This window comes from Monodon monoceros, unplaced genomic scaffold, assembly GCF_005190385.1.
Source record: "Monodon monoceros isolate NGI ecotype Baffin Bay Population unplaced genomic scaffold, NGI_Narwhal_1 Super_Scaffold_16, whole genome shotgun sequence".
Taxonomy (NCBI): Eukaryota; Metazoa; Chordata; class Mammalia; order Artiodactyla; family Monodontidae; genus Monodon; species Monodon monoceros.
The window spans coordinates 86,751,988-86,896,166 of NW_021703772.1; the positions used below are offsets into that span (position 1 = coordinate 86,751,988).

The 144,179-nt window shown below is 34.9% G+C and overlaps 1 protein-coding gene across 2 annotated transcripts; it reads right to left on the minus strand.

Moving 5' to 3' along the window:
• Nucleotides 1-30,548: 30,548 nt before the first annotated feature.
• KYNU (kynureninase) lies at nucleotides 30,549-120,275 on the minus strand. 2 transcript variants are annotated; one of them, XM_029225111.1, is made up of 14 exons: nucleotides 120,169-120,275; nucleotides 115,894-116,075; nucleotides 106,170-106,290; nucleotides 98,248-98,330; nucleotides 88,905-88,966; nucleotides 87,269-87,340; nucleotides 85,997-86,071; nucleotides 83,044-83,190; nucleotides 63,368-63,466; nucleotides 62,487-62,560; nucleotides 40,701-40,753; nucleotides 38,754-38,839; nucleotides 32,946-33,176; nucleotides 30,970-31,634 (listed from the first exon to the last, which is right to left on the minus strand). In XM_029225111.1, the coding sequence occupies exons 2-14, from the start codon at nucleotides 116,060-116,062 to the stop codon at nucleotides 31,488-31,490; spliced, it is 1,419 nt and encodes a 472-aa protein (XP_029080944.1). In that variant the 5' UTR covers nucleotides 116,063-116,075; nucleotides 120,169-120,275; the 3' UTR covers nucleotides 30,970-31,487. The 2 variants fall into 2 exon arrangements, with proteins under 2 accessions (XP_029080945.1, XP_029080944.1); XM_029225112.1 differs by lacking the exon at nucleotides 115,894-116,075 and having other exon boundaries at nucleotides 30,549-31,634; nucleotides 120,169-120,256.
• Between the last annotated feature and the right edge of the window lie 23,904 nt (nucleotides 120,276-144,179).

The following is a 144,179-nucleotide window of genomic DNA, read 5'->3' on the forward strand; positions in this document are numbered from 1 at the left end:
ATTGACTTACTAGGAGTATCAACTTGCTTTGATAAATGGCTGAAGAAAATCCCCAGTAAAATGGTGTCTTTCTATAATTTCAAATGGGAGCCATTTTCATGTTCATGTTATTCACTGTAATCATTTACAAATATTCCCTCTTATGTGTGTAATTTTATGTACTCTGAATTATGTTAAGTATGTGTTACATAGGTTTTATTCTTTTTACTTTGCTTACTGAGGTCCTGAAAATCTTTTGATGCCGCATTGGTAGAAATATAGTGTCTTAGTCAAAAAATGAAAGTGTTGCATGTATAAATCAGCCACTGCAAAACATATTAGCCATATTTAATAAAATTTTAAGTGCAGGATCTCTTTTTTTTTTTTACTTTTAGCCTTTGCATAGTATTTGATTCTTTACTTAAAACTGAATACAAAGCCAAAGAGAACTTTGAAATGCATACCTTGGAGTATTAACAAGTACTCAGCTCTTGATGTAAATGTCAGAGAAAAAAAGAAAAAGATCTGATGAACTCTCTATTGGTGAAATACTGAATTGTTGCTGAATAGAATTATAAATGCCACTGAGATAATGTTTCATTCTAAAGAAAAATAATTTTAGTGTCGTTTACTTGCTATGTGAATTTTTGCTCAATAATTATAAAATATTGCTCTAGAAGTAATTTAGGAAGGTGGTACCACCGTGTAACTGTCCAGTTCACTCTTGTGTCATAATGTCTTAGGTTAGAAATTGTCCAGGAAATAATATGTTTTAATTATTAGAGTCCTTTTTCCCATCAAATTATAGCATCATAAGTTTTCATTTTCAACAATGTCTTTTCTGATATAATAATGGCTTGAGGATTTAAATCGTATGCTGTTATTGTGACTTCAAAGACTTAAAGCTGCAATTGAATGAGGCAGTTCATCTGTCATTATTCAAATATGAAGCAATTATGATGAAATAAAGATAAAATTCCATTGAGAAATACTCCAATCAATTTTCACTTATATTTAACTAGAAACAAAAAACGATGCTTAGAAGAGTAAGTTTAGGTAATAAAATTGAAGAATAAAAAAACATGAATTACTGATCTATAACTGAGTCATTTGTGCAGATTGTGGGGCATGTAAATAAAATGTGTCACCAATATTGAGTGAAAATTTGGTGCATGATAAAAACAAAACAAAAGCAAAAAACCCCAAAAACAAAAAAAAAAACCCCTCTTATTACTTAACTGGTCAAAACAGTACCTAAACCTATGTTACCCACCAGAAGTCTTGCAGAATATTTATGTTTTTTATCAAATGTATCCCAACCAGTCAATACAAATTCAGTGAACTTATGTGACTTTTGTTTTCTTAGAAAAGATGTTAAATTCAGTGAAAGACACATGCCACAATATCAAAAAATTGAACTTTTTTTTTTTTAATCTGACTGAGCATTTTATGTTCCCTCACTTGTACAAACTTCATTGTTTTATAACTCTGTCTCTGTTATCGTTAACTTTAATATTTCCTCTTTAATCTAAATTTCAGTACCACTTAATTAATTAAATTAATAAAATTGACCCAATAGAATCCAATAGAATGCTCAGCTGTGTTCTAAAAAGAGCTCAAAATAGAAGAAAACTAAAATGTATAACATTATGTCATATAAGAATGTTATAAATATGTTTTATTAAATATTCTTCCATTAATTTAGCACACTTTTATTAAAAACATTTCCACATTCATCTTATGTAAGTACAACGTTCTACTTTTAGTTAGCATGATTTATTTTCTTATTTTTGCTTTACATATATAATTTCTAAGATAAGAAGAACCCATTAAAAATTTGTGGCTAAGTTATATGAAGTTTCCTACACTAAATTAATAATAAATATTTTGAGTATATCTAATATTTCAAGTGAACAAGGGTTCTGTGAATGCCTGCTATGTTCCAGATCTCTGTCCAATACTTAGTACATGAGGACCAATACAATAGATAGGGATGAAAACAGGGAAGTACAAAACTGCAATGGAAACACAGATAAAGAAGAACTTAATTTTGCTATGAGAATATTTAGATAGCTCATGTTTCCCTGCTATGGGATGTAAGGATGATACCCATCGGCAACAATTTCACTAGCAAGTTAAGTAAGACTCAGCCGAGACTTGAAGGAAGAGTAGAATGTAATCAGGGGACAAGGCATAAGGAGTGTCTTCTAAGCATAGAATGGCAGATAGCACAAATCAAGAGAAAGCACAGTTAATTCTGGAAGAGCAGTTTGGAGGAACAAATGAATGATGAAATATGAGGCCATGGGCTTCCCTGGTGGCGCAGTGGTTGAGAGTCCACCTGCCGATGTAGGGGACATGGGTTCGTGCCCCGGTCCGGGAAGATCCCACATGCTGCGGAGTGGCTGGGCCCGTGAGTCATGGCCACTGAGCCTGCGCGTCCAGAGCCTGTGCTCCGCAACGGAAGAGGCCACAACAGTGAGAGGCCCGCGTACTGCAAAAAAAAAAAAAAGAAATATGAGGCCTGAAAGGGTTTCAGAACCAGATATGTATTCTGTCCCCAAATTCCTGGAAATAGTGACGTTTTAAAAAGGGATCTAAATAGAATCTATTTGCCTGTTATATTTTTGTCTATAGTGTAGAGAACTCAAAAAGGTAGGATATGCCTCAAGACGGGGAAATATATAAGAGGTTCGTTTTCATGAATCCAAGGCAAAAAAAAAGATATCTACTAAACTATGATTCTGACAGTGGAAGTGGAATAAAATGAAAAAAGAATTCTAGAGGTAGTAGGAGACAGTATCAGTAAAATTTGGTGATTGATTAGATGTGGGAACTTGAGGCTTCAGGAACAGTCAAATGAATAGCTGGTAATGCTATTATATGACATAGAGGACAAAAGAGAGAGAGCAGAGACAATGTTTATTTGGGGCAGTTGGAAAGACAGTAAACTTAATTTCAACCATGTTGAGAACGAGATGTCAGAGTTTCACTGTAGACTTGTGTAAGGATAGGAGAGGTAGCACAGGAAAGTTGTGAGGATGCACTGGGTGATAAAAAGCCCTTAGGTGTTTGGAGGGTAAGGGGTGTATAAAAAAGTGGGGTGGAAACCTAAATGTCCATTGACAGAGGAATGGATAAAGAAGATATGGTACATATACACAATGAAATACTAATCAACCACAAAAAAGAATGAAATAATACCATTTTCTACAACATGGATGCAACCAGAGATTATCATACTAAGTGAAGTAAGTCAGACAGAGAAAGGCAAATATCATATGATATCACTTATATGTGGAATCTAAAATATGGCACAAATGAACTTATCTACAAAACAGAAACAGACTCACAGACACAGAGAACAGACTTGTGGTTGCCAAAGGGAAGGAAAGGAGGGAGAGGGATGGACTGGGAGTTTGGGGTTAGTAGATGCAAACTATTACATTTAGTATGGATAAACAACAAGGTCCTACTGTACAGCACAGGGGACTATATCCAATCTCCTGGGATAAACCATCATGGAAAAGAATATTAAAAGATGAATGTCTATATGTGTATAACTGAGTCACTTTGCTGTACAGTAGAGATTGGCACAACATTGTTAATCAACTACACTTCAATAAACATATTTTAATAAGTGTGGTGGGAGGACATGGAGATCAATTTGGCATTTGTTTACATTTTCTTAAATGACTGGCCCAATATGAGGAGTATTACCTTTAAATCAATTTAGTTGAAGAATACAGGACATTTGTTTAAAAGGTTCTACTAAGAATGCTCAGCATTTTGATAGGAAATAATTTCAACAATAAGCAGCTTTCAGTACTCACTTTATGATCAAAAGAAAGGCTCTTTCCTTTTATTACTGAAATCAGACCCACTAGGCTCCAAAGTCCGGTCCTAACACTTGATCTTTATCCTTTGACAAGTTCCTTAACTTCTTTAGTGTCTCCACAACCATAGTCATGGATAGCGGTAGTGCAACAAATCTTGGCATGTTATTGAAAAGCTTGAATGAAATAAAGTATGTGTTACTTTATTTCTAGTGTATTAGAGAACTAATGCCTAGTGCATAGAAGAACTAAAAAATATACATTTCTAAAGGGTTCATTTTCTTCTTCTCGCCAAGAAAATATCTCTTCTAAGTATTATAGTAAATAACAAATGTGTTCCTTTTTTTTTTTCAACGCTTTGCCCCATTCATTCAACAACTATTTTTGTAGCACCTTCCATATATAAGGAGTGATGTGGCATTCACCAAGGAACTCCAAACGGTGCTTGGAACAGCTTATTGTATACTTGGTAATATAAACTCTGCAAAGATGAAATAGTAAAATAGAAATAAAAGGACATTGGTGGAGATAAAAAAAGAATGGTGAAAGAAATAGTGGACCACCTGTGTAACAAGATCTGGATCGTACACTTTACACTGATCACCTCTTTCTTGGTTGCCTGGAGTATTTAGAACAGAGGTTAAAAAAACCACCCTTGTAGTCCATCATATCTGGCTTTAAATTCTAGTTCCACAAACATTAGCAACATAACTATGGGCATAATTTAGCAATATGTTATATAACTAATAACTTGTGGTCTTGAAGCCCTGGTTCTGAAGTGGAGATTACTATTAGTCATCACCTAGCATTGTTTAGAGGTTTAGATAGATAATGTTAAATCCCTCTTGTGGAAAAAAAAAAAAAAAATCCCTCTTGTGGGATCTGCCCTATAGTGAAAACTCAATACGAGGTATTAGTAGTTGTGGTAAAAAAAAAAAAAAAAAAAAAAAAAATTTCACAGCAACACTAATTTTATTACAAAGAAATTTTGCATATATTATCTAATTTAGTGTTCACAACAAACTTGTGAGTTGTATATTATTATTCTTATTTTGTAGTGAGGAAAATAAGGTTTGATGAAATTGTTCTCAGAGAAGGGAAGCAAGAAGTTGAAGAGCTTAGGGGAAAGGATAGCATTCACAGAATGACCTTGGAAATTACAGTTGAATAATAACACACAGCCAGGAGAGACATATAGAATTAGTTTGATATAATTTTCATATCTCCTAAGGTTATAGAGTACTAAGATAATGTGAAATCCTTCAAGCTCATGGGTCTTTAGACCTTGAATGGAGACACGTTTCCATAGAAAGAAATGCAAAGTCAAATTTAATTTCTTGGTGTGGATTACAGACCTTGTTTCATTTGAAAATTTGGTAATGATGAGACTTAAGTCTAAGAAAATGGTCCAAACGTCTACACGTTTTAAGTTAGGAAGACTGTTGGATCCTCTTTATATACATGGGAAATCCATCAGAATCCCAGATAAGGATCCATTGCTTTTTGGTCAATATATTCTGGTGTCTAAGAACCAGGAAAATGAAAGCAATTCCAAAAATTTCATGGGAAGGTAACCACCAAAAATGGGTTGGGTGACATAATTGTTTCATGATGTGCAGCATTTTTTTAAACTTGAGAAGGTTTAAAATTAGTATTAAAATGTTTTAGAAAATCACATCTATGATATTATTATTATTTAGCCATCTTTGTTAAGTAAATTGTGCACATTTGGTATTTTAAATATCTGAAATGTTGTGGAGAATTTAGTATATTAGAATGGGTCAGACTTGGGACTCCAGTTTAAAATATGCAATTGTGAAATCAATTTCAACTTGAGATCTTAACTTAAGATCTCAGTAAGTTCATATACAGTATTAGAATGCCTGTTGGCACAGGTTTATTCTATTTTGAAATTTAATTTAGTAAATTTTACAGAATTATGTAAGTACTTAAAATTTTTTTGGACAATGTAAATATTTAAAGGTATTTAAATGTAAATATTTAAAAAATGAAATCAAGTATTAAATTCACAACTGTAGTTTAAAATGTTTAGGGGCTCTTACATTTCTAAATGGGACCAAATATTAATGAAATACTTCCTGTTTGAAACTTTTTTTCCCAGAAAATTTAGTTATGTGTGCTAATCAAGTTTTATTTTTAAATTATTACAAATTCTAAATTGGACAACTTTAAGCTTTCTCTCTTCATACACACACATACACGTGCATACACGCACACGCACATACACACACACAAACATATATGAAAGAGTGGTAAGGTGTCATACACAAAAAGGGAAAAAAGATGTCTGGTGAAAGATCATTGAACTCTTCGACTATCATTCGGCTGAGTGGGATGACAACTGGCTTCCCAGAAGAGGTCTTAATACCATCAAAAGTTTATCTGAAAATTGCTTTAGCAGTTTATCAAGAATGCTAATTTCTTCCCAGAAGAAGGTTGTGAATTAAAAACTCTGTCCCAGACCATGTTAGGGACAATTTTCCCTTTATAAATCTTTTAAATTATTAAATTTATTAAATTTTATGGACACAGATAAAAAATAAACTTTGTGAGCTGATTCTAGTAGTTACAAAAGAACTGGGTTTTTTTCTTTTCTTTTTTTTAAACAAAAGCAACTTCAGATTTGACTTTTAGTTACCCCAAAACCACCTTCAAGGACACTCCACACGCCAAAAAACCATACACATTTCTCAAGCAAGGTTAGCTGTTTACACAGATTTCTGAATACATGTGTGTTTCCGTGTGTGTATACCTGTGTATATATATGTATATACTCACACATATGTGTAAATACATATATATGCATATGTACACACATAAAAATGGTTCATTTATATTTGATAACATTTCTACATTAAATGTGAAGTTTTGATGGCTTATCATAAAATGCACATATATAAACATGTACCCAGGCTTATTAGTTTAAAGATAAAAGATCAGGAACCATTCAGGGAGAGTGGGGATCAATGTGGCAGGTGGCAGGAATGAGATCATTACCCCTTTTCTTTTCCTGATAGCTGAGCCCCACACCTCCCATATACCTGTGCATACAAGCTACAAGAAGTAGAAGTGATTGGTATAGAAAATACTAGACTATCCCACCTCCATTTGATCCCAAATCTTTGATCTTATTTTCCTGACCCAAGTGTCATCTTTGTTCTCCTACTTCAAGGCCAATTTCTTACTCTTTAGCTGCAAAACACTCATTCCTCAAAACAATTATTACTGGGATTGTTGGGGACAGACCTCTCTCGGTGAATTTCTGTGCCTAGCCTGAGGTCATGCCTGCCCCTCCTTCACTTCTCCATGCCCTAGTTTCTTGCATCTATGACAATGTTGTTGGAGCCCCATACAAGGGACCTCAATTGGAGGGCAATTCTCAAGGGTCATCTTGGTCCAGACTCCCTGTGGGATTGGTTGAGAACTTTGTTGTAACTGTATTAAAGTTCATTTTCTCCCATCAGCACAGTCCTGCTTCCTTCGCTGTCCCCCAAGCCCATCCCCACATACACATGTTCATCCCAAGAGCATTTCCAGTAAAACTCCTGCACATAAATCTCCATCTGAGTTTGCTTCCTGCAACTAACAACTTCAAAGAGAACATAGAGGAATGCTCTAGAAGCCTACCATCCAAGGAAATATCTGCCTTTGGTTACTGAAAGGTTGTAGAAGATGGAGGCAAAGCATTTTAGGGTAAAAAGCCTTCAGGGATTCTACATGGGAGCAAAGCCAAAGTAGGAGAGAAAGAGAAATGCTCAGAAACCAATGGTGGTGAGCAATATAATAACCCTTAAAGATGTTCATGCCCTAATCCCCATGAACTATAAATACGGTGCCTTACATGACAAAGGGACTGTGCAAGATGCAAAATTAATACACAAAAATCTGTTGCTTTTCTATACACTAATAATGAACTGTCAGAAAGAGAAGCTTAAAAAAAAATCCCGTTTGCAATTGCATCAAAACGAATAAAATACCTAGGAATAATTTAGCCAAGGATGTGGAAGACCTGTATATTGAAAACTACAAAATATAATAAATTTAAGAAAGAAATATACGAAAGAAATTGAAGAAGACACAAGTAAATGGAAAGATATTTTGTGCTCATATTTGGAAGAACTAATGTTCAAATGTCCTTACTACTCAAAGCAATATATGGATTCAATGTAATCCCTATCAAAATTACAATGGCATTTTTCACAGAAATAGAACAAACAATCCTAAAATTTGTATGGAACCACAAAAGATCTCAGATAACTAAAGTAATCTTGAGAAAGAAGAACAAAGCTGTGAGCATCATGCTCCCTGATTTTAAACTATATTACAAAGCTATGGTAATCAGAATGGTATTGGCATAAAAACAGACACATCAAATAGTGGATCAGAATAGAGATCCCAGACATAAACACATGCATATGTATCAATTAATTTACAACAAAGGAGCCAAGGATATACAATGGAAAAAGAGTCTCTTCAATAAACGGTATTGGGAAAATTGGACAGCCACATTTGAAAGAATGAAACTGGACCACTATCTTATTACCATATAGATGACCCTTTTTAAAAGTTACTTTTAGTTTTGTTAATTATGAAATCTAGAAAGTATGTATCTATTGAGAAGGAAGTACTATTTGGGATAAATTAGACAAGTTACTCCTGTGAGAATGTCAGGTAATGGTTATGGGAGAAGGCATTGTTTTTTGAACATCTAATATTAATTAGATTAATAATTTATTATAGATTAGATGAAAGTTGGTGGGTAGAGTGTGATTACTCTGTTTCCCCTAACTTCCTCTCTTTACATTCATTCAAAACTTGGTGGGCTACAAGAAAAAACTGCTCAGTGTTTTCCTAAGGGTTGAGGGGTTTTGACCTGGAGAACTAAGGTACAAGGGGGTACTGGTACTCAGAGAATGTCTCCCCTTCTCCATAGGTTTCAGGAGGTGGGACTAAGTTAGTATCTAGTATTTTCAATGGCAAAATGTTAGAATTATTGTTTACTTCTCCTCCAAGTTAGTGTGAGAGCAGTGGAAACAGGTATGGGAGAGAAAAAACAAGGACTCCGGCTGGTGGTACACCCCTTCCTGGCTGAGATGGAGGTTCGTGTATGGAAAGGGTTGCTCCTGCACTGCCTACAAATCAATGGATAGATCTTGCTGTCCATGCTGAATCTCCCATATTTGAAATGTGTGTAGTAACTGAAGCCAGAGAATCCTCTGAGGTGCTATTCTGTTTTCCAACAGTAGAGAAGCAGGTTTATGGGGACACTTAAGCAGCAAACAGAATCATCAGCAAGCCCCATTTGTTATCCCCGCGGAGAGGGTTGTGTAGCAACTGAGAATTGTGGAATCCTCACAGAAATAGTATAGAAAAAGGAGGAAAAATAACATGCATAGAGTGAAAACTTCAGGGTTCTAGTGCTTGACTGTGCTGGTCCTGAGTTTCTACATCTGTAAGATTTGGGTATGTAGGATGGATGTAAGTGACCCCTAAGCAAACTGCAGATCTTCAAAGAAGGCAACATCTTGGAGACCTATATTCTTTAAGTAAGTCCAGTGTGAATAGTTTTTCCTCCATTATTGGAAAATGAGATGCTTTGGTTGATTTCTAGATAAAGTTTATGGCTTATGTTTTGGAAAAATAAATACTTGGAAATATTTATTAAAAATAGACTTCATCTAGTCTTCAACACTAGAATCACATCTGGTGTGGGTCATGCTTATGTCCTGAGAGGCGTCTAGAAAGTGAGGAGGAATTGCTGTCAACCTTGTCACATTCTATCTGCGTCCTCAGCTCATTCTGTAGTGCTGTATCAGTCACCCAAACAATTTAGACTGTTTTTTATGTTTAATCTTTTTTGATTGAGCATAATTTAGTTGAGTTTTTGAAAGTGAACCCTAGTATATGCAGCGCCACTGTACTTACATGACACTGTTTCCTCCCTGACTTACTTGCTCCGTCCATTAATGATAATCCATGACGTTGGGACTTTTGGAGAATTTCAAGCTACTATAAAAGAGAGGAAGTCTTCATTTATTCCCCTTAGGTGGGATTAAAACTCTCCTTCCTCTTCACTTTCATAAAACTTGGTACAGTAAATGCACTTCTGTTTAGCTCTTTCTGACTTAGATTTAATCATATTAATATCTATTTCTGGTTTTTACTTTTCTGGAATAGCAATAATGTTTTCACTATTTCAATATCTATTTACAGTGTTGAACGTACTGCATTTTAAAATATTTAAAAATTCTAAAACAGAATTTTTAACGATGGCCTAATTAACTTAGTCCCTTATAGTTCTTCATTTAAGTTGATTCTGTTTTTCTATCTTTATAAATAATATTTGGATAAGCTTTCCTGAAGATATGTTTTGTGAACACATCTGCATTTGATTGTGGGGAAATTAAGGTGCAGAAAGACCAAGTAACTTTCCCATGATTGTGTACAGAGTTGAAAATTGAACCCAATACTATGACTCCTAAAAATGGCATGTTCAACTGCCACATAATACAGGCTCTCAAAACTTTATTTGAGACTTTTGGGTCCACTTATGATTTAGAATTTAGAATTTTTCTGAGTTTATAAAGTAATATAATATATACGTCATATAATACATAATACTTCCAGTGGGGTCTAGGACAGTATCACTTAAGGGCATTAATATAACTGTAACCAAATATATGAATATTCACACTAAGTGTAATAAATAAAAGCAATATATAGTCTTATGTAAATGCTGATCAAATGAGTTTGGACCAGATCAGGTTTTGCCATCAAATAAGTTAATACCCTTAATTAGCAGGCTTGAGTCCCCTCCCAAACCTACTCCCAGTTGCTTCATAGGGCTTTCGAGCAATAGACTTTTTGGGAGTGGGGGCTAAGAGTGTTATATTTTTTTTGCTCAATTGAGTAATAACGTTTAAATTCTTACTCTTTCACTCTACCGCATCTGTTGTCTACAACATTGAGGATTGTCCCAATTGTTCTAATTATCTCTTGGTATTTAACAAATCACCTCAAAATTTAGAGGCTAAAATTAATACACCTCATGAATGTTTTGGTCCGGAATTTGGTAGAGCTTCTATTCTTTGTGGCTTCAATTGAGGGTACAGTTATATTCAGCTGGCAAATGGACTGGTGTAGATGGGCCACATTTTAAAGAGATTTCTTAGTAGATATCATAAAGAATATTTCCATAATACAGAAACCAAAAAAACCCAAAAACAATAGAGCAAGCATTATAACAAAGTTGAAGTTTTCCAGTGAAAATGCTGTCTGTAATAATCCAATACTTTTTCATATACACACACTTACTAAATAATATGTAAAATACTGACACCTAATGTTAACTTTATGTATTATAATGTCAGAAAAAATTTCAATATCCTAAAATAGAATTTAGAAAGCTACCAAAAATTAAGATTAAACAAAAAATCATATAGTTTTTCAAAATAAAATCATTTGATTGTCTAGTTTGTTAATGAGATACTGTTCAGAAAATTAAAGGTAGAAAAAGCAGCTCGCATACATTTAAAGCTTACGATAAAGCCATGGGCACACAACTGAACTGACGATTAGTGGCATGAATGTGTTACCAATAACACCTCAACAAACTAATGTTTTAATGCAGAGGTCAGTAAACTTTTTCTTTAAAGGACCAGTGAGTAAATATTTGTGGAGGATGGTCTAAATGGTTTTGTGGATGATAAGGTCTCTGTCCCAACTACACAACTCTGACCTTAGAGAGTAAAAGAAGCCATAGATAATACATGAACAAATGTGCATGACTGAGTTCTCCCCCACCCAAAAAAAAAAAAATAGTTGGCAATGAAATTTGAATTTTATGTAATTATCGTATGTTTTGAAATATTATTCTTTAAATTTTTTTTATCTACTTGGAAATATAAAAACCATTCTTAGCTCACACACTGAACAAAAAGAGATGTTGGATGGGATTTGGCCCATGGACCATAGTTTGCTGACCCTGGTATATGACTTGTAGTTGAATTGTCAGTGTAGGACAAAATAGAGAAACACTTCTTTCCCTTTGGGGTGAGAACTGATTAAATAAAAGGAACATTCAAAGATCCAATAGATGTTTTGGTTCAAAATAATTACTACTCACCTCAGATTGATGTTGCCCTGTAGGTTATTTTATAGTCACTGGGTTAGCCACAGGAACACTCAAACTCATTTTTAAAAATACATTCACAAATTAATGTGTTTTTTCATTGTTTCATCAAACTATATAATAAGAAAACTGGAAAAAATCTTTAAAAACTTAGAAAAAGTTTTTGAACTTTTAAATAGGAAATCTTGCCTATTAAATATGTTCCTCAAAAGACTGAAGCTCGTTTCTACATGAAGTCCTTTCTAACCTCACGGACTTTGTTTAGAATACTCTTTCTCCGCCCTGCGTTCCCTGTTTCTCATCCTCCAGGTCTCATTTTAATCACTTCCTCAATGGAAGCCTTCCCTGACAAACCTATAGGTGAAAATTTTCCCTTGGTCAGTCTTCCATTGTACACTCTGTCCTTTTTCTTTACAACCCTTACCAGAACTCTACTCCTTTACTATCTGGAGTATGTCTACATTATGGTAGCTATCTCCCCAGACTCTGAGCTCCCTTGGCTGGGATGATTGCCCTTTTTCTAATCTCTGAACCTAGCATGAGGAAATGTCTGTAGTCAGGGCTCAGTTAACAGAGGCATACCTTGGAGATATTGTGGGTTCAGTTCCAGACCAGTGCAATAAAGTAAATATTGCAATAAAGTGAGTCACATGAATTTTTTGGTTTCCCAGTGCATATAAAAGTTATGTTTACACTATAGTGTAGCCTATTCAGTGTGCAATAGCATTATGTCTTTTAAAAAGTACATATTTTAATTTTAAAATATTTTATTGCTAAAAAAATGCTAACCATCATCTGAACCTTCAGTGAATCATAGTAGTAACATCGAGGATCACTGATCACAGATCACCATAATACATATGATAACAATGAAAAGGTCCAAAAGATTGTGAGGATTAACAACATGTAATCAGACACAAAGTGAGCAAAAACTGTTGGGAAAATGGCATTGATAGACTTGCTCGATGTAGGGTTGCCACGAAATTTCAATTTGTAAAAAATTGCAATATTTGCAAAGCACAATAAAGCAAAGCACAATTTAACAAGGTATGCCTGTACCTCTGAAGGATGAGTATGTGAATCAGACCAAATCATATTGTCTTTGATTGAAGTACACCTTTTTAGGGAGGTGAAGTCTGGAAACAATATAATTAGGACTACATTAAGAAATAAAAAGATGACAGTTGAAAAGGTATAAGGCAGGGACATGACAAGATGACTTTAATACAGAAAAGAAACCAGTGGATATCACTGCCTGTGACAAAAGCTTTATGATAGAACTTCAAAGTTTACAAAATGCTTCCTTATTTATTTTTTTGAGAAGTGAATGGAGTAAGTAGTTATTTTATCTTGGTTTACATCTAAGGAAATGGGCTTACAAAGTTAGTATTTTATGAGTTTACCATGCATGTTATGAAAGGTGAGAAAGCTGTGAGCAATTAAAATAAACCAAATTATCAGTGTGCTTCAAGAGAGGAAATATTGCATGTTGATTAAGTACGTGAGCCCTAGATACAGACTGCCAGATTTGGGTCCCAACTCTACCACTTTCTAGTTGTTTGATCTTGACACAATACTTATCCTTTCCTGCTTTATCTAGAATATGAACAAAATAATAGTATTTATCTCATAGGGTTGGGATAGGGATTAAATATAAAGTGTTAAGACAAAAATCTGGCATACGTTAAGAGAACAATTAACTCTAGCCTTTATTGAACTATTATTTATCATGATATCCATTAGATACCTATTAGACTAAATAAGGAAACCTATTATCATAGGTAAACCTAAAATAACTGGAAGTTTTTAACTTCTGAGAACTCAACCGAAATGAATAAGAAAGAAACAAAAGTAATTCTTGGTTGGACAAGAGTTTATTTTCACTAATGGAATTCTCATTTTTTCAGATAGTCTCCATATCTCAGAGATTGATCATTTGTCCTACTGTGATTCATTCATTCAGTATTTAAGCTCTGTGTTATCATTCCCAAGTGAATGACTATATTGTAGAAGATACTCAACTTGGCCTAGAAGGAGAATCTTCCAGGCAAAATAAAGTCTCTATTGATTGGTGAAAGCGAATTGAAATTAACTAAAGAGATAAAGGTAAAAGAGCAGTATTCCAAGGTATGGATATACCATAGTTTGTTTAACCATTCATCCATTGAAAGACATTTGAGTTGTTTTCAGTTTTTCTCTACTATAAATAAAGTTGTTATAAATATTTTTGTACATGTCTTTGCAATAACATAGGTTTTAATTTCTCTGGTATAAATTTCCCAAAGTACCATTCCTGGGTTGTATTGTAAGCACATTTTCAGTTTTAGAAGAAACTGCTAAACTATTTTGCAGAAGTAGATATATCATTTTACATCTTAACCAGCAATGTACAGGTGATTAAGTTTCTCTGCAGCCTCTCCAGCAGTTGATATTATCTCTATTTTTAAAATTTTAGCCATTTTGTACATATTTTTGCATTAACATAGGTTACACAGCTTAGGTATTCAATATATAGTGGATATTATAAAAATACCTACAGGATGCAGGATTCTATATTAAGAAATGGTTCTCTACTAAATTCCTAAAAATTCTAAGTAAAATGAATTCAACTTTCTTTATGACAAATGTTTCAAAAGAAAAGAAGCAGTTTACTTTCTCAGTCCTTTTAATCCATCTTCCTTTCTTTTTTCCTATATTATTCTTTTCTTTCTTCATTTTCTCTATGTAATAAAACTATGAATATGATTTTAAAGTATTTCCTAAGCTATAACTAACTAAATACACTATGAGTTGAATGAACAGAAGGCTATAAAGATTTTTTTTATCATACAGTTTTCCTGTACTCAAACTTGCCTTAGTAGAAATGTCATTAAATGTTGTCATATGTTTGATAGCAATGACTGGATTAAGTTTTGTCCTTCAGTCACTTCTCTCTTTCAGTCATCACATACACTTATATACAAACTCACTCAATTTAATCTTTTTCATAAAATGTATATTATTCAAAATTTTCAGGATGTACCTTGATTTGCAGAGATAAATATGTCTCACTGTGATTCTTCCTTGAGTTTCTGATATTCAGAATAAAAAATTTCTATTCCTCTGCTAAGATGTATGATATTGTACATTATCATTCCATATCTCTCCTCTTTTTCAGATTATGTATGTTAAACACATAAAGGGAAGAGTAGGTTTCTATTTATACGACACCATACCTCCTCAACTTGCTCAAGCTTGGATTACAGTATGTTGTCTAGCTTCTCCAGAAACCTTCCTTTTTCGTTTACAATAATAAAAATTCAATTTTTTGTCCACATGTTTAAAATGTTTTAAAGCTGCCATTCACTAACAGCCTTAGTTTAGTTACACACAAACTGTTTGAATGTCATCGGAACTTCTTAAGTTACAGCTTTCTTCCAAATTATGAGCCATACATTATTGTCTATATCATCTATGGGATAAACAGCTTTTGTGCTTGCCAAAAGAATATCTGGAGGTATTCTAATTTACATCGCATGTTGAAAATATAAATAAAAACAAAAACATGGTTTACTATATGTTACAATTAATAAAACCACCACACTCAACACATTACCTGTTGTTTCCCCACTTAATAGCATCTCTTTAAACACAGTTCATTTTTGAAAAAAAAAATGTGTCCTTAATCTCTACTGAGGAGAAAAAGAAAAATCAGTATCATTTTTGTTGAAATTTTGGACTCACTAAGTGTATATGAAAGAGTAGCGACATACCTTAAGATATATTGAGAATTTAGGATTTTCTGAATATTAAGTTGAAGCATAGAGGGCATACCTGATATTATGTGAAAATATCAAAGCAGATATAGGACCAGTGTTCAGCCAAAAAGAAGAAATATTCGCATAAGTATTAATTAGTCTTCTGACAAGTTTTTATTTTATTTTATTTACTTTATTTTACTTTTTGGCTGCATTGGGTCTTCGTTGCTACTCACGGGCTTTCTCTAGTTGCAGGGAGTGGGGGCTTCTCTTGCTGTAGAGCACAGGCTCTAGGTGCGCAGGCTTCAGTAGTTGCGGCACATGGGCTCAGTAGTTGTGGCTTGGGGGCTTAGTTGCTCTGTGACATGTGGGATCTTCCCTGACCAGGGATCAAACCCATGTCCCCTGCATTGGCAGGCAGATTCTTAACCACTGCATCACCAGGGAAGTCCAATGAATGTTATTATCAATTTTACTGTCTTCATTTCTTTCAGTGAATGAGCTTCTGATTTTTAGAAGCCAATTTCAATTCATATCTTATGCAATATGTTCATATACTGATAGTTACAATAGACACAAATTAATCTTTCGTATGAAGCATAATTAATGAAATGCTCTTGTTTAGATATTAAACAGTAAGAAACATACTTTAGTAGTTTAAGATAGCTTTATTCCATTGATGGCAATTCATCAATTTTTAGTTTTTAAATATAATGATTCTTATTTCTTGACTAATTTCTATGTATTGCACAATGTGTTGTGTTTTCTTTTTAATTTTTTTTTAACCAAAGTAACTCATGTAAATACTTAACAGTTACCTAGAACTGCCAGCACTAGTAATGTGTGCCACATACTATTTAAATGATTTTGTTTATTAAACTACTTAATCTGTAAGACAACCCTGTGAGGTAACGCCATTTTTATTTAATTTTAAAAAAGGGAAATGGAGGCACTGAGCATCTATGTCACAAGATCATATAACTAGCAGGTGGTAGACCCAATATTTGAGCCCTGTATCTTGGTTTCAGAGTCTGTGAACGTAACTCTTATACAGCATACTTCTCTGCATGTTTCAACTTTTACGCCCAAAACAGTAGTCCTCTGACCCACCCGACACCTACCTTTAATTCCTGCTAACCAAAAGGCGACAGCTCTCAACTATTTTAGCTATTTCTATCTATATTTAGCCCCATATTTTTAAATAATATGAATTTATAGCTATTTCTTCATCTTCAAATTCGCAACATTATTTTTTCCTACTGTGAAAATTGAGGATTTAGTTATCATAGGTCTCCCTCTCCCCCATGGCCCACAGACACATACATACAAACAAATACATATTCTCTTCCCCTATCCTCCACGTATAGTGAAATCATTATTTAGATTGCCTCAATACTCATTATTTGCATGTTTATAACCACATAAATATTATTTACAGCTGGTGTTGTGTGCATATGAAAGAATCAGGACATATGTTAAAATATATTGAGAACATAGCATTTTTGTAATATTAAACTGAGAAATAGAGGGTATGTCTTCTACACCGCACGTTTTACTCTAATAATGTTTCTTTTATTGTACAATCTTATGTTTTAGAGTTAATAATTGCCTTCTTTTACATTTGCTCAGTATTGTTGTCTGTTTACTAATTTGAATTCTCAAATTAGCTCTGACAGAATTTAAAACTCTTATCAGAATAATGAAAAATATGAGGCATTAGGTATTTCATCAGTTTGTGTGTGTGGTGGAAGGACAGAGAGAGGAAGTAAATATCCACCTCTTGCAGCCCTCTGAGGATTTATTCCAGTCTGAAGTGATTCTGCTCTAGGGCTGTCGGCATGAGACCTCTCTTCATGCCCTCTTTGGGAATCCTATTGCCTCAGTCTTTTCCAGTAGCTTCTGAGAAGTAGTACATGGAAAGTAAACATTCTAAAGCCTTGCTCACCTGAAAACATCTTTATCTTCACATTTAATTGAGAGTTTGACTTGAAGTCAAAGTCTTAAATGGAGATAATTTCCCATCTGAATAACGAAAGTATCCTCCATTGTTCTCTGTCTTTCAGATTTTGTAGTAAGAATTTCTGCATCATTATAGTTGCTGATTTTAATGTAACAATTTTTTCTATAAAAGTTTTTAGAATCTTCTTTATATCCCCAGTGTCTTACATTTTTTCCCATAATGTGATTTATATTTTAAAAAACAAAACAAGTTGATCATGTTTAGTACTTACTAAGCCTCTTTCTTCTGAAAGCACATCTTTGTTTTGGGAAAAGTTCTTGGGAGGAGTTTTCTTTTTTGATAATTTTTCTATTGGGTTGGCCAAAATGTAACATGGAAAAACCCAAACGAACTTTTTGGCCAACCCAATATTTTCTCTGCTCTTTTATTTTGCAGCCACTGTTAGATGGGTGTTGACCTCTAGAATTAACCTTCTAATTATCTAATCTATTTGTTCTCCTTTTCAGACAGTTCTTCAATTTTATATTCCAAATTTTCCTTTGAATTATTTCTGATATCACATTTGTTTTCATTTTCAAGAGCTTTTTCTTGTTCTCTGAACCCTGTTTAATTGTATAGTATTCTTGTTCCAAGATTTTTCTTTTCTCTTGGAAGATTTTTAGCTGTAGCTTTTTTTTTTCCTTTTTCTCCTCTTTTTCTTCCTTTTTCATTGTATTACTTATTTCCTGTTTGTTCTTTTGGATTATACCCTGCACTTTAAATGTTATTGTTCAACATATGGTGATACTCCATGTCTATTCATTTTAAACTTGGAACTGTAAAAATCAAGTGCGAGTATTTTGTGCAGGGGTGGAACTTTTTGACTGGTGGGTGGCACTATACCACAATGAGACCCATGTAAAGATTTGTAGTTCGTATCAATTGGACTAGACAGTTTTCCCAGAGAGAACTCTATAATCATATTCCTGGGGTGGGCTGGAGGGGAGGTGGACATGGCCCTAGGCACATGCATAATTTCTTGGGAGACAAGTAGGGGAAAGGAGTAAGGGCTTTCACCACTTAAAATGCAAAATTTTGCTAAATCATTCATCATTTAGTCAAATGGCTCATCCATCTCCTCAGCTGTCCTCATGCCCCCACGTCTAGAACTACACAAGTTCATCCTTTCTAGAAAGTGAACTCTTGTCTTTGTGGATGTGGGGAAGGTGTAACATTCCAGTTGCACAGGCTGAGGAAAGAATCTGTGGTCCAGCTGCGAATTATATAGACTTTCAACCATTTATTTCCCATCCCACTGTGTATCCTGATCTTCAGAAATAACAGGTACCTCCAATTCCTAAACATTTCAATGGCTTTGACCTGAATTAGATTAATACTCTTTGATAGCTTCCCCTCTCATGTTGGCAGTTATATTTCAGTTTTCTTTGTCCTGATAAGTCAGTTTACTTTCCAGTTTTGAAAGTGTATTGACATCTTCCGTGCACTCTTGACTCTTGTCATTTTGGGGATATTTCTATGTTTATGCCACATTTATTCATTTACTCTCATTTTTTGTGAGATAGATGACTAATATTACCTGGAAATATAGATTAGTATACAGTAAATTTGCTCCCGTAAAATGATTGTCAACTTTCCCAGAGAAATTAATTTAAAACATTTAGTTTTCTTTTAGTCTTATTTTATTCTTATGTTTCTGACACAAATACACATTGAAATATTTAAGGAAGATGAAATTTTCTGATGGATAGGTAATCACACAGGTACTGGATATTGAACTGCACAGAAGTGCATGAGTTGATCACAATAAACGTACCAGGTCTGGCTGGATTGAAAGTCATTCAAAGGAAGTGTTCTGTAAGCTTTAATATGCTTTTCTTCAATCCTCCTAAGTATTGTTGAGAGAAAGATACATAAGAAAGAGAAAGATAACAAATATAGTATGTAAAAATATATGTAACAAGTTTGTTACAAAGTAAGTTAATATGGCCATCAATACAACCAAATAACAGTTATGAAATAGCAATATTACTTAGAATTCAGTGAAAAATGTGACATTTGGAGTCAGTTACCAGTTTCAAACAGTCTGGTTCTGTTGTTGCCACCTAAAAAAAGACTGTCTGTGATTCTCTCTTTCTGTTCTTTTTTTTCCTCTTAATTGCCGTTTTTTCCCAGACCAGCTGTAGCATCTACGTCCTGACTTTGATCCAACTACTTACTTTAACCCATAGAGAAAATGTCTCCCATAGACTCTGCATATATCATTGCAATGTCTCCATTCTTGACAAGCTTGCTGTTTTAGCACAATAGAGTGCAAGGAGAGCTGCATGAAATGAAGCTCCCACATACTGGGAAAGAGTAAATTAAGACCTCTGTTTAGTAAATATTGGCACCCAAATGCAGTTCTTTTCACCTAAAATAATATTATGAGTATATGTGATTGAAATTGCAACTGAGGCCCAGGAATCCAATGTTAGTTAGTTTCTTAGTTTTTCATGGGAAGTCATGCTTTAAAACACTATTCTCATTTGATTGAGGATATTAAAGTAGGAAGAAAAGACAAATATGCAAATAAGTGTGCGATATATTGTTCCTTTCAAAATCCATCATAAGGAAATTATGGAAACAACTCTTTGACACGTGGAGGCAGAAGGGATTGTTTCCATCATAAGAATATGTGGTAGGAAATATTATATACATGATACAATAAGAAACTCTTTCTATTTTTTGGGGGGAGGAGAGGGAGAGAACAAAGGAATTTTAAAGCAAATTCCAGACTTCATCATTTTATTCCTATGTACTTGGTATATATACCTAGATATACTAACATCTTCTTACATCCACAGTAGCTATCACAGCTAACAAATTGAATAAAAATTATTTTCTCATTCAGATGTCCTCAGTTCTCTCAGCAATATATTTTTATAGTTGGTCTTTGAATCAAGATCCAAACTAAGTCTATACATTGCATTTGCTTGCCGTCTCTTCAGTCTCATAATCCAGAATAGTTCCTTCTCCCTCACCTCTTCCCTATCTTATTCATGCTATTGACTTGTTGAAGAAACCCAACCAGTTGCCATGTAGAATGGCCCATATTTGCTTCTCTGTGGGGCCTGTGGGGTCATTTAGCTTGTTGCTCCATTCTTCATGTTGTTATAAACTAGAAAATAGCCCTAAAGTTTTACTGGATTCAGGTTTATTATATCCTTAGTAAATAGCCTGCATCACAGGCACATAGTTACAGGTTGCTCCATTTTTACTGGTATTAGTGATGATCAGTGAGTTTAGGTGGTAACAATCCAATGCCCCCACTATGTACTTTCTCATCAACTTTTCCTATAATGTTTGATCTTTGCCTGAACCAATTATTCTAATAAGAACTGAAAATGAATTATTTTCTAATTCTATTATTCCTTAAGTATTAACTATAATTTTCTATAAAGGAATGTTTTTCCAAAGTGGAAGCAAGTATTTGTAACATGCTACTATATTTATTATATATTATATAAGGAAGGAGATATATATATATATTTACCTATATTTATATCTATATCTATATGTAAAGTAAAAGAAAGGATAAACCAAAGCATGAAAAAAAATGTATAAATACTGGGAGGAAATAGGGTGAAGGGAATAGGGACAGAATCTAGAGTTTTCTGAGTGTACCTGGCTTGCAGATTTGAAGTGGAAATTGTGCAATTATATGACACAATTCTGAAATAATTTTTATATTTAAAATGAAGTTTATAAAGATTGAAAAGATAATTCCAAAGTACTGAACCTAAATATGTATACAATTGGTGATGGAACCATACAGAGAAGAGTTATTACAAGTGCCTTTAAAACACAGTAATCTGACTTACTATTCCTAGTCAGATGTATTCTAAGGCCAAAAAGAAGTTTCCAAAAGATCTTAAACTGTTTTCATCATATTGTTTATGATAGCTTTAGTATTACTAATTCTAAAACTATATATATAATATATATGCATATATATGATAGTGTATATTATACATGATAATATTACTAGAACAAAGATTTTCAGCACAAGAGATATAAAATAGATTAAGTTAAATAAAAACTCTGTTATCCTAAATTAAATGGAATGAATATGAAATAAAGATATAATTTCTCATAAAAATATATATTTCCTAATGCTTTTACTGAAAATCATGGAAATAATGATCAACCTAATTATAATGAGCACTTGTACTGTTAAGATTATAGTTTCTAAATGCCACTTTTCTCCAAAAGAAATTGAATATTCTTAAAGAAATGAGTGATATCAAGTTTGAGGTAGGAAATATACAAAGTAAGCCTACATTTTGTCAGACCAAAAGCAATGAAGCTATCAAAAAATAGCTGAGGTAATGTCAAAAGGACTCAGGAGCCACTTTAAAGAGTCAAAAATCGGAATACTAGATCATTAATAAAAAGAATAATTGCAATAAGCCAAAACCACATCAGAAATGTTTAAATCCATTATAATGATCCTCTTTATCATTTTGTTCTTTGAGAGTACATCTTGCCGAGATTAAAAATACTACTACTAGAGGGCTGGGTACATATCCTGTACCTTTCTCAAACACATAGTGCAGATGCTAATGGCCCACACAAGCATCAAATCCATCATCTCAGTAATAGGGTGCCCTAATCCAGTGATTATCATGTTGTGCTTTATGGTGTGCTTTCAGGGTGTTTGCAAGTTTCTTTCTTAAGATTATGCCAAAATCCATTTACTTAAAAACCAATGCTCTAGCAACTTCAATTTGTGAAACAAAGACATAACAAAATTTGAATGTAAACCCGTATAGTTTTGAACTCAAGAATAAGTAGAAAGTTATTGCGCAGAAAATAGCTGTAGAAAAAGTTTATTTCTTTAATTTGAAAATAAGTTATTGACTTCACATCCAGCTTTTTCTCCAGTAAGCTTTGTATAATAATTTCACGCTACACAAACAGACCTATGTATTACAGTAGCACCCAAGGGCATCGCTATAAAAGAATTGATATTTATATAGATGTGCATGAGTTATGGAGAAAGTGCAATTCATTTTTCACACATTCTACTTAAGAAAACAGGAAGTATATATATATATTTTTGTTTTGTTTTGTTTTGTTTTCAGTCATAATCCATTTCTTGACAGTTTAGCATGTTGTAGGGGATTAGATACCAGAAAGAAAAAAAAAAAAGAAAAACGACAACAAAAAAGCCTTTTAAAATGAGATGGCACAGAAGTGAGAAATTCTCAGAACCCCAAAATGAAATAAAAGCAGGAAACTGGGAAGTAAGAAAAGATCAAAGTAAGCTTAGGATCAAGGCATGGCTTTCATCCTCAGAGTTTCTGCTGAATCCCAAAGTCACTGAGCTTCAGTGTTGATAACTAAACAGGACATGAGACAAGCCTAGGATTGGCCAAGGTAAGTAAGCTGATAGGAGAGCCTGGCATAAAGGATCAGCAAGAAAAATTAATAACTTGTGAAGATTTGTAACTATTAATTGGTCCTCACATGGATTAATATATCTAGTTACATGCTGTTCATGTGATTTGAAAAACCTGAAAACAACTCAGAAGTGATCCTCGGCAACTGGCAGAAGCAAATGTGAATACCTTTCAAATAACACACTTTAACCCAGTTCTCAAAGAACGAGCACTTTAAAGTTAAGAATTACAATATATACAAGGAAACTAGCATTATATGTGAAAAGCAACAGAAACAGAACTGTAAATTCATCATATATTAGATATAGAATATAAAATACTTATGATTATTAAGACTAGTAAGGAAATGGTGTCTTAGATTTGGTTCCCTAGGAACTTGAGACAGGAATTTGGATAAATATGTTTTACTGAAGGAATTATACAAAAAGCCTGTGAAGGAGAGGATAGAAAGGAAAAGAGGCTGATCAAGTGTAAAATTCAAGTAAAAATCTAGTTTTGGCTTAATCCACAAATTAAGGATGGTGTCCAAAGCATAAACTGATGTGTTTGTGTGTGTGTGTGTGTGTTAATTCTTTTTTCCCTTTCTTCTTGTGTGGAAGTTAAACATTTATTCTCTGTTATTTTAATAATCACCTTGGCTATTTTTTTTTTGTGGTACGCGGGCCCTCTCACTGCTGTGGCCTCTCCCGTTGCGGAGCACAGGCTCCAGACGCGCAGGCTCAGCGGCCATGGCTCACGGGCCCAGCCGCTCCGCGGCATGTGGGATACTCCCGGACCGGGGCACGAACCCGTGTCCCCTGCATCGGCAGGCGGACTCTCAACCACTGCGCCACCAGGGAAGCCCCACCTTGTCTATTTTTATATGTATACTACTAGCAAGGATAAGGAGCAAGGGAACCCTCATGTCCTACTGGCTTGGCGTGGAAACCGGTACAACCACTTTAGAAAAGTTGGACAGTACATAGTGAAGTCGACCATGTGTGTGGCCTATGAACAAGCACTTCCACAATTATAGGTCCTGGACAAACTTTTGAACGTGTGCACTAAGAATGTTAATAGCAGTATTGTTGCAATATTACAAATATTTGGAACAACTCACATCTTCATCAGTAGTAGAATGAATTATAATTCTAATTATACAATAGAATACTGAGCAGCAATGAAAATGAACGGAAAGCTATGTGTAACACATGAATGAATCTCAAAAAGCAGGATGCTGAGCAAAAGAAGTAGAAGAATATATACAGTATGATTACATTTATATAAAGTTCACACACAGGCAAATTTAGCTAATATATTTTTATGGGTACATGCATAGTTATAAAATTTTAAAGAAAGTAAGGGAATGATTAACACAAAATTTAGTTCGATGATTATCTCTGGGTTTGGGGGAGGAGGGGGTGCAAGTAGGAGAAAGCAAGTTTCTTTTTTTAATTTTTATTTTACTTATTTTTTTATACAGCAGGTCCTTATTAGTCATCAATTTTATAGACATAAGTGTATACATGTCAATCCCAATCGCCCAATTCATCACACCACCACCACCACCCCCCTGCCGCTTCCCCCCTTGGTGTCCATATGTTTCTTCTCTACATCTGTGTCTCAATTTCTGCCCTGCAAACCGGTTCATCTGTACCATTTTTCTAGGTTCCACATATATGCGTTAATATACGATATCTGTTTTTCTCTTTCTGACTTGCTTCACTCTGTATGACAGTCTCTAGATCCATCCACATCTCTGCAAATGACCCAATTTCGTTCCTTTTTATGGCTGAGTAATATTCCATTGTATATATGTACCACATCTTCTGTATCCATTCATCTGGCAATGGGCATTTAGGTTGTTTCCATTACCTGGCTATTGTAAATATTGCTGCAATGAAAATTGGGGTATATGTGTCTTTTTGAATTATGGTTTTCTCTGGGTGTACGCCCAGTAGTCGGATTGCTGGATCATATAGTAATTCTATTTTTAGTTTATTAAGGAACCTCCACACTGTTCTCCATAGTGGCTGTATCAATTTACATTCCCACCAACAGTGCAAGAGGGTTCCCTTTTCTCCACACCCTCTACAGCATTTGTTGTTTGTAGATATTCTGATGATGCCATTCTAACTGGTGTGAGGTGTTACCTCATTGTAGTTTTGATTTGCATTTCTCTAATAATTAGTGATGTTGAGCAGCTTTTCATGTGCTTCTTGGTCATCTGTATGTCTTCTTTGGAGAAGTGTCTATTTAGGTCTTCTGCCCATTTTTGAACTGGGTTGTTTGTCTTTTTAATATTAAACTGCATGAGCTGTTTATAAATTTTGGAGATGAATTCTTTGTTGATTCGTTTGCAAATATTTTTTCCCATTCTGAGGGTTGTCTTTTGGTCTTTTTTATGGTTTCCTTTCTGTGCAAAAGGTTTTAAGTTTCATTAGGTCCCATTTGTTTATTTTTGTTTTTATTTCCATTACTCTAGGAGGTGGATCAAAACAGATCTTGCTGTGATTTATGTCAAAGAGTGTTTTTCCTATGTTTTCCTCTAAGAGTTTTATAGTGTCTGGTCTTATATTTAGCTCTCTAATCCATTTTGAGTTTATTTTCTGTATGGTGTTAGGGAGTGTTCTAATTTCATTCTTTTACATGTAGCTGTCCAGTTTTCCCAGCACCACTTATTGAAGAGACTGTCTTTTCTCCATTGTATATCCTTGCCTCCTTTGTCATAGATTAGTTAACCATAGGTGCATGGTTTTATCTCGGGGCTTTCTATCTTGTTCCATTGCTCTATGTTTCTGTTTTTGTGCCAGTACCATATTGTCTTGATTATTGTAGCTTTGTAGTATAGTTTGCAGTCAGGGAGTCTGATTCCTCCCACTCCGTTTTTTTCCCTCAAGACTGCTTTGGCTATTCAGGGTCTTCTGGGTCTCCATACAAATTTTAAGATATTTTGTTCTAGTTCCATAAAAAATGCCATTGATAATTTGATAGGGATTGCATTGAATCTGTAGATTGCTTTGGGTAGTATAGTCATTTTCACAGTATTGATTCTTCCGATCCAAGAACATGGTATATCTCTCCATCTGTTGGTTTCATCTTTATTTTCTTTCATCAGTGTCTTATAGTTTTCTGCATACAGGTCTTTTGTCTCCCTAGGCAGATTTATTCCTAGGTATTTGATTCTTTTTGTTACAATGGTAAATGGGAGTGTTTCCTTTATTTCTCTTTCAGATATTTCATCATTAGTGTGTAGGAATGCAAGAGATTTCTGTGCATTAATTTTGTATCCTGCAACTTTACCAAATTCATTAATTAACTCTAGTAGTTTTCTGGATTAGTAGTTAGGATTCTCTATATATAGTATCATGTCACCTGCAAACAGTGACAGTTTTACTTCTTCTTTTCCAATTTGTATTCCTTTTATTTCTTTTTCTTCTCTGATTGCCATGGCTAGGATTTCCAAAACTATGTTGAATAACAGTGGTGAGTGTGGACATCCTGATCTTAGAGGAAATGCTTTCAGTTTTTCACCATTGAGAATGATATTTGCTGTGGGTGTGTCATATATGGCCTTTATTATGTTGAGGTAGGTTCCCTCTATGCCCACTTTCTGGAGAGTTTTTATCATAAATGGGTGTTGAATTTTGTCAAAAGCTTTTTCTGCATCTATTGAGATGATCATATGGTTTTTATTCTTCAGTTTGTTAATATGGTTTATCACATTGACTGATTTACGTATATTGAAGAATCCTTGCATCCCTGGGATAAATCCCACTTGATCATGGTGTATGATCCTTTTAATATGTTGTTGGATTCTGTTTGCTAGTATTTTGTTTAGGATTTTTGCATCTATATTCATTACTGATATTGGTCTGTAATTTTCTTTCTTTGTAGTATCTTTGTCTGGTTTTGTTATCATGGTGATGGTGGCCTCATAGAATGAGTTTGGGAGTGTTCCTTCCTCTGAAATGTTCTGGAAGAGTTTGAGAAGGATGGGTGTTAGCTTTTCTCTAAGTGTTTGATAGAATTCACCTGTGAAGCCATCTGGTCCTGGACTTTTATTTGTTGGAAGATTTTTAATCACAGTTTCAATTTCATTACTTGTGATTGGTCTGTTCATATTTTCTGTTTCTTCCTGGTTCAGTCTTGGAAGGTTATACCTTTCTAAGAATTTGTCCATTTCTTTCAGGTTGTCCATTTTATTGGCATAGAGTTGCTTGTAGTAGTCTATTAGAATGCTTTGTATTTCTGCGGTGTCTGTTGTAACTTCTCCTTTTTCATTTCTAATTTTACTGACTTGAGTCCTCTCCCTCTTTTTCTTGATGAGTCTGGCTAATGGTTTACCAATTTTGTTTTATCTTCTCAAAGAACCAGCTTTTAGTTTTATTGATCTTTGCTATTGTTTTCTTTGTTTCTATTTCATTTATTTCTGCTCTGATTTTTATGATTTCTTTCCTTCTGCTAACTTTGGGTTTTGTTTGTTCTTCTTTCTCTAGTTCTGTTAGGTGTAAGCTTAGATTGTTTATTTGAGTTTTTTCTTGTTTCTTGAGGTAGGCTTATATAGCTATAAACTTCCCTCTTAGAACTGCTTTTGCTGCATCCCATAGGTTTTGGATCATCGTGTTTTCATTGTCATTTGTCTCTAGGTATTTTTTGATTTCCTCTTTGATTTCTTCAGTGATCTCTTGGTTATTTAGTAACGTGTTAATTAACCTCCATGTGTTTGTGTTTTATATGTTTTTTTTCCCTGTAATTCATTTCTAATCTCACAGTGTTGTGGTCAGAAAAGATGCTTGATATGATTTCAATTTTCTTAAATTTACTGTGGCTTGGTTTGTGACCCAAGATGTGATCTATCCTGGAGAATGTTCCATGCGCACTTGAGAAGAAAGTGTAATCTGCTGTTTTTGGATGGAATGTCCTATAAATATCAATTAAATCTATTGGGTCTATTGTGTCATTTAAAGCTTGTGTTTCCTTATGAATTTTCTGTCTGGATGATCTGTCCATTGGTGTAAGTGAGGTGTTAAAGTCCCCCACTATTATTGTGTTACTGTCGATTTCCTCTTTTGTAGCTGTTAGCAGTTGCCTTACGTATTGAGGTGCTCCTATGTTGGGTGCATATATATTTATAATTGTTATATCTTCTTCTTGGATTGATCCCTTGATCATTATGTAGTGTCCTTCCTTGTCTCTTGTAACATTCTTTATTTTAAAATCTATTTTATCTGATATGAGTATTGCTACTCCAGCTTTCTTTTGATTTCCATTTGCATGGAATATCTTTTTCCATCCCCTCACTTTCAGTGTGTATGTGTCCCTAGGTCTGAAGTGGGTCTCTTGTAGACAGCATATATATGTGTGATTTTTTCGTATCCATTCAAGGAGCCTGTGTTATTTAGTAGGAGCATTTAATCCATTCACATGTAAGGTGATTATCGATAAGTATGTTCCTATTACCATTTTCTTAATTGTTTTGGGTTTGTTTTTGTAGGTCCTTTTCTTCTCTTGTGTTTCCCACTTAGAGAAGTTCCTTTAGCGTTTGTTGTAGAGCTGGTTTGGTGGTGCTGAATTCTCTTAGCTTTTGCTTGTCTGTAAAGGTTTTGATTTCTCCATTGATTCTGAATGAGATCCTTGCTGGGTAGAGTAATCTTGGTTGTAGGTTCTTCCCTTTCATCACTCTCAGTATATCATGCCTCTACCTTCTGGCTTGTAGAGTTTCTGCTGAGAAATCAGCTGTTAACCTTATCGGAGTTCCCTTGTATGTTATTTGTCATTTTTCCCTTGCTGCTTTCAATAATTTTTATTTGTCTTTAATTTTTGCCAGTTTGATTTACTATGTGTCTCTGCGTGTTTCTCTTTGGGTTTATCCTGTATGGGACTCTGCCCTTCCTGGACTTGGGTGGCTATTTCCTTTCCCACGTTAGGGAAGTTTTTGACTATAATCTCTTCAAATATTTTCTCGGGTCCTTTCTCTCTCTCTTCTTCTGGGACCCCTATGATGTGAATGTTGCGTTTAATGTTGTCCCAGAGGTCTCTTAGGCTGTCTTCATTTCTTTTCATCCTTTTTTCTTTATTCTGTTCCGCAGCAGTGAATTCCACCATTCTGTCTTCAAGGTCACTTATCCGTTCTTCTGCCTCAGTTATTCTGCTATTGATTCCTTCTAGTGTAGTTTTCATTTCAGTTATTGTATTGTTCATCTCTGTTTGTTTGTTCTTTAATTCTTCTAGGTCTTTGTTAAACATTTCTTGCATTTTCTCGATCTTTGCCTCTATTCTTTTTCTGAGGTCCTGGGTCATCTTCACTATCATTATTCTGAATTCTTTTTCTGGAAGGTTGCCTATCTCCACTTCATTTAGTTGTTTTTCTGGGGTTTTATCTTGTTCCTTCATCTGGTACATAGCCCTCTGCCTTTTCATCCTGTCTACCTTTCTGTGAATCTGCTAGTGTTGGAGGGTCTCCTGTAGAGGCGGGGGGTGGCTGTGGCTCACGGTGGGACAAGGACACTGGCAGCAGAAGTTCTGGCAAGTACTCCTTGGCATGAGCCCTCCCAGAGTCTGTGAGAAAGCGAGTTTTTAATGCTCTTTCTTCACCTGGGTGATGAGGACAGAGTGCTGATGATGCTTTGAATGGTTTGTTTACATAATTTGATGTAATTTTAATGTGATTAACATCAAATATTTTAGAACTTTAACTTATAGGCACCTTCATATACCTTTCCTTACTCAACTATCTAGTTAATACCCTTAAGATTTTTCTCTCATAGTATCACCGTTTATCTTTAATAGAAGAACTTACAGTTTGTAATTATATATTTACTTGGATGTTTATAGGTTTACTATCTGTTTCCCCACTAAGCTACCTGTCCCCTGAGAGCTGAAATTATGTCTTTTTTGTTTACCACTGTGATGTTCAAAAACAGTTTCTTCTAGATGAAGTCATGTATGGTCAGATTTTAAGGTTTTGAGAATTTTTCCATCTATGAAAGATGAGTTTTACCAAAAGTGGAGACGGGAAATTTTTCTAAAGCAATTATGCAACCACTCAATTAAGTGAGATAACATGTAAATAGAATAGCACAATACATGGTACATGGGAAGTACTCGATAAATATCAGTAGTTGCTGGTGTTGGTGTCGGAGCTCTGCAACTTTTTATTTAACTCTACCACTAAAAGTGGTTGGCTAAGCTAATACCATCATAGTCACTCTTGCTGCTTATGTATACAAATGTAGAATATTTTGCCAATTCATGAATAGTGGTTATGGAATCAACAGCTGAGAACTAGGGGAATCTTACAGGGCTGAATGTAACTGTTGTGTTTTCATAGTGATTAACAAAGGTCCATAGATTTGGGATAGAGGTTGAGTGGTGAAGCACTTATTTCCTAACTTTAATCCTCAATCACAAGTATCTTAGAGTGATTTATTTCACTATTTTAGAAACATAGTAGCATCTGAAGTCTTTTATCAGGAGAAATTCCCATTAAACAAAACCAAGAGATTATGATAACATTAAATAAGGGGACATCCTTGAAAAATGGATTAGGACCCTAGAGTGAGTAAAGAAATCAACTTAATGAGCTTCAACCACCATTAGTTGTAATGAGATAAAATAATAAATATGTAAGCACAAGCAAATAATTTATGCAACTTTTGTTTTTACTATATATACCATTTTTAAAACCAGATCTAGGATGATATCTACTCACTATGAAAATCATGGTAATGTCAGGGATGATAACATGAAAGAATGGCCAATGGCAATTGTAAGAAGCTGTGGAATGAAAACTGAAAGACATTTCTTCTTTACCAGATGTTAACATATGATTAAAAAAATTGTGTATTAGAATCAATGAAATAAGGCTTGTACACAAATTAAACTCTGATATTAAATGTATTCCTTAGTGTGGATTGTGACCAAAATATTTGAAAGCCACTGCCCTAGACAATGCATTTTCTGTTCCTCAGATTGGAGTTAGATGGAACATTGTAAAAAGCATACATACATCAGACTGTTCAACTACAGTGCCTATAAGAAACTCTTTGGTAAATTAAAATTAAAGTAATATTTCTAAAATTGACACAAAAATTTCCACGTACATTGTGAAGTTGTCAGTCAAATTATAAATTAAACCAACAAAAAACATTTCATTAACAATGAAATATGACAGCTAATCAAGACTGTGTACATAATACTTGTACCAGTAAAGACTTTGATCCACCAAACACCAAGAAATTGGACAGCCATGCAGATATCTCAAGGCCACAGACCCTTAAAAAATTGTCTTGTTTTTCTGTAAAGTATACAATTCATTGCCAGTTATGTGTAATCAGTTTTGAAATAATTAAAACTTGAATAATAGTAATAAAATAACCACAGGCTTTCCATATTATTTGCTTAAGTTGCTATGGAAAACTTGGCTATTTTTGTTTCTGCAGAGTCAAGTGCAGAAATGAGCAGATTGATAAATTTATAAACATCATGGAAAGAATTGTAGAGAGGAACTGGAGCCACTCGAATCCCATTTGGATCCCGTTTGTCACACTGTAGGGGAAACAAAAAGTAAAACCACAATAATGTTGGCATCATTCATATAATGGAAATCCACATTTAAGAGAAACTTACATAAAACATTCATACTGATTTCCCTAAAACTTAATATATAAGCAATTTTTTTCACTTTAAGTAAAGCATAGTGTTTCTATGTTATTTGAAACTCCCCTCTTAATAATAATTAAAATATTAATGGGTTGGTACATGAATATCCTAAGTACTTTCCTGAAGTCCAGTCAGCAATGATCCTTTTTAAGCAACCAATGGATCGAGTATACGGTTTATCTGTGGAGAGACCCTGGAGAGACTGGAACCCTTGCACACATTTCAATGATTGAGAACCTCACTGAGATCTGGATAGTTTTAGTTATATTTCCATTAAATTCAGTAATCCCTAATCTCATGAATTGGGCTCAGATAATTCAGCATAGTCTGAAGATCACTATGACTATCTTTAAGAAACACGCCCTATGGGCTAGACAATATAATAAATGGTTTATGTGTGCTGGCACATTTTATTCCATAACAACTTTTGAGGTAAGTATTTTTGCAGCAAAAATACAGATGAAGGATCTGAAGTCAATAGTTGTTTACTAACTTTCCCAGGAGCACATGGCTTGTAAATGGTAGAGTGTGATTTGAAATGCTGATATTCTGATTTGTGTCTTCAGAATCTGGGGATACCTCTCCTAAAGGTTTGGAAGACTGAGTGCAGCAGTTTCTAAATCTGGAAATAGATATGTTATCACCATTTTTCCTGAAATTACTCATTAAATACTTATTAGTTCTCTTCAAGAGACTAAGAGGGCTACTTAGGCCCAACAGTTAAAAAAAAAATTCCATACAACATTAACACTCTTAAGATGTGTCTACATATCTTTCTTGACTGAAGTGAAAACGTTGAAAATAATTTAGTTCAATCAAACAACTAAGTAAGACTGATTTCCTTTTTCTCCCTCTACTATATTGTATGTTCTTTAATTCCACTTATTCAATAAATATATAATATATTAGGGTTTTCACTAAATTTTTTTCTGCCCAAACTATAATGAAAATAATGGATAAATTACATAAAACTCTTTCCTGCAACCAAAATTTGTGGTTTCTTCCCTTTTATCAGAAATGACAGATCTCTGTGCCCTTCAGTTAGCACAGTGCTGAATACTTAGTTGGCATTTAACTTATCCTCACTGACTGATGTGAAATAAAATGGAAAAATGAATAAACAAAAAAATCCAAATTTTATCCTCAACATGCAACCCATAGAGAAAAACCTGGTAGCAGAGCAAGAGATATACGTACAACCACTCCTCTTTTTTCTAGTTCTTGGAAAATATATTTAATTGGAATAGAAAATGTTAGGGTTAGCTGGCAGCCGCGATCCTCTATACGGGATGGAGTAATTATGTTCACAACTGTTTTCTTGGTTTCTGCTTTATCCTGGCTGAAGTGATGCTTGATCATGTATTCCAGATAACCAGTTAGCAAAATAGATTTTCTCCTCAGTGCTTTCATAGTTGCTTGCCTAAAGATCTGCAGAATGAGAAACAATCAGGTTCACAGTTTCTTGTTGATTTATAAAGAAGCAAAATTTAACTGTAAATCACACATAAAACAAGGGAAATGCCCACTTTTGACCTTTCCAATAAAACATCCGTTTTAGATAATCTTTTTGTGAAAACATGTCCTCTTTTAAGTGCTTTGCCATTAAAAATTAAACACAAAGTGTCCATGACAGAGAAACTGTACAAATGTCATTTAAACAATACTTGCAAAAGCAGAAAAATATGTGAACATAATGTTCCTTCAGAGTTATTTTAAATTAGCTTCATATAATTAGTACAAGTAAAACATACCTTAATAAATGCATTTAACTGTTATAAATGTCAAAAATTTTCCTCCAAACATTTTATACAATCATAATCAAGATTTTTTTCTATTCCCATATAAAGTTTGTTTAATCCACAGAACGGTGCAGTAAGAGCTAAACGCTTATGTGGAAGGCAATGTTACCAATATTATTTATATTCATTTTACCAATTCCTAAATCTCCTTCAGTTTAACAGCAAGAAAACAAGTAGTTAAATAGTGATGCTAAGTTTGGTCAGAAAAGCAAATAATGTTAGATAATGCATGTATTATTACTGAAGCATTTGGTCTTTCTTTTTTTCTTCTTTCATCATTTTCTCCCCTGCTAAACTCTAACACTGGTGTGAAAATACTGCCAGTTGCTGCGTGAGGTGTCTTATATTAAGATGAGTGACAAAAGGGCACAAAATAACTGGTATTGGAACATTAGGGGTCAGAACAGACATGCTTTTCTAGCTTATCTCTTAAGGTCAAGTAGAGTTTAAAAATATATTCTACATATAAGAACTGAAATAACTGCAAACAGAGAATGATGCACTGGCAAGCCACTTAATGTCCCTATTCTGTATCATGTTATGCCACTGAGCAAACATAGGGTCATTTGGTGATATCTATACTTTATGAAGTCTATGAAAATAGTTTTTTCTCTATATACACATGGCATGTGTGGGCAGGCATTCTACTAGAACTCAACCATTCAGGCATAGATTTTCTTGACCTATTGCATGGAAGCTATGGATGTGGCTGAAGGAGAGGATGGGAGTTGTATATAAGGTAATGTCTTGAAGGAAGAGAGGAAAATCAGAGGATAGAAAGCTATCTGCCTCTCTTCCCAACCAGACCTCGTGGACTGTGTCTGCAGCCTGGGAAGAGTTCAGCTGCAAATAGAAGCTGAGGTCTTTGAGGTCCATGTCAAAAGGCATCTGACATATTCAGTGCAAAAAAATGCTACTTTAGGCCAGTTACATGGACTTTGGTAAGAGGCATCTCTTCATTTCCTGTGTAAAACAAAATGTCCATAGATTTGGCACAATGAAGACTCAAGGGAACACCTCCAAGATTTGGATCAAGAGAGCCTGATCCAAGAATCAATATTTGTACAGAGGGCAGGAGCAGGGACAGGTAAGGTGTAGCCCACCAGTGGTTTGGCTATCATGTTTGGAATTTAAAAAAAAAAAAATTGTGACAGGAATCTTTACAAGCTTCTCTTTGGAGATTAATAATAATTTGAGGACATTTTAATTATTTAAATAATTCTAGTACACTTTCTGGATCTGCTTTGGGACCCATAAGATGCAGATGGGGACAATGTGTAAAGTAGTACTTTTAATGGTATTTCATTTGTATTCATAGGTTAGTAAGACTTTGGGGAATATTAAGTTTATAGGGGTTTTTTTTAATGAAGTTTTTTGCTCTTGCAGATTTGATAACAAGCAACCAATTTTTTTTCATGACAAATGTGTCAATTTTAACATATCATGACTCTTTGTTAGTAATAAAATAAGTTTTAAATGTAAAACTAATTTCCACATTACAACCACAACAAGAGAAGCTGCATTCTGAGGCGGTCGTAAATTCTTCTCAGAGTGTAAAAGTCTCTACTGAGGCCTCAGATAAAAATATCAAGAGGGGATAATAGGAGTTAACAGTGAAGTAGAATAAATGTCCCTTTTTTTTTTTTTTGCTTCTCATTATTTTCATGCTTTCAGTACTGTGAAATATTTTTTTTTTAATTAGGAAAAATGAAAAGTGTAGTTTGAAAATATTCAGCTTATAACAATTCTTGGCAGAGTTTCCACTATTTGGGTGAGTTTTCTTGCTAACTAAAATAAATGCAAAGCTAGAAAAGTTAGATATGTTTAAATAGGAAAAATAAGTATAGCATGATGTTTTCAATTCTTAAATTCTTAAAATTGGCTCCCTAATAACTCTGAGGAAAGACAGTACATTTCTTCTGACTTGCCCTGTATTTTAATTGAATGCTCTAATTTTATATATTTAAGCTATTTATTTAATTATATATTTATGTACTGAAAAAGTCTAAAATTGTCTACCTATCACTACATAGAAATATGACCCTTCAAAATACAATATAAGTATTGTTTAATTTCAAGTTAGTAATTAGAAGGTTGAGGTGACCTCCGAAGTAATCTGGTCCAAACATCTTCGTTAAAAAATTGAGGCAAATGAATTCAAGAGTAGTTGTCACTTGTTGAAGGTCACACTTAGTGTCCCAGTGAGGGATAGACTATTTGCCTCCTGCTTCCTACCTTATTGCTCTTTCTCTTGATCCACAATATTTTTTAAATTATTGTACAAAAGATTAAATAGGCAGCACTATGAAGAAACAGTTTGAAACTAATTATAAGGTGCTGTTTTTCATGGTATCCATCAATCAATCAAATACACATTAATTGTGAACAAAGCCATAATTAATCTTTTTAAAAAATTCTCTGTATTGCAAATCCGAAATCATATCCATGTACATTGATTCTTAAGTATAGAATCTCTTCTTCGGTTGGCATTTGACTGTGTAAGAATATTTTTTGAAAGGGAAGTAGAGATAACAAAGAAAGGTAGCTTGATTCATGTATTTATTTCTTTCATTTACTCAAACTTCAGCTACGTGTCTCCTATATGCGTAACTTTTAAATAAATTAGGTAAGTACTGAATAGGTTAATTCACTGACACATGGCAAACTCAGAAACATCTAGAAGGTACAGTGTTTTAACAGTTAAGTAGAGAATGGGAAACAATGAAACGTATTATTTTGTAATTTCAGAATTTTGTAATTTATAATAGGAAGCAAGAATTTCGAAAACACCTTCTTTAACACAAGGTTTGATTACTTAAAGATAATTTTGGTTAGAACATAGCCTCGACAGTGAATGATTTAATAAGATATCTCCAAGAGGATGCAGAGAAACACTTAAGTGATAAGAAGCTCCAGAGCAGTGTACATACCTCTTCTGTGGCATTTAGAGTCTTTTTCTCAGGTTTAAGTTTAGATATTAAAGGAGAAGATAAATCAGTCTTCAGATTCCAGCTGAGAATAGAAACCATGTCTAGGTGACTGTAATACAGTGTGGAAGAAAACTATTGGTAGGGAAAATAGGAATAAGACTTCCTGTGGCAGAAGAGGTGAATACTGAAGAACAGTCAGTCCACTGCAGAGAATACCAAAGTAATAGTGTCTAAAAGACATTTTCTAGATACGGCTAGGAAGTCATTTGCAAAGATAAAATCAGAGGAAACTTTAAGTACTAGTTTTTCCTAAGGTATTCCTTGGTGCCTTGTTTTTTCTTACTATAATTCATCTTCTCCCTGATATAAACTTTCAAAATAAGCAAAACGTTATCTTCTTTTAAAATGTTTAATGGGGGACATCCCTGGTGCTCAGTGGTTAAGAATCCGCCTGCCAATGCAGGTCCGCCTGCCAATGCAGGTCCGGGAAGATCCCACATGCTGCAGAGCAGCTAAGCCTGTGTGCCACACCTACTGAGCCTGCACTCTAGAGCCCACAAGCCACAACTACTGAGCCCTTGCGCCACAACTACTGAACCCATGCACTGCAACAACTGAGCCCGCATGCTGCGACTACTGAAGCCTGCATGCCTAGGGCCTGTGTTCCGCAACCAGGGAAGCCACCGCAATGAGAAGCTCGCGCGCTGCATCAAAGAGTAGCCCTGGCTCGCCGCAACTAGAGAAAAGTCGGTTCGCAGCAACAAACACCCAATGCAGCCAAAAAAATAAAATAAAATAGAATAGAATAAAATAAAATAAAAATGTTTAACGGAAGTGTTCCTCAGGTTGGATATTTGGAAAGCAAATCAAATATCATTATTTGATTTGCCGAGTAGATTTCATCACCCCCCTTAAAAAGATTTTTTTAAATATGTATCACTGCCTGTGAAATCTTGTTACTGGGTCTATTTCAACTTAAAAAAAAAAAAAAAAAAAAAACCTGCCCAAAAGTGAAAACAGCACAAGCTCCATCTAGTGGTCATACCGAGTATGTGCTCTTTAAATTGGGATGAAATGAAATGAGTTGATTACTACTATCTAGTGGTGAAGCTGTATAAAAACAGCGGAACTTGACGCTGCTGTCCAGTGGCCAAAATGAGAAGCTGCTGTGAATGTTCACAGAATTCTAGAATTTTAAGTTTGGAAGAGATTTTGGAAGTCTTTATCCGGTCACTCATGCCAGAATACGCCACAGTAGAATTTCCTAAACCTAGATGATTTTAGGAGGCTTTCAATTTAAAAAAAAACAGAAAATCAAAATTTTATTTGAATATCTATATATTTAAAATCTCTATTGGAAACATGTATATTTACTTAAAATATATTTTACTTAAATGTATGTATATAAAATATATATTGCCTTAATATATGTATTAATACTATTATTATATAGATATAATTATTAACAATATATACTTACTTAGATAAATTTAGTCTTAATCTGAAATTAATGAATATTCAATATTCCAAATAGTTAGGAGACATATATATGCATTATATGTGCGTAAAAATGAATAGATATAGGTAAGTACCCTATTATTTAGGGTGAGACTAATTTTAAGTAGAAGCATGAATGAACTTAAAGAAAAATATTGAGCCAATAATAGTAGAAATTAAACATGGATATAATGTTATAGAAACCCCAATGAGGAAAAAGAAAATCCGCCCTACCTCATGGGACAACCTTACTCATCTTTGGTCTACTCTGACTATTCATACTCTCCCCAACCCCCAAAGTCTTCCTATAGTTTTGTCACATGGCAGTTTGTCAGTTCATTGACTCACGGAACTAGAAGAAACAGAGTCCCCAGTAATCACAGCATCGTCCAGCACACAATAATTTCTTAATAAGTAAGTTTTTGAATGAGTGAATTAATCAAGACTTAAATATTGCATGTTTGTTTTGTATAGAGAGAGACCAGTAGAAGATTAAATAACTTATTCAGGTTCACACAAATTCTAAGTGGAACTAAAAATATGTCACCCCATGTAAGTTTCATTGAACATTTATTAAGTGTGCCAAGCCTTGGGTTGGGGGCTGAATATATGAATAAAAAGTGACATTAGCACACGGTCACTGTCCTAATGGAGAACCCTGCCCTTCCTCCATTGTTTATGCACATTGCATATTAATCTAGCTGATTAGCAGATAAACAACATGTCTCAGGTAAAGAGAAAGGTAAAGATGTGGGAAGGCTGAAGCATAGATCACTTACCTCTAAACTAGCATGTAAGGAACAGACCAATAGAATGGGAGGATTTGAAATTCGGAAGCCATTGACCCCAGGGATTAGCTGCAGTTCTGAAAAATTAATATCGTGTCACTTTTATAGAATGTGCCTAAAAAGGTATCCTTTATGGATTTTTTTATGACAGTAAAGTAGAGAGGAAAAATATAAGACTTAAAAACTTTTCTTCCTGAGATTTCTGAGATATTTAAGAGAAACGCCATGGACCTAAAATACCGGCATATTTCTCCTTCACCTACAACTTCCATCTCCTCTGCCCCCACCTTCATAGCAGCCTACCAAAAATTAGAGCCCTTAGACACAAGACAAACATAATATCATCTAGAAGATTTTCGGCACCCCATCCTCTGCCCTCCCATCCCCAAGCCAACATTCCTTGTTCTGCTCCATGCTTTGCCTTTATATTATGAAACCAGGTCAACAAGGGGAAGATATCAATATTCGAATGGCTTGTAATTGTAATGTCACCCAAAGGCAGAAATATAAATGAAATGACCTAGGAAGGTGACTTTTAACATTAGGATTACTAGGTCAAGTAGCTTCTCTCGGGAAAGAAGAAAAACAAAGGCTTTAAAATAAATGATCTGCCTAAGTATGATATATTAAAAAGGTAAATTAATATCAGACATTATCCTAATTATAATTAATTAGATTGAATATTTGCAAGTTAAATCCAAGAGTTAAAACTGCTAGTTAGAGATAAAGTTAAAAACTAATACTGACTAAGAGTGAGAATTTTCTGGGTCTTTAGAGGTGCATCTAATTAAGGCTAGTCAAACTATATCCTGTGGGTCAAATCTGGCTCACCACTTGTTTTTGTAAATAAAGTTTTATTGGAACGTAGCCACATTCATTCATTTATGTATTTCTGTGGCTGCTTTAGCACCACAATGGCAGAGTTGTGTATTTACCACAGAAACAGCATAGCCCCAAAAACTTAGCATATCTCCAATCTGACCCTTCACAGAAAACTTTTGTCCACCCCTGATCTAATCCAGCTCCCTCATTTACAGGTAAGAAAACCCACTACAAACAATTTAAATAACTGGCATAATAACAGAGTTCATTATTTCAGCAGCCAAGATAAAACACAGCTTTCCTGATATGACTGAAGAGCCCATCTTTATTCTTTGCATCTTGGTTGGTGTAAATATGAATATATTTAAAATCCTATCTCAGGGTTGGAAGCAGTCTGAAGGATCAAATTTAAGTTTAGTTCTCACATTTAGGAAGTTCTCTGTATCCCATGTGATGGAAGAATAAAGTCACTCAGGAAAAAGAAATAGTGCAATTTGATAACTCCCTGCGCATGGTGTACTTTCACTTCTACCCATTGGGGTTACTATTTGGTATGTGGTGAAAGCCACAAAAGAAGGAATATTTGGGAAAATAGAGGGATAAAAATGAACATTTATTAAATAGTATGCTACTTGGTTTATAGCTTAGAATGTGTCCTGCCCTCAAACGAAACCCTGAAATAGTTATTATTATTCACATTAGATATGTGAAGAAAAAACCCAAAAAATCCAAAATGATAAATATGTGCAACATCACAAAACTATTAAGCAGCAAAGTGGGTTTGATACCTAAGTCTCTCTGGGTCTGACTCCAAGCCAACAATTCCTTCCTGTTTTCCCTGCCTGATGTTTTAGGTACTCCATATTGATGAGATCTGAGTACTTTAGATTTCACTTCTTCTTATTTCCCTACAAAGGGATAGGCTCAAAATCATGCTAAAAATCTATGAACACTTAGTCTTACACTGAAGAAATGTCATTTCTTATTTTAAGAATTCTCAGTGGCATTTTCAAAGTGCATTCTCCATGAGGCATGTATATTACATATCATACAAAGACGAAAATTGAAATAAAGTTAAGACAAAGTGACTTGTGAAGTAAAATTGAATACACTTACTGTTATCCATCTTAAATCTGGTGCTTAATTCATGGCCAAACCATCCCACTAACCTGAAACATAAATAATAACATTTGATATTTTGGTCTATAAAAATAGTCACAATTAATATAGGACTCTAGGGCCTGCATTTTAAAATCATTTGTGATACGAGTCATCAGATACTTAAGCATATAAATACTATATGATATCATAAGGCAATTAATATTTATAACCTTCTTGAGATTGAGTATAAAATCAATTTATTCTTGTTATTAGTTGTATTACCTTTGCAAAGTTAAATCATCTGGAGACCTGTACTTAATGACCTTGTTCTTATTTAAAATTAAATAAAATGAACAAAAATGTTGTTTTTTTTAGATTTTAAAACAAAGGTGAAAAGAAAGCTCCAAAAAAAAGTGATTAATACAATAATGTATTTTTCTTGCAGTAAGCTCTCTAAGGAGAAATGGCATAAAAATAACCTATATAATTTTTGAAAATTTTTAAATACTTTTCTAAAGAAATTGTTACTTTCAGATTTTAATAAGAATGTTAATTAGCCAGATATAAAATACAGTATATATAGGAAAAATCATATGTATGCGTGTGTGCTTATTAGATAAAAAAATACAAAATATCTAAAGAAAAATATAAAATTTGAGAAAGAGAAATACAATATTCCTGATAATCAATTCTTCCTAAATAAATTGCTAGTTTTAATACTGCCAAAATTAAAAATTCCAAGTATGTTGTTTTTGGATTTGGCAAAATGTTGTTAAGTTTATATAGAATATATGAGTGAAAATAATAAATTTTGAAATAGAAGAGTATAAAGGTGAATATGCTCTTTATTATATAGCATATTACAAAATTCGTTAAATGAATGAGCACAATACTATTAAAAGAAGCATCAGGGAGACAAATGGAACATGGCAGAAAATATAAAAAACAGTCCTCGGATCATACAACAATTTAATAAGTGATAATTGTAACATTCCAAAAAATGCAGAGATGAAGAAAATATGTTCCTATATTTATATGATTCTTAAAAGAAAATTTTCTAACTATGAAAACCAAAGAAAATACAAAGGAACATATCTATATATTCAGACACATTGCAAATTCTGTATTACAAAGAAAAACCAATGATGGGGAGAAGGAAGCTGTTTGCCACATTTAAAAGAGTTTTCACCAAGAGTTTTTTCATCAGAGAAAGGGCAGTGCCCCCAAAACCACACAGCCACGAAGAATGGACAAGGCATTTATAAAAGGAGAAATGCATATGCCCCATGAATTCTGGGGGGGAAAAAAACCCTCAATCTCAGTAATAATTAAAAATATGAAAAAACAAGAAGATCAGACCATGCTTCACCTATCAAATTGGCAAAGTCATTTAAAATTTATATGTCTATTTGCATCAAGGATTTAGTAAAAAGGAAATAAGCTCTTTGTCTAATAATGAATATATAAGTAATAAAGCCTTTATGGTGTACAGTTTGAAAATATAAATTAAATATTGTATAGTTTTCTGTCCCAGTACTTTTACTTGTTCCAGTTTATCCAAAGGACTATTCGGATTACACTATTTGTAGTACGCTAAGATGTGTGTGCTAGGACAATGAACACAATACTATTTACAGTGTCACAGCAACCCCAATATCTTGTAACAGAGAAACAATAAAATAAATTATACAACTTTTATATGATGGAATATTATGTAGCCATTATAAAAATCATATTTGAAAGAATGTATATTCAAAAAGAATAAAATGGAGATAACAATATTTAAACTATGTTTCCAATTTTAGGATAAAATATATTGCATGCATTTATATGTAATTATGGCCAAAATGTTAAAATTTTTAATTTTTTCTTTATTCACATCCAAGTCAAACTTAGATGAAATGGAGAAACACCAAATGTACTTTCATTAGTACTAAGATTTTACAGTTATAATAATTGAAAAAAAAGGTAGTAAATTGTCACTACTTTCAAATTATACAATTTTGTAGCTGGTATGAACAAAAAGATAATTTAGTATGGTAATCTGGTACAAAATTAATATGAGAACTAAATATCTGAAGTTTACAATTTCAACAAGCTGATATAATAATAAGAAATATTCCAGACCTACATAAAAAAGTTTAAATACTTCTGAATCTGAACAACAAGAGCAAAAAGACTTGAATAATTTTCAGCATCAGGAAAAACAACAGGACTTCCCTGGTGGTGCATTGGTTAAAAATCTGCCTGCCAATGCAGGAGACATGGGTTTGAGCTCTGGTCCAGGAAGATCCCACGTGCTGCGGAGCAACTAAGCCCATGTGCTACAACTGTTGAGCCTGTGAGCCACAACTACTGAAGCCTGTGTGCCTAGAATCCGTGCTCCACAACAAGATAAGCCACTGCAATGAGAAGCCCACGCACCGCAATGAAGAGTAGCCCCCCATCGCCCCCCAACTAGAGAAAGCCTTGTGCGCAGCAAAGAAGACCCAACGCAGCCAAAAATAAACAAATAAATAAATTTATTAAAAAAGAAAAAGTCAATTCTCCTCAAATTGATGTATAAATTTATATAACCCCAGTAAAATATACAGATTTTATTTTCATTTGGTACTTGCAAGCTGATTCTAATGCCATATGGAAAAACAAATAATATTAAAAAATCCCTAAAAAATAACAGCTATGACATTGACATAACAGCTACAACATAACAGCTATGACATAACAGCTATGACATAACAGCTATGACAAAATATTACTATATTATAAAAATTCAAAATGAAAACAATGTGGAACTGTGTTAACACATCAATTAATATACCATTCATCATATTAATAAAGCTGAAGAGAAAGTTATAGAATCATCTCCATAGACCAATGAGTCATAAGAGAAAGTTCTATCAAGTGATATTTGCAACTTATGTCACAAGAGGTTAATCTTTGTAGTATAAAAATATCTAGAGATAGGGCTTCCCTGGTGGCTCAGTGGTTGAGAGTCCGCCTGCCGATGCAGGGGACGCGGGTTCGTGCCCCGTTCTGGGAAGATCCCACATGCTGCGGAGCGGCTGGGCCCGTGAGCCATGGTCACTGAGCTTGTGCGTCCGGAGCCTGTGCTCCGCAACGGGAGAGGCCACAACAGTGAGAGGCCCGCGTACAGCAAAAAAAAAAAAAACTCTCCACTTAACTAATGATAAGAAAAATACAAATGAAAGCTACATTGAGATACATTTGCTGTCCTCTTAGATTAGAAAAAATTCCAAAGTTTTATTAAGGACTCTTTTAGTATTAACATGTTTTATAAGTAACGCTCATGTATTATTGTGGGAATATGTATTACTGATGCACCCCTCTAGAAAACAAATGAGTAACAGCTATAAAATTTACGAATACATGTATTCTTTGACCTGGTAAATTCAATTCTGGGAGTTTTTTCTCCAGTAGAACTTGTACAAGTATGAAGTGAATTATGTATAAATATAGCCATTGCCTCCCTTTTAGTAATAGTCCAAGATTGAAAATAACCTAAACTTCCTTCAATAAAAGACTAGTTTTATAAATTATGCTAAATTTATATTATAAAATATCACAGTCATTATTTCAAAAGTGAATGAGAATGAGTTCTGGGTCCTGAAAGGGAATGATTGCAAGAGATAAGAAACCAAAAAATAAAGATATACAATAGAACATGTAGTATCTTTTATGAACTTGATAATTATCTTGCTTATCTTCATTTTTCTCCCCCAACTAGAATGTAAGCTCATGAGATCAGGGACTTGTCTCCTAGTGTTTGTAGAAGAGTGTTTGTAATGTGGATGTGTGACGAATGGTAAAAGATTGTTAGGAGAAGCATGAGTTTGGGCAACTGACTAGTGTGGTGATGGTCAGGGGAGGCTTTGACGAGGAAGCTGAGCAGAAGAATGAGTATATTTCAGCAAAAGAGGAAGGAAAAAGTGTTCCAGATAGTCAAATAGCATATTCAAAGGCCCAGCACATATGAAGATTATGAGGGCAAATTTCACACCACCTCCCTTTTCAACTTTTATTTTTTTGTGTGTGTTATACTGTTTGACTTTAAATGAATTCTGATTTTTATATTGAGTTTACTAAATTTCTAGGTGTAGACTTAATATTCAACTTCAGAATTGTTTTCAAATGATTTTTCCAGAATAAAGCTCTAAAACTTATTAGAAAACTGATGATCCAGTTTGGGTTCTGCTCCTGCTATGTATGATATCTTTAGTCACATATTAATTGCCAGTTTCTCTTGACTTGAAAAATCTATGGCTTCAGGGACAACTACTGACATAATATTGTTTGGAAAAAAATGTTTGGGGTGGTAAAAAAAAACTTTGAAGGTATTAATTAAAAATTTTCTCATCATTTGCAAATAATTTTCTAAAACTTTCTTCTCCACAATGAATCAATAAATTTTATTGCTTCAGGGTCATTTGTTAAGTGGAAAGCACCAAAAGATGTATACTCCTTTTAGCTTTGAGTTCAAAACAAGCTATTGAAACTTATAGCAGAGTCAATAGTCTTTAAACGCCAAGGCTTTTGACTTGCAGTAGATAGACATTTTGGAATTCTAATTATCAAGTGTCTCATATAATAGCCTAGCATAAAGTTTATGCTGTAAGCAGCAAAAAGAAAAGAGAATAATAAATCTAACCCATGAATCAAATGACCTTGTGAGTGTTGAGGAATGGGAAGCTTCAGAAAGGAAAATAGAAAGACTGGTTTCATATTCCTAATACAGAGCTGGGCTGCACTCCCTACCCCCAGTTAAGTTCTAGGGGATGGGAGTTGGGATGCTTGAGAGGTCAGTGGGAATTCCAGATATGTTTGGGAGGATCTAATGATACGAAATTCCTGAGCCATGTTCCCTCAGTCCTACGTGGCAATCCAAAGGGTTTGTAAGAATCCCTCCATGCCAGGTTGGTGCCATAATCTTCATACAAAAAAGGTTAGCAGAAGGGCCTGTGATAGCACCTCCATTTATAATCTAGGATCATACTAACCCAAGAGACCCAAGAGAGTATCCTGAAATTCCTGTTTCCCCAGAGAAGGAAATCGAAGTGACTGAGAAAGTCAGCATCCCCATTGGAGCTTGAGATAAAGGGCATAGGGTCATGGTAGCTCCACAGACATCTTGGAGGATGTAGCAGTAATGGGAGCAGATGACCAAGGGAGTGCCAGGTACATTTTAATGGATTCCAGGAGATGGCTGTAGACAAGATGCCTCTCCTTTATCTATGTCTGGGCACTCTATACGTCACCCATCATGCAACCTTAGATGCCATCCTAAGGAGAGAAAGACAAGAAAAGAACTCTGAACTGACAGAGCTTAAATTCTGAATTTACTGAGAAAAGTCACTAAGTATACCTCAAAGTTATAAGACTGAATTTCCTGAATCAAATGAGTTGAGAGATGAAAATAAAATAAAATTATTTGTCCACCTAAGTTTATGGTCTGGTGACATTTACATATGTAACTTACTAAAAAATTATTAAATTTCTGATGACAACTGAAATCAATTATAAAATGAAAAGTATGTTTATCAAAGTTCTCATATGTTTTTGTATTAAATATCCAGAATCAGAATCTTTCTTTAGTTAATCTGAACACATAACTGAGCTATATGGATGAGTTAAATTGAGTGGGAAAACAAATCAGTGTACAATGTAATTGTTTATTTGAGGTACTTATATTTATCATGGTGTATATTTATTGAAAACCCATTCTTTGATCAGGCATAGAACTGTGCTGGGTACTGAGGGGAACTCAGTATCACCTTTTCTATTGAGGCTAAGATTATGTTTGCATAAAAAAAGAGGAATAAAGAAAGGAGTTCTAGCCTGAGTGAATTAGATTCATTCACTATCATTTAATACAGAGGCATTGACTATTTTTTTATGTTATTTCTATCTTTTGAAAGAGAAGAAAAATACTACAATTTGTTAAAGAGAATGATTTCTTCTATAGTTACAAATCAAAAAAATAATGTATGAGCCCTTTTGCACGTAATGCTTTCTTTGGAAACGGATTCAAAATTTTCCTCTTGGCATTTTCTTTTTTAAAAATCTGAGGCAAATACAGTGGCTATGAGACAGGGTAATGGAAAACTGGGATTTTTTTTTCCCATTTTTTTTCAACAGGTTTAAAATAAAAATTGGGAGAGTACTTCAATACTTTTTTTCTTATTTAGCAACTTTTCCTTCATTTTTGTGTGTTCATTAAAAAGACTAGGTATTTATCATTTCTGTTTATGGAGTGCTATTAAAAATTCAGGAGTATGAGTTATGATTGCTGGGCATATCTGACAGAAACATCAAAGACCTAGATACATGGTATCTAAAGATACCATCAAAGACCTAGATATGAATGTGGTATCATAGAAAGAAATTATAGTTCATGCTTAAATGTACTGATGGCACGTTCATAGCCCAAATATAAAAGGAACAAGTAAATACACGGAGGGAAAAAGTTTTCTTCTTTAGAGGAAAAAATACTTGGACCTGAGTCTATAACTGAGGTCAAGGCATCATTTTTTATGCTTTATTTACTGAGTCCATAAAAGTACTTTAACTTTTTATCTGAAAAAGTACAAATATGATATTGTAATTTTTTCTGAGTTGCCTCATTATTTGATGATAATATGCTTCTTTTGAATTTATTCACTAAAGAGATTATATTTTTCTATCCAATGGCTTAGTACAAAAGATACTGGGAGACTAACCTCTGGGCCAGCCGCATTGGAGATTCTAATTGTTTGCCATCCATCACCCCTAGCCACCACATCTATGTCACTTCTGGATGGAAATTATATAATCCTATAGAACATTTCGGAGTGATCTATCAAATCAAATTGCTTGTTCTTATGCTAACAGGAAATCGTATTCAAAAGGCATGGTTGGACAAAGCTTTTGCATAGTGAACTGCTAAGGGAAATAAAGGACAGAAACAAAGATATGTTTGCTGGAAAATGGGCAAGATCGTTTCACGTCATCTTACTTATTAATCTTTGCAACAACATTCTGAGGTTGGTATTGTTTCCATCATTTTATATTTGAGAAAAGTAAGACTTACAGAGTTTGAGTGATCATCTAAAGGAATGTAGCTAGTTAAGCCCACATCCTGCCCAGTAAGTGAGCAGAAACACTGACCCACAGTGAGAAGCTGTGGTTGATATAGCGTCATCAGAAGGAAGTTGAAGGAGGGGGTTCAAAGCAAGTATCTTAACAAACCAATAAGCAAATAGAAGCTGAGATGGTCAGTCCCTGGAAGCTGAGTAGAAGAGCAGATGCTAAAAGTAGACTCAGGTAAAATAAAATAGTTTAATGGAAATTAGTGTGAAGTTAGAGTAAAGTTGATGCTTGTTATAAGGGACTCTATTTCTATCATTTATGTGACTAATTAAATTACCTTTCTTTTATCAAGCTTATTAGAGTTTTCCTATATTTCACTCCATAATTCTTCAAAAATAGTTGAGACACCTTGATAGAAGCAAGAGATAGAAATAGTACAGTGAGCTGTACTAGAAATGGTTCCTGCCCACAAAGAGCTTAAAGTCTGTTGGGTGTGGGTGTGACTCGGGGTAGAAACTAATTAAACAAATATTAATTCAACAAAGGGTGGGTGGGTAGCCCCCCATCTCTGACCCCTGGTGTTCATGCCTTTATGTGGCTCACAATTAAGAATTGTGGGTGGGACCTGTGTCTCTTCCTCAAGAAGAATGGATTCAGGTGACATAGCAAAGTAGAAAGAATTGAGAGGGAAAATGGACTCAAACCTAGATGTCTGATGTTAAACAAGAGCTAAGGAAGACAGAGTTGCTGACAGATTCTGTTAGGAGTGAGACATTGAGTGGATTGAAACCCTGAAAGAAATGAAATTAGAGACTCAAAAGGTAAGAAGTTTCAGTTTCATCAATGTGAATATTGAACTCATTAAGAGAAGGAAAGTAGAGTAGGAGAAACAGAAGAAAGAAAACATGGCTCTTCATAGAGGCTATTTATACCATAATTCCCTAACGATTAGTAGTAAATTGGGTGAGAGTGCTCCAGAGCAGGAGGATAATATATATGGCAGTAAAGTCTAATATCTAGATGTGACAGTGACATCACTGAACTCTGTTACCAAAGCAATTACTTGAAAATAAGAAAAGGAAAAACAATTCTGTTTATTAAAATAGTATGTTCGAAAGATGAAGTCTTTTCCCCGTATTATTTTGCAGTGCTGGAAAGTGAACAATGTGAAACCAGGTGACTGACTCCTCAAACATCAAGCAAAGATCTTGTAAAAATACTCAAAAGAATTTGATTTGATTTTGTGGGTTCGTCCTGATTTAGGTTCTTGTAGTTTTATTAGTTTTGAGAGCAACAAAAACAAATGTTAATTGAGATTTCATTATGAATCAGACATTGTTCTAAACAATCAATCTTCAAAATAATCCTGTGATGTAGATACTATTATCATCCTCATTAAACAGATGAGAAAATTGAGGTTCCAAGGTGCTGGATAAATAGTCAAAGATAGGGGAATTCTCTGGCAGTCCAGCGGTTAAGACTCTGCTTCAACTGTCAGGGGCGTGTGTTCCATCCCTGGTCGGGGAACTAAGATCCCACATGCCTCACGTTGGTGGCCAAAAAAATTAATTAAAAAAAAATTAGTTGAAGATAATACAGTTATTAGTCCTTGAAACCCAAATACAGGTCTAGACCATCATGACCAAGTATATTCACAAACACACGCAAAATCGCCTGGGCAGTCTTTTTTTTTTTTTTTTAAATTCATCAAAGAGTCTAAAAAAAACCCAATATTCCTTAGATTACTTAAATACTGTGCTTAAGGTTCTGACCTGGCAAAATGCCAGGCTAGATGACAGCCACATTTTTTTATACACAATGTTTTTCCTTCCTCAAAAAAAAAGGTTTTTTGACTCTGTCCTTTCATAATCACTGTAGTCAGTTTCTTTTCTTCAAAATGCATGGACCTAGGTATCTAATTTAATGAATCTGAGTATGTGTATCGATCATATATTACACCTTGAAGTCTTGACAGATGGAATGGGGGCTGTTTAAAGTCAAATAAAGAAATGATTATTTCAAAGAATATTTATTCAAACTCAAAATACATTTCTAAGAACCTAGGGGAAAATTAAATTCATTTTAAGACTCCACCACTTGGAATGCAGGAAAGGGAAAATCAAAATACAAAAGAAATGTAATATAAATGAAATCATGGCATGAATTCTAAAGACAAAGGTTCTAAAGCTAATGCAGTAAAATTAAAAACCATTAAATTAGCTTATAAGTAGCTATTATCACAAGCTCATAAATCATATCTACAAATTGAATGTGAACAATAACAATTAAGACACAATCTCATCATACTAGGATAGAAATTTGAATCTTTTGCCATCAAAAATTAAAAATCAAGCAGTGAGTAAATTTACTTAAAATGAGGATGTTAACAGAATTTTGAGAGAAGGTGTTGGGAGAGATCCAATAAATAATAAAAAGTAAAGATTTTAATATGCTTTTTGTTCTTTGAACATCATAAATTTCCTAAAAGGAGTTTCAAAAAAGTATTATCAAATGGAAAGCATCACTTACAATAAAGGCATCTTTGAGCCATGATATTCAGATTCAGTAAGAGGAAGCCACTAGGGATCCAATCAATATGATTTTGGATGCTAAGAGTTATGAAATGAAATATCAAAATGCTCCTTGATCTCCTTAGCAAGGCTTTAATGGCAGAATCTCCAGTATGAATCCCTAAATATTTCATGCACTGAATTAATTTAACTTATTCTGCAAACCCCTTACCTCTCCTCACCCCATACCTCACCAAAACTAAACAAAACAACTTATCCCGGTTTTCTTAGCTTATGTTAAAAGTGCAATTATTCATTGGAGCGAAATCCCACATATAAAGAAATAGATCACAATCTTTTCTAAGGAAGTACATTTGCATAAAAAACTGCTTTCATGCTGTCCTTTAATTTGGCAATTTATCACCACACATTTAATAATTTAAGTCTGTGCTTAGGAATATAAACCTGACTGGGAGTAAGTTTCTTTTTTTTTCTTTTCCTTTTCCTCTTCTTTTCCCTCTTCCTCTTTCCTTTCTTCTTCCCTCCCCTCCCCACCCCTCTTCTCTTATTTCTCTCTCTCTCTCTCTCTCTCTCTCTCTCTCTCTCTCTCTCTCGGGCACAACTTAGAACTAAATACAATTGTCTACTGCTTTCATGGTTTCAGAAAATGTGTTGAATCAACAAAACTGTTATAGCATTACAAAAAAAATGGAACATTTGGGGTACAGCATAATTATTTATTTTTAAACAAAATCTGTAATAGCAATTGTGAATAAGTTTGTCTGTTATCTCATATCCTAATATCCTCCATAACCGAACCTCAAGTGAAAGTATATTACTTAAAATCCTCATCAAATAATCAGGTTTCACAGAATCAAAAGTTCCACAAAGGTTGTTTTATTGAGGATGTAATGAGAAATTTATTCATTCAAATAGCTTTTATATAGTCTTAATTTTCATAATAAAAAATTTGGTAGCTGAACTTAGGAAATGTGAACATGGTACTCTTTCATACTTGAGAAAATGAAAAAGATGAGAAAGTTACAGTAAAGTTTGTTATAAATTTCTCTGAACTTACTGGGCATTACTGTATCCACCTATTACAAAAAAACAGAAGGGAAGAGGGTCATCAAACTCATTAATATAACCGATGATGCACAGATTTCCATTAAATTGGTTTTAATTTCTGAGTTATCCCTATCAGCAGTTTACCTTATTCCAAAGCTTCATGTTTGTTACTGAAGAATCAGAGAGTTTGAAAACTGGAAGGGAATCTTAAAGATGCCCCAGCCTAATTATTTATTTTTCCCATAATCAAACCAATACCTGGAGAGGTGATGAGACTTGAATTTGCAGTCTTGTTCCATATGAGCAGTTAATGGCACCCCTTTGTTTTTAAGATAAAAATCAAAACTCCTTAACTTGAAACACAAGGACCTCGATGATCCTGCCTGGAACACCCCACCACTGCCTGTTCCCTTTCAGTCTGACTAAGAGTTAGGAGGCTTCCTCCAACGTCTCTCTTCCTTTTCCCTGTCACACAGAATGATAAATCCCAAGAAAACAGGCTTATTCTTGTCTGTATCCCCAGGGTTTGCATACTGCTTTGCCTGTAGTAGATGCTCAAGAAGTATTTTTTAGTTGATAGTTGAAATAACTGTATGACATTTGAGTATTTTAGTATCATTTAGACAGACATCAGTCTGATTCTCCCCTCATTCTTGTCCCTTTAGCCAAACTTTTCTCTATGTCCTCTAATTTCCTAATAACTTTTAACTCTGTCCTGCTTTCTTTATCCCTCTTGCCATTACTATATTTTAGATAATGAGTGGCTCACTTCTGTGTGATTGCAAACATCCCTTAACTGACATCCACATTTCTGTTTCTGACCTCCTTCAGAGTGCTGCCACCTATCTTTTGTAATAGATCTAGAAGCCTACAACTTCTCATCACCTCCTTTGCTGCTCCCCTGCTTTGAATTGTTGTCACCTCTTGTCTGCATTCCTTAATGGTTCCCCAGCAGGTCTCCCAAAGTCTACCCTTACCCTCCTACAACCTATTCCCAAGAAAGCCACCAGAATGATCATTTTAAATTTGCTGTCATGTCACTTTTCAGCAAAATGGGCAACGTATCCCAAGTCTTTACATTGCCTTACAAGGGCCTGCATTTTCTGGACCACTTTGTCTCACTCATCTCCAGCTTATTCATTCTATTCCAGCCATGCTGGCTTTCTCAACGCACTCTTGTCTTTGAGCTTTTGATAAAATACTCCCACTGCCTGGAGCCCTCTTCACCAAATAATTATTTGGTCCAGTCTCCACCTCATTCACCTCTTCATCCACATCATATTTTCCCAATGGTGAGCTTTCCTGAATGCCTTTTTAATACTGTGCAATGCCAAGGATTCCACAGAGTATTCTTTTTCTTTTTTTCTTTTGTCTGCGTTGGGTCTTCATTTCCGTGCGTGGGCTTTCTCTAGTTGCATTGAGCGGGGGCTACTCTTTGTTACAGTACACGGGCTTCTCATCGTGGTGGCCTCTCCTGTTGTGGAGCACGGGCTCTAGGCATGCGGGCTTCAGTAGTTGTGGCACGTGGGCTCAGTAGTTGTGGCTTGCGGGCTGTAGAGCGCAGGCTCAGTAGTTGTGGCTCATGGACTTAGTTGCTGTGCGGCATGTGGGATCTTCCCGGACCAGGGCGAAAATCCGTGTCCCCTGCATTGGCAGGCAGATTCTTAACCACTGCGCCACCAGGGAAGCCCCACAGAGTATTCTTATACCTCCTTTTAATGTCCTGTTTTTCCAATTGTCTATAGGACTTATCAACTTCAAACATATCATACAATTTGCTCTTTATTATGTGTATAATCTATCTTTCTTTACTGGAATGTAAGCTCTATAAGGGGAGGAATCTTTGCTTTATTTGTCCATATATCCCAGACACTTAAAAAAAATGCCTGGAATATAGTAGATGCTCTATAAATATTTCTTTAATGAATGTAAATGTGGTACAAGGACATTATGCAGCTGTGCCTTAAAAGATTATAAGTCAAAATTCTTCCACAATGTTCAGTGACAATATTAACTTCTTTTCATGAACAATTGTATACTTTTTTCCTCTTTCTTTTTGGTTTGTCCAAGCTCTATTCATCTATAATCAGCCAAGGTGTTTTTTCAAGCCTCCACTGACAGTCTTTTCTAAGCAAGCCATCCAATAGGATGACCAAATGCAAACAAGCGTGAGTTTGAGCATACTAAAACACTGCCTTCAGGGAAGTAATATCAGTTGGGTAGGATATGGGCATGGTTGCGTGGGTACAAAAGTATCCCAGAAAGTTTTTAGGCCATTTCTCACAATGAGGCATTAATATTGCTAAACTACCATGCAGAGTAGGCTTGGGAAACAGGAACACAATTGTTAAAGTTCAAGTTGATATTGAAATTCAAAAATAACAGTAGTTCAGGCACATATAGGAAAGGTGGAGCTACAGCATAGGAATAAGGATCAGAGAAAACAGATATAAACTATAACAAAAGGCAAAAAAACAAAAACAAAAGCTCAACTAAAAATGAGAGAAGGAGCAAGGAAAACCTAAATCCAGGCAGTTGGTGAACAGCATATTTGAAGGAAAAGTAAACTTACGGCTAAGTGATAGAAGCAGATTCAAAGGTGCTAGTGACAACAAAAATCTTGACAAAACAGGATGTTTCAGCCCGTGAATTGTGCATTCATCCCTTGATGTCAGCAACTAGTCCCTAAGCATGACCATTATAAAGCTCAATATGGCCATGACATTAGACAGGTAAAATATTACCAACTCACTCTTAGTAAAGAAGATCTTTATCAGTTCCTATTTTCTAAAAAAATTCATCTATTCACAATTGCTCTGCTCTGTTCTAAGTCAGCTGATTTAACACTGCTTTGGAAAGGGGTTGTGGATATATGGGGGTTCAATTCCTTTTCCTCCACTCATTTGCCCAATCATAATGTAAATATCATTAAGATAGAGCGCTTTACTTGGTTCTGTTACATATTCAATTACATCTTCAAATCTTACTCAAAAGGAGGCTTGTTAAAATATGTTCAGTGAGCTAACAGTATGATAAGCATAGTTTTAAGAAAGTACTTCCTGTTATTGTAAGTTTTGGTTAATGAAAATTGTTTCCTGAAGATTCAGAATAATATGCTGTCCTTACAAGAGCTAAATCAATATTTTCTTGGTGTGAAAGCTTCATTAAGAAAAAATTTCTGCATATGATTCATTGAAATGTATTATTACTATAAAATATTGGTTTATAATCTGTGGTAACATTGGTGCTAAAAGCACAAAACACATCAAGAAGATGTCTGAATTTAGGACTTTAGAAAGAACTATTTGCAATGTTGATTAAAATACTCATGAAGGACTTTTGAAGTTGTATATAGCTGGTTTTCATGGATATATTTGGTCTTTGTAGAAACATATGGAAATGCATATTTAATTTGACAGTATTTTGCAAATCATACCCACTTCAGAATACCTTGCAAAGTAGAAATGCTTCCATATGCTAGAAGATGGTTTGTCTGTTATGCTGAGAGTAAAGAAAGAGCCATATATCCAACAACAAAATTTTAAAAATATTTTCTTGGGCCTTGTGGATTATGAAAGTAAAGGAAAATCAAAAGGACAATGTCCTTGTACTTAAACATTTAGAATTAATTTAGTCAATTTTTCAAACAATCACATTGGACATACTAAGATGAATTCTCACAAGGATCACAGGCCCCCTTAAAAAAAAAAAAAAGAATCAAATGGGCATTTTCTGCCTAGGTTTCCATGCCTGTGCCAAATCTTCTGAGACTCTGACTACATCTGATTGGAGCAAGGATTTATAAGAGAATGAAAGCAAGCTATCTCTACAGGACGTTACCATGATGGGGACAAACCTCCATTCTAGAGAAAATGATAACTCCCACTCAATCAAACCCTCTCCTCTGGGGTAGAGTTAAAAACAAGTGACCAAAGAGAAGATGGATCATAGGAATTCAGACCTCTCTTCTGAGTAATGCATTCCAAGTATTCCTGTGGCCTGTGAAGTTGGCACAGCTCAGTCTTGGAAGCACCAGGACCCAGTGGGTCTGTGTGCGATGAGCAGTTTCCCAAGCTGCCCCGCACAACAGAATCATTGCACCGTGGCTGTTTTGACAGTCATAAAAAGTCAGATGGATACATGTGTTTTCTCAACAAGAACAAATAAAAGTTTAGCAGTAGCTCTTCATAGTTTATATTAAAAACCCTTGCAGATTCTGAAGGTTACTTTAGGGACAAAACTTGAAGTAATTAAAACAAGAGCAGAAGTTCTTTGACAAGTTTTTACTTTTTGTGTTTAAAAGGTTCACTGACCTCATATATCTCCAGGGACACAAGTCTGCAATTTTCAAAGAGAAAATAAATTTTGAGGTTTCAAAGGACTTCAGTTTTCTCAAATTAATCTTTATGTCATCATTATCTGAGAATAGTGATTTGCGAGCAACAATGGCTTTAATGTATCCTTTTATACTGATGATTACTATTTTGGTTTTCTTTTAAGAGCCAGGATTCCTTTATCTCTTAAATTGAGAAAATCAGATTATTTACTGAAGTTATTTTTAACTGTGATCATGCCTCAGTGCATAAACGTTATTTTTATGATCCCAGCTTAAATTCACACGGGAAAATTGTCTAGATGATTGTGCACAGTAAAAAAGTGTCAAGCCAAGAAGATGAGGGATCCTTTTAGAGTTATTGATCTAAAATGGTTTCTGAATGAAGACAGGTATAGGTTATATGCCATGAATCCATACATGAGTTTTCTTCAATCAAATTGTCTTCTTTTAGATCCCTTACAATGAGGCTTTGGGGACTAGGATTTGCAATAGGTATAACCCACTCGTGAGCATGGCTCTGGAACTAAGTGTATGAAGCATACTTGATTTTACCACTGTTTATAATTTCTAAAATATTGTAGAATAGAGATAAAGAGCAATTTTATGATAATCGGCAGACTTTTAAATGTTAAGTCAATAACTCAGATTCCATAAAAATTCTAGTAAAGAGTATAAAAAGATAAAGATCACCTGACATATCCCTTAAAGAAATGTCATTTAAGTAACTCTTTCTTCTTTATACTTCCTTAAATTTATGAAACCAATCAAGTGAAATCTCCCTCATAGGCAACAATTTCAGCTTTCAAAGTAACAGAGAGAAAATTTACTCACTTAGTTAACATAGCATTCCATTTTGCAGAGGAATTGTATCTGTAAGTTTCACCACCAACTTCTTCAAGCTTTTCCAAAGCAGCTCTGAGTTAAAGTTATCTATTCCTTCACTGTTCCTATGGCAATATCTGAAAATTCACCCAGCAATTATTAAGAAACTGCCTTGTGGCACATATTCTATCCCTGTGTTACCTGTTATTTAAATTGTTTATTCAGCTATTGAAATGGCATCTCTCCAAATAGATTGTATGATTTAAAAATCATATGAAATATCCTATATTTATTTCTATCTATTAAAGTTTCTTGTACAAAAATCTATGTTGTTTATATTTGCTCGTGCCTCCTCAATTGACTCAGGAACATTCTCTTTACTTGGTAAAGCAGTGAGCACCTTAGAAAGGATACTCGTTTTGGAGTAGGATAAAATGGAAGGTTCATCATGTTTAATTCCTAAGATTGGAAAGATGTATGAATATATTGGAAGTCCTCATTATTTGATTACAAATGGAATACTGGGAAAAGGCCATTTAAAATATATCTATTTTAAAACAGTAAACCATACTTTTTGAAGTAAATAATGGAGGAAAAAAGAATAAAAGATTTGATTGAGATGCTCTTGAAAATAAAATTTTAATTGTAAAATAAATATAATTTGACAAAACTTACATTAAAATTATAATATGCTAATTATTAAAAAGAATAATAAATTGTGGGGTTTTTGTGTGTATTTTAACAAATGTGATAGCAAACTACAATCTTTTTTGTATTATATTTAACTTTTTTAACATGAGCATAAAGATGATCATTTCCACAAAATTTTTGAAGCATTCATCATTTCCTTTTAATCCCTGATATTCTAGTCATTTGCTTTTGAAGTACCGTGTCTAATTTCATCTACTTCATCTGTTAATGGTTCTGACTCTGACATAGTCTCATTGTCCATGATTTTGTGATTCAGTAGTTCTTCAGTATCACTTGCATCATGAAATCCTGAATCTCTTGAAAAATGTTACCTTACAATCCATTTGCGTTAAGTTTTTATTGTGTTATGCTTATAACATTCTATAATCAGCAAGAGTCTAAACTTTTTTATAATAACGTAGAGATAAATGCTAATACTAATTGGGAAAGGGTGTTTAGAAAAGGCTAATTTTATAAATGGGTAGTTCATTAGTGAAAATTTCCTACTATGACAGTTTTTGCTTCCCTACATTGTCATATATCTTTGGGGACTGGAATAATGCTTTGGTAATCAGGAACTCTTGCAATTTGCAATCAGATGAAAGTAAGGGCTAGAAAGTAAGCAAGTGGTAAAGCTGGAAATGCAAGTTGGTGTCTTCTACAAATGTCTGTTGTTGACATAATGACTGTGGATGAGAAACTCCTGGGCAAGAGGACCAATGGTTGAGGCATTGAGAGAATCAATGAAAAAGTGAAAGAGAAAACCTTATAAAATATAGAAGAATAATCACATACATTGGAGCAGAAGCAAGGGAAAGTGGTACACTAGAAGATTAGGGCTGTGGGAGGTACACATTAAGGACAAAGGGGATGGCCAAGTACATTTAATATGGCTGTCTGATAGGGCAGGAAGTTGTGGCTGAGAAGTCATCCATGTTAATTCATACTGAACATCTAACTCCAGAAACATGCTAAATAGGTAGAACAGATGCCCTGGGAGGTCTAGGTCATAGATCAACTAGGAATTCTGTGAAAACTCTCACTGAGAAATCTTGATACTGGCCTGTTCCATTTGAAAGCATTTGGAGTCTTGTGAATTCACACACCTACACTTCCTTGTTCTCTCAGCGTTTAACAAGACCTTATGCAGATAGTAGACAAGGATGTGATAAGTAGTAAGTCAAAGAATCACAGAAACCAAAACAAGGTTTAAATTATAGATGAGTTTTGGGCTATGGTATTCTCCAGTATTGCCTGGAGAAGTATGTAGAATCAAATATTTCAAGTCAGCACTTCCCAGAACAAATGTGCATTAGATGCTCTCGCCATATAACATTAATTGTACAGTTGGGTCAAGCATGGTACATGCTTATAATTTTTTAAGCCTTTTTTTCTAAATTTTCTTGATGCTTATAATTATCCTTTCTTAGACTTCCCTATATTGTTTTATAGGAAACAATGTTGTTTTCTTATATTGTTCCTCTTTTTTTAAGTTCCCTAATAATAATAATAACCTACATTTCTGAGTTCTAAAATATGCCTTAACCATGCACTGATGTCAGCCAGCCTCTTCTATTGGTTCTTTTTAACCTGCAAATTACTTATTATAATAAAGGAGATGACCCAAGTTCTCAATAAAGCTTTGAAAATGTTATCTCTACTTAAAGTCTTCAATCAAATACTTCTAGCTGTTTATGGAAATGTGTTGGCATGATTTGAAATTCCGGCATTTAAAAAAAATTATCAGTTGGCCCCATTCTTGGCCACTCAGAAAACTTAAAAAAAAAAAAATTGTAGGAGAAACTAGCATTTCAAGAGATATATGAGACCATTTGGAGGTTTTTTATGCCAGCATGGAAAGTGAGGAACAGCAGTTTTCTTGTATGTGTTATTTCATTGGACAGGGTAAAAAAGTAAGCCATAGAAGGAATCTTAATAGCTCACATAATCCACTCCTGTTTTCATGCTAGAGTCTCTCTAAAAAAAAAGAAGAGGTGGGTGGTGGTGTCTTGAATTGCAGTCTATAGGTTCTCACAGAAGAATCTTTTTATGGTCCTCAGATATGCTTGAATCCCCTAAAACCAAAAGGTTAAATATTGATCTGAAGTCTATCAGAAAGGTCAACACTTATAAAGTTAAAAAGAAAAATTCAAGATTTTGAAGTATATTTTTTAAAGTGATACATTTCTGATTGTCAGATTCTTATAATTAAAATATTTTCCTTCATATTTCAGAGCAATAATTAACTGTGTAGACTAAATTGAAGTCAGCCCTGAAGGAAGAAGACACAGATAACATTTACTCACAACCAGTTCTAACTTTGTATAATTCTTAGCTACAGACAAGGTTCAGAATATGACACTGGAATGAGAAAAAGTGATGATAAACTAGGAAAAGGTCAAATTCTAGTTGAGAATAATAGCTTGAGTTATAATGCTTAATGCAGTGGACTGACTCTGGCCTCTACTCATTCTTTTTATTGGCAAAGGTTCTTGGAAAAAGTCTTAGGTCATCATCAGGTTTGAACAATGGCCAAAATGCCTATTTAAACAAAAGAAGGAAGTGAAATTTCTTGGTACAGATATAATTTACCAGTTGCTAATGGGAACATCATATAAAAGATACTTCGAAATTATATAATGAATATTAAACTTTTAGAATGCAGGATTACATGTTCCGGGATCCACTCACTATAGCAGGTAGGCCAACCGCCAGCCACTCCCATAATGCCCTTCTTCTCAGCCTTGATAGACATTTATGCGTTATGTTGAACCATGCACCTAGAATGCCCCTCACTAACTTCCACCTTCGTCCTGTCCTGCCTCTTTATCGAAGGCTTTGACTACACAATAATTGCACTATAAATATGGGGTCAAATGATATAAAATAAAAAATGATTTAAATATATATACTTAAAAAATACTTGATAAAAGGATGAATGGACCAGGAAAAGTTATATGTACTCTTTATTTGAAATAATGTGTTTAGCCACTAGGTGTCACCCTTTTTTAAGCGACAAAGTTTACAACATCAACAGCAGTTATGTTCCACTATAGGGTAGAAGTTGTTACCATCGGAATTAGTCCCTCTGATATCACATAAAAAGAAGCTTTAACAACAGACAAACGAAGAAACAACAAACAGGCTTTCCTGTAAGAAGGGCTACATGAGTCAGACTGAATTGAGTCGTCAGTCTCCAAAGCCAGATAGTTAAAATGCAACAATAGTTAATAATGTATAATTTTCAAAAAAGTTAACAGCATGGCTCTCATACAAATATAAAATGAACACATATAAAGATCTCAATCAACTCATTAATTAGCAAGGGAGCCAATTAAGATGGTGAGGCCAGTACGAGAGAGAATTCAAGGAATAGAGACTTACAGGGTCAGGCTGAGCTTGGCAATAGGTACAAAACGGTTTAATGTCCCAAAGGTCACAAGCTGTAATCTTTAAGCCTATGTTTCCTGCTTGAGAGAAATGGTCTCTACTAGGCAAAATTCTACAAGTTAACATGCAGCTTCACACTGAGGCAACAAAATACTTAGCCTACATGTATGGATCACCTGTCATGCTTCAGTGGCTATGCTAAGTGCTTTCCATGCATCATCCCATTTTAATCTCACAGTAATTGCCTATGAGGTGGATGCTGATGTTATCTTTATATAGAGGCTAGAACACTGAAGTCAAGGACATTCTTCAGGTTATGGACCAGCAAGTGAGTGATCAAGCTGGAATGTAAATCTGGTCTGTCTGCATGGTCTTTCTCCTGGGAGCATAGACTTAACAATTGCTTACTGGGTCTAGAGGATGTTGGGATTCTACAAGATGAGGCACATGCGAACACACTACAACCCCTCCACCCTCTCCAGTTCCTCATCCATGAAAGGCAAATAACGGTGAAAGAAATCTGAAGTGCAATAGAGATGCTGTAAAATCAGTTAAACTGCTAACACTTGCATTCTCTAGAACTTGTGTAGATTACTTACCCTCGCTTCCCTTTGCTGATTCCTCTATTGCAATTTAAGTAAGTGGAGAGTTGGAGATGCTCAAGGTAGTGAGTCTTCACACAAAAGCAAGCAATACCTTATATACTGTCTATATGGAAAACACTTATGCTAGGTAAAATGTTATCATTGTGGTTTGCTAAAAATGAAAAAGAGACCTTTTAAAATATGTATTGTATTCCTATAATATAATATACGCTTTATATTCTTTTCAGAGAATTTGGGACAAGGGGAGAAATCTAATGTACTGACAATATACTCAAGGAAGATGTCTGCCTAACAAAATACTTGCCTAAAAAAATGCTCTACTTAATTTTAAAACTTTAAAATCTTGTGGAAATTTTAGACATAATTAAATTAGCTATAGAAAATCATCTTAAATTTGTAAGATTTATATGCACAGAATCTCAAAAATGTGAGGTGCTCCAAGCTTTATTACTAATTCACTTTCAATTCTTATAACGATTATACCACTCAACCAGTGACTGAGAAGATTCAGAAAAATAATCAAATGTTATTATATTACCTATTAGGAGTCTAGACAGTCTCCTCATCACCTACACTCTGATACAACTTTGAAAGGATTTTTTTTACAGGATATTATTTCTTTATCTCCATACCAGATTAAAAAAATAGAAACACTTAAGAGTTCCCCAGTCAAATAAAAATGTGTAAATTTGTTGGTGTATCACATTTGCATTTATACTTGCTCTAAAAAAATGGAGTGCTATATAAAAATTGAAAAGTATTTCTTTTTATGTAGTCAGTCTGTTGTTCAGTGTTCAGCTTCTTCAGTTTTCATGGATTATAAAATTTTTTAGGACAGAAGATACTCCTTACAAGACCATTTTACAAGCTTCCAGCTTTAAAGGTAGATGTAATTTTAATAATCACATACCACTTTGAAGCTCTATTAGGCACAGCTCTAGTTGCCTTTGATTTATTCATCAATGTGAGAAACCTGAAATTTTCTAAAGTCTAATTTTTGAAAAAAAGTTAAGTAGTCTCTTCGCATTAAACCATCTGCTCTGCATGATTACAGGGACTCATTTTTAGCCTTGAAGCTTCTCTTTTGTGATTAAATTTCTTGTTCAACCAAGAGAACTCTTTGGAAACCATTTATTTCCGATAAAGCATATCATTGTTCATAGAGTAGTAAAATAATTATAATCAGTCCAGATTCTTATTGGATAGCATCTTAAAGAGCTCATGTAAATTTAGCATATTACTAATGCAAGTTCATTTATTCATCACCAAAGAAGAATCTAAAGATAGTACTCACGCAGGTTTAATTGTATAGGCATGCTTTTCATGGACAAAGGCACCAGCAAGACCTCCTGCTCCTGCATTTAAATACTGGATTAAAAAAAAATATACTGGATTGAGAATAAATTAAACTGTATGGGTTTACCTAAATATGTATGACAAAAGTAAACAATGTAATAATTGGACTTTTTTGTTATGAAACCAACTTTTGACAAGATCAGAATGTGTGACTATTTGAACTTTTATAATAAAACAGAATTTAGAGTTACCTTGTTTAAAGAAAAAAAAATGAAACATAGCATTATTAATCGAGAATAAATAGCTATTACTTTTTTAGCCAAATTTTGCCCCAACTAGTAGATAATAGTTCCAGTGACATTTATCTCATTTCAGAGCTCATTCATTTCAATTATTTTGTCACAAACTATTTAAATAATAATAAAAGATTATATTTTTAAAACACTTAAATTTAAATAAAATTGGTTTTATATCCATGCCCCCTGTCAATTAACTTGTCTTCAAATGTCAGTACAAAGTTGTTTCCATAAGAATTATCTTTACTTATGTAGAAATTTCACAACATATCAACGAAAAACTCAGATCAATTTGAATTAAGTTCTAAGTGTGGAGCTTTTTTTCCAGAACCTCCTGACTTTTACAGAGCAGCCAGGGAATTGAAGGAATAGTATTCTATAGAGGATGGAAATAGCAAAATTTAATAACCTATACTATTCTATCATGTGCTCTACAGTTAACTAGAGTCAGAAAATACAGTAATGAAAGAAATGGAGGTAAGTAATTCAAATACTTAAAATTGGCCACTGATCCAGTTTTACATTTAGATTAATGTCAATATGGAATAAAAGAATAAAAATATATTAACTAGTTTGTTGATACCTTGTAGGAGCACCAGCAGGCAAAATCAACTCCCCACTCATGTAAGTGGAGTTCAACATTTCCAACTGCATGTGCCAGATCAAAGCCAACCAAACAACCCTGTGGAAGAACATAATAAATTTTGAATTCACTTAATGATTTGAAATAGTAAAGATAGTATACTTAAGAAAATCTTTGACACACTGCTGTACCATAAATATAGCTCATCATCCTTTGGTACAGTGACCCACAAAGTGTGAGTCACAAAATCCTGGGCATTCCCAAGACCCTTTCAGGTCAAAACAATTTTCATACCATGAAGAAGACATTCTTTGCCTTCTTCACTGTGTTGACATTTGCAATGATAATGCAAAAGCAATGATGGGTGAAATTGCTGGCACCTCAGCACAAATCAAGGTAGTGGAAGCTTGTACTGTCATTGTGTGTCAAAGCCATTCAGTTACAGCATAAAAAAGTTAATTTCACTTATATATCTCCTTGATAAAAGTATAAAACTAATACATTTATATTAAATCTCAATATCTTAATTTTCCTATTTTTAAGATTTAATGTGGGAATTATGCATAAGACACTTGACCATATCCTGAAGTAGGATAGTTGTCTCAAAGTAATGCACTTATGCAATTATTTGAGTTGCAAGCTGAATTAGCCACTTTAGCTTACTGGAAAACCGTTTTTGCATGAAAGAGCAACTTATATACAAACAATAGTAGGTCATACTTAGGAATTTGACAGACATATTTTGGAAAATTAAATGAGTCTGTCAATTTAAGGAAAATAACTCACAGGATTTGTTGCCAAGGAAAAAAAGTAGTTACCAAGATAAAATAGAATTTTGGAAAACTTGTATCCACTTTTATGAATATGACCATTTCCCAGTATTTAAAGATATTTCTGATGAGTTTAGAAGTAATATATAATTTTTAAAAGAACATATACTGAAATATGTAAATATCAATATTTGTAAAATATGCATAATAATGAACCAATATTTTCCAAATGACCAACGCTTATTGTTACATATCATGCATGGATAAAAGATCTATTCAAAATGAAAAATCAGCCAATGGAGTTTAATGTAACAAAGCATAGAAAGATCAGTGATTTGGTTTCACATTTCATACCACAACTCCCAAGAAGTTCTCACTTGTCAAATTCTGGTGTAGTATCAAAGATTATTCACAATTAACTGAAAAAGCTATTAAACTACTTTTGCTTTTTCTAAATATATATCTGTACAAGGTCCAATTTCATTCCTGTGGTTCACAAAGGAAAAAAAAAAATCAAGAGATTGAATGCAGAAGATATATAAAACCAGCTGCCTGCTATGAAGCCAAACGGTAAAGATCTCTATCTATATAAAATATCTGCCAAATATAAAACATTCCTTTTATTGTTTCTTTTAGAAACTACAGTTTTGCTTCCCTAACAATATATTATTTATGTCAATATGTAATGGGTTTGCCACTTTTGTCCTAAAATAAATAAGTAAATGTATTTTAAAATTCTGTTTTAATTAGAAATACAGTAAATATAGATAGATATAAACAATATTAAAACCTCTTTGAGGTGATTAGTGATTTTTAAGAATATAAAAGGTTTGCATTACTAAAAAGTTTGAGAACTGCTGCTTTAGTATATCCTGTTAACCTGAAGGAGTTAATAAATTTTTCAGTTTATCACTTAACCCCACATCATGTCATTTAATTTGATCAAGTCTATGCATGCTGTAGTAAATTGCCTTAGTGGTTCCGATTCTATGTCCCTTCCTGTATCCATGTCCCTTGCCACGTAACTTTTCAGTTCCTTCACTGAGAACAGGGTGCAATTCTCCGCCACTGGGATCAGTCAGGTGACTTGTTTTGAGCAAAGGGACATCAGCACATATAATACAAAGAGAATGTCCTAATCACTTGAGTGATGAGGCTTGCTCTCTCTTGCCCTCTGCCACCTATATGAGAAGGACTTGCTTCGGCCAACCTACTGGCCCAGATGGAAGATGAAAAAGTTGTGGATCAGAGTCATCCTCCCCTGGGCTCAGCCTGGATTCTACTCTCCCACATTCTCTTAGTTGGCCAGAGATGCATGAGTGACCTCAGCTGAGATTAGCAGGATCCCTGCAACTAAGTCCTGTCTAGATCAGTTGACACAAAGGTGACCCATAAAAATGATGCTGTTTTTGACTCTATACTGTGTTCTCCCTGTACATTGACTTGAGACCCTAACAGTCTCTTACTATCTGACTCTATTCTGTCTCAGTTAATGACATGAATTTTTTTAAAAAGCTGATAGTTAAATGGGGATGATAGTTCACTTTGCAAATGTGTCTAACCTCTGAGTTCTTCTGTTGTTAGCTTACTAAGAGCAAACATAATAATTACATTCTTAAAACTTGTAGACTTCCTGCAACTTCAAAGAAACACATCTATGGATTGAAGTTTTTGAAGTAAATAATTGCAGAGGTACCAATTTTAGATTGTTCTAACACCTCTTAAGAATAAATAACCCCAAACTGCTATTACAGGTACTTTCCCCAGAACAGAGGGATGCAAACCATGACCTGTTCTTTTTTTTTTTTCATGACCTGTTCTTAATGAATAAAGTTGTATTTGAGCACAACAATCTCATTTGTTTAGATATTGTCTATGGCTGCTTTTGCAAGCACAAATGAATCACTGCAACAGAGACCATATGAACGAAAAAGTCTGAAACATTGGCTATTTTGCCCATTACAGAAAAGATTTGCTGACCCCTGCCCTATAGCATTGGTTTCCATAGAGAAACTCAATATATTGGGGAGTCAGTTAATTAGAAACCTTACTGTAATGTGGCCAGAACTAGAACATCATAAAAGAAAAAGTTCTTACAGGTATTTTGTTTCTAAAACACAAAAAATGAGCAATACATGTCATAAAAATATGACAGATGCTTCATGCTAACACAAATTTTTGAAGCAATAGAAAAGAAATACAGTTAATCTCCATCAAGATTTAGAGGTCATCAAAACTGAGGTTTGCAGACTAGGTTCAATAGATATATATACAGAGACATACATATGTGCAATTAGTTTGTATTTTAAGATACACTTTTAATATTGAAATTAAATTTGGGGGAAAAAAGTTCTGAATTTAAAATTCTCTTTTTTCTCACCAACACATCCAATTAAAGTGCTTTTTTTTATGAAGAAATTTTTACAACTTAACTTCTCTTAGACAAGTTTTTACAACACAGCTTTTCTTAGAAAACTCAAGGAATAAAAAGGCAGCACTTTTATTTTATTATCAATTATTTATAAAGAATGGCACAATGAAGAAACCATGAAACTTCACCTACCGTATCCTGTTATTAAAAGCTCTGTGGTCACATCTGTGGCACAATGTAAAATAATCACTTGTGGCTCCTACAGTATGTTTTAATGCATGTACAATTCTTTCCCCATGGGTGGCAGAGAACATAAATTATTAAAATGTGACTGTTTTTAGGAAATGACCGTAAGATACAAACTTGCATGAGATCATCACAAAGCGATTTTACAAAAGTTTCACTAGATGGCAGCATCTTAAAAATAAAGAAAAAACTAATAGTTCTCCAAAACCTCTGTATAGCCATGCAGTTAACATTTTCATTATTTTATGAATAAGAGTAGGTAAAACAATATGAATGTGTGAAAACAGACCTCACCCTTGAGTGCATACTTTATGTAATTTTAAAAATAGAAATCAAATATTTTTCAACAGATTTTTATTAAAATTACCCACAATTGCTCAGACTCTCATTGATACAAGGACAGCAGCGGTGTTCAGCCACCGTGTCACCTGGCTTTACAGTCAGTCCCCAAACTATGGCAGTAGTCTTCTAACCATTCGGACTACTTCCAGCCTGCCTTCTTCCAATGAACTTTCTAAATCATACATTTGGTTATAAGACTTCCTGTGTCCCTTCAAAGATCTCCCCATTAACTTGAGAATGTAACTCATTTTCCTTGGTATGGCTTTTAAAGACCTTTATGATCTGGTTCTTTCCAGCTTTCCTGTCCCGGGTGCCCTACACCTACTTTCATTTATTCGCATAAACTGTTCTCTGTCTCTGGGGTATTCTTTCCCTCCTCATTTGCCTGGGTAGCTCAAATTTTGATCACAAGATAACTTCCATAGGAAGATACCTTTGCCAAACCCTCTCACTTCTCTCATCTTACAGCCCTGGTTGCATAAATCTCTTGTAGCAATTTTCCAATCTTAAACTGTCTTCTATTTTTATATAATATGAACTCAAATAATTCAATTGTTGAATAAATAAGTAAAAAAACAAAGTCATACAATTGTCAATAAATATTCTGTAAACTGAAGCTAAATGTTAAAATATTATTTGATATCCTTTATTTCTGTTTCAATTTTATTGCATAAACCATTTATTCAGGCTTGGCATATTTTAAAATGAAGTTTCTTGGACAGTCAAAAGTAGTTTAAAATATATTTAAAATCCCTTTCAATAAAACAAGGAATATCATGACTTTTTGTCTTTGCCATCTTTACTAGCACAATACTAAAAATTTTTCTAACCAGTGGAATAATACACAGGGTCTGTGCTGAGATTTCCAGGTAAGGAGCTAGATCACTGTCTCTCAAATTTAGTTTATTATTTGTTTATTAATTAAAATGAAATATGGAATAGTACAGTTTAATTTTATCCCTTGTAGCATTAAAGTCCTGATAACTTTATTGATTTATTCTATAACAGATTGGCTTTAGACAGATATTATTAGTTTGTTCTTTCTTCACCAAAAAAAAAAAAATCCTATAAATTATGAAGACCATCAATAAGTAGCAAATTTGGTGGGAAAAGGGTTAATTATATACTTGTAGCTATACACAGAACTGAAAGTCAGCTTGTATGCATTTGTATGTTCAAATAATTGTTAAAATAATAAAATACTTAAGATAGGTAAGTAGCCTTTGTCTTTGAGCCAGTTGAGTAAGCGCCCAGGTTACTTAGGAGGTACCTGCAAGAGATGCCTGTCACACAGCCTGTGGTCATTCATACATACCAGCTGGGTGCATGTCCAGACTTCAGTGGATGCCCTTGGCAGTGGCATTAGCATCGTGGTGGGTAAATTACAGGGGCCTACAAGTCCCTTCAAGGCTAGTAATTGGATACTAGTAATAGGAGTGTGACTTCTCTCGTGGCTGTTTATGGGAACTACAGTTTCCACACCATACTAAAGAGATCTTTATGTATTCTAAATATCACTCCTGTTTTGATATAAAGTCACAGGAGACAACTGAAGAAGTACATTCTATAAATTTGAACAATATTACCTTAAATAGAAAAACTGATGGGAAAATTTGAGGACAGTGAACAAAAATTTTTAAAAATGATAGGAGTGTGTGTGTATGTGTGTGTTGTTGTTCAACTCTACATAGATGATATGGACAGATGGTGAATTAATAACAACAGGTTGGCTAGTTAGCTTTGATCCTGGGATTTCCCAAGGAAGCTCATAGTTAGGGAGGTGTTGACTTGTACTGGGGAGGGTGAAAATGAACAAGAAGCACATGAAAGGTGGTAGGGTTTCTTGCCATAGTCTTGAAGCACTAAAATTTGTAAAATTCATTCAAGTGCTATGATTCAAAAAAATCCACAGATGCTAAGTTAAAAGAAAAAAAAGTAATACCTAGTAAAGATCTCTGTAAGAGGGGCCTCTACCATCTCTGTAAACATAGTATATCATTTCAGAGTGAATTTTTATTATGAAAGTCTTTCCTTTCATCCTAAAATTTATTGTGATCTTCAAATATCCTTCTCACTTTTTTTTTTTCTTTTCATCCAACTCTGGTTATAAGCAGGAACTATGCATTATTTCTTAATACTGTGTTTACTCTGCACTTAAAGTCAATATGTAATTTGTATTACAGTTTCCTTCCCCAAATTATTTAATACAGCTGTCTACTGTTTTTTGAACTACTATGTTAAGCCTTCACTTATTTATATCAATAGTTTGATGGGAGTAACTCTTCCTCACTATTAAAACATAAAGCAATACAAAATGAGAATGAACTTTCACAAGTTAAAAGGGACAAAACACAATCTTCCAAGTGGAACTGCAGGGAATATTTTAGAAATCAAGTAGCTTGGCAACTAGAACCAAAACTTAAAATTTTCTGTAAGGCAGAACCTGAATGCTACTCAAAGTTATTTTAGTCCTGAGGCTCTTATAGATAATATATGATACCAGAAAAACATAAGTAATCAGCATATGTACTGCAGGAGAAAAAAATACACACAGTATTCCATCCAGGAAGCTAGTGACTTGATAATTCTAAATGTTCATATTAAGTTCAGCAGCAAACAGGAACAGAAAGAGGAAAAATTGGGAGGGTAGACAAGATTCTACCCTAGACATATGATGAATTACTCCAAGGTTAAGGTCTAATAATTTCAAATGTATCTTCTATCAAAATATCATTTTAAAATGCAAGTGTACAGAGAAGGATGGTATCACACATAACCCTTAGTCTACATGATAATTTGAGTAAGAAAGCTCCCCCATTGTCCTAGAGCTATTGATTGATGGTATTTATGCCAAAATGTGTATACAGCAGAGACAACAAGCCCTGATAAAGTGAACATTGTTCTGTGCCTCTCATGTGGGCTATTGCTAGGGATTTGGAGAGCCATGACTATACTTCTCGGTTTCCAGAGAGCTTAATTTGGAAAAAGATAAGATATCGAATAAGAGAGAGTTTTGAATCAAGAAAGAGTCTTTCATGACAAAGGTTGTGCATAGATATCAGGGAATTAATTAAATTAAAAACGAGTACCTTTAACTTGAAATCAAAATGAAATCAGAATGAATGCTTTCACTCGGTGACTTAAAAACTCTGGTTTGGATTCAAGGATAAGCTAAAAAGTGAAAGTAGAATCAATTCTGAAATATTCATTTATTTGTCAACCTGTGCAAATTAGACTCATACAGTATTAGGATTTTATTACCCACTTATATCAAGCCATACTTCCATATTTTCAGAAAGTATAGTAACTTATAGTTACCCAAAAGAAAATATGAAGGAAGTGCCCTGTTCGAAAAGTAAAGTGACAGGGGGTGGAAATTTGGGAAGAAGATGATGGACACAGGAAAACTAAGGAGCTTGTCTTTGGATGGAAACCTTGGAGACCTGAATGGGGTGGTAGAACTCTACTCAGGTGCTGAAGATGGCCAACCTAGTGCATTTTTGGAGGCCTTTCTGGGCTCTATTTATGTCACAGGAAATGGAACCTGAATGTTTTTTGAAATTAATATATAACTCAAGGTGCCCTTTGTTTAAATTCCAGAAGTGTTTTAGCTGTGGAACTTACACAGCAGGCCATGTAGCCCATGGGGAACACTGGCAACCAGAGTCTGGAATACTAGCTATGTCCTAATAGCTATGTCCCCTAGTTCTGTGAACAGATGCCTGGAGGAAAATGATAGCTTCCGAACTTGAGTGGGAAATCTTCCCCACACTATCTGACTTCCTCTTGAGTCAATTTGCAATATGTGGTTTTGACCCAATCGTAAGGTAAAATGAATTGGAGCATGTATAACTCTGTTTTTTGTGGTATTAGACTGGATTGATTTTCTAAGACATTTTCATGGATTTGTTTTTACCCTTGTCGAGCATTAATACACTCTAAAGCAGTTTTCTATATATATGTCTCTATGTCCCATATGATTCTTTAAAGGCAGACACAGTGGGGTTTTTCTTAATCTATTCTCTCTCTGTCTCCCTCGCTCTCTCTGTCTCTCTCTCTCTCCCCCTCTTAAATCCTGGAAACTGATATTAAGTGAGGGGTCAATATACCTGTGAAACAATGAAATTTCTTGAGAATACTCTGCAACTCAGCTACCATTAGAAGGTTCAGTGGACTTCCTGTTGAAATTCTCCCTATTGTCATGTAGATTAGCTTCCCAGTCATATAGGAGTTTGTAAACTCTTAATTAGAGGGGGGGCACCTGCAAATACATCTAAAGGCCCTGAAGAGCTGCTAACAGGAATGACAATGGGGCAATCATTGGTGGGAGCTATTGCCAATAGAACTACCTAAGAGAACCATCAGAAGGAGACCCACCAGTGTCTTGGGGCATCTCTTAAAAAGAGCAGTTGGGAAGAGTGGGTTAGAGGTTCCGAGTTGGGCCACTATTGAATGCTGGCACTGAATAGAATCTTATTCAGCAATAATTCTGTTCCTTATACTTGACATCTAGGGGCAAAGTAAAAATTGTGGTTTTCAATATTCTCTAAACTGAAGAGACAGTTATATCAACCATAAAGACAAAGGTTTCAGGCTCCCATGGAGAAAAATAACCAATTAAGAGGGCTATACGTATTTTCTTTGACTTTCCAAATGTTGAGACCTCTTTGCCCTTACACAATCAGTTTACAAATATAAAAGGAGAAAATATAGTGGAAAGAGAGGTATGGTATCGGCACCAGACTCCAAGTCTAACCTTTACTGGCTGGCTAAGTCAGCTTGAGCAACTGCTTAACTTCTCTTGGACTGTTTCCTCAACTGAGCCATGGGAAAAGCTCCCTATTAGGGTAGCTGAGAATATTGTAAATACTACATGCCAAGTGCCTGAAGCACAGTAGGTCATCATCAGCACCTAGTATTATTCACATTTGTACAAAGCACTATTGCAGAAACTAGATTCATCCTTTTAGCCTGGCTTTTTAAAAGTAAATATTGATGAGACTGGCAAATCCAGAGATGAGAAGTAGAAAGTGGGGAGTGTTAGGAGCATTTTGCTAATGAAATTTAAGGAGGGAGGTATCAGTTAAGAAGGTTTGAGACAGAGCTAAGAGCTAACAGCTACATGGGGAGAAAGAGTAAAGGATTTGAGAGAGAGGAAAAGCAAAAAAAAAAAAAAAAAAACTTGAGACCCTAAAGTGTTGTGTAATTTACAGGTAGAAATGTCTTGCTATCTAATAGAGTGTGCTTTCAAGAGTAAATTTTAGCTATTTCTTTTACCAGGAAAAAACAGCAATTGTCTCCTCTGTTTATGGTCAGAAGTAAGTACAAAACCAAAGAAGAAAAATAAAACAAATCAAGTAACACTGTTCTCTTCTGGAGTCTTTCTCCAGCTGGCAAGGATCTCACACAAAATATAGTTTGTTTGATTTATTTCAGATACTCAAGATGGGAAAAATAGCTCAAGGTAATTTTTCAAGCTTAATTTAGTTCATTTAACATTTAATAACTTAATGGAGCAGTCTGCATGCCCTAAATGTGTCAAAGAGTAGAAATGGAGTTTGAAAAAGAACTCAAATTTTACAAGTATTTTGATTTTTAGAGCAATTGACCATTATAAGTAATTCTTCAGAATTTTCTGATTCTAATTAAATGGGAGCATAGTTATGTCTTTTATGCAATGTGTGATCCATAAAATCAGCCTAATCCATTCTTGCTGATAACACACATTTATCCATTCACTGGCCAAACAGGTATGCACTTAATGATAAATGACTATGTATGTGTAAAGCACTAGTATAAGCCTGTGAAGTTTGTAGGGTCCACCCTCAATCAGTCATTGAACACACTATTGACAAAAGCTTCCTAAATTTCATAGTGAAGATAGGCATAGAAATAATTACAAGATACTGCAAAAGAGGACCAATAATAAATTTTCTGTCATGCTATGGAAATACAGCAGGAAGACAGATTTAGCCTGACACAGAGGAGCAAGAGAAATTTTATGATGAAGGTGAAGGATCACCCCCTCATGTTTCTACAGGAGTTAGTTAAGAAATATATGAGTTGGGCCTATAAGAAATACTCCACTTTACCGTTTTTGGTAAGAATGCTGCAATGTAAGCAGAAATATATACACCAGCTGTTATTCTGCTTCAGTGCTGAGGTCAGTAGGTAGACATGGGAGTTGTGTTGAAGAACCGAAGTCCCATCTAATGGGCAGAGCTATGATTCAGGCTTGCCACTTGTTATCGTACAAGAAAGATGGTCTAGTATTGCCAAACCTGTAATTTGAAACTAGGAGTTTTTATATGAAATCTCTTGATCTGTCATTATTGGCATGTGATTAAAAAAATGTTTAATGTACGATGTTTGCATATACAAAGAGGGTTAAACAAAGCAAATCTCTAGGACAGATCATAACCTGTGAAGCAGGTAGTGGTTGAGCTAAGCTGGAGGAACAGAATCTTCATATGTGGGAATTCTAGGAGGAGGGAAAGCTAAGAAAAAAGGCTTGGAGACTGAAAGTATGACATCTGGACAGAAAACATTCAACACATTTGGTTTAGTTTAACTATTAGTATGTGAAGGAGAGCAGAGGAAAATACGATACCGATAACTTAGGTATATGCATAATCATAAAAGACTGAAGTGTTTTTTGTTTCTTTTTTGCGGTACGCGGGCCTGTCACTGATGTGGCCTCTCCCGTTGCGGAGCACAGGCTCCGGACGCGCAGGCTCAGCGGCCATGGCTCACGGGCCCAGCCGCTCCGCGGCATGTGGGATCTTCCCGGACCGGGGCACGAACCCGTGTCCCCTGCATTGGCAGGCGGACTCTCAACCACTGCGCCACCAGGGAAGCCCTGAAGTGGTTTTGACTCTATTCTACAAATGGTAGAAGCATGATGGTCATAATTTGGGAAAGACATGAAGCAAGGGATCAAATATGGGATACATGGGCCTAATCACAACCTTTCCAACAATGGGCAGTTACTTTTTGGATGGGTGGTGACTTTTAACCTTTACATTTCTACTTTTATCTACCTGTCTTGTTATAAAGTGGCGTTAAAGCAACTATTTAATTTATCCATCACACGAGAATGATACTGTATATCAAAGAGAGCCCCGTTTAGATGGGAAATGAAAGTACACTCTTCCATAAGATATTTTACTAGTGATTACTATGCCAATCTAAATGGTCAATTTCTCAACCAAATTTGCTTATATTATTAAGTTTTACTTACATACTGAACTTGATAATCTTGCAAAGAAGCTTATGGGATAGTTTCTGAAGATGTCACTCTTAAATTTCTTCCCTTAAAGCTATTTTTTATAGACAATGTGATAGTTATCTTCTTTGTTTACCACCTTAATTTGCTAGGAAAGTGAACATTGTCTCTTCAACTGAACTAATCTTTGATACCCCTAATCTTGTTTGCATAAATAATTTAACTGATTAAAGAAGGGGGGAAGTCCCTGGTGGCACAGTGGTTAAGAATCCACCTGTCAATGCAGGGGACACGGGTTTGAGCCCTGGTCTGGGAAGATCCCACATGCCGCAGAGCAACTAAGCCCGTGCACGACGGCTACTGAGCCTGCGCTCTACAGCCCACGAGCCACAACTACTGAAGCCCGCGTACCTAGAGCCCGTGTTCCACAACAAGAGAAGCCGCCGCAGTAAGAAGCCCGTGCACCACAATGAAGAGTAGCCCCCACTCGCTGCAACTAGAGAAAGCCTGCACACAGCAACGAAGACCCAACGCAGCCAAAAATAAATTAATTAATTTAATAAAACATTTCTTAAAGAAGGGGATCATGAAGAAGGACATTAAGAGAAATCTCTCACATTTTATTGGGGATTTTTTTTCCTGGGGTCTTCTGAAATTCCACCTACCTTGGTTGCCGTGAGACACACTTTTTCCTTTCCATTCTTATGGTGATTAGTGAATAAATTAAAACGGGTGTGCACATTTCATGTTGTAACACTTTCATTTTTCAGCTTAACAAAGACTTAAATCAGCCTTTTGTTGGTCAAGTGGCATGAAAAATACGGGTTTTAGCCTGGGTCTAAGACAACTTAAGTATTTTATAAAATGCATATCCTCTAAAAAAAACCATAAATATAATATTTCATTTGGGGGACCCTGGGTTTAGATGAGGCTAGATCTGGAGAAATAATTGTCCACCATGGCTTTGATGAGAGTGGTTGCCAAAGCAACAATCCTGATTGACAACTGAGAGTCTTGCTTTTCTCAAATCTGTAATTCTGAAGCATCTTGAGTGCAAATTTCTCTTCTGTTGAGAACTACTCAGTCTTTCTCACATGGTCCATTTAATGAAAAGCTTAAATTAAAACATCTGATGAAAACTTCTTAGAAACAGCTCAAAATTTTTAGATTCTTGGGCACTGATCTTTACCAACATATTTTGACTTAGAGACTCCGGGCTCCTGCTTGGATAAACAGGATAGTTTACTTTATATTTCTAAACAGAATAATCCTTCACTATTCCCAGAGTAAATGATGTATAGTTAATGGGACATTCCATCTAAACTTTAGGTCATTTTTCTCTTCTCTCTCTCTGTCTCTTTGTCTCTGTTTCTGTCTGTCTCTGTCTCTGTTCTCTCTCTCTCCCTCGCGCTCTCTCTCTCTCTCTCTCTCTCTCTCTCTCTCTCTCTATATATATATATATATATATATATATATATACTTAATCCTTGGATTCTGTGGCTAGAACTAAATCTGGGTGGGACAGCAAGAGCTCAGTATAGATCCTTCATTTCTGATGGTTATACAAAATCTGTCTTTAATAACAATAGGATGATAAGATTAAATAAGAACAATCTCTTAGGAGATCAGAAAAATATTTCATGTAGTATGAAATGGATCTGCTCTCTGGTACCCCTATCTTTTGAACTGTATCATGATAGCGAGTTTTAAAATTCTTGCATAGAGACTGCAACTGACTCTTTACTTTTGCCTACTCATCTAATTCCTACCCATTCCTGTAGCCAGGGAAAATCTTTTTAAAATTAAAACAAAACCTAGTTCTTTCATTGTCTAAAAGCTTTTAATGGCTACCTGTGGCACTAAAGAGAAGCTCAAGATGTATAATATGGCTTAGTGGGCCCTTCTTTACTCAGCCTCTGTCTGCTTTATAAACTCATTTCTTGTCATATCTTTTCTAACTATGAAATTATACAATCTTTTCTACAATCAAATTATACTGAAATATTTGCTTCCTTGTAATTCTGTCATTTTTTAACACTATCTAGAATGGCCCCACCATACTGTCCGCACCCTGGAGGGGATTGTACCTAGTTAACTCCTACTCATAATGTTAGAATTGGCTCTTGTCTCATCTTCCCTAAGAAGGTCAGGCTGACACTCCAGGCTAAATTAGGCATTCTTATTTAGAATTCCGTTATTATAATTTACTACTCAAATATTTACTGATAGAAAGAATGTATAAAAAATTAAAATGCATATCGCTCTGCTATAGAGAATATAGAGATAAGATTCTTTTTATGCGCTAATGATAAGATCCTATTTGGTGAACTGGCAGTGACTTTAATGAAAGAATGGCTGTATTAGTATGATTTCTAGTAAAGATTACTTAATATTGAACATCTCAATGTTAAACCTTTTTGGAAAAGGTTAATTTATTATGCATAAAAATTTCATACAACATGCCAGTTTATATTATAGTTATATACAAAAGCATCAGGTACTGATTTTTCCTAACTGATTGATTGCTCAAATCCTGATATCTCATGCAAGTATTACTGATATTATTCTGTTGTAATAGTCCATAAGACTTGACTCCCAATCTTCAGTACTAGAAGCAGCTCAGCCAAGATGATGTTGAATTTTGAGGCTTGATCAATCATTTGTCTCCTACAAAAGTCTGAAAACATTTTTAACAATAATTTAAACTTTCCCTGAAGATAAATGGATGGATCAGTGAGGTAACCATTTATATATGAGTGTTATTTAGATACCTCAGTTTTTATTAAATGATATTAAAGCTAAAATATATCTTTCTTTTTTATAATGATGTCTTTATCCATATTTCTGCTTTCGTCTAATGTTCTAGATCCAGAATTAATTCATTTTGTTTTTAAATTGTTTGGGCTGTAATTGTGATTATTACTTATTAATAATTTAGGCAACTTATAGTTAGGTCTAAGAGATGTTTGTACTCATACCCAGTAGAGAGTGACACATAACAAGGTAGAAGCTAATAAAGCAAAGCAGAGGTTTGCAAAATTCAGTCTTTTTGGCTGTCATTTGCATTTCAATTTTCAGTAGGCTAAAAGAAAACTAACATGCCAGCATCCATATAAAGTAGAGTAAGATAGTATAAAAGATGTGATAAATAAGAGAATCAATCATTCATTCACTCAAAAATATTTATTTGGCACCACTGTCTGCCAGGCACCATGAATTCCAGAGTGCTGTAGGCCATTTTATGTGGCACTGGAGAGGGAAGGTAGAAAGCAAGCAGTTGGCACTGAGTTTTTTTAGGGATAAGATTATTAAAATTTTTATCAGTCCATTACCCAGACTTTAAAGTTTTCAGTCCAGTCTATTGAGTCCTAACCATACTGCTTAGATTATTGTTTTCTTTTATAATCTAGAGTAGAAGTGTCTAATGAGAGTCTTTAAAGTTCTTAATATTTCACTTTCTAAGGATTCATTATTTTTTGTAGGTTGGATATGCCAATGTGATATTTTTATATATTGATAACGTTTACTGATTACTTACAATGCACTAAGTACTAAGTGTTTTAGGGATAGTTCCTTGTTTCTCAGTAGAACAAATCAATGAAGTAGGCACTATTACCTTCCCCATTTGTTAAGTGGAGAAATGAAGTCATATTGGTAAATGAATTAAGCCATTTAAACTATTCTAGAAACTAATGGAAAGATGTGGGTTCAAGGCCAGGTGTGTCTCTGTCTCTACTATCTAAACATTTCATTAATGCAAATGCTATACTGCATTTCAGAATAAGTATCCTACTCCATCAGCAACCAAAAACGCCTGAATTCCAGGTGTGGCAAGGCTAATAACTGTTCCTCTTAAGCACACAAATATACTTAATTTCCCAAAAATGACCATGTGTTAGTCGAGGGAATATAAGTGGAAATAAATTTTTTCATTGTTAAGGTAATGTTTTTAAGATGTTAGTATTCCCCTTTAAATCCCTTTATCCCATTTCTTTGGCTGAATAGTGACAGAAGCTCTAGGGTATGAAAGCCATAGGATACAACCCTGAACCGCTGGTAACCTGAATCATTGCACTGGAGAAAGCTGATCCCTGACTGCTGCGTGAGCAACACAAAAACATCTAACACAGTGAAGCCATTTATGGCTCTATTTAATTGTTACCAAGACTTAGTCTACCTTATACACCAAGAGTTTCCATTGACAGTAATTTCTAATTACCTATTTCTTATCATAATTCAACTTGAGAAATTATAATTTGTGGGGAGCCTATTCATTTCACCAGATGATATAGATTTTCTCTTTATTTTGCTCTCTTTATATTTCATTATGGAGCCTAATCAATTTTCCATGAATTTTTTTCAAATGTTTTGTGAAATGAGGCAAAGAAGAAAATAGAAGAAAGAAAAAAAGCAGGGAGGGAGGGAGGGAGGAAGGAACGAAGGGGGAAAAAAAGGAAAAAAATTAAAGAGGGCTAGAAGAGGAAAGAGGGAAACAGATTAGAAACAATGATGCTCCACGGGGGTGTAATTGGGAAATGCAAGAAGTACTGTCGGTAAATTAACCCCAACCCCTCTTCTCAGCCTCTCTCTAATATAGGGCCATGAAAGCTAAAAACTCCTTTACTCATGCTTCTTTGAAACTACTACTTCAGAAGGCAATGAATCATAAACAGGAAACTGCTAAGTTTTTCTGGGAAAGACTTTGCACTTTGGATGAAAGGGACAGATAAAGCTGTACTGCTACTTCTCCCTTCGTCTTTCTCTCTGCTGTAAATAGAATTGTGATATCTGGATTTGGGACAACTCTCCCTGTGACCATGACATGAAAAGACTGAAGAAAATATAAGAAAGCCCTGGAGATGTCACACAAACACTACTCAGTTGCTGAGTGCATCCTAGCAGCCTCCTGCCTCAAGTCTTCTGTGCTGAGAAAAATAAATCCCTAATCTTTGGCTAATTTTTCTCTGGGATTTTGTTTCTTGCAGCTGAAAACCTTCATAAGTGATTCAGGAATATTAAAGGAAAGACTAACCCTGAGGGTAGAATTAAGAAGTGATTGGTTGAAAAGGTAAAGAACAGGAAAATGTCAGAGTTGAGTCTAAAGGTCTATAACGATGGTGGCATGAAACAAACAGTAGGGATATTCTGGAGGGAGACAAGTCTGGAACATACTGATCTCAAGGTGCATATAGGACTTCCATGTGTAATAGGCAGATGCTCATAAATAACAATTTTCAAGTGTGTGAGTAGCCTGTAGCTTTTACTTGACAGTGATAGCTGAGTCGTGGCAGTGGTTAAAAATCTTTAGGGATAGTAATTCAAAGGACAATGGGGAGCATTCAGTGAATGTAGACAAAAATAAATTATTAGTAGAAATAAGTAATAGTATATGAAAAAAATATAAATATAGAAGTAAGGCAGAGCTCCAAGATGGTAGGTTGGCCAATAATATAAAATTAAGTAGATGGCTTCTAAGACAAAATATGAAAGTGTCTTCAAACTGATGTCTCTTTTCACATGCTGGCCTTCCCTTATAATATGGCCCTCTAGCCTGATCTTATGCTTAATTTTCCTTGGCCTCTCACACTTGTCACCATCCCAGGGCTTCTCCTCAGTTAAAAAAAGTCTCAGCATTCTCTAAATTCATTATGTGAGTCAAAGCCATCCTACCAACTGTTCTTTTATTAATTTATTTATTTTTCCCTTTAGATGATCACTAGAAATCTTATATTTTCTCTTTCCATCAGAGTCAATTTCTATACCACTTACAACAAAAAGTCAGATAACCAAATACAAAATTGGGAAAGACACTTGAATAAGCATTTCATAAAAGAAGATTCTGAGACAGCTAGTACACATTTGAAAGATCTTCAACCTCATCAATAGTCAGAGAAGTACACATTAAAACTATAATGAATTATTACAAACTAATCAGATTTGCTATTGGTGAGAATGAAGAGCAACAGAAACTCATACATGCTAGTGGGAGTATATGACAAATTGATACAAACCTTTGGAAAGTTGGCATTGTTGATTAGGATTTAACATATACATACTTTATGTTCCAAGGATTCTAATTCTAGGTATGTATTTAACAGAAATGGGTATGAAGGCATACCCAAAGAAATTTATAAGAATGTTCACAGTAGAATTTATTGTAATGGCCCTCAAATGGAAATGAAACTCAAATATCTATTCTGATTAGAATGGAAAAAAATAAATTGTGATCTATTTCATACACTATAATAATATAGTGAAGTGGAAAGAAAAACAGGCAAAACTGCTACATACAATATGGATGAACCCCACAAATATAATAGCAAATAAGCAAGACACAAAAGAATATATGTTAATCCATTCATATACAGTTCAAAGATGGGCAAAGCTTATATATATTTTATATATGTATATATTTTATATATATATATATTTATATATGGTTAGAAGTCAGGAGAGGAGGTAATAGGCAGTATTTGGGAGAAGGAGGATTCTGAGTGTTATAAATGTTCTAGAAGTTTCTTGATGTGGGTGATGGCTCTAAGGGTTCAAAATAATTCATCAAGCCACTTATGATTTCTGCGTTTTTTGGTATACATGTATTTCTTTAATAATATATTTTTCAAAATTCCTATCCCCACTTCCCTTTCATATGAAGATTCTACTTCAGAATCTACTCTTGTTGACTTTTATTAATCCATCATTTTTGGTTCCAACCATACTTCTGGAAACTTTCGTCTTTTTTATGTCACTTAGCCGTTCCTAACAGTGGCTCTTTTATGGCTTTTTTTCCCCTCGAATTTCCCAACTCTTTCCTGATTGACACCTTTAATTTTCTCTTTGTCTCTCTCTTCAGCTTTATCTTCATAGACCACCCAAGAGAGCTATGTAAGTCTACATTATAAAGAATTTTTCTAAATCTCCATTGAGAATGGAGGGGATTGTCTAGCAAGAGTATAAATGTCTGTTAAAATAATTTTGATAATGGATAAATTGAAGTCTGCTAGATCGCCATTTCACTCACATAGTGTCCATCACTCCTGTGCAGTTACATTTATATGGAACTGCTTATTCCTACCTTCCTTTCTTTGACTGAAAACTCAATGAGAGTTTTACCTGGTAGGCACTTACCATATTTTTTACATAAAAGAAAGCATGCAAAATACTGAGAGAATGGTTTTAGTAAGCAAGGTAGTTAAGAATAAGAATTACATATAACATCTACTAAACAAGTTTATTTTGCTTTTTAATGGGAAATGAAAGAAAATTTATATTTAAGCCACTTTCTATAACTTCATATTTGTTGAGGACAGTGGAAGGAGGGAGGGAACCACCATTTAACAGTAGAATGTGTACAATCCAAGAGATATTTTATATTCTTCATAATCAACACTGCATTTATGAAGTGGGTCCTGTTATCCCAAATTAACAGTTTTGAAAACAGAAATTCAGAAAAGTCAAGTAACTAGCTTGCTTGAGATCATGTAAGAATTAAATGACCTAGCCAAGATATGAATTTCAGACGGAGTGATTCCAAAACCCATGATCTTTCTTCTTTACCATCCTGCCTCATTTTTATGAAGTTTAATGAGACATGCGTGTATACTAAGGCAATCAGGGACTTCTGATTACTTGCATAACATTTTAAAATATGATATTTTATTGGCCTCCCTTTATTTTGGTGCTTAACATTTAATATCTAAATTAAGAAGACATTATCTTTATATCTTTCATAATGCACCACTTTCACGGTTATCCATCAAACCATTTGGAAGTCTTGGTTGGAAACTCCTAGAGACTGCTGATAACGGTGCTAAATTTTTTTTCATTAGTTCCATTCATTAGCTTCAATAACTGAGTATATTAACTAGATATCACACATATATTAATCACATAACTTATTAATGTTCAGAGTATAATTCAGTTGTTACCTTTTTAAATACATGATTTGATTGCTGAATCAAATAGAACTGTTATTTAAAGATTTTAAATACAAATTGTAACTGTTTAATGTTGTTCCTCTGATTTTTTTTTTTCAGGCAAACAAATACTAAAAACACTTTCTTACAAGCACTTATATATAAAGAGCTACTCTTTCACAATAGTAAACTATGTAAGTGTCATTCAGTAGTATTGAGGGAAAATTGCTCGTTATAGGCAGTATAATGGCTTCCTAAAGTAAACTGGGTAAAACTCCATCTACTGATAAACTTTTATTCTCCATCTCCCCTTTTTCAGGTACATAGTGTTAATGAGCATGAATTATATATAGAATGAGTTATAATATGACAAAGCACCAGAGTTGAGCTTCTAACAGTCCTAGTATATAGTTACTATCCTAAGTATTGTCTGCTTCCTGCTGACTGAGCAGCTCTGTACCAATGACATCACTTACAGGAAGCTCACCTATACTGCTGATTAGAGGTACACATTGGGAGAGCAGATGCTAATAAGGAGGTAAGACCACAGAAGTGACAAAACGAGGTTTAAATAGAGATGCCTAAAGCAAAATATATATATTTTTTTCAGATATATTTATTATTTATATGTCATATATCATATATATGTCATATATCATATATATGATATATATCTTACTCTTTTTTAAAACTCTTTAAATAATTTTACACAGACACAAACAAAGGTATTTTACTAGAAGTACAGTTGAATACTCCTATAGAGTGATGTTCTGGACAAGGGGCAAAGGAGGAAATGACGTACATACCTTTGCTTGTCCGGCTTTTGTGATGGCAGGCATATTAAAGAGCTGGCCAGTATAAAAATGCAGACCACTGAACAGGATCACTGCAATAGAGTCACCTTCATTCTCAATTACTTCAAGGATATCCTCTAATCTCAGTGTTTCTTCCCCCTAAAGTCACGTTAGGCACAAGTTACATTATATCCACAATAACAAATTTGTCCCTTTACATTTCCCAATCTAAAATTCACCTTGAGATCTTTCCTACCATAAGAAAAATCAAAGGTAATTTTTTTCTAATTAATAATCTTCAAAAATCGGGCAAGAGCATGTATTTGAATATCTTTTTGTTATTAAGAAATGATAATAAAATAGTAAAAGAGAGGTTTATAAAGTATCTTTGCAAAACCGTACTGCTTGATTTTATTCTTCAGTTTTTCACTTAATCTTTACTATTTACATACTTATAGATTGTTTCCTTCTTATTCCCATCAAATAAAATACCAGAAAGTACAGGATGTCCATAAAATTTAAATGTCAAGGCAAATTTCTTGGAAATTAGTATTTTACTTATCAATCTAATATTTTTTTCCAGAAAAAAGAGGCACGTATACATCATTCATCTGAGTGTAACTTAACCAATATTTTCTATTAGTTTAAGAGTAAAATCTCCTCCACACCAATCTAAAGATCAAGATCCAAACATGAAGAAAATATCAATAAAACTCAATATTATCAAAGTTACTTTTCCCCCACAACTCCCCACCTAAGACTAGTGATCAGTGACTTTCTGAACATTGTGAATGAATTTAGATTTGGTCTTATAAACAACTTGAGTGAAAATAACTCACCTAGATACATATAGTCTATTTGTACCCTGATAATTCTCACCTATTTATGAAGTCTTCATGTATTTTCTACAGTGCTAAATCTGACATGATTATGAAGTCAAAGCATCATTAACTACATTAATATGTGGGGAAAACTCATTAAGGCATTAATGAATTTTCCTTCAATTATTTTTAATTTTTGGTAACTTACTATTTGCCAGTTACTGTATCCCACATTAGGCATATATAATATGTATCACAAATATAATAATACTCTAATTTCTGCTAATAGTCTGAGACTTGTTTACAAAATGATAATCTATAAAAATAGGATTGACAATGAAATCTTTGAATTATTAAGTAATGCATACTTTATACATAAAGAGAAGGATTTCAGTGATTCTAAGAAAAAATTCAGAGTAAAATTAATAATATCATAACCCCAAACTCTTTTTTTCCCTTAGAGGAAGCTAATACAGTTTGTCCACCATAATTTCAAAAAAAAGTAAGGAAAGTGTTATATCTACTAATACTTTATTTCTTTAAAGAATCAGTATTAAGCAAATAAGAAATATATTTTTCAATGATAGATATGGTTCTCTCTCATGTTGATGTGCCCTAATCCAGTAATGCTAAAGAGTGGTCCCCAAATTATGATTAACTCATACAGCTCTACAACACTTGTCACTTTTATTACTTTTTTATTTTTTTATTTTTTAAATATTGAGTATATTTCCCTGTGCTATACAGTAGGTCTTGTTGGTTATCTACCTTATATACAGTAGTGTGTGTGTTAACCCCAAACTCCTAATTTATCCCTCCCCTCCACCCTGTCCCCCTGCCTTTCCCCATTGGTAACTGTAAGTTTGTTCCCTATTTCATTTTATTTATTTATTTATTTATTTATTTATTTATTTATTTATTTGGCTGCATCGGGTCCTGGTTGCGGCACGCGGGATCCTCGTTGTGGCATGAAGGATCTATCGTTATGGAGCGCGGGCTTCTCTCTAGTTAGTGGCGGGTGGGTTTAGTTGCCCTGCATCATGTGGGATCCTAGTTCCCTGACCAGGGAGCGAGCCTGTGTCCCTTGCATTGGAAAGCAGATTCTAAACCGCTGGACCACCAGGGAAGTCCCCACTTGTCACTTTTAAAGTAAAAACTTGTGATATATTAGTGGCTATGCTCATTTTTGCTGGAAATAAGCAATTTATATACAACATATGAAACAGATGTTGTTCCAAAGCTGTGAGAACTTTCTGTTCCATTAATTTATTGCATGTTGGCAAATAGAAGTGAATAGAGTAGACCTTTAATTTCTCAAATTAGTTCTGGGTTGAAAGAAATAAATGTTCAAACACTGGTTTAACAGCCTGGGAGCATCGTACATATGTGAAACCTAAAATTCATTCTGTGTGGATCTCTTGGTGCCAAAATTACACAAGATGCAGGGTTTATAGGTCAAAACCTGTACAACTTAGCCTTATATCTTTATTAATGTAAAGTGCACAGTATTTTAGACCTTGAACATATGGTCAAGCCTGACTAGGTATTTCCTTTGTTGTCTGTTTAAATATAAAGGAATCTCAGAGATAAAGTAACTATCAGAAAGTCACATACCCAGTATGTTGGTGGGTCTGGGATTTCCCTGGGGAGTAATAGCGAAGTTCTAAGCCTAGTTTTTTTCTGCTACACCACATCCCTTTCTATTCCCCAGGCCAAGCTCAGAGGAAAATATTTGATCCTTAGATTAAGAGGGGCATAAAAGATAGGCATCATTCAATTTCAACAAGTATCACTAATTTTTAACATGATTTCAATGGCACCCACAGGCAATGGCATTTAAAATTGAAAATGATGTATGCAATTTGTCATCTCCTCCCATCCCATTGAAGAATATGGCAGACTCCAGTGGTATTAATAGGAAAATAGTTTGCTTGTAATAGCCCTTGAAAAATTTAAAAAAATACACTTCTGAGTTAATTCTCTATTTTAAGCAAAATGATCTAACAGTAACAGAGTATAGGCCTTTTATACTTTCTTGAAACTTCCATTAAAGTAATGAAGATAATAAACTTTTGAAGAAAATGAAGAAAAAAATCAGTACTAAATAGAAGAATGATTAATATTTATTTATCTTTCTCATATACCTCTCTTGGTTTTATAAGCCGCATACTTTTCTCAATGTTAAGTCCATGAAGTTGAAGCTGTGACTCAATAGCATACTGGAAAAGAAAGATGATTTATTAAATCAAGTCCAGTGTACAGAAGTATATTGAAATAACTCAGAAAAAAAATAAAATACCAATAAAAGCATATTATTATATTAAATTCAAGGTCAAGGTTAAAAGTGACTAAACAGAATATATCAGAGAAGAATTGCTTAACATAATTTACATGCAACAGTCTGAACATTCTTTGAAACACAAAATATTAGAAATGGATGGAAATGTAGGGGTCATCTAGACTTTAGGAGTACAAGAGATTTTTAGAATAAGATATTAAATCATCTAATGCAAGTCAAAACAGAATTTACAAAATAACCAAAGTGAGCATTTGCTAGGCTCCAACAGAGAGTACAGAAGTGGCTTGTCCTAGAAAGAGTAAGCTAGTAAAAGAAAAGGGCATCAAGAAGTTCCCTTCATTGAGAGCCCAAGATATAAATGGGAACAAGAAATTTTAGAAACCCTGAAGTTTTTCAAAATAGGGGTTTGATCCTTTTTAGTAAGATCATGGTTATTAATTTGCATTAATTAAGTGCCTTAAAATTACAAGGTGTAGGCTAGAATACTTAGAAAAGACAGAAATCAAGTTTCTCCAACACTAAAACTGAAATACAGCACTGAAACTGCAATATACTTTAATCTGTGTCTGTCTGTGTCTGGAACAATCATATTTCTTACCAACTGTGATTCCTGAAAAAGTAGCATGATTTTTTTTCTTGAACCACAAGAAATTCTTTTAGTCCTTAATACATTTTTTTAATTATAAAGCATCAATAATTATGTTAGTGTGCTATGAAAACAAATGGACAAATAAATGTTTATATTCCTACTTTATGTACCTAAAAGGTTAAGTACTGGTATATGTATCGATTTAATTTCATAAAATAAAACAGCAACAAGAATTAATAAAACGTTTATTACTGCACTTGATTTAGACCAGCAGTTTGCTCAATGTCTTTAAAAAGACTAATAAATCAATGTTCCCATTCAATTCTTTCCTCCTTTAACACGTTTTACTTGAACCAAAGAAATAAAGCTACAATCTATAAAAAATGCATAAATCAAAAGCATTTGACAGATCTTTTTTATTATAAGGTTACTTGGAAAAGACTAGTGAATAAACATTCAAGTCAGGCAAATGGTATGCTCCTTTAGGAAGAGCAGAAAGAATATAAATATAATTTGAAGAATCCTTACATGATCTGAAGGGAAGGCTTTAGCTTCTAGGAGAATTTTATACCGTTTGGGTGTAGGCTTGAAAAACGATAACTGCAATGAAATGGATTTATTGAGAAATGCGTTAATGCACAACTTAGACATTTGTTCGTTTTATATATACCACACTTTCATTTTATAATCTCCAGCATTTTAAAGGCATTAATTAATTACACAGCTAGATGTCTGTCAAAGGTACCTTCTCTGATTAGCCTTGTTTCCAGTAAATTCTAAAACGGAAGAAGATACTTGCTCATTATATTTATCAATAGGAAAGCAAATTTGGGAGAAAATGTGAATCAGATAAAAACACATTCTCAAACTTTACTTAAATGTTAATTGAAAAATTAACTTCCTAATGCGTTTAATGGCAATTTCTCTATTATGAGACAAATATCATGTTCTGTGTATATTTTATTTATATTGATTTATCTAGCACTGCAGATTTGGTTTCTAGTACATAAGATTTCTACAGTTTTATGATATTATGAAATCTAATTTTAGGTTCAACTAGAAGTACCTTTGCCCTAATGAAACATTTGGCATTTCTAGAGACACCAGAGAGAAGTAGCTCATGTGTTCAGTGGGGCCTTTTCATTTCTCCACACAGTTCCTGGAGAAGCAATACTGACTGACAATAATAACAATGAGGATGATTACTACTGTTAATTGGATGTTGACCATTGGCCAAGGTGCTAAAGCAATTTTCACATATTATCTTGTTTCATATGTACGAGGTAGGTATTATCCTCATTTTTACAGAGGAAAAAATTAAGATTTAGAGATGCCAAAACCCTTGTCCAAAGTCAAACAGGTATTAAGTAGCCTAGCTGGGAGCCAAACCAGAGGTGTCTGAACTGAAAACTATGCTGTTTACCATCATAGTTAACATACTCCACAAGTACTTTCCTTCAGGCATATTTAATAATCATGTCTATATTTTATCAAAATAAAATATCAATATCTTAATTGTGCATCTTTGTCTTGTAGACATGTTTTAAAAATCTCACTTAAAAATGAAATACAAATTTTTCATAGCATCAAACAATTACTATAGGTACCATATTTCAAATCAATAATATATTTGACATTCTAAGGCATACATATTATTAAGTTCTTAGGATATAAGAAACACCTAAACACAGTGACTCATTTAAGGTACTAGGTCCTTTTTCTCCAATTTAGTTTTATTTTCTAATTCTTTTTTAATCTACTCCCCCAAAATTAGCCTACAAAGACATACTAATCCATAGTCCCATCCTGCTAAAGCCCAGCATATTGGAAAACTGTCTTTCTGAAAAGCTCACTGTTTGCTACCATTCATACATCATTGTTTTGTGTGTGTGCAGCAGTTTTGCTTTTTACCCACTGTGACTCTTATTCCTTATGTTCTGAGATAAGAGCTATTCATTATTCTAAAGCTCTTTGCAAGAGTCAACTCTCCCATGGTTACGAAGAAGCCATTCTGTCATGGTCCAGCATTTCCTGGTAGAAATGAAAACAACCTCACAACTTATTTTTAAATAAGTAAACCTCCAAATGCTCATGAATTAAAGATTGAAAAATGTCAGATTCTGTAAACAGTGTATACTAAACATTGGTGGAATAGGAAGCTTACCAATAGAAGATGTAAATTAACAGTCAAACCATTCATTAGGGCTATTTCTTTCTCATTGGCTCCTGCAAAATAAATATATCATAATTTAGATTGTTCTGTTAGTTCTAAGAGTACCTGGAAAAACAAACTATCACTCCATCATCCTTAATGTTTTTAGAGATAAGGACACATTTGATGTGTCATCACAAAGAAATGGAAGTTTTCCCACTTGACTCATTTTATCAAACAATAGCTGGACTCATATGCATATAGCTAGCTAAAAATTATATTTCCTTTTTGACATAGTAAATAATAATAACATAATAGTGAAGCATTTGCTAAACTAAAAATGATTTATCCTATCAGCTACGTTGCCAAATTCCCACAGAGGACATTTTTGTGGTAAGTGTATCTCCAAAAGGAATCTAATAAGAAATGAAAGCCCATCACATTTTTAAAGCTGGTTGTTTGTAACATCAAATTAAAATGCACCTTTAATAAAAGAAGGCAATGTTGCTAAACATAATTCACTGTTATTACAGTGAGATATACAATACTGTAGTTCATAAGACAAAAGAGCTAGGAGCAAAGTACAAAGAGCTAAATAGCTCTGCAGTTTATTTATACACACTGATATAAGATAATATAGATATGTATTGTCTGATGAAGAAAACACACAAAATTAAGATATCCACTACACAATCATAATCTGATATAATTCCTGTTAACGAGGGTTTTGCCACTGGAAACAGACCCAGAGACAAAGCATACATTGAATACTTAAGAACTCAGAGCGCAATAACAAAGATAATAATACTTTCCCTATTTTTAGTTCTTATGATGTCTCTTAAAGGCAATTAGACCTGTTTAATAGGAATGATTTCTCTTTACTATCACTGAGAAAAATGGGCTGTGAGCTTTAATGTTTGTAAGGCTGTACTAGGTGTTAGAGAAAATGCATCATACAAGTCTTGCACTTTGTATCCAATGAAATACTTCTGATAGAGTCCCATTTTTACTAAAAGAATAGACAGTAAGTAGAATAATTAATCTAATTAATAGATGGATTTTAGGTTAAGTTCACTTGAGGGAAGGCCACTGGAAATAAGTGTATAATTTAGGAATTTATATTTCAGCATAGCCATTTAAGGAAAGGCCTGTGTCTTCATTTAGTCAAGAAAAACTTTTTGTTGCATTTGATTGATGGATTTCCCCATTTGAATTCAAGGTTGGTAAATAAATGGTGGCTGTTAAGAGATGTATCTCTGGTCATTGTAATGTGAATAGTGTCTCAAGTCAAGGGACAATAACGACAACCTCATTCTGCCTTCCTAGCACTAAATAAAATGTATCAAACATACTAGAAAGCTTAATTTGTATACAGGGGCATATGTCTTCTCCTAAATGCTGCAAGCTTTATTTTATTTGTTTCTTTGCATTATGGTATGAATTTTTACTGTTATTTCTAAAACAAAACATTATCTATTATATTAATCTTATATAACCCTTAACTCCCTGTTAGCTCTTTACACACATCTTTTCTGAACACTATTCATTTTAATAAAAAATATTCTGGCAGGGAGCGTGGAAGGAGAAAAGGAAGGAAAAATAATACATTTGGCCCTCCTTATCTGTGGATATGAAACCTGCGGATATGGAGGACGGACTTTATTCATGGCACGACTCACTTTATATTAGGGACTTGAGCATCCTCCTATTTTGGTATCCATGGGGGAGCCACGCCCCAAACATACTGAGAAAGCAGAATTAGTAGAAAGAAAAGCATTTGAAAGAATGTGGTGGGAAGAAAACAAAAGAGGAGAAAGTTCATAAATTTTATCACAAAATGAAAACAAAGAAATAGAAGAGGCAGGAAGGGAGTGAGACTTTCTGTACAAGGTCAGGCATTCCATTTTTGCTTAGTGATTACCTTCTGATTAAAATAATTATTCATTCCTCAGGAATGTTAGTCCTTCAAATAATAGTGTTCATTTTGGATCACCTAAAATTTTTCTTGCATGGAATGTGATGAACCACAAGTGCTAGGCTGAATTAATCTAGACATACACATGGCGTTTCCTCCCCTCACTCTCAGTGGCATGCTAACATTGGATCAATTCTTTGTAAATAATCCCTCACTGAGTTGAATAATTTGCCCGCAAAAATTATCCCGCCTTGGCACACTTTAAATTCAATCAAGCTCTTCACAAAATGCCCTCCTCACCTGCTAACGAACTTTGTCAAGGAGAGGTTCGGTGTACTTAACACGTGCGTGCGTACCTATGTATATCTAAGGATGGTGCAAATATTAATGCTGCAGAACATTAACAGTAATGTTTATTCCAAATATGACCTAAAGGCACTAAAGAAACAAGCATTGTTAACATGAAAGGGCCACCAGTCAGACTGATTTTTAGCCTATTTTCCAAAGGAAATATATCTAATTGACCTATCTCTTTTGGTCCAATATGTATTTCTGAAATCAACATTTGTTGTTTTAAGATATTTCAATATTATCAGCATTCCATAAGACAAAATTTTTTTTAAGCAAGCTGAAATTATTTCAAGTTGCTTTTCTTTGTACCTTTTCCTTCTCCCAAGAACTTTTTGTGAAATAATGTTGAAACATCAATAACTATAAGTATGAGCTGTAATTCCCTGTGCTATACAATATATCCTTGTTGCTTATCTATTTTATACATAGTAGTTTGTAACTCCCCTATTTGGCTCCTCCCTCTTCCCTCTTCCCTTTGGCAACCACTTGTTTGTTTCCTACATCCATAACTCTGTTTCTGTTTTGCATATACCTTCTTTTGTATTATTTTTTAGATTCCACATAGGTGATATCATACAGTATTTGTCTTTCTCTGTGCGACTTCTTTCACTAAGCATAATATGCTCTAGGTCCATCCAGGCCCCTGCAAATGGCATTATTTCATTCTTCTTTATGGCTGAGTAATATTCCATTGTATATGTATACACCACATCTTCTTTATCCATTCATCTGACTAAAATTCAAAAAAAAATAAAAATAAAAGAAAGAACCACAAGTATTGAGGGCAAATTTATTGGAGGCCAAGGTTTTTTTTAAAAACTTCATGAAAACTTATCAGGATTTGAAAGAGTCTTTATTTTAGAAGATCATATAAAACTCACTGCAGTAAATGTAAACATTTGAATTACTTCATCTGAGATGGGTGTGAGCCAGGGTTCTCATTTGAAGAGTGCTTTCTTGCTTGCTTATTTATTGAACATAACTTTTTGTTTACCAGAAGGTGAAAGTTACGTACAAGCACTGCCTTCTTATCTCAATGCCTGGCATGCTAACGTTTATTGAGCCCTTATTATGTGCCAACACTTCACAGTAACTTGATAAGGTATCTACTTTGATTTCCATATTTATCAATGAGGAAACTGATGTGCACAGAAATGAACTAACTCGCTTAAGGTCTCACAGATAGGAAGTAGGAGACAAAATCTTATAGAAAAAAATATTAATTAAAATCTTTGTTCAAGGTAACATTTGGAAGTGTTGTCTACATTATCCACTCCCTGTAAGTCAAATATAGGAAGCCCATGTTCATTACTAACATCCCTCTGCACCTTTCTAATCTTCATTTAATTTCAAATATTTTGCAAAGTGAGGTCAGCAGGGTTCCAGGCTGCTTAGTGTTTGATAAGAAGGTTAATGATGGATCTCATAACTGCCATACCATGTTCTGTATATTTTATTAAGCAGATGCAAATGTTAATTGTGGATTTTGTTGTAAGGTTTGTAGTTCAGCTAAGTCCGAGAACTTTCCACTCTGTTTTTCAAATAGCAAATTCCTATGGCCTTGGAGGTGGCTAGTGTGTGGTTGAGGATTTATGACTTTGGAGAGAGCTCCCAGGGATTATTGCTTCTCTGAGGGTCAACCACAAGTTTCATAAAGCAAATTTATGTTCACTTTACAACATTTTTATAAGCCGAAATGTATGTATCTAGCCCTTTGTGATGTTTATGTACCCAGGGAGAAGTAGGCTTAATAATAATACTAACAATATTCTTCAGCAATTCTATTTCTAGCATCTTGATAATATGATATTAACTCTAAGGGAAAGTTATTCCATGTTTTGCAGAATTGTTAGCTCCATATAAAATGTTTCATTAATGGTTTTTCTTCTCATCTGAAATGGAAATTCTTTTCTATGTCTGTGGACATAGAAATATAGGGTTGCTCACTGTGTCTTCCGCTTCTCTATCCACTCTATCAATTTGTACACATAATAATTTTTATTATACTCCTGTTACTTCTTTTTGAGAAATTTTATGGCAAAATACAGGTTGTAGTTTTAAGAACCTGGAAGATTCAGTCATAGTCCAAAATATACAACTTATCTGTTCATGACACATTTAGACAGCCCACAAGTAGCAAAAATCAATTTGACTTCTGCTGCTCTCTTCCGTAGTTACCACATAATTTTAACATTTATTTTGTGATTTATACAATATCTACTTCCAAAGAGGATTTTAGGTTTCTTGCATTACATGTGAGAAAGAATGATTTTAAAATATTGCAACAGAGTACTATATATGTGGATGAGAAACAAATTAGGAGCTATTAAATATATATATATTTTTTAACTAAATATTTTTGCTACTTCGAACTCCACCAAATTTTCTCAGAACTTACTATCAACCAAGGCAAAAGGGAACCTGCATGGGATTTGCAGCAAAGAAAATAAACATGAACAGACACACAATACCTTCTAAAAGAATCAGTTCCTACTAAATCGAACAAAGTGAACTCATTCATTTTTCAACTTAAGTTAAGAACCGTTTCTTGGACTAATATATACAGTTTTAAAAGTAAAGAAATTTGGGGATAGATGATAGCTACTGAAATTAAAAAGAAAAACAAGCTTTTAAAATATTGCTCATAATATACTTTTGAAGATGCTGTCAACAACAAAAATAGTAGAAATATTTCTCCTGATACAACATAAATTGTAGAGAACAAAATAAACATTTAATAAACTAATCATTAAACTAAATATTTAGTTTAATGCACTGACAATATTTCAAATAAAATATGACAATGCATTTGTCATATTAAGGCTTGAAACTTTGAGAATATATATATACTATATATATATAAAATAAACAATACATATACTGTTTATTGAGTTTCATATGTACAAATGTGACTTTGCCCATTTCAAGACATAATTGTTATTTTTATATCCTGTATAATTAGGATCAAATGACTGTAATTTAATTTATACAACATTCAAGGACAAAAATCACAGAAAACATAATGAAGTTTGTCCCATACATTACAGCTTTGTATGGTATTTCAAAGACACACAAAAATCCCTAAAGCTAGAACTGATAAATATTCTTTAAACATTTTTAGTAAGCTCAATCTTCTTACTTATCTAAATAAATCTGAGTATTTAGTTGTTGTTTTTAAATTTCCTTAGTAATCATCATGAGAGGTGGGCTGGTTTAAATTTCATTGATCATTCTGACATATGTGTATTTGCTGGGCAACAAAACACATGCACATTTAATAAGTTGCAATAGAGCTATAAACTTTTAAACGATCAAAGGAAATCTTTTTGCAGGTTTTATGGGCTTCATAAATAAATCTCACTAAATGATAGCCTTACCACTTCCCTGACCTGTATATAAACATCTGAACTCCTCTTTAAAGGATGATAAATACTAATCACAAAATAATAGGATTAGAATGCAATTTATGTTCTGAAAGCAAATCTAGCAAAGAAAGAGACAGTCCACATCTAAGGAAAACATATATGCTCAGGTCAAATTAATGCAGGATTTTTTTCAGTTTTTTTTAAAATTTACATGTTAGGCATTTGAATGAATATAATAGGCGTCTAAAAAATGAGCATAAATGAAAGCATTGTCAAACAACTAATTAATACACCCGTAAATGTAGTCCAGGATTGTTCAGGTGGGAATTCCCTCCATGAGAATATACACTCCTCTGGATAATGCTGGCAGTCTGATCAAATGCTCTGTGCTCCCAAGATCCTGACTGGTTTGGCAGGAGATGCTATGTTTTCACCTTTACCCACCCTGGCTGACAAGGTTCTGGCCTTGAGTTTGAGCCCCAAGCATCCAGGGCTCTGCAGATTCGCCCTGGGGCTTGTGAGAGTCCTGCACTCAGGCCCTACACACTCCTGGCTCCATGCACTACCCCCCAGATATTGTGCTTCCAGCTTTCAACTGCTTCTTTCTCAGCAATTGCTATATTTCTGGTCAGTAGGGATTTCTATTTAATTTTTTTTAGTGTTGCTATATGTTTGTTAATCTAAATTTTTTTCTATCATTTCTCTGTTTTTGGAATAGAAGGGAGCATTTTCAGTTTGTACTTAATGTGTTATCTTAAACTAGAAGCCAATCTTCTGATCCTATAATATAACCACATAAAACAGAAATGTGTGTAGTGTAATAATTACTCAGTAATAACTAGCAGCAAACCGAGCTTGTTGCTTTTGCTTGCAACTCTTCGATGGAGTGTTGTTTTTTTTTTTAACTTGCTGAATGGAACAGGTTACACATTCATATAGTTCATAAACTAAAAACAGGTTTTCCTTAAAGTCTGGTAGTTTGGGGTGTGTTAAGCACCCACTGTGTTCCCCGCTGTGCATGTGGTGGGGTTTGTCGTGCTATGAAAACCCATGTCAGAACCTTCAGGCTGCCCAAATATCGCAGAGAAGACTTTTCCAGTCTCCTGCCTAGATACTGGGAGCTAAGTTAGCGTAGAGGTGGATAAACATTTATTTAACTCTGTTTTCACAGGGAATATGTTATGGACTGAACTGTGTCCTCCTTGCCTTTACCAGTGAGATTTTAGTCTAATAGAGAATTCTAAGGACTAATTTTTAGTTGACTGAATACCTAAACTTGGGCAGTAGTCCTGCAACCTGGGCTGGGCCATCTAGGCCTCGTTCTCTACCATGTTGAGGCTTGCTGGGAAGCCAGCCACTTTGGGCAGGAGTAAAATGCAAAGTTGTTTACTGAGGATCTGGTTTGTGGGGGTTGATTGGGGCAGAAGACTATATTTATGCTGGGGTGACTCCCAGAAGAAGCTAGAAAAACAATGTCCCTAAATTCTTTGTGGTGTGTTTGCAAACTGCCTTAGATTGTTTTGACTATAATAAGTTTGAATTTCTCCTTGTTAAACATAGTACAAAAGCTTGAGGTTTCCTCTCCCTCTTGCAGCCAGTACAGAGGATGTAAATGGTGGCTGAAGACTGAGTAAGCTTCACCTGATTGGCGTGGGTGCTGGTCTCTTGTCAAATGTGTCCCTAAACTTCCTTCTCCTCGCAGGCAAGCCCCCAACCAAACATCTAAGATAGGAAGTGCTCCTTTCTTCCTCTTCTCCCTACATGGGGTTACCAGCAAAGCCAATACAACCACTACTTAGATAGAGTAATGACTTCTGCAAATTCAAGGGTGTTCCTTCTCCCAACCTCTCCTCTTTCCTTCCCTTACAAACCCTCTACCCTAGACAACATCCTCCCCACCACATACACCCTCCCCCAGAGAATCTCTGCTTACCCTTCTAGTGTGGTCTGGTAATATCACCACCTTGAATGTGAATTGCTATCCTTATTGCCCCTGTTCAAGAAGAGCCAGCTGGCATGTTGTCAGGAAGCACTATTTAAAATGTGAATTGTTACAGAACAAATGAATACTGTGTAAGAACATTAAAACAGAGAGAGATTTCTAGTTGTGGCCTTTTCTTTTCCACTTACAGAAGTTTCTTTCACATTTCTTGTAAAGCAGATTTAGTGGTGCTGAACTCTTCTAGCTTTTGCTTATTTGTGAAACTCTTCATCTCTCCTTCAAATTTGAATGATAGTCTTGCCAGGTAGAGTATTCTTGTTCGTAGGTTTTTTTTTTTCTTTACCACTTTAAATATGTGATGACACTCCCTTCTGGCCTTGCAGAGTTCCTGCTGAAAAGTCAGCTGACTGTTTTATGGGAGTTCTCTTGTATGTAATTACTTGCTTTTCCCTTGCTGCTTTTAAGATTTTCTCTTTATTTTTTGACATTTTAATTACAATGTGTCTTGGTGTGGACCTCTTTGGTTTGATCTTATCTCTGTGATTTCTGGACCTGGATGTCTGTTTCCTTTCCCAGGTTAGGGAAGTTTTCAGCTATTATCACTTCAAATAACTTCTCTGCCCCTTTCTGTCTTCTCCTTCTGGGACCCCTATAATGTGAATGATAGTACACTTGATATTGTCCCAGGGGTCTCTTAAACTGTCCTTATTTTTCAATTCTTTATTCTTTTCTCTGCTTAGCTGGAGTGATTTACACTACTCTGTCTTCTAGTTCACTGACACGTTCCTCTGTATCATCTAATTTACTGTTGATTCCATCTAGTGTATTTTTATTTCAGTTATTGTATTCTTCAGGTCTGTTTGGTTCTTCTTTATATTTTCTAACTCTTTGTTTAACTCCTCACTGTTTTCATCCATTCTCCCTAATTCATTGAGCATTTTTATAATCACTACCTTGTTTTTTTATCGAGTAGATTACTTATCAACACTTCACTTAGTTCTTCAGTTTCATGTTGTTATTTGTTTGGAACATATTCCTCTGTCACCTCACTTTGCCTAATTCTCTATGTTTATTTGTATGTTTTAGGGAAGTTTGTTACATTTCCTGATCTTAAAGAAGAGGCTGTATGTAGGAAACTTACTATGGGGCCCAGAAGCACACTCGTCTCTGGTCACCAGAGCTATATTTTTTGTTTGTTTAATACCTTAAATTTCATATAAGATTTTAGGCAATGCTGAATAATCAATCCAATTAAACAGATAACTTTTTTTGAAATGTTAACACATTTACCATCTAAAACTATCTTGAATAGTTTTACCAAGAGTAGATAGAATTCACTTTAAGGAATACATTATATACCAAAAAACAGCATCAACTATATTATTTTCAACAGCACTCAGCCTAATTTTAAAAGATCACCATGAGTTAAGTTGAAATGAACCAAAACATATTGGTGTTTTAGACCTTTAGCATGTTACGGTTAATGTTTATTTTACCATATAATAAAACCTTAGACAATTCTTTTAAGTTGATTTTTATGAAACTTATTTAATTATAAATATGTGTGTTTCTCATTGGTGAGCAAATACTAGTCCTAGAATATATAATAAAAAATAACATTAGCAATAAGTCTTAATTAAAGGCATGCTTATGCCTTAGTGTTATGGATTAAAATAGAAAATCAGGACATTCTTCAATAAAATTTTTACCGTATAACCTATGTGTATAACTAAGTGATTATATCTTTATGATTCTTTTGGAAAAAATTCATTTTATACTTACCTACAATGTCAGTCATAAGTCCTAAAATAGTCTCATCTCCTATAATCCAAGGACGTTTCCCTACATCATGACCATAGGCTCCCCTGAAATTGAAAAGGGAGATGAACAATCTTAGTTTATGTGTGTGTCTGTGTGTATCTGTGTGAGTGTGTGTGTGAGAGTTTTCAGATATCAGCATTAGCAACTGGACATTTCTAAATGAGTCTTTGTAGTGTTTTAATAAAAAGCATGCTTTTTTGAAAACCAAAAGTAATACTTGAGAACTCTGCTTTTTAACTTGTCATTTAAAAAAATTTCTTTGATTTCCTTTCTGTTGGGGAGCGTAGGGGCGATTACCCATATATTTCATTATTTTTCTCTATTTTGGAGTCTAAGATGTTATTTTTTTCTCTTTTCTTTTGAAAATTTCAAGACTATTTGAGTACCTTACTTGTATACCATACCATGTAGTTGTACCTATACTAAAACATATTAACTGTTATTTGAGGCTAGAGATTAAAATGATTATTAATTAAACATTAAAATATAATTACTATCTGTAAATTAAATAGAAGTGTATAAAATGTGACTATACTCATGGTAACATTTTAAGTAGATAGTAAAACGTGGCAATAATCAAAGCCAACACTATTTCTTGACCTATTTTCTAGCAATTTCATCTATCATATTCTAGCTCAATTTTATTATTCTAGTAAGTATCCCAGTAGGCATAATGGAAAAAACACAAAATACATAAGAGAACTTCAACTCTCTGGTAGTTTCTATCAAATGAGGAGGCAAAATATTTGAAAAATATAGGAGAAGAAATTAAAACAAAGGATTAAGAAGGGAGTGACTTTGTGTACTGTTACAAACATATCTTAGGAAGCTTTGAATTAGATTGTTTTTAATTCTTTTGGAATCCAAAGACTATTTAAACTTGGAAGAAAAGAATGAGCATGTGCTCTATGTATAGTGCTAATTGTGATGAATACATACTCTGAAATTAAGTAAGCTGGCAGTGGTGAGCTGGTAAACCTACTCTCAGAGGTGAAGGGTAGCAGAACACACCACACTAAAATGTAGCATAGTGGTATATTGATCATCTTGAGCTGTAGGCACTTGAAAAACAGAAAATGCATGGAGAAGCTTTCTCTGAACTTCCCTATCTGCCTAAAGACAGATCCTTCAAAGGGAATTCAGTTGTCATAAATCCCCTCCTCAGGAGTTTCATCAACCAGGGAAAATTGATTCTTAGCACAGAAGAGATTAGAAGTCAGTGACACCCCAGATAAACTTTGTCACAAACTATACCTCTTATCTATTCTTCAAGGACCATCTTTCATAGAAATCCTTTACTCTCCTCTAAGAGGCCTTCATCTCTCCTCCTCTTTCCATTTTAACAAGGGATTTAAGTTTGAATTCTAAGCCACTTTTGGGAGTTACTCATTTTTCCCTGGGTGTTTCCTATGTATACATGAGGTATTCATGTCAATACACTTCCGTTTGTTCTCTTGTTAATCTTTTATTACAAGCTCTCAGGTAAAAACTCAGTAGGGTAAAGGAAAATATTTTTTCTCCTCTACAGAGCAGTGGGGAACTGGAAGGGAGGAGCCCTGTTTTTTAGCCCTTGCTGTTTTTTGCGGTGTGACTACCCCCATTCACATGGCCAATTTGGTATCAACAAAAATCTTGAATATTTAGCAATTGGCTCCATCACCTGGGATGAGACAGGTCCAGGGCAATACTGGGCCCGAGGCTACATTTATCAGAGGTGTATAGGGCCTAATTTTCCACTTTTATAAAAGTAAGTGGGTTACAATATATAACTTAAAGGATAGCTATGAAAAACAAGTAACATGTGAAAAAGATTGGTACATGGTACCCCTTTTCTGAGTCTTCTTTCCTAATGAAAGTCTAATGTTAAAACTCACTTCACCAGCATGAGGTGTAAAACACAACTTTTAAGCTAATATTTCAATTACCATATAAACTGAGATGAAGGAAGAAGACTTTCTTTGAGAATAAACATAGACTATAAGAACTAAGGAGGAAAAGAAGGGCAACTGTTAGTGCATATTATTCATATTATTATTAGATAGCCTGCAGCTTGCCTCTTTCTTAACTTCCAATATAAATACTAAAGACAAAAATCATTATCATTAAATAGTATTTAAAGGCAGATACTTGGATACATTTTTATTTTAATCATATAGAGCTCCATGGCCTTGCTGATAGCACAATACATCTTATTACATTTAGGTAGTAAAAGTCTATGTTCTGCCTCAGAGAATTTATATCTCAGAGTATGATGCCACCTACTTCTCACTCTGGTAGACACCATGATAATAATCTTTAAGGATACTTTCTTCTTGGAATGCTTTTGTCATCTTCCTCCCTTTAAAATATCACACGCAGAGTCACCTTCTTCATTTTGTCAGTCTCCTAGCCTGAGATAGTGAAATGTATTTAGAAAGTGTTACCCAAATAAACTTAGAGTAAAGTGGCCTGTCATTAGAAAGAGCTGATGTGGATCACACTGCATTCATAACGTACATATTCAAGTTAAGAGAAAGATTATGTTGTTCTCATTCAAAACTGCTTAAAATAGTTGCAGTGTAGCTGCAATCTTCTTTTACAAATGCTGGAAAGGAAAAGAGAGCATAGGAAAGCATTCACTCACTACCATAGCATCAATCATTGCCTGAGTGAGCTGTTCTCAGAGAAGTCTACAAAGCAGTATTTGCTCAGAAAATTAAATTTCAGAATATAAAATCTAATTAGGAAGTTAATAGAAATGTGGATCCTCTTTGAAATATGACTGTGCTTTAGCCATCCTACAAAATGAGAAGTGGCCCTGCTTTTAAAAGCTCCCCGCAATAAGCGAATAAATAAGACTTCACAGTCTTCCTTAATGATATCACAAGTTTTTTTCTGTGACCCAATTGTTGATTAGCCAACAGAGATGTCAGGAAAAGCTCTGTCACATGTCATACCACGTATTTTCTTATTCATACTGAAAGGTGGCAGAATATGCCACACTAAAACTGGCCTCTTTGGCATAAGGATTATTTTGCACAAAGCACAAAGAATGCACTTGAGGTCCCTAGTGGTGCAGTGGTTGAGAATCCGCCTGCCAATGCAGGGAACATGGGTTCAAGCCCTGGTCTGGGAAGATCCCATATGCCATGGAGCAATTAAGCCCATGTGCCACAACTATTGAGCCTGTGCTCTAGAGCCCACGGGCCACAACTATTCAGCTCAGATGCTGCAGCTACTGAAGACTGCGTGCCTAGAGCCCGTGCTCCACAACAAGAGAAGCCACCACATGAGAAGCCCACGTACCGCAACAAAGTGCAGCCTGCTCTCGCCGCAACTAGAGAAAGCCCGCGTGCAGCAACAAAGACCCAACACAGCCAAAAATAAATAAATTAAATAAATAAATTAATAAAAAGGAATGCACTTGAAAAACAGCAAATACATGGGGAAGATATCTCTGAACTCCCCTTATCTGCCTGAAGACAGATCCTCCAAAAAGGACTCAGTTGTCATAAATTCCCTCCTCAGGAGTTTCATCAACCAGAGGAGATTTACTCTTGTCACAAGAGAGGAGACTAGAAGTCAGCACCACAGCCAGACAAACTTTGTCACAAGCTATCACACTTCCCATCTATTCTTCTAAAGTTCCATTCATCCTTCCTAAAAATCGTTTACTTTCCCCTGAGTAGCCTATATACCCCTCCTCTGTCCCTATTAAGACAGTACGTAAGCTCTGAAATCTCATTGCTTTTTTGGATATTCACTTTTTTCTTTTTCCTGTGATGCCCTCATGCACGTAATGTTAAAAATGTACTTTTATGCCTTCTCTCTTGTTAATCTGCCTGTTGTGTTTATTTCATAGACCCAGCTAATGGATCTAGGAGAGTAGGGGGACAGTCTTTCCTCCCTTACAATACACTTTTTTTTTTTTTTTTTAAAGAAAGAAACCCATAAATTGAACCACTGCAGGTCTGCAGGAGCAGACCTCTCCCATGTGCTTTACCAGTACCTTTTCTGCACACACATTGCCATGTAAGTTAAGTCACTGTCTGCAAACCAGGCCTTTTGTTCCTAATATGTAATTCAGTGGGCTATTTTTCTCTTTAAATAATTCTACCTAATATGTCTCAATTCTTAGAAGAATGCCTATAAAAACACAAATGTGGCAAGTTTTTGCTCTTATGAAAAAGAAAGAAATTTATTTATCTAGCAGATAAGACAACCCAGAAGACCTAAGATATAGTGATTATATCTTAGGGACACAATATACATTTCTCAACTTACAATGTGCTCTTTAGGACTGACATATCTTTCCCTTCTAGCCGAACTTTACCGCTATGAATATTAACCCATGTTATTCTCCTTTAAATAATCTGGGCCATTGGTAAAATATATAATTTTAAATGTCCTCAAAAATTATTTAAGTTTATTGCCTATCCATCCTAGCGGACCCACAATGAACAAGCATATGATATTGTTGCTTCTTATTGTTTATGGTAGCTTCTTGCTGATAACTAATTATTATATATCAAAGAATGAAATTACCCTAAAAGTTTTCTATTTCAGAATATTAAAATTATCTAAATATTATCATTTCACCAAACAAATAATATATTCTCCAAAGTAAAGTGTCATTAACCTACTTTAGAAATCACATACAGTTGAAAATGACTTTGGAAAATAATGATAATCATTTATAAAAATCACAGAGGTAAGTATTTTATTTTCATAGTTTTGCCTTAAGGAACTTGAAGTTTTAGAAGAAATCATTTGGGTCCTAAAATATATCTAAGTATTCCTGTATCCTTGACTTTTCTTTAGTATAAATAATCAAATATGGTAGCCATATGAATTATAAGATTGGATGGCATTGTGACCAGTGATGGTTTATTTTGTAGATAAGTAGGTAGTATGCCTACAATAGGCCATAAAAGATGATGACATAGAAGATGAAAACCACGAGCCAAATGTCATTTCCTACATTGTAGGTCATGGATGGCCAGAGACTTGACATCAATATCCCAGAGTAATATCTTGCTTAGAGCACTCAAATTTCTATGTTACTGTTAAGATTATAAATTTTTAATATTATTTTTTTTCCAACTAATTTCAATGTGCATTAGAGTGTTTAGTGACTGTGTAGCTCTCTTTGACTCAGTTCTTCTCAAAATCTCTCAGTGATCTAGAAGAGGGGGAGGCACTGGCCTGGCTTGGGTATCAGCTAAGAAGTAGGGCAGAAGTGGGGTTGGAGGAGATGAAGAGGAACAGATAATCGGATAAAACTCACCACAGTAATGGGAGGCCCTGGATCTAGAGGCAAATCAAATATATGCAGGGGAGATTTAAAACAAAAGCAATAGCCAGAAAGGGAATTGAAGTAACCAACAGGCCACCAGAGTAGCATGAAGATTACTTTAAACTAAAAGCACGTGGACAAACAGCAGCCTAAGAAAGAAACATTATCTAGACTTAAGGAAAGCCTCCTGAAAATGCCATTGCCATTGACCCACCGTCAGAGAAAAATGACGCTTAGCACTAGGAGTTACAAATTTACTTCCCCTCCATCTTCCTCTTGGGGGGCTTCCAGCCTGGAAAGATACTGCCCATTATCATCAGGATGGAAAAGCCCAACAGAACCTTCCATACTTTCCTACTGAAGCCCTAAAACTCGCCCCTTTTGTTAAGTTGGTTTTAAACCTTTACTCTGGCTGATCAGTGAATCACTGTTTGTAGAGTGCTTCTGCACACATGTGAAATAAACTTTTCTCCTGCTAATCTGTCTGTTGTCAATTAATTCTCATGCCCCCAACCACTAGAATGTAAGTTGGTAGAGGAAAAGTTTTCCTCCCAACACAACCTTAGCTGGAAAAGGCCAGAGTGGAATTTTAAGCTAAATATTTAGGAGCAGAAAGTAATGAACAAACCCATTTGAGATGAAAGATCAAGGGTGGGATAGGGGAAAACAGGATTGCGATCATGCACCTAAAACACCACTGACATTGAGCTGGCAGGGCTATGATGTTGACTGGGCCACCACAGTTTACAGCAAAAAGACTAAATAAAACAAACTAGCTACCTAATCTTTTTCTCAGAAGAAGTCTTTTTAAAATTTACTTTACATTGCTTGAAGCATTATAGTGCACCTCCTTGCTAAATCGTCTGTCTGATGAAAAATAGGTAGAGGGTTTAAGATTATGTAATTTTCTGTTGTCACAAGGTAAAATATAAAATTGAAAGGTAACAACAATAGAAGGGCATTATGACAGAGAGGCACTTTCCTGGAACATAACTGGAATACATGTCTTGAGAATAATCAACCATTCTTTTAATAAAGTAGGATAATCATAAGAATATGAATAGGATAGAAGAGCGGCATCTTTTTAAAATACCTGAAGGATAAAAATGCACAGTCTTGCTGAATGAATATCCAAGAGTCAAGGACACTCTCCAAAGTTCAAATTCAATCTAATTCTTTGCTATCTTCTACGTTAAGGCCAAAAATGAATATTAACCATTTTTATTAACTATGACCCTCATTTTTTAAATACTAAAGCTTGCTAGTGCAAAATGCTTCCAAATGTGGTGATACTTATTTTTCAATTTATGCATAAATGTTATGCAGGTAAAGTTATAATATGCCTAATAAACTATACAAAACTCTATTATTCTTGCATTGAGTTGTGAACTTACATTCTTAACCACTTAAATTAAGAAACTTTGCAATGTTATCTAATAGCCATGGTAGTAATCATTGGCATAGTCAGTGTAAACTAAACTTTATAGAAGAGGTTTTGGTCTCAATGTAAAAGACCACTGACCTGAAGAATATAGAAAGCTGGAAAAGACATTCTGAGTTTCTATTAGAACCAAATATCTTACTCAGAATTCTTATCTGGTTTAGTTTCATCTTCCTTCCTGAATTTTTCATCTTCCTTCCTGAATTTTTTTTTTCCTGTCCTTCAGGTTTAGCTTCCCCTTCATATCTATTTTTCAGATTCTAAGAGTCAAAAAATATTTTTAAAATAGTTGTACTATTTTTAATATTTTAAATATAAAATGTTTAAATAGTTAAAAATATTTTAAAATATTTTCAGTTCCAGCTTTATCAGTAATCACTGGGGAAGGATAAGAAGTACATAAGATTAGGTTATTTTCCTTAAGGGATTTACAATATAGCTAAGAATATAAAACTAATGAAAGTAGACACCTCTAAACTGCCTATTGTAGAGCACTGATTATTAATGCAATAGACATTCAGGGAGGGCTAATCAGTGGTTGAGAAGGTTGATATTAAAGAGGGTAAGCATTGAGGTAAGCAGAGAGTATGAAGGGTTTCATAAGCAGAAGAGTAAAAGCAGAACATAAAAGAAGGAGAAAAAGATGAATCCTAATTTAAGATTCCTGCATGGTTAGCTAAGCCCAAATGGAGCATCTTCTCAATAACCATGTTCAATTTGGGGAGGGAAGCACCTTCTGTTCCACTCAACCTCCTCTCCCCACCTCAACAATTTTTATTTTCTTATTTATAAAAATTAGTGTGGTAGAGTTTAGCCAAGAACTAATCATGAAAACACTAAATTGAATCCTAAATATTAACTGCTTTGTTAATCATTTAGAAAATAAAATAATTGCATATGATGTAGATGTGTCAATTCAAGGGAGGAACTTAAAATTTTAAATATTTCAAAAGTTTTACTATTGATTCTGCAACTAACTTGCCATAATACCTTATTTACTGATCCTCAGTTATTTCATCCAGTGTTGAATGACACAATCCCTCGGGTTCCCTGTGCTCTAAAATTCTAAGATTCTACTATACACCTTTCCAAATATTAGACAACCTGGCGTGATTTTTAAAATTCTTATATGAGATGTTGAATGATAGCTTTTGAAATAATACTTACATTTTGGCCCACTTATCTAGTTCTTCTTCCAGATATGTTTTAACCATTTTTGGTTGAAGCCCAAGAGAATTTCCCAAGAAATAGATGGCTTCTTCATCCTTATTCACTAAAGATAAATCAACTGAAATAGAAGAAAAGGGAAAATATACTTATTCAATTAATTAACATTCTTCCATTTGGCATTGTTAATCCACTACAAACAATGAATGTAATTAACTCCAAGAAAGATGATACATATCTTAAAATTCCTCCCAAGGATAACATCAGGTTCTCTGAAAAATAATCTTTTACATTTATATTTTAAAATACAGTTTAAACAGAGAGATGCTTTTTGTTCAGGTCTGTCATATTTATCATGCTCCACGAGAAAATCTAGATTAACAGCTACTCCCAATCATAAATAGCCAATAGAAAAGAGTTAAAACCAGAATTTTTACAGAAATTATATCAGCCTATCTAGTCATAGCAGAAGGTTACCAGAATTTAGACAAGTAATAATCCTGGTGTTGTAGATCAGGCAAATTAAAAAAATCTAAATGATTATTTATATATCTGAAGTAGATATATTGAATTTATAGATTTTTGTTCTTTGTATGCATATAATATTAATACATATGTAGGCAAAGATTATTCTCTATATCTGCTTTTTACTCAAATAAATCAGAACTTTAGTGATTTGTTTTATAATTTTTCCTTGATTGCAGTAAATGCAATTTCATTAGCAAACCAATCTATATGCTTCAAGTATTTTCTAGAAATGCACAAGTTTATAATTGTGTTCTACTAAGTTTTATATTAATTCTATGGGAAGAAAGATTAAGCTTCTTGCTGAAATTTGAATCATTTGGTAGTATACTTGTCTTTATTTAGACTACTTAAATCTTTGCAGGCTTTTTAAAAGCATACCATCTAATTCAACCTACTTTTATAGATCCTGTGTCACTTTTTCATTGGCATTTCTTAAGTCAGACCCAATCAAAGAAGTGTAAATACTGTTCACACATTTAAATTTGATTAATTAACAGTTCTTTGTCGATCTAGAGAACAAATACTGAAGGATTTTTTTTAGGATCCAGAGGTTTTAATTGGTGTACCATGGCTCAAATTTCAACTAAGCATTCAAATAAGTAGTTTAAAGACTAAACATGTTCTGTGTGTGTCAGCCTTATCAACAACCCAGGAAGAGGAGGCAACCACCCAGATCTCTGCTCCCATTTTTTTTTTTTTTGTCTTGTTCTTTCATTGGTGACGATTTTACAGATAAATAGGTATTGGGTTACTTTTACTTAGAAAGTCATTTTTAAAATGTGTTCAGTGTGAAAAAAAAGCGGAATTGTAAACTGAATTATCTCATCTCATGCCTCCCCAAAGTGTGGTTCCCCATCCTAAACTATTTTCCTTTTACTTGGTTGAGTTTTGTTTTTTTTTGTTTGTTTGTTTTTTGTCTCAAAGCACATCAAATGTCACCATGTGAGCATTCAGTTGGCATTATGTAAATAGGTAGAATAGAGTATCAAGAAAGTGCTTTGGTAATTACCCACAAGAATGAAGAGATAACACACCACTCTCCGACCTAATGCCATCAGATCTTTACAACATGAAAGACAAACAGGACTTTAAGCTGTGGGGGCCTAGGCTTCTCTTCTCTGAAGAATGATAAGAAAATTTCTTATTAAAAGTTGGTACTCTTGGCAGTCATGGGGTTCAGGACATGCTACCTCAAAATATGGCACCTTGGACTTCTCTGGTGGCACAGTGGTTAAGAATCTTCCTGCCAATGCAGGGGACACGGACCTTGGTCCGGGAAGATCCCACATGCTGCTGAGTAATTAAGCCCGTGTGCCACAACTACTGAGCCTGTGCTCTAGAGCCCACGAGCCACAACTAGTGAGCCTGTGTGCCACAATTACTGAAGCCCTTGCACCTAGAGCCCGTGCTCTGAAACGAGAAGCCACCACAATGAGAAGCCTGTGCACCGCAATGAAGAGTAGCCCCTGCTCACCGCAATTAGAGAAAGCCTGCACACAGCAACAAAGACCCAAAGCAGCCAAAAATAAATAAACTAATTAATTTTTTAAAAAGTATTTAAAAAAATACAGCACCTTGGCATATTGGATGTTTTAAGCTGAAGGAATTTGAGAAATGGCTAGAGTAGGAAGAACTTTCTGACCTTCACCTAACCAAGTCATGAGATACTCACATCATAAGATAGCTGCCAGCACACCCTGGAAGAAGATGTGACTAGTATCCATATCAAATCCAGCTCTCCCACCAAAAGCATTGGGCACATGCAGTCTGCACAGGGATGCTCCAACCTAAGAACATCCCTTCAAGACCACAGTAGGTAACTGTTTCATGTAAATTCATAGAGGCAAAGTTAAGTGAACTGAAAAGTCAGAAGAACTACCCACAATTGAAAGAACAAGAGGAAGCCGTTGAAAAAAGTAATAAAACATAAATAAATAATTTACCAAAGAATTCAAAACATTGATAATAAAAATGTTGACTGAATTAGAAAAAAATAATTGATCTAAACACTGATATTTTAACAAGGAACTAGAAAATATAAAAAAGACCCAATCAAAACTAAATAATTCAGTAGCTAAAATAAACACATTAGAAGGAATGAATAACAGACTAAGTGATACAGAAGAATGCAAAAGTGATCTGAAAGATACAATTATGGAAATCACCCAGTTGGAACAGCAGACAGAAAAGTAAATTTTTTAAAAACTGAAAGCAATTTTAGAGATTTCTACGATAACATTAAGCATGCCAATATTCACATTATAGGGATTTTAGAAGACAGAAAGAGAAGGGGATCAAAAATGTAATGAAGAAATTATGGAGATTGGTTCAAGATGGTGGAGTAGAAAGACGTGCTCTCACTCCCTCTTACAAGAACACCAGAATCACAACTAACTGCTGAACAATCATTGACAGTAAGACACAGGAACTCACCAAAAAAGATACCCCACATCCAAAGACAAAGGAGAAGCCACAATGAGACGGTAGGAGGGGCACAATCACGATAAAGTCAAATCCCATAACTGCTGGGTGGGTGACTCACAAACTGGAGAACACTTATACCACCGATATCCACCCACCGGAGTGAACGTTCTGAGCCCCACGTCAGGCTTCCCAATCTGGGGGCCTGGGAACGGGAGGAGGAATTCCTAGAGAATCAGACATTGAAGGCTAGTGGGATTTGATTGCAGGACTTTGACAGGACTGGGGGAAACAGACTCCACTCTTGGAGGGCACACACAAAGTAGTGTGCACATCGGGACCCAGGGGAAGGAGCAGTGACCCCATAGGAGACTGAACCAGACCTACCTGCTAGTGTTGGAGGCTCCCCTGCAGAGGCAGGGGGTGGCTGTGTGTCACTGTGAGGACAAGGACACTGGCAGCAGAAGTTCTGGGAAGTAATCCTTGGCGTGAGCCCCCCCAGAGTCTTCCATTACCCCCACCAAAGAGCCTGGGTAGGCTCCAGTGTTGGGTCGCCTCAGGCCAAACAACCAACAGGGAGGGAACCCAGCCCCACCCATCAGCAGACAAGTGGATTAAAGTTTTACTGAGCTCTGCCCACCAAAGGAACAGCCAGCTCTACCCAGCATCAGTCCCTCCCATCAAGAAACTTGCACAAGCCACTTAGATAGCCTCATCCACCAGAGGGCAGACAGCAGAAGCAAGAAGGACTACAATCCTGCAGCCTGTGGAACAAAAACCACATTCACAGAAAGACAGACAAGATGAAAAGGCAGAGGGCTATGTACCAGATGAAGGAACAAGATAAAACCCCAGAGAAACAACTAAATGAAGTGGAGATAGGCAACAACCTTCCAGAAAAAGAATTCAGAATAACGAGAGTGAAGATGATCCAGGACCTTGGAAAAAGAATGGAGGCAAAGATCGAGAAGATGCAAGAAATGTTTAACGAAGACCTATAAGAATTAAAGAACAAAGAAACAGAGATGAACAACACAATAACTGAAATGAAAACTACACTAGAAGGAATCAATAGCAGAATAACTGAGGCAGAAGAACGGATAAGTGACCTGGAAGAAAGAATGGTGGAATTCACTGCTGTGGAACAGAATAAAGAAAAAAGAATGAAAAGGAATGAAGAAGGCCTAAGAGACCACTGGAACAACAATAAGCACAACAGCATTCACGTTATAGGGGTCCCAGAAGGAGAAGAGAGAGAGAAAGGACCGAGAAAATATTTGAAGAGATTATAGTTGAAAACTTCCCTTACATGGGAAAGGAAATAGCCACCCAAGTCCAGGAAGTGCAGAGAGTCCCATACAGGATAAACCCAAGGAGAAACACATCAAGACACATAGTAATCAAATTGGCAAAAATTAAAGACAAAGAAAAATTATTGAAAGCAGCAAGGGAAAAGCGACAAATAACATACAAGGGAACTCCCATAAGGTTAACAGCTGATTTCTCAGCAGAAAGTCTACAAGCCAGAAGGGAGTGGCAAGATATACTTAAAGTGATGAAAGGGAAGAACCTACAACCAAGATTAGGATCTCGTTCAGATTCGATGGAGAAATCAAAAGCTTTACAGACAAGCAAAAGCTAAGAGAATAAAGAACCACCAAACCAGCTCCACAACAAATGCTAAAGGAACTTCTCTAAGTGGGAAACAGAAGAGAAGAAAAGGACCTACAAAAACAAACCCAAAACAATTAAGAAAATGGTAATAAGAACATACATATCCATAACTACCTTAAAAGTGAATGGATTCAATGTTCCAACCAAAAGACACAGGCTTGCTGAATGGATACAAAAACAAGACACATATATATGCTGTCTACAAGAGACCCACTTCAGACCTAGGGACACATACACACTGAAAGTGAGGGGATGGAAAAAGATATTCCATGCAAATGGAAATCAAAAGAAAGCTGGAGTAGCAATACTCATATCAGATAAAATAGACTTTAAAATAAAGAATATTACAAGAGACAAGGAAGGACACTACATAATGATCAAGGGGTCAATCCAAGAAGAAGATATAACAATTATAAATATATATGCACCCAACATAGGAGCACCTCAATACATAAGGCAACTGCTAACAGCTGTAAAACAGGAAATTGACAGTAACACAATAATAGTGGGGGACTTTAACACCTCACTTACACCAATGGACAGATCATCCAGACAGAAAATTAATAAGTAAACACAAGCTTTAAATGACACAATAGACCAGATAGATTTAATTGATATTTATAGGACATTCCATCCAAAAACAGCAGATTACACTTTCTTTTCAAGTGCACACAGAACATTCTCCAGGATAGATCACATCTTGGGTCACAAATCAAGCCACAGTAAATTTAAGAAAATTTAAATCATATCAAGCATTTTTTCTGACCACAGCGCTATGAGATTAGAAATGTATTAGAGGGGAAAAAAATGTAAAAAGCACAAACACATGGAGGCTCAACAATACGTTACTTAATAACCAAGAGATCACTGAAGAAATCAAAGAGGAAATCAAAAAATACATAGAGACAAATGACAATGAAAACATGATGACCCAAAACCTATGGGATGCAGCAAAAGCAGTTCTAAGAAGGAAGTTTATAGCTATGCGAGCCTACCTCAAGAAACAAGAAAAATCTCAAATAAACAATCTAACATTACACCTAAAGGAACTAGAGAAAAAAGAACAGACAAAACCCATAGTTAGCAGAAGGAAAGAAATCATAAAGATCAGAGCAGAAATAAATGAAATAGAAACAAAGAAAACAATAACAAAGATCAATAAAACTAAAAGCTGGTTCTTTGAGAAGATAAACATAATTTATAAACTATTAGCCAGACTCATCAAGAAAAAGAGGGAGAAGACTCAAATCAATAAAATTAGAATTGAAAAAGGAGAAATCACAACTGACACTGCAGAAATACAAAGCATTCTAAGAGACTACTACAACTAACTCTATGCCAATAAAATGGACAACCTGGAAGAAATGGAAAAATTCTTAGAAAGGTATAACCTTCCAAGACTGAACCAGGAAGAAACAGAAAATATGAATGGACCAATCACAAGTAATGAAATTGAAACTGTGATTAAAAATCTTCCAACAAACAAAAGTTCAGGACCAGACGGCTACAAAGGTGAATTCTATCAAACATTTAGAGAAAAGCTAACACCCATACTTCTCAAACTCTTCCAAAAATTTTCAGAGGAAGGAACACTCCCAACCTCATTCTATGAGGCCACCATCACCCTGATACCAAAACCAGACAAAGATACTACAGAAAAGGAAAATACAGACCAAGATCACTGATGAATATAGATGCAAAAATCCTAAACAAAATACTAGCAAACAGAATCCAACAACACATTAAAAGGATCATACACCATGATCAAGTGGGAGTTATTCCAGGGATGCAAGGATTCTTCAATATACATAAATCAGTCAATGTGATAAACCATATTAACAAATTGAAGAATAAAAACCATATGATCATCTCAATAGATGCAGAAAAAGCTTTTGACAAAATTCAATACCCATTTATTATAAAAACTCTCCAGAAAGTGGGCATAGAGGGAACCTACCTCAACACAATAAAGGCCATGTACAACAAACCCACAGGAAACATCATTCTCAATGCTGAAAAACTGAAAGCATTTCCTCTAAGATCAGGAATGAGCCTAGGATGTGCACTCTTACCACTATTATTCAACATAGTTTTGTAAGTCCTAGCCATGGCAATCAGGGAAGAAAAAGAAATAAAAGGAATACAAATTGGAAAAGAAGAAATAAAACTGTCAGTTTGCAGATAACATGATACTATGCATAGAAAATCCTAAAAATGCCACCAGAAAACTACTAGAGCTAATCAGTGAATTTGGTAAAGTTGCAGGATACAAAATTAATGTACAGAAATCTCTTGCATTCCTATACACTAATGATGAAAAATCTGATAGAGAAATTAAGGAAACACTCCCATTTACCATTGCAACAAAAAGAATAAAATACCTAGGAATAAACCTACCTAGAGAGACAAAAGACCTGTATGCAGAAAACTATAAGACACTGATGAAGGAAATTAAAGATGATACCAACAGATGGAGAGATATACCATGTTCTTGGATTGGAAGAATCAATATTGTGAAAATGACCATACTACCCAAAACAATCTACAGATTCAGTGCAATCCCTATCAAATTACCAATAGCATTTTTTACAGGACTAGAACAAAGAATCATAAAATTTGTATGGAGACACAAAAGACCCCAAATAGCTAAAGCAGTCTTGAGGGAAAACAGTGGAGCTAGAGGAATCAGACTCCCTGACTTCAGACTATACTACAAAACTACAGTAATCAAGACAATATGGTACTGGCAGAAAGACAGAAATATAGATCAATGGAACAGGATAGAAAGCCCAGAGATAAACCCAGGCCCCTATGGTCAACTAATCTATGACAAAGGAGGCTAGGATGTACAATGGAGAAAAGACAGTCTCTTCAATAAGTGGTGCTGGTAAAACTGGACAGCATCATGTAAAAGAATGAAATTAGAACATTCCCTAACACCATACACAAAAATAAAGTCAAAATGGATTAGAGACCTAAATATAAGACCGGACACTATAAAACTCTTAGAGGAAAACATAGGAAGAACACTTTTTGACATAAATCACAGCAAGATCTTTTTTGGTCCACCTCCTACAATAATGGAAATAAAAACAAATATAAACAAATGGGACCTGATGAAACTTAAAAGCTTTTGCAAAGCAAAGGAAACTATAAACAGGATGAAAAAACAACCCTCAGAGTGGGAGAAAATATTTACAAATGAATCAATGGACAAAGGATTAATCTCCAAAATATATAAACAGCTCATGCAGCTCAATATTAAGAAAACAAACAATCTAATCCAAAAATGGGCAGAAGACCAAAACAGACATTTCTCCAAAGAGGACATACAGATGGCCAAGAGGCACTTGAAAAGCTGCTCAACATCACTAATTATTAGAGAAATGCAAATCAAAACTACAATGAGGTATTACCTCACACCAGTTAGAATTGGCATCATTAAAAAATCTACAAACAACAAATGCTGGAGAGGGTGTGGAGAAAAGGGAACCCTCTTGCACTGTTGGTGGGAATGTAAGTTGATACAGCCACTATGGAGAACAGTATGGAGGTTCCTTAAAAAACTAAAAATAGGGCTTCCCTGGTGGCGCAGTGGTTGAGAGTCTGCCTGCCGATGCAGGGGACGTGGGTTCGTGCCCCGGTCCTGGAGGATCCCATGTGCCGCGGAGCGGCTGGGCCCGTGAGCCATGGCCGCTGGGCCTGTGCGTACGGAGCCTGTGCTCCGCAACGGGAGAGGCCGTGGCAGTGAGATGCCCGCGTACCGTAAAAAAAAAAAACAAAACTAAAAATAGTATTACCATATGACCCAGCAATCCCACTACTGGGCATATACCCGGAGAAAACCATAATTCAAAAAGACACATGCACCCCAATGTTCATTGCTGTGGTATTTACAATAGCCAGGTCATGGAAGCAACCTAAATGCCCATCAACGGACGGATGGATAAAGAAGTTGTGGTACATATATGCAATGGAATATTACTCAGCCATAAAAAGGAAAAAAATTGGGTCATTTGTAGAGATGTGGATGAATGTAGAGACTGTCAAACAGAGTGAAGCAAGTCAGAAAGAGAAAAACAGATATCGTATATTAACGCATATATGTGGAACCTAGAAAAATGGTACAGATGAACCGGTTTGCAGGGCAGAAAGTAAGCAACTTTAAATTGGATACTAGGCTTCCTTTTATTTTACACTTCCATAATTTTACAAAGTGCCATCCTGTGTTACATAATAAAATATAAACCAAATATGACAGTTATGTGACCCAATCTCATCTTAAAATCATATTAGCTAATGCTCTTGGATTATGACTATCCAAAATTGTACCCGCCACAGTTAATCTGAAGAAAAAAGGAAATTAGACTGAATTATTAAGTATGTGAAACCCGTTTTGGTGGATCAATTCTATTCAACTTGTAAACTTTTTCATCGATGGAAAATGGAGCTAAGCCAAATATGAAAAATTGTTTCATTTTTTTTACCTGTGCTACCTAGTTTTTTTTAAACAGAACATCCTCCAAAACAAGAACAAAGTCAGTTTACTGTATTAATTTTTTGAAATGCAATATGCATTTCTTAGGCACTGATTTTATTTATTTAATTATTTTTTGTAAGTCATACATGCCTCAACACACAAAGATGGCTACTTATGTAACATCCTTCCTAATATGTCCAAGTTCCAAAATAATATTTTCTCTTAGACAAATATATTATCATGAACTAGGTGCCACAAAACAAGAGGTATTCTAGTACTGTATTGAAAAAGAATTGTTTTGAGATGTGAGTGCTTAAGAGAACAAGTAAATGCATCTGCTACAATTTTCAATCAGTAACTCTATTGTTCAGAGAACTAGATGACAGTATAAGAACCCTGTAAGTATTTTCTTCAGAAGAGGAGAGGAAACACATAGAATCTGAGACTAAGGTAGGCTGACAAGTTGAATTAATACCACCAGGAGCCTGCTGTTTTGTGGACACAATTGCAATGGCTCTATTATGTAACAGAACAATGATTTTCAAAGATTTATGATGAACACATGCAGTAGCAAATATGTTAATAAATTAAGAAAAGTAAAACCCTTTCCAGTATTCTTACTTGGAGGCAGATCCTGCATTTTGGGAATATAAAAACACTCCCTGAAGTGCCTCAGCTTATCTTCCTCATCGAGGCGGAGGGCAACCCTCTCATCTGTTGGGTGACATCTAAGTTCAGATGCGATGCGTCGGACTGTGTTAGCTGGTAACTCAAGAGGTGAAGGTTCCATTATAACTTCTCCTCTAAAAATTAATTTGAAAAAAATTAAAAATAATCTAGCCACCATCATTTTTTTTTGGTAGAAAATTAGCTTTTAGTTAAAACACCTTTTGTTTTAACTAAGCTTCTCATCTTCCCAACCTCACGAATAATATAATTAACAATCAGCATTAAACCCCATGCCTGAGTTTTTCTCATGCACATAATAATGAAAATAATAGTGACTTAGGGATGCTGAAAGGACTGAATTAGGTAATGGTGCTCAAGACAAAGTAAGCTCTCAATAAGTGTTAGCTCTTTCCATTTTTATTTTCTGAGAAGTGGTCCAAATTAATGTTTAAACATATATAATGTCAGCACTTTTTCCTTTAGGTGTCTTACTAGGAGGTAACAGTAAAGATGCTTTTGTGAAAAGTATAGAAGAGCAGTGCCCCAACTAGCTTATCCTCCTTCTCCCTCGCCCACCTCCACTCTCCCCTCCCCAATGATTCTTGGATCATAGTTTTAAAAATATGAACGTATATACAATAGAACCTTAACAAATTCTTTATTGTGAATAAAAACAATATTGATGAAAAAGTATTTAAACACCTTAAATAATGTTAGTAATTTTTGCCATATGAAGACCAAAGAGATCTACCTGCTGCTGCTAATGAGAAACTTCTCTTTCACAGTCATACAGAGCATCTTTTTTTTTTTTTTTTTTTTTTTGCGGTACGCAGGCCTCTCACTGTTGTGGCCTCTCCTGTTGCAGAGCACAGGCTCCAGACACGCAGGATCAGCGGCTATGGCTCACGGGCCCAGCCACTCCACAGCATGTGGGATCTTCCTGGACCGGGGCACGAACCCGTGTCCCCTGCATCGGCAGATGGACTCTCAACCACTGCGCCACCAGGGAAGCCCCCAGAGCATTTTTGAACAAAGCAGGACCCTTTCTTGAAACCACATCCTGCTTCCTTTAGTCATCATCTAACACTTCCCACCCTTTTGGAAAGAAAACTTAAATTTTGGAAAGGGATAAATGACAATGGAGTTTTATATTTATATTTATTTTGTAATTAGTTTTTATATTTGTATTTTATTTCCCAAAGTTTTAGTTTTTTGAAATTGAGCAAGAATAGGAGAGGCTTCCTGTTTAAGATGGCAGTGCAGGAAGATACTGAACTCACTTGACCCCACAGACACAATGAGTCTACAACTACATATGAAGCAGTTTCCTCTGAAAAAACCTAAAGGCTGGCTGAGCATCAACTACACATCAGGAGAACGAGGGGAAAACCACACTGAAGTGAGTAGAAGAGGCTAGGACACAATCTAGCCTTGACACCCTCTTGCCCGTGTGGTGACCCACAGTCTGGAGGGAATCAAAACCTGGAGCTTTTCTGTCTATCAAGTGTGTCTTTACTATAAACCCATTACTTATGGTAGCTTGATTGAGTTACTATTGAACTGTATTCTACCTGGGCGCCTGAATCTTGTTTAATTTATCTTTGTAGTCAACCCATTCCTGAGCAGTGCCTTTCAGATAGAGTGTTCCCCCCGAAATGGCAATTGAATAAGATTCACAAAATAGCTTGGTGAATTATTTGACAGGATTAATGACTGTTACTAGAGGAATACCCTCCTCATTCCAACCACAGAGGAAATAATTAAAGGAGCATTTTCAATGGGATTCAGAATCAAGAGAGCTTGCCTTGTATTTGAGACTTCCTTTGGAGAGTCAGCACTTTCAGAGTTCATCAGGGTTGACTCTAAACTCTAACTGGGTTATCTAAATCAATACACAAATTAATTTTCTACCATCATATTAGCAATAAAATTCAACTTCATTTAAAAAACATATTTGTATTAACTCATTAGCCTCTTTATATTTGTTTCTTATTTAATCCCTTTAACAATTCTGAGGGATCAGTGTCATTTTCCCCTATTTTGAGACCAAACTCTGGAATCAATAGAGTAGAAACAAAAATGAAAGAGAAGGATAATAGAGCTCACAATTTGGGACTGCACTTGCCTGAGGAGCTGAGTCAAATTGTGCTTGTCTTTGACAGGGCATGTGGGTGGAATGTGCAGAGAAGAATTCCTGACCCAAGACTTGAACCTCTCACTTCTTTTTCTTTCAATCTTGTTTCTTGATTTTCCTTTCGATGTTTCTTTGGTTCATTCCCTTTCTCTCCCTTTATTTCTTTTTTCAGCCCTGTACTCAGTCTGCAAAGCACCACAGGCTATTACTCTTTTTAATCCTTTCAGTCCCAGCCAGGCAAAGGTTAAAGTGCTGGTCCTACTTCTGGGCCTGTCATAGCCCAGGTGTCAAAACCTCACCTGCACTGACAGTAAGATACCTGCTGGTGAAATAGTCTTTCCAGAAGAGCAAACTGGGTACCACCCTGCCAACAGGCACAGCTTCCGACAGAACAGAAGTAGGGCTTCCCTGGTGGCGCTGTGATTTTGTTATAACAGAGAAGACTAAAGTAAACACTTTAGAAAACTAAACAGAAGCAGAAAGCTTTATTACACTTTTCTTCCTAATATACTTTATTTTTTTTTGCTATATTCTCCCAAATCAAAATCTAAATCTTAGTTCAAAAGTACAGTTTGGGGGCTTCCCTGGTGGCGCAGTGGTTGAGAGTCCGCCTGCCGATGCAGGGGACACGGGTTCGTGCCCCAGTCTGGGAAGATCCCACATGCCGCAGAGCAGCTGGGCCCATGAGCTATGGCCGCTGAGCCTGCACGTCCGGAGCCTGTGCTCCGCAACAGGAGAGGCCACAGCAGTGAGAGGGCCGCGTACCGCAAAAAAAAAAAAAAATTCCAAATTTTATACTTCATGTATTTAGTGTTAATTTTATTTTAAAAGTGGACATGTACACATATGGTCTTAGGCGAGTCTCCTAACATTTCTCTGCTGCAATGTTATGTAAAACTATCTTAAATTCTACTTCAGAAGATCATGGTTAGGATCAAATAAAATTATTTAAGTAAATTCCTTTCTAAAGAGATAAAAGATAGTCTCATAATATATTTTCATATTAGTACCTTGTGATGGAAATTGCCATTTTACTGTCAATTTAGCTTTTGAAATTTTGTAAATTGTGTTTTCAATTTTATTTAGACAGCTAAAACTTTAAAGCTGAAACTCTTATAATCATAAAAATTTTTTTATGGAATTATGGAATTCAGGATCTCCTAGTTACCCACAGGTCTAAGGTTAAATAGTTAAGTAAATGACAATGAGTACCCAGTAGTTAATCTTTACACAGTTTCAGGTTTCATGCCTGAAATGAGCAAATTATTCACTTGAGTCCAAAGATTAGAACCTGGTAAAGCAAATTATGAAGAAAGTGTGTAGCTTTTCATTGAGAAAGAAAGTATTACTTAATATATGTGCATAGAACAGTGTTCTTTAAATATATCATTGTTTGAGGAATGAGTGACATCACTGACATAGCTGCATACTTCATATCTAAGCTTATATGAATTATATGCTGTTTCACATTAATAAGTTCAATGCATTTGCTCCAATATTACTACCTAAAAAACACCCCTCCGTCCTCAAAGTAAAAGCAGGAAAGAAAAAAGAAACTCTTTTAGCTATATAGAAAAAATGTGTATCAACTTTCCATTCTTAGGCAAACATTTCACAGAGTGAAAGGGGAAGAAACCTCACTCAAGAAATAGACACTTTCACTTCTCTAAACAAAAATTGAGTATGACTAACAGCACTAAAGACAACTAGAGTTACCAGAAAACAAAAGACCTAAAGCTTATTTAATAATTTGAATTTTGATCAAATCTTACCATTTAAACTCAAGTACCAAGATTAACTTATTCAACTATAACTATCTTTTAGTAGATGAATTGCAGTATACTATTGACATCAATTCTTTTTTTACTATATTGGTAAAAATCTCTTCATTTAACTCGCAATTTTAAAGGTGAGAACACTTTTAGGGTGTTGCACTGTTTTTATGAAAATAATTTGGAGGAGAAAAAGAGAAGAAACTGGCAGAAGAAACCTCTAAAGCATTATGACAAGAATTCTAGCAGAATATCCCTTTAGAAAAATCACTGAATGTATATTTGTGTACAGAGTATATATATCAGTGTCTCAGGGCTTACCGGCTAGGATTCCAGTGGGGTCCACAGCTCCCAGTGTTTCTGCTTCAACAAAAAAAAAAACCTCTCAAGAGTTCCTTACAAATTTATAGGCCAGACTTCTGGGTGAGAAATTGAAAGCACTTCTGCTCAGACTCCACCCTCCGGGGAATCTGTGAGCTAACTTTAGTTCTTCCCACTCTGTATGCTGATTGTAAATCTCCAATCACTGACAAACATCTAAACAAAATGCTGCTTCTGCTCTCTATTTCAAACACTAGGGGCTCTGCTTAGGGCAGCTCCATAAGGGGCTCTGACCTTTACACTTAGATAAACACTTCTTTGTCCTCCAACTAAGACCTTTGAGAATGTGAGCTATATCCTATAATAATCCTATAGAGTAAATAGATTATCCTCATTTTTGTGTGAAATGAACCAATGAGTCTGTCCAGGAACTAAATCCCCAAATTTGCAATCCTTCCTTGCTTTGGGCTATGGAATACACTAAGGACTGGAGAAAAGTTCTTTCCCAACTCTGGGAGATAAGGAAAACTTAGATTTTGAGGCAGTACCCCACTGTCAAAAGCACTGTAAGTTTCTAGTCTGAAGGTAGAGTTTGATATTTAATGAATTAACATTTTAGTCGAAAGTTTAATATTGGCCCTCAATTCTAGAATATACTTTATTGCCCAATAGGTGGATTTTAGAACGTCCTTAATTAACAGTTAACAAAACAATCAAGGAAGAAAGAGAGTTTGAAGATCAAGTGGAAACTAGCCTAGGAAACTTCATAAATGGCAATTATTCCTTTAAGCCTGTGGGCTATCTATTGTTCTACCTTCATTATCTCTTTAGCTTATTCCTGAGCTTGGGTCTTTTAGTGAATATCCTTTTAGGTATCAAAAACCAAGAGCAAAATGTTTCAGAATGAAGACCAAAGATAGAGACTGGGCCTGAATAATTAACTCACTTGTACATCCACCCGTTGTTGAGCCCCACACCATACCAGGTATAGCATTATTTGATTCAGTCATCTCTACCATATGTTTGCTGTGTAACTCTGGACAATTTACCTCACCTGTGGTGAGTCTCATATGTCATCTATCAGATGGAGACATAAAAGTACCTCTCCATCAAGATTACTGAGATATAAAACAATGTACCTAGAGAGCCAGTGTACCAAGACACATAAGTTAATAAGTAACATGTCCCTATTTTTTTTTAGTTAACCAGACCAAAAGCATTACCCTCCAGTGTATGAGAGATGGGGATAAAAGACATGAAGTCACTTTCATACAAGTAATTGAACAGTGAAAAGAAAATGTATGTCATCTCATGAACCTTATCATTACAATAATACTATAGAGTAAGTAGAGTGTCTTAATTTTATTAAGTTGGAAGAGTAAAACTTTGAATCCAGAGTATCTCAAATTTTGTGGGTTTTTTTCTATTTTGCTTATTCCTTATGCTGTAAGAGTGTTAGACAATTTGTCCAGTTCTAATATCCAGGAAGTGAGCCTGAGGATGAAGTCTGTGTCATTTTTGGTAGGAGAGTTATACTCCTTTAACTACAGGAGACAGATATAGGTACATATAGAAGTAGAGATAAAGTGTCTTGCTTTCACACTACTTCTTCTAAAGTCTTTTGATAATGTTAAAGACCATGCCATAAAAATATTGTCTTAAAAACTATTGTTTAACATAGCCACTTTTAAAGAACTTGCGTGGAGGTCTAAGCTGTCATTCTAGTTCTTATATTTTGTATATCTGTCTTTTTTAATCTGTTACCTTCATTCATTTTTTAAAAAGTATTAAGAATATTCTTTGTTCCTGGGGATATAATGGTTTTCCATTATAAAATCTTTATAATACTCACATAAGCCCCTAAAAATATAAAGGATTGTGAGATAAGTCGTGACAGGAGTGGTGAAAGAAAGATCCCCTGCAAGGCCAGCTGTGGCGGGAAAAGAAAGAACAGAGTGAGCTTCAATTTCTTCTTTTTTGGAAACAGAAAGAGGAAACATGTTGCCAGGATAAATGCACCAATTCAGAGTTGTCTTTTAATTTCCACGTATGTCATCTGGCCTGTAACATGATATGTCTCTGAAAGGCAGAAAATTTGATTTTATCCTCTTCAGAGTTTGCCCATGAATAGAACTAAGAAAATATCTGTTGAATTAGGTTGGTTTTTTTTCAGAAGATGATTCATTTCCTTCCATCAAAATTGCTGATTGGGGATATGAAGGAAAGTCTGTTCTCTCAAAAACTGATTCTTAAACAGTGAATTTTATATTTACTCTTCAAGGCTTATTCACTAAGGCTGGACCAGTGTGTGGCATAAAGTAGTAGACTTCAGTCGGGGCTCACAGTATTATTAATCAAATTAAATTCAGTGTAGCAAACTGTTTCTGTAAGAATCCAAGGCTACAGATCCAACTATGAAGCTCTCATGCTAAATGTTCAGTAAGTAAAAACGAGTATGTGACTAAGGCAAAGATGCTGGTTGGTGGCCAGTTCAGGTTCAACTATTAAAAGTGTTCTGTAGAAGTAAAAGAGAACCTTGGGGGCCAGTGAGGACAGACTGATAAAAAGCTGCAGTCTCAAACTTGGGTGTTGAAGGGTAGCATAATATGCCACCCCAAAATAGAACTGTAGTAGTTCAGGACATGTCACCACAAAATATGCCACTGTGGCATATTGACTATTATGAGCTGTAGGCACTTGAAAAACAGCAAATGCAGGGAGAGGATGTCTCTGAACTCCCTTTATCTGCCTAAAGATAGATCCGAAAGGAACCCAATTTTCATAAATGCCCTCCTCAGAAGTTTCATTAACCAGGGGAGATTGAGTCTTATCACAGAAGAGACTAGAAGTCCACACCACACACAGACAGACCTTGTCACAAACTATTTCTATCTCTCATCCTTTCTTCTAAGGGCCCATTGATCTTTCCTAAAAATCGTTTATTCTCCACGAAGTGGCATACATTCCTCTTCCCTTCCCTATTAAGATGGGAATTTAGCCTGAATTCTAAGCCAGCTCTGAGAGTTATTCATTTTCTCCTGGATATTTCCTATGTATACATGAGGTATTCATGTTAATAAACTTACGTGTTTTTTTTTTTCTCTTGTTAATCTGTCTTTTATTACAGGGATCTCAGCTAAGAACTCAGAAGGGTAGAGGGAAAATTATTTTTCCTCCCCTACAGTATATAGGAACTTTCACATAGATCTATTTTTTCTAATTAAGTAAAAACATGTAGGAACTTGCTTCTCACTTCTGTGGAGGGAAATTTAATCTGAGTCATTATTAGGACTCTCCTTCCTTCTTCTTCCAAGGGGATGTTGGAAATACCCCAGACGTTTTACACATAGCAAAATACTCTGGGGCCAGCCTAGTAGCTTCCTTCTCTCTCTTCCCTTCTGCCTCTCCTTTCCCAGCCTCATCACTCTGCACTGCCAACACTCTTTCCCCTTCCTCTTAGGGTTAACCAACATAACATAAGTTCTCTCAAAACCCAGGTCAGGGGGTTCTTGTCAAGCAATTTCATTCTGAAGCCAAGGAATGCCAAATCTTTCATGGGTAGGGGAAAATATTGGAACAATATCAAGAACAGAACACCCCCCCCAAATTCTCTCTCCTCTGTTCTTCCCCCTCCCCTTTCCTTTTCTCCCTCCTTTCCTCTCCTTCCCTGCCTTCTTCTCTTGCCTTCCCTTTTTATCCTTCCCCCTTCTTACTCCCTCCCCTCCCCCCTCTTCCTCTACTCTCCTTAATCCTCCTCCCCTGCCTTTTCTCTCTCTCTTGCCCCTCTCCCTTTTCTTCTTTCTTCTCCATTACCTCCCTCCTGTCCTCACCCCTTCTCGCCCTTCCTCTCCTTCTCCTCTACTCTTTTCCCCTCCTCTCTTCCCTCTTCTCCCTCTCCGTCACATCTAACAGGGAAAGCAAATACTAGTAAATCACTAGGCTAAATAGATAATCTGTTCTCTCTTTCCTATGAGATATATATTCTGGTTATTAGAAAAATTCCCCAGTAATGAGCACGGGCTTTCCTATCCTCTATATGCAGTGTTTTAGTTTTTTTAGTTTTTTTTTTTTTTTGAGAAAAAATACAAGGGTTTATTATAAGCAAATGACATTTTGCCAGTTGGTACTTAAAATTCATTTGTAGGGACTTCCCTGGTGGCTCAGTGGTTAAGACTCCAGGCTCCCAATGCAGGGGGCCCAGGTTCGATCCCTGGTCAGGGAACTAGACCCTACATGCATGCCACAACTAAGGAGCCAGAGAGCCTCAACTAAGGAGCAGGTGAGCGGCAATTAAGAAGCTTGGCTGCCGCAGCTAAGACCCAACACAACCAAATTAATTAATTAATTAAATATTAAAAGAATTCATTTGTAGACTAAAATTCCTATAACCCACGCACTTTTTCCTAGATCAAATTTTCCCCCTCAGTGTTAAATTCAGAGGCATTCAAGTCAATCTATATGTTGTGCTCTAGCAGGGGAAGTTGAATATTCTCTGTTAGATATGTTTGCGTATCGATTTGCCCAAATATCTGATTGTGTATATGAAGAACTGGAATTAACAAAATTATGTATTTTTTCCTCTGTATTCAAATAGTAAGCAGATAAAAGAATCAGAACTGAGCTACAAAGAGTTTCAAAACAGTTTTGAAATAGGCAAATGCTTTTAATATTGCTGGCCCTATTTCAATGAGTCATCACATCTGAATAGAGGGAACTTTAATGAATTAGAAAATGACCATTAAGGATTTTAAAACTCCCACTTTAGAGCAAGGGCTTGCTTTCAAATAAACCATTTTGTAGTAGTAGTTATGCCTTTACTGTTTGTTTATTTAATAACTGACTTTCTCAAAGTAATGTTACTGCTATTATCCTCTTGACAAGGAGAGGTTTTCTGAGGTTTTGTTTTTTATATGCCACATATGAGTGAAATCATATGTTATTTGTCTTTCTCCATCTGACTTACTTCACTTAGCATAATACCTTTTAGGTCCACCCGTGTTGTTGAAAATGGCAATATTACTTTTTTTATGGCTTTGTGTGTGTGTGTGTGTATGTGTATATATATATATATATATATATATATATATATATATATATATATACCCCCACGTCTTTTCCATTCATTCCATAAATGGGCACTTAGGTTGTTTCCATATCTTGGCTATTGTAAACAATGCTGCGATGAACATAGGGGTGCCTATATCTTTTTGAAATAGTGTTTTTGTTTTCTTCAGAAAAATACCTGGAAGCGAATTAGCTGAATCGTTTGGTAGTTCTATTCTTAATTTTTTTTGTAATCTCCATATTGTTTTCCATAGTGACTGCACCAGTTTACATTCCCACCAGCACTACACAAGGGTTCCCATTTCTCCACATTCTCTCCAACACTTGTTATTTCTTGCCTTTTTGATCGTAGTCATTCTAATGGGCATAAGGTGATATTTGTGGGTTTGATTTGCATTTCCCTAATAATTAGTGACGTTAAACAACTTTTCATGTGTCTATTGGCCAACTGTAAGTTTTCCTTGGAAAAATGTCTCTTCAGGTCCTCTACCCATTTTTTAATTGGGCTGTTTGTTTTTTAGTTGTTGTTGAGTTGAATGAATCTTTTATATATTTGGATATAACCCCTTATCAGATGTATGATTTGTAAATGCCCCATTCAGTAGGTTATCTTTTCATTTTATTGACAATAGATTTTGCTGTGCAGAAGCTTTTTAGTTTGATGTAATCCCATTTGTTTATTTTTGTTTTTTTGTTTTTTTCCTTGCCTGAGGAGACATATCCAGAAAGACATTACTAAGACTGCCATCAAAGAGCATACTGTCTAAATAGTAGTTTTATGGTGTAGGGTCTTACATTCAATTTCAATCCATTTTGATTTTTGTGTATGGTGTGAGATAGTGGTCTAGTTGCATTCTTGTGCATCTGGCTGTCCAGTGTTCCCTACACCAGTTATTGAAGAGACGATCCTTTCTCCCTTGTATGGTTCTTTGCTTCTTTGTCATAAATTAATTGTCCATATACGTGTGGTTCTATTTCTGGGCTCTCAGTTATGTTCCATTGATCTATGTGTCTGTTTTTCTGCTAATATCATGCTGTTCTGATTACAGTAGCTTTATGATATAGTTTGAAATCAGGAGTATGATATCTTCAGCTTTGTTCTTTTTTCTCAGGATTGCTTTGGCTCTTTGGGGTCTCTGGTGGTCCCATATAAATTTTAGGAGTTTTTTGTCCTATTTCTGTGAATAATGATAGGGATTGCATTGAATCTGTAGATTGCTTTAGGTAATATGGACACCTTTAACAATGTTAATTCTTCCAATCCATGAGCGTGAAATATCTTTCCATTTATTTATGTCTTCTTCAATTTCTTTAAACAATGTCTTGTAGTTTTCAGTATATAGGTCTTTTACCTGTTTGGTTAAATTTATTCCTAGGTATTTTATTCTCTTTGTTGTGATTGTAAATGAGATTGTTTTCTTAATTTCTCTTTCTGTTAGCTCGTTGTTAGTGTACAAAAACACAACAGATTTTTCTATATTGATTTTGTGCTCTGCAAGCTTACTGTATTGGTTTATTATTTCTAATGGATTTTTTTGGTGGTATCTTCAGAGTTTTCTCTATATATAATCATGTCATCCACAAATATATATAATCACGTCATCCACAAATCATGTCATCCAGTTTTACTTCTTCTCTTCCAGTCTGAATGTGTTTTATTTCTTTTCCTTGCCTAGTTGCTCTGTCTAGGACTTCCAGTATTACATTGAATAAGAGTGGTGAGAGTGGGCATCCTTGTCTTGTTCCTGATATTAAGCGGTAGCTTTCAGTTTGTTACCATTGAGTATGATAGCTGTGAGTTCATCATATATGGCTATTATTATGATGAGGTGTATTTCTTCTATACCCATTTTATTGAGAGTTTTTGTCTTGTCAAATAGTTTTTCTGCATGTATTGAGATGAACATGTAATTTTTATCCTTCATGTTGTTAATGTATTGAATTATGTTTATTGATTTATGATGTTGAACCATCAATGCATCCTGGAATAAATCCCACTTGATCATGGCAGTTTCTGCTGAGGAATCTGTTGATAGCCTGATGGGGGTTCCTTTGTAGTTTACTATCCTTTTTTTTTCCTGGCTTCCTTTAACATTCTTTTTCATTGACTTTTGACAATTCTCCAGAAAACAAACTTAAAGTCACAGAATCTAACTGAGAGAGAGTTAAAAATAGCTGTCATGAAGAAACTCAATGAGCTACAAGAAAACTCAGAAAGGCAGTTCAATGAGGTCAGGAATAAAATTAATGATCAGAAGGAATACTTTACCAAAGAGACTGAGACTCTAAAAATGAACCAAACAGAAATTCTGGAGCTGAAAAACTCAGTAAATGAGATGGAGCATTGGAAATAGAGCAGACCATAAGGAAGAGAATTATTAAGCTCAAAGACAGAAAGCTAGAAATGATTCGGGGAGAAGAGGAGCAAGAACTAAGTTTTTTTGTTTGTTTTTTAAATGAATAAACTCTCTGAGGACTATCTGACTCCAAAAGAGAAGGCAGTATAAAGATAATGGGTATTCCAGAAGAAGAAAGGGAGAAGGGAGTAGAGAGTTTATTTAAAGAAATAATAGCTAAGAAATTTACAAACCTAAGGAAAGAACTGGATATACAAGTCCATGAAGCTAAGAGAACACTTTTGTTGAGTTATGGATGTTTCATTGGTTGTAGTGTGTGTGCAGATTGAAGGGGTGAGACAAAGAAAGTGTCTTCTGCCATGATGCTGATGTCATTCGTGCAAAATTTCCATTAAAAGGCAAAGATTTATACACTAGAATTTTTTTCACAGTACAAGTACAAATACAAGTGCCCTCCTTTTACTTTAATAACTCACTTCTCCTTAAAACATTTTTAAAATATTAAAAGTGACTATCAAGAGAGGCAATGAAGGGTGGATGTTCATAGGTGACTCTTCAAGATCTTCCTCTAGCATTTGACTTTTCTTCCTGTGATCCTCTGGCAAAATAGTTTCTAGCACCACTAACAAATGCTGTAAAAATTCTCATTGTGCATGTGTCCATTATCTAGACACCAGCTTTGCTGGTTCCTACTCATTTACTTCCCACAGCTTTTATAGTACACATCCACCAAAATATAGCAATTTCCTAAATCCCACACTGAACATGGGAGAGATTTTATTAGTTAGAATCCAAAGAATGTTACAGTAAGCTCCTAAGGGCCAACAGGAAATGCTTCTAAGGGGCTCTTCTAAAGAAAAGGAAAGTACATTGTATTAGAGAAGAGTTAGTAAGAAGTAGAAAATAACATTCATAAACTTGAAATTTAACTTGCATTTATATATGAGAATAGCATCCTGCTTTATAGAAATATTTCTATACTCTGGAAAAAAGAGATTATTTTTTAACACGATACGCATTTTCAAAATTGACTGAACTGGAGGAATACTTGAAAAGAACAATTCTTTCAGAAGAGGTTAGAAATGAGTTTAAAGAGCTGTCATACAGAAGGCAATATGAAGTTTGAATACTTTTGTACAACTATTGTTAAATTATAGTTCAGCTTAAAAGAATAGGAGATTCCCATATTATTCAAACTATTCCAGACCACTGGGGGAAAAATGAGCTTTCCTGTTTATTTTCTGAAGTTTTTCTAATCTCAATTCCAAACTTGATAATGTAGGAGTCTAAGGTACAAAAGTCTGTTTTCATTAAAAAAAAAAAAAAGTGTTGATAAAGAATCATGTTGCTTAACTGTTTTCATTAGAATCATTTATCTTTATTCATGATATATTAATTCTGTTTAAAATAAATTATAGCTATTTTCCACTGCATTGTTTTAACATATTTTGTTCTTCTTTACATGGCTTTCAATTGTTTTTTTTTCTTCTTCAGCTTATTTATCTAGTTTTTCTTTTTTATTTTCTTATATAAGCTTTGCATTTTAGAGCAGCTTTAGATTCACATCAAAAGTAAGCAGAAAGTACAGAGAATTCCCATATAATACTTCCTTCTCAACTTATTTTTAATATTAATTTTTCCAATCAAATTTCTTGCCTTAACTTTTCACTTTTGTCCAATCTGATCCTTGTGTTTCCTTCTTATTACTTATTACTCCAATATTGATTCTTTTACAATTTTAACTCTTTTTTACTTTTTAAAATCTCTTTCCCTGCTTTATTTCATAACTCACTTTTACACTTTCAATTTTTATTTTATTTATTTTAATCTGTTATTTTAAATTATTTTCTTTACACAGATGGACCTTTATTATTGCTTGTTATGCCATTTTAATTTATTTTATTATTTATTGTTTATTATTATTTATTTTTACTCAACTTATTTGTTTGTATTCTGTTCTTTCATTTTATTTCATTGGTTTTATTTCATAATTCTTTAATTCTTTCCCATTTATTTCAAATATTCACTATTAACAATTATAATTGCTTTTAATTTTATAAGTTATTTTCCTATGAACAATAAGAGCTAGAGAGGGTGTGGAGAAAAAGGAACCCTCCTACAGTGTTGGTGGGAATGTGAACTGGTACAGCCACTATGGAGAACAGTATGGAGGTTCCTTAAAAAACTTAAAATAGAACCACCGTATGATCCAGCAATCCCACTCCTGGGCATATATCCAGAGAAAACCATAATTCAAAAGGATACATGCACTCCAGTGTTCATTGCAGCACTACTTACAATAGCCAAGACATGGAAGCCAACTAAATGTCCACTGACAGAAAAATGTATAAAGAAGTTGTGGTATACACATATACAATGGAATATTACTCAGCCATAAAAAGAATGAAAGAATGCCATTTGCAGCAACATGGATGGACCTAGAGATTATCATACTAAGTGAAGAAAGTCAGAGAAAGACAAATATCATATGATATCATCATATGTGGAATCTAATTTAAAAATGATACAAACAAACTTATTTACAAAACACAAGCAGACTTATAGATATCAAAAACAAATTTATGGTTTCCAAAGGGGAAACATGGCAGGAGGGATAAATCAGGAGCTTGGGATGAACACACGCACAGTACTATATATAATATACATGACCGATGGGGACCTACTGTATAGCACAGGGAACTCTACCTGTGATAACCTATATGAGAAAATAATCTAAAAAAGAATGAATATATGTATATGTATAACTGGATCACTTTGCTGTACACCTGAAACTAACACAACATTGTAAATCAACTATACTCCAATAAAATTAAAATATTAAAAAATAAGTTATTTTTCTATGGTATATAGAAAACCATTTAATCTGGGTGGCCCAAGCAGGAAGAGTTTGTGATGGACAAGGAGATGAGAAAAAGACAAAGAACCTTAGTGATTGTTCATGTTACTGTCCTGCAATGTAAACCTTTTTCTACATAAATTTCCAGCCAAAAGCCTTGTGTCTTATTCTTGATGGAAATAAAAAAATAGTGTTGGTGTTCAATACATTGTGATTTGGTAAAGAGACAACCTTTAATGGACTGAGATAGTCTACAAAATGAAATAAATTTGTTCAAGTAGGAATGCAGGAAAGAGGTGATGAAAAGTATATTCTCCCCCTCACCACACATATCCTTGGAGCAAGGGAAGGCATTCTGAGGATGAATATCCTCAGGTATCATTAGCATTTAAGGGAACATGGTGAAATCCGTGACAACTGGATGACTTTTGAGGATCTTCAGACTTTACCTCAGGCTGCACAGTTGAACCTTATTGCTTTTGGCTCTTAATGAATTTGGATCTTATAGAACTCCAATTTGACTTTCTGCTTCAGTGTGACTTGAGAGGAGTAAAAGGAGCAGAATCATGCATTTCACTTTATATATATTTTACCTCAAAACATGATTTTGCTTTGAAAAATTATAGGAGAAATATCATTCAGGTCTTAGCTTTTGAAAAACCATGAAGAATTGTGCTACTCTTTGCTTTGGCTGCTAGGGAGGTTAAAATCAACTTTTTGCACTACCTTTAGTGAGACTTTTCATTTACATCACTGAGTTCTAATTTCCTGTTGTATTTACTGTACAATAGTCTTTCTATGGGATCAGTATGTTTATTTATTTTTCAACCTACATGTGGCCTTTTAATTGATAATATAAATTCACCACCCTGGTTAAATGATAATGGACAGATAAGTAATTAAATAAGAAGGTGATTATTACTCCCATACAAATTTACCCTCTCTCACTTTGACTGGTCCCTAATTGCTGCTCAGTAATCCAGTTACTCCTTACCTGTTGATTTAGTATTATATGCTCTAGAGAATCCATATAAAATATTCACCCTCATGGTCCTTCCTCTGAGGAAGCCTTCAGAATGCAGGGTCAGATCTCCATAGCCTTCCCTGTTGGATCAGAGCATCCCTAGGCTATTCTATGAGACAAGGAGCCTTTATGGTCTGGATGTTTGTTGTGGTGTCCAAGCCAGGAAGTAGCTGTAGAGTGGTCAGTAACTAGCTATATCTCCCATGCAGTTTACTTAGGACCTACTTTCAACAGGGCAGTTTATAAATCCTCTGACTTCTAACTTTTCAGTTATCTTTGTTCCTTGTTCTTTATAATTATTCCTAAGGAATTCCTTGTAACTATTACACTCACAAGAGGCTCCTGTAGCTTTATTGTGCCTACAAGAGTGGACTTTTGGACTCACTGCCCTAATCCAGTACAGATGAAATAGGAGGTTAATGTTTTACTAAGAGCAATTAGTAGGCAAGTAGGACAATCTGAAATTTAAATTTATAAAAGAAAACTAATAGAAAACAAAAATATCACCAATAGGAAAAAGATGTGCAAGAGGAATTGTTCTTAATTTCCTTTTATCTGTGACTCTTTATGAGATCACAGAATCATCATCCTGTAGGTACTTTACAGAAAACATGGAGTCCTCAATTTGCCCAAGTACTGTTTAGTCATTCCTTCCGCCCCTTTCTATACTCACTGCTTGTCCGAGTCTAACATGTCATCACTTTATGACTTCCTTTTGACTTCTTTTGGACAGTCTCTTAACTTGCTTCCCTGTCTCTATATTTCCCCTGTAATCTAAATTCCATGTCATTCACAGACTAATCTTTCAAGTCATGTGTTAAATGCTACTTACAGGACTTTTAAAATTGTATCCAGGAAGGATGTAGTTATTGACATGACATAGAAAGTATTTTATGGTTTGGACTGTGCCTACATTTGGAGCCTCATTTTGGGCCCTTCTTCCCCATGGATGCTATAATCCAGCCATGCTAAACTCACTATGAGAATTTGATGCCCAAACTCTCCATCCACTTCTGTTTTTCCCTATGTTGTTACTTCCCTCTGGTTGAAATGTTCTTTTCTCTCTTGATTGCCCTCTTCCAAAAATGAACTTAAGTTTTCACTTAGCTCAGGATTTTCTTTATATTCCAGTCGGAGTTTATTGTCTGTTTTATAATGCTTCTTATGATATTTTATTTAACTGAGTAATTATGCTTTGACAGAGTTAAAGTCAGAAGCATGACTGAGGTATCCAGGAGGTGTGAGGGGATTTATCTACCCAGTATGGTCCAATTCTTTTTTGTTGTTGCTGCAGCAGTAAATCAGCATGGCTTAGCATTTAGACCCAGGTGACACAGGTTTTTCTGTTGTGAGATGACTTAGCTAACTCTTGTCATTGTGGGTAAAGTGAATTGCTCCTGCTCTTTCCTCCCACTACCATAATGACTGCAGTTTCTTATGATGGCGGCTGATCTGTGTACTTTCCTCCACTCTTATGTCTCTTTTCTATATTCAGAGTGGAATGGAGTTTAGAGATTGTTCTCTAGCCTGTCCTATTTTCCAGAATTACTTTTCTGGATAAGATATTCTTTACAGTTTCCCGTAGAACCATGCCACCTGCTTTGGGAGAACTCCAGGGCTCACCATGTGAGATATGAATGCACTCTTTGCACCCAGACATGTTAGGTCTTTATTGTATTCAGCAGCTATTCTTCATAATTTGTCATTTGCAATTATAGCCATTACCCATTTTATTAAAGAGAGAGTTTTCTTCTCCATTTTCTAAGAAGTTTTCTTTTGTTTTCTCTTGGCTTCAAAGAGAAGAACAGAGTAGAAATGCCTTTAAAGTGCCTTCTTAACTGCAAACTCCCCTTAAATCTTACTTCCACTTCTACTGTATTACTGAACCTCTTCTCTGGTACAGTTCTAATGATTTCCTAATTGGCAAATTCAAACTGCCTTCTCTGCTGACAGCCTCTACATTGAAAGCTCTTGTTCCTATCAGTTCTTTTAGAGTGCAAATCTCAGTTTAATCTTTTTTCTCATTCTCCTTTGTCTCTTCTTCTTTTCCAGTCTCATTCTACAGTTTTTCCCTCTCTTGCTGATAAAAATACATGCATTCATTTTTGTACCTGTAGCACTTTCTGTACAGCTGTTAATAGCCCTTAGCATAGGCTGAGTTCTTAATATATCTGTATGCACAATTTTCTTCCTTTCTAGGGTACTTGTTGCTTGAGCATGAAGTTTTATCTTTCTTTACTTCCTTTTGCATAGTAGATAATAAAATGTTTCCTGAATTCAAGTTGTTAAATTATTTTATTAGTTAGATTGCCTCTGCATTGTTTTTATTCACCAGGATCTATTATTAACCAGTTAAACTGATAAATTAAATATATTAAAATATCATTAATAGTGACGAGAACAAAAGGAAAAAGCATTATGGCAATGGAATATGAATCTAAAAACAAAACAAAACTCTGGACCATAAGTCTGGGGACCTGTTTACCACATAGACCCAGCATTATCAGAATTGAACATGAGGTCTTAAGCAGGCACAAATCAAGTTGATAAAGGTGAAAGTTATATTTATTTTTAAAATGTTAATTTTTAAGGTTTTTCTGATATTCAGAGATCTACTTTTGGTCTTCAGATAGAAAAATATGTTGAAATACTACCAATTTTTGGTCAATGCTCTGTAAAAACTATTTTAATGTATATATCATTGTCATAAAAATTATAAATAAAACATGGTAGAGGTATGCAATTTTTTTTTGTTGTTGTTGTTGTTGTTTTTTTGCAGTACGCAGGCCTCTCACTGTTGTGGCCTCTCCCATTGCGGAACACAGGCTCCGGACGCGCAGGCTCAGCGGCCATGGCTCACGGGCCCAGCCGCTCTGCGGCATGTGGAATCCTCCCGGACCGGGGCACGAACCCGTGTCCCCTGCATCGGCAGGTGGACTCTCAACCACTGCGCCACCAGGGAGGCCCAAGAGGTATGCAATTTTAATTAAAATATAGGAAAGACCCACCAATAAAACAAACATATTCTTTGAGAAGCCATCAGCTTAATAAAAATACCCAACACGTACTAAAACTAGCTGTAGAAGCACTAGAAAAAATATGCTTTATCAGAGCTTCTTTCTTCATTATCACAACCTCACAGCCAACCCTTTCAAAAATGAAGTTGCCTCTATTATGAGCCATTGTAAGTTTGGTTGGGGAAATATATACACACATATCCACAGAGTTAGAATTAATCCTTTCCCTTGTTTAACCACAAAAATGATTGTGCTTACATTTTCAGCTAAAGAGATTTTATGAAAAGCTTATTTTTTGCAACTCTGCCTCTTAGCCTGAGTTGACCCAAGGTCTTTGCTTATTAAAAGAGTCCTATTCATGATTTATAAGATATGACTAGTGCGTTTATTACTATTGCTTCTTGTACGTTACATCTTGATTACAGTATAACTACACAATTAAAAAAAACACCTCTTACTATGATTGTGAAACTTGGGTCCATTAACATAGAGTTTACAGAACAGTGTACAATACCTTCTTAATAATCCAAATACCATAAGAAAACACATATATTGCTCGTTGAATTACATAAGAGGGTTAACTCAGTTTAGATAGCCCTAGCATATGCACAGTCCTTAAATACATGATTTGTACATGGTAATCCACTTGATTAATTAATTGAATTTATTGATTAATGTAATAAAGGTGAATAGCTGATCCAAAAACTTCCAAGAATATTAGTTATTTCATATTTACATTTGATCTATTAAATCTCCAGAGAACATAATTAGAATTTAATTATTCAAAGTATCCTGAAAATACATCCCCATGGAATTGGGAAGAAGCAATGATGTTTCTGCTTGGGGAAGTCAGAGAGTATTCCAAAGAAGTGTCTACACTTACCTGAAGCTACTCCTTTCTTCCTTGCCTGTGGCAGTCCCTGTTAATGGAGCTCACACTGTACTCTTTTCCTCTGTGCCTAGATGTGGTCTTTCATGTTCTTTTTGTTTTTTTTAATTTTATTTATTTATTTTTGGCTATGTTGGGTTTTTATTACTGTGCACAGGCTTTCTCTAGTTGCGGCGAGCGGGTGCTACTCTTCGTTGCGGTGCACGGGCTTCTCATTGCAGTGGCTTCTCTTTGTTGCAGAGCACGGGCTCTAGGCACGTGGGCTTCAGTAGTTGTGGCTCGCGGGCTCTAGGGCACAGGCTCAGTAGTTGTGACGCACAGGTTAGTTGCTCCGCGGCATGTGGGGTCTTCTCAGACCAGGGATCGAACCCGTGTCCCCTGAATTGGAAGGTGGATTCTTAACCACTGCACCATCAGGGAAGTCCGGTCTTTCATCTTCTTACTCCAGAAACTAATTTTAAAAGGGATGGAATGTTTTTACCAACCTAGGCTGAGCATCTTAGACAAACCTGACATAGACAAGTGAATATAAAATGCTCCCCAAACTCCTTGCTAGTAAAGAATCTGGCCGAGAACAGAGGTATTGGTTGAAGGAGCCACGGATGGACACTGGAGTGAGAATTTATCAAACACTAGCAATTTACTTTAATGATCATTTCCTGAGAAGTTCTAAAATATTTTCAATGTTTAGAGAATTTGTTTAGTAACTAAATGGAAAAGTTTCTACTAAGAGAAAACTCCATGCACTTATAAGAACATTCTACTTGCCCCACTGTTTTTCGTACCTATCTCTGTTTGCCAATATCTATAATACAGATTTTGGAAAACATATTTTGCCTCATGAATTTAAGAATGATTCCATTTTCTATCATGACATTGGCAGTGCTGTTTTTTCTTTCCTTTCTAAGTTTGTTCTTCAGTAAAGAAATCAGATACAACTTTGACTTTGTGTTTCCTGATACCTTTCTCAAAATGGTTTGACATGTTGGGTGATAAATCATGCACTAGAGGCAAGAGTAATGGTGATGAAAGTGTTGCAGTTTGTCCATAATATATGTCCATAAATATATGGATTCAATAGATATATTTGGCCCAAATGAAAAGATGAGAGTTCCTCCATCATTAGCAGGTCAGGTGCTTGCTGCACAAAGACAGGTCAGCTTTAAGGGCAGGGTCTGCTTCCCACACAGGCAGGAGTGCCAGGCTAATGTGAGTTCAAGAGCAGAGTTATGGCTGCTGATTTCCCAGCTACATCCTCCTCCATTTATCACCATACTGTACGTTCTCAGAGACTTTGGTGAGGGAGTAAATATAGGACAGAACAAATTATTCAATTTCAATTTAGACTAAAATTAAATTTAAATCTCATTTTATATGTGTATCTAAGTCCCACAAAAGTGTCAGTTCAATTTGAAACAAGATTAATAAATAACTAGTATATATTTAATCCTATCTAAGTGTCAAGTATTGTACTAGGGTTTCATTTGTATTATCTCCCTTAATCTTTAGAGGAAAGAAAAAAAGAGTTATAGGTACTATTACTGTTTTACTTTACAGAGGAGGAAATGCGTCAGAGGAAATAAAATGTGTGTGAGTGTGTGCGTGTGTGTGTGTGTGTGTGTGTGAGAGAGAGAGAGAGAGAGAGAGAGAAGAAGGGAATATTCCATGCAATATAGACCCCCAAATCCACACTAGTAGATACTATAGTAAAAGAGAAAAGCAAAACAATTGTAGCTGGGATCAAAAAATAAATAAAAAGGCAAATATTTCTGTGGATAAGAAATAGAAAAACAAAACAAAACATAAAACCAAAGCAGTGAGTAGGGCTGAAGTTATGGTCCTGCAAGGCTGTGGATCTGGGTGAAAAAAAGAAAGGCTACATATTTGGCTGCTGTAGGAAACAAAAGTGCCAATTACAGGTTGAGCTAACAGAACTATGACTGCTGCCTTAGAAAAAAGAGAGAGGGGTGAGTGGGCTGGCATGATTCTGATAAGGCAGTTAAAGTGGGGGAGAGAGAGTGTAAATAATCACATGACATTCTCTTTTTCACTATAAGTCTGCATACTATATTAAGTAGTATAGTATTAAGAAAGACATACTCAGTGATTAAATACTCATGATAAACTCACTCTGCATACAATTATAATAGGAATAACTATGTTTTCAATTATTTAAAAAAACATGAAAACCAAAACAAGAAGATATGAATATAAAAGAAATATCAATTGAAATCTTGGTGATAAAAAGATAGACGCACAAAAATCCATAGCTATAATAACCCTAGGCTGAACACAGTTGAATAGAGAATTATTATAGAGCAGGACTTCGGCTGCTCCCTGACGTAAGCTGACCAAACTATATACCTACTATATTGTAGTGAAATTCACTACAATTTCACTTCTGGCAACCCCAATCTTTTCCCCCAGATACATAATTCTAAACCTGTGCCCATGGATCCAATTCAGCAATTCCATATGCAACTGAAACACAGTTACCCTATTTCTAAAGAGAGACAATCCAAACTTCATCCAAATTAAAGTTTCCCTCTAAAAACAGGAACTTTAGGATACGTGTTGTTAGGAAACTTAGGATATTCTTGTTCTTTATAAATATGGTTTATCATTATTCTGGCATTCATGACTAATAATAAAAATGAACCCAGATACCCATTCCCACTTTAAAGCAGTGGAGGAAAACTATTATAAAGAAATGTCAGTGAAATGAGAGCAATATGCCCTTGATATAAAACATACACAAATACTACAGGACAGGGATAACAAAACTCACTTTTCTTGTTTGAAGGAACTCTCTTGCCCATCATCCTCCATAATGATATATAAGGATACTGTTCCACTTCTTTGTTTTTTGGTTTTAAATCCATTCTCGAGTATTTCCTTTGATGGATATAGAATAATATGGTTTTGAATATTTGCCTATCAACAAATATGTTTCTTTTTTTTCAGGTGAATGTTTCTAAGCTGGGTGTAGATACTTAGGTTCCAATCCTTTTCTTTCAATAGCCTATAGATGTTATTCCATACACTTCTTCCTTTGGTATTATAAGGGAAAAGCTCAATGCCAGTCTAATTGGTTTTCCTTTATAAAAAACAAAAATACAAAAAAACAACTTGTTTCTTTTGTGTGGAATCTTGTTAGAATTTTTAATCTATTTTTAGAATTCAGAAGTTTGGCCCAAAAATTTCTTCGTGGGTGTGCGCGTGAGCATGCTCGTATGTGCATATGCTTGGGAAAATTCTTCGCTATCATTTCTATAGGAATTGTCTCTCCCCAACCTCTTTGTTCCCTTTTTCTTTAACTCCTATGTTTCAGCTGTTAGACTTCCTGGATATGTCTTACAAGTTCCTTGTCAGTCTCTTTGCATTTTTATCATTTCAAGATTTCAGGATACTGCCTTATTTTTAACAATCACCATCTACTTTTTCAGTATTTCTAATATTTTTTAAATTTAAAAATTATGTTTCCATACCTGAAAGCCTTATTATGATCATTGAATTAATCTCAGTGTTCCTTTTTATTTCTCTAACAGTTTCATCTGTTTCCTCCAGATTCAAGGTGAGATTCAAATTCAAATTCCAGATTCAAATTCACTGGAAGAACCTACTTGTTTGGATTGTTTTCTTTGGGTGTTCTGTGTTCTGTGCTAAATTTTCTTAAGTATATATTTACTCTTGGCTTTATTTGCCTTTATGACTCAGATCAAGCTATTGAGCTATCATGAGGGATACAAGTGGTGGGAGGTTCTACAGTATTTACAACTGGGCATTGATGATGTACCACCCACAATCCGTCTGCCCTCTGTTGAGGCTCCATCAGTAACACTTTATACTTCACAGTCTCTTTCACTGAAAAAATTGCTATTTTATGAGATTTAGGTTAAAGTGTGTCCAATGGTATGATGCTCCAGCATTTCTTCCAAGGCTTGAGTGCTCTTAGCACTACACACTTGTTCAAATACCAATATCTATGGATTTCTACAGATTGAGTTTTCTCCAAGAACCTCAGAATGTAATTCTCATCACAAGACTGTCTACCCTCTGTCTCCAGGCATCCTTCTGGCTAAAAGAAGATAAACTTTCTGCGTATAGCTTCTCTTTCTTTCCAGATCCAAGTTCGGGTTTGGGTTTGAGGGCAGGAGTTCTGTTTTTCTGGCCTCAAGCTTTCATGTGGAGAAGCTTCAGCTTGAGTTACTGTTTTGCTCCAACCACGTCTGAGTTTTCTGTATTTTAGAACTGATCATCTGTGGAAAAGTTGCATTTTGTATGGCTCACCCATGTAGTCAGTTTATCAGGACAGGATTGAGCTCAAAAAGGGCAAAGGCCTATGTTTTTACTGGGGGAATAGATTTGATGCAGTGCAGAGAGGTAGGAGCCCACTGCCTCTACACTTCAGACCAGTTTTGAACAGTAATAGAACTATCCTGAACTTAGAGTTTAGATAGTGGTATGCTTAATTATTTCCTCATTGCCTCAATACCCAACAAAGCCTAAGACTTTTATGATCTATTCAGTAGTGCTTCATATAAAAGCAGTAGTTGAGGATACTGGAATTGAGAGGGTTGGATGGTCAGAACATCTATTGAGGAATCATTTTTCCAGAATTTCTTTTGGTTATTACATTTTTACTTGATGTTTGTGGAGCTCCAGCTCTTTTTCTAACAATAACAATACATGGTCTGTCCATTTACCATGGATATGTTACACTGATGAATTCAACTACTTCTTTTGCTCATCATTGCATAGAGAGATCATTCTAGTATCTATATTTTCAGATTTATCAGTTTTTCTTCTCCTAAGCCACTTTACATTCATTACAAAAGATCTATTGAAAACATAACCAATGAAAAAGTACCACCATCATGCCTCATTTATCTTCTTCAGGAATAGCTTCAGAAAAAAACCCCACACCATCCTACAGCACATTCCTATAATTACAGACACTCACCGTGGCCCCCACAAGCTTTAACTTAAAACTGTGATTGAAATCAACTTGTTCTTACACCATTGGGCTTATTCTTTATTACAAAGTTGTTCGTGTAAATGCCTCTGAGTTATAGTTATATTGGCCATCAATTTCAAAGGAGGCCTCTCCAGTGCTTTTTATATATAATATCCATACCATTCTTAATGATGGTAATCATAGGCAGTGTTATAGAGAAGTCTTGATTACTAGGTCACAATTGGAAATTGTTCAGATATGCACTCTATATAGTAAGAATGTGATCTTACTTCTAAAATTCATTATTCAAGAACTCTTTGTCCTGGTAACTCACTTTGAATTCTTTTTTTCAATTTCAAATTTTGATTTTTTCCTTACCATTTAAAAAATACCTAAATGCCTCTGTAGATAAAATCATAATAAGCCTGCATAAAATGTTACAAAGAAAGAAATTGCATTGAGATACAGAAAAATCCCAGCTATAGTTTATATAAATCCATTTCCTTATAGGCCAGATTTGTTACAGACTTCATGGAATATTTCACGGAACTCTCATTAGAGGAAGAAAATTAGTTTTACAACTCAGGAAAATAAAACAAAAATATATAATCCCTTTGTATCAATATTCTATATAATATTTTCTCTTAAAAGAAAACAATTTCCATTTAAAATACACGAACATTGAAGGCACCTGCTTTGTACCCTGAAGAAATGTACTGTACTTTCTTCTAATCTGTATTACAGTCTATTATCTAGTTCCTGTATGAAAACTATTTCAGCTGTATTGTTTTAAAAATTAAACTATTATAATGTAGCTCAAGCAAATGATAGATCTTAAATTCAGTATTCAGTGTATAGCTCTCTACCAGTGATAGAAATTGATCATTATAAATCTCCAAAGTCAGAACATATTCAGGGGAGAAAAGCCTCAATTTGACTTTTAAAGCGACATATTTCATTCTGCCCAGACAATAATTCTCTGGTATTATTTGGACAGCTCTTATGTGCAGAATGTCAACAGACCATCAGTAAGAAACATGATTTTAAAGCTGTTTTAATTGCTGAACTTTTTTTCAATACCTTTTGCACTTTGTCCCTTGAATTGTGGCCCCTTTGCCTATGCTGAGTGATTCATGACATTTCCAACTGCTTAAGAGCTGGTCTTCTTGTTATTCCTGACTCTGTCTTGATGAAAGCTTCTCTTGAGTGAAATCTCACTATTTCCAGAATATTCCACCTTTAGCCTTTCCTCGCTTTCTCTGCTTCATTTGTTCCCACTTCTTATGTTACTTACATATTTGTTTCTGAAACTCCCTCATCTTAAACCCTGCTACAAAGTCCTACCCAAAAAAAATCTTTCCCTGAAAATTTCAGTCCTAATGGTTCCATGTAACATTAATATTTAACTATTTTTAATGTCACCATTGGCTCTTACAAGTTTAATTATTTAATAAATATTGGCATTTTGGAACATTGGAATAAATATTTGGAAATATTTGAATGAATATGGGATCTCTAAATCAGATCTTGTAAGGCAAGGCCCATGTTATCTCTTCCTTTAATGCCAGGTATGGACTCTAGTAGGAACACCATATATCCACGTTGACTGATTAAATTGGTTGTTTCTTCTGTTTGTCATGCTATCTGTCATTCCCATTTCACTCCCTGCCCAGGAGCTCACTAGTTTCATTGCTCTTATCTATCTTTAGAGCTATACCATATGGTGAGACTGGGTGTGCAAAGGATTTGCCCAGCACTGTACGGCTGGCACTCAAGGTTCTCGTATTGAATATTATGCCTAGGCATGGAATGAAATTATATAGCCATAAAAATTTGCAGAGAAACTCACAGAATTTTGGAATTAAGTGATGTAGGGGAAGAAAAATCTCTTTTACCCATCTTAGGTTCTCCAGCTGGGGCCCTATAAATTAGACTGGCCAAAAACAAATCAACAAGAGAAAACCGCAACAGAAGTTTATTAACATGTACATCATACATATGGCAGTGACTCAAAGATTTGGTTAGAACTTGGACTTATACAGCATCTTAACAAAGAAATAATACATTTTTAGAGAAGTGGAAAGGTCCTGAGTCTCTAGGGGCAGGAAAATGTGGAAAGGTAAACATATGAGAAACTAATGGTAGATAAAGCCTCATTAGTAAATCTCATTATGTAGATTCCTCTGATGCTGTCTCCAGGCTGTTAGGATCTAAAATTTTCTTCAGTAATTAACTTTTTTTTTAATTGAAGTACAGTTGATTTACAATATGATATTAATTTCAGGTATAGAGCATAGTGATTCAGAGTTTTAACAGATTATACTCTATCAAAAATTATTACAAGATAATGGTTAATTCCCTGTGCTGTACAATATATCCTCGTTGCTTATCTATTAAGGGAGGGTGCAAGTTAGGGGTATGGGATTCAGAGATGCAAACTAATGTTCAGTGATTAATTTTTGTCCTTCCTGTTGGAGAGGCGAGGAGAGACACCTTCCTAAATTTATGTTCTACTTTTAGAGAAATAGGAGGAGGGCAGAGAACTTTTTTGTATCTAATTCCTCTCAATTAACTTCAGATCAAAATAACCCCTATGCTAAAGTGGCATATTTTGGGGGTGGCATAGTCTGCTACCCTACAGTGATTAAGTACTTTGCCCTGACCATTTACTTATAAGACAGAGTTTAAAGTATAACAAGTTTCTAAGATTGGGATAATTCAAAGGTAGGAACTCAACATGTATAAGTAGCATATACACTTCTTTTTTTTCTTTTTAGATTGACTCTAGTCACAAGATCCTCCAGGAAAAGTTTTTTAAAAATCCTCTCTCTCTCATTTTAGAACACTGCTACCCAAAGGGCAAGACCACACACACAAGTCACTGAAGTTAGAAAAGCAGAACTAAAGCTTCAAAAGTGATTGAAGGAATTAACAAGAAAATGCTAAGAACTCAGCTTATCTGATGAGTAACAACAATCCTTAAGCAGGAGAGAGATGGCAGTAAATCTAAACAGAGCATCAGGAAAACTGGCTAATTGTTTACATGATTTCTTTAACATGAGCAGCTAAACATTAAAACAAAAACCCCTGGGTGGATGTTAGAGTTCATTGCATATAAGTATTTACAGTAACATATACTTGACTCTCATAACAGATATGCGTTCACCTATTTTCTACATATTCTTTCTTTCTCTTTATACAGTCCTTCCAAGAACACCTCAAAATTTTGCTATAGATGGAGCATCCTGGTCTGGCTGTACACTGACTTTCTGTTAGGTATACTATATTTCTGTTATATTCTGGTATACAGAGGATGAAGAAGTACAAAAGCCACAGCCTATACAGAATGCTCCCTTAAACATAATTATTTTTTTCTCCATGTGCTATAAGTGCTACTGTGCTGAGATGTCAAATGTGATATAAAAATAAACCCAAATTATGGTATTCAATAATTTCACTGAATTCTACAGTTTTAAAATGATCTCCTGTTAGTACCATGAACTATTTTAATCAGACTAACCTTTTAACTTTGCAAAATACCTCTCCTTTTTCTTCCACCACATGCAGCCCCCTCCAGACACAGACACAGATGTCATGTGGTTACACTATTTCTGTACTATCTATCCCTACTCTTGTTGGATGGCTTCTTCTTTCCTCTCAGCCCATCCATATCCTGACTATTCTTTGGAAGTCGTGGGTCAGGTGACACTCACTTGACAACACTGATGCCTCTCTTCTCTAATGTCTTTTTATTGTTGTCAATTATATCAAATACAGTCAAGCACATGTACATAGGACACACTCAGTCAACTTTATGATGATTTATTTCTCTGAAGATGGCATCAA

What these genes read in the sequence shown, in the direction of transcription:
- KYNU (XM_029225111.1), bottom strand. Translation starts at nt 116,062, where the DNA reads ATGGAACCTTCACCTCTTGAGTTACCAGCTAACACAGTCCGACGCATC. An exon ending in GGCTTATAAAACCAAGAGAG is followed by an intron (nt 83,191 to 85,996) that starts GTATATGAGAAA and finishes ACGTGACTTTAG; the next exon opens with GGGGAAGAAACACTGAGATT. An exon ending in TAGAAAAAAGAGGAGTGGTT is followed by an intron (nt 31,635 to 32,945) that starts GTACGTATATCT and finishes TTTCCCCTACAG; the next exon opens with TGTGACAAACGGGATCCAAA.